Genomic DNA, 144,179 nt, shown 5'->3' on the forward strand with positions numbered 1-144,179 from the left:
AATATCGAAAATTTGAAGGAAAACAAACCCAACAATTCATGCTGATTTTGTTTCCTTGATATGTTGTCTTGCTCGATATAAAAGCATTTGAACAAATAACAAAGGGTTTTCGTTTCACGATTCGCCAACTACAGGCTAAAATACTGTTCTAAAACTAGTTTAAAATGTCCGTTACGCTGCAGGTACTCCAATAGATATTCAGGTGTTTTTATTTTACGAATATCCTCGTTTGAATAATGGGTGTGATCGCTTAACATATGCCGTAAATGACTTTCCCGTTTCAACAATTACCTACTGTTGTACTTTTTCACTCTTTTCTCACTAATTGAAAATTGCATATCTTTTGACAGAGTAAAACTCCTGGCAAAATTATTTAAAAGGTTGCGTTTAATTCCGGAATATGTCAATAATCTGGATATTTTGTGATGACAAAGTTATATGACATCCTGCAAATTGACATAGTATACAAAATATGAAAGTTAATCAGTTCAAAAAAGTCGGTGTTTAGTAAAACCATATATTTTCCGCAGGCTTATGAAAGTAACGAACATTTTCTAAAAATGGTAAAAAATGAAATAAAATCTTTTTTGTATTCTGAAGGAGAGAGTGTTGAGAAATGTTGGAAAAACGATGATAAAGTGCAACATTATAATAAAAACTTGATATATATCTAAAATTAAGGACTTCCTGGTGTTTCGACCAAAACGAAATGTACGTTACTGTAGTGACAAAATACAGGAACACATTTTCTTGTCAATTTCAGAATGAAATATAACTACTAAAAGTTCAAATTTGATAGTAATGAGAGTATATTATAGACAATTCAATGAAACATCATGTAAACTTTAATAAACAGAAGCAAGTAACGAACATTTCAAAATTTTATAATCTTCTGCTCACGTCAATTTTTATTACTGTAAAGTTTCTCAATTTTTGCTGCATCCTCGTGGTTTACTTTAAGCATTCTTTTTGATTTCCCGGAGGGTTGTGGATTTGATATCTTGCACAAAATGTCCTTCCGGTCAACCCAAATGATATCGGACCTACTTGGCCACTGGATCATTGCTTTCTTCTTTTCTAGAAAAGAGATTTCAATGGTGTTATCTTCAATATCGATTGTTTTTATTTGAGCGATATACCATTTATTTAAGTAGATAGCAGCCACGTAATCTGCAATGCTATAGTCCACGTCTGGGTAGGTTTCCCTGGCTTCATCTGCAACCTCTGCTGTTTCACCCTCTTGAGTTCCTGTAAACGAAAGATAATTGTATGTAGATACGGATTCAATGATATACAAAAAAGGCTTTTGGGGAAGTCGTTGAAGTCTTTAGAAATATTTATTTAGTAAACATTCAAATTTGAATACAAAATTTCATAAGAGGTAAGCTAAAAATTATTTTGAAATGTTCGTTACTAGAGACGAAATGTACATTACCACTACATATGTGGGAATTATCCTACATTTTGAATGCACAAACTTAAACGTGACAAATAGAAACGTAGTACTGTCATCACATTAGTAATTTCTTCAAGAAATTGCATTCAAGTTGCATGCATTCTTTGGAAGCAGGTAAGTTTTCATAGACGTGATAATTTGCAATATAAATACATTAGAAAAACGTCTGTTTCAACTTTTTATTAATTTGTTATGTACTTTTATTTATTCAACTGACATACAATTATGCAATAAAAAGTGATAAATAGACATAGTGATAGTCCTAAGACAACATTAAAGAACTTTTTCAGTGTGTATAAATTGTAAAAAGTTCGTTACTTTATATAACGAACATGTCACAACTACAGTGTCATTGATTAACACATTTTAAGACATCCATGTCAATTACGATGTATGACCATATTGATTAGGTTATTATGTAAACACGGTGATATAATATTTCATAGTTGTGTATTTCATTATAAGAAATGCGTGATAATGTAAAATGTAAACGTACCTTATAAATGTGAATCCTTCTCCTGTCAAAAGTGTATAAATGAATGAAACTGTTCTCGTTTTAAATAAATGGCGGCAGTCAACTCATCCAGCATCCCATACTTTTAAGTAAAGCTATCACATTTTGAGTCTGTTTCGTATCCTAGGTAACGAATTTGTCAGTAACGTACATTTCAAGTATACTGAAGACCTTCAATTTAAGAAACCAATAGAGTTTATCGAATCGAAAAGGTTTATTTTTCTAGGAAGGATAATATATAGAATTACCCAGTGCTGATAGGAATATACTGAGATTTAACTGAGAGAAGTTTTTAGCAGTAACGAACATGTCATAAAGTTTACGTTTTTACATCTAATATCTTCCCTTCCCCTTCCGACATTCCGCGAATCTGTAAACTGTACAATACAGAAAAGTATATCTGTCTTTATTTGAGTAACTTTATCAACAATGTTTTATTACCTGTTTCAGCTCAAGTTTCATCATATATATATATATATATATTAAAAAAAAATCGACGTATTTAAGTTGGCGTAACGAACATGTACCTGCTTTTTGTGACAACCGTTAAGGAGTATGCTGTCATGCGTTTTCGAGAGATTGACGGATGAAAGTTTTTTTCCTGAAAGATATCACCAATTACTCAACGCTGTGTAACTGTGAGGGATGAAGAAATGCACAAACGAGGCAACTTTCTAGTGATCAACACCTTATTTAAGATTTGGCGACAGTAACGAACAATTCAATTTGTTGATTCCGTTACCGAAAATAAAAAAAAATTAAAAAAATTCTGATAACATTTTTTAATTAAAAGAGTGTTGGTCCACATGGATTAAAAATATACAGCAAATAAATCTGGAACTCATACAGGAATTCGTACACACACCGGCGACAGCACATGCACCCTCTTATTGAAAATGCGTGTGAAACACAACCACTTTTGTTCAAAGTAGTACTTCCATTTGCTCCAGAAGTGTTCCACATAAAAATGGTATGGCGTCATTTTAAAAGGGCATGGCGTCGATCCATGCTAAACATGCTAGCCATTTTTGAGGCCCTTCATAGCCTGCTATGCGGTATGAGCCAGCCGTACTTTGACCTATAATGATTCACTTTTACAAATTGTCACTTGGATGTAGTCTTGTCTCTTTGGCACTCATACCACATCTTCTTATGTCTATTGGGGGAACAGTAAGTCTTGATTGTACATACATGTACTCTAAACATGTGAGCTTTAGAAATATATAGGTTTTTTTTGTATGCAAAGAAAGATAATTCAAACTTCCTTGGCGACTTCCCAGTCAAATTTTAGTCAATAAAACAGATAAATTAACATTTTATCAATATACTTTATTTTTCAATGTTTTAGTATCAACAAGCATCAGGTCATACTAACCACAAACCCACTTAAACAACAAAAGTGTCAATATTTTAGATTTCTAATACATCGTTAATTACTTTATCAATCAAGATGTTTAACTGAACTATAATCAAGAAGTAGCAGTCTAAGCAAAGTATGTGTATTCATTCTGTAACCAATAAAAGGACATTAGGGAAATTTGTCAAACCTCCTCATAAGAGAAGAATTGACGCACACATTTTCATATTTTTCATACACTGCTTGTCTGAAACTTCCAGTGTAAAATACATGGTAAACAGCAAAGCACCGTAGGTATTGGGATTCAGTGTTACACGTTTTGTGCATTGATAAAATAAACAACAGGGACTATTCACAATTGTTTTGTTTTATTTAAACTGTCGTGTGCGCTGATCTACATTTTTTTTTTGGGGGGGGGGACGAATGGATAAAAACTTTCATATTCCTGACTGGGTTCAGTCATTCTCTCACTTGTATTTGATTTTGTTCTGATTAAGATTATGACACGGTGTTGACTGCTGTACCCTTATTTTGACTATTTTATAGGTTATGTCTGTTTTGTTCACGCATCGTTGTAAATTAAATATAATGCAATTTGATGCGACTGTCGTACAAGTGAGAGGATTAGCGCTATAAAACCAGGTTCAATCCACCATTTTCTACATTTAAAATGTCTGTACCAAGTCAGAAATATGAAAGTTGTTGTCCATTCGTTTGATGTGTTTTATCATTTGATTTTGCCAATTGATTAGGGACTTTCCTTTTTGAATTTTCCTCGGAGGTCGGTATTTTTGTGATTTTACTTCTTTTGTATGGCAGTCGCTTGAAATTCCGTTTTATTGACAACGATGTTTGAACAAAACTAACAGACTGCATTGATATAAATGTCATAAATTAGGGTACAACGGTCAACATTATGCTACAATCTTTATAACTATAAAAACAAACAAATATGTAACAAAGAAACCCATAAAGCCATATAGACAAAGCACATTAGCAAAATAAAAGACAATAATACAAAAGTTTACCACAGCACATGTATTTAAAACGCGATGTATTTAAGTACAGGGCCACGTAATATATAACAAAGAAACTCAAAAAGGCATATAGACAAAGCAAATTAGAAAAACTGAAAAACAATACCAAAAAAAATGCAAGGACAATGACGGGATGTATAAGTACCGAGCCACGTCAAATAGATAAAGACATATAAAAGAATACTATATCACGGCATAAGGATGATAAAAAACGTCAGTACCTAGAATCTATATCTTGTAGTATTTGTGTATTTGAAACGGAATATTTATCAATAAGGTCTTGGTACTTTTCAAGGAAATTTGTTAAGAAAATTGACGAGACGTTCTTTGACGTACCCGTGTTTCGTCAACTTTCTACTCAGACATTGGTGACGTTATACTATCATGGAACGCCATGACTGCCTTATGTTAATAATCAGCATTATATGCATTGCTCACAGCATTATATGCAGTGCTTACAACATTATACGCAGTGCTCACAACATTATATGCAGTGCTCACAACATTATATGCAGTGCTCACAAGATTATATGTAGTGCTCACAAGATTATATGCAGTGCTCACAACATTATATGAAGTGCTCACAACATTATATGAAGTGCTCACAACATTATTCATGTACGCAGTGGTCGGTCCAAACATTATATGCAGTGGTCACAACATTATATGACTAGAAGTGCTCACGACATTATATGAAGTGCTCATAACATTATACGTTTTTTGTTGATAAAGGTGATGATCGATGATGGTGATGATGATGTATGATGTGATGGTAGTGGTTCAGATTCGGTAAACTTCGGGTTTTTTTTTTATCGAAAATTACCGAATACAGTCATAATTAATAGTGCCCCACAAACAAATTGAAACAGTTGTTGAAGTCATGTTATCAAGGCAATTCGATTGAAAACTATATCAGAAAAAATAACGCTCGTATTGTCTGCAATTGGACAGATATGATTTTATTAATTTATTGGGAGTTCATTCTGAGGAAAAGATGAAACTAAGAGGCGAATGAATGAACTAGTTATATTCATCGTAAGAAATACGCATGGCATAATGTAAGTTAAATAATGAAAATTTTAGTTAATGAAATATCGAAGGACAATTTGTATGATATATGCCTTGAGTTCATTTCCTACTGAAGAACTTTAGCAAGGTGCCACTTTATAGTCAGTACTCATTTTTAAAAAGCTTAATTACCTTTTAAATAAAATAGTCAGCTTTTCTATAACAACTAAGTGCCATATTACGCTAGCTTATATATGATATGTCATCATTATTGGCATCGATTTTCAGAATTTGGCATTTTTACATGAATAAGTATCTAACAGATATGGAAAATGCAGTTTAATTTAAGCATTTCATTGTATAGGTGTTTAACATAACTTAACATCAATTATTCCATTTTTTTACAGGCGTTTAAGCACGACAAGCAGTTTGTCTTCTAAATATGACCAGCAGTCTTATATAGAGATATAAACTTTCATAAGAAATATTTACCCTTTCATGACCAAGTTTAACATTTTCATTTATAGTTATCATCTCTTATGAAAACTGAGTTTGTGGGGGTGAATAAAACGTTTACTACGTTTGTTCGTCAGTCTGCACGGTTAGTATATGAAAAAAGTGGTATGCTTGCCAATGAAACAGCTTTCCACAAGAGACCAAATGACACAGAAATTAACAACTATAGGCCACAGTACGGCCTTTAACAATGAACAAAGCCCATACCGCATAGTCAGCTATAGAAGGCCCCGAAATTATAAACGTAAAACATTCCAAACAAGAAAACTAACGGCCTAATGTATGTACAAACAAACGACAACCACTGAAATACAGACTCCTCCTGACTTGGGACAGACACATATATACAGAATGTGGCGGGTTTTAACATGTTAGCGGGATCCCAACCCTCCCTCTAACCTGGGACAGTGGTGTAACAGAACAACATAAGAACGAACTATGAAAATCAGTTGAAAAAGGCTGAACTCATCAGATGGATACAAATATAAATACAAAAACCAGAGTGGACGTGGCCGGGTACTTGTATATCCCAACAACAAAAAGACACTAAGTACTGATCTGAGAGTACTCGTAGTTACTGACAGCTAGTTCAAAGCCACTAAAAACTTATAAAAAAATCATGCATCTAAGTTTTGCATTTAGGTAAAGATTGAAACAAACTGTGAGTAAAAAAGAATGATTTACTATTATTGGATAGTAACGATTGTCCATGAAGAAAGAGTCATATTCACCTAAATTAATTCCGGTTAAGATACATTAAGATGCAAAATCTAATCAACTACAAGTCATCACGGTGGGTATGGTTGTCCTGCGAGAGAACGTACTGTGCTGGTGATTTGGTCCTGACGGGTGCTGGTGGGTCCTGATTCTGTGCTGGTGGGTTTGTTTACATTGTATCAAAACGGCAATAAAACGACTGTTTTGTTGCTAAATTTTTCTCTGATGTGTCATAAGTACCATGCAAAGTATATTACAACAATATTATATTGCAAAAGTCGTGCAAGTTCGTTAAACGGAATTGTCCTGACGCTGTGCTGGTGATAAGAAAAATGGTCCTGGTTCTGTGCTCCTATGTCCTGGTTCTGTGCTTTTATATTTTAGTTAAACGTGGCATATATTCAAGATCATTGATGCTGTACTGTTATTGACTAATTAGCTGTTGTCTGCTTTCTTGAAATTGACATTGTTGTGAATCTGTTTACTGTTATTATGAGAGAAAAAATACCCCTATTTTTTTTTTTTATTTTTTTTTTTTTAATTAACTGTAATCTTATTTATTGGCCTGTTAATGGAACCCTTCTTGTCCCCTTTTAAGATAAGAAAATATGTTTACGATTTACGGGATTACGATCATTTTGCAAGATCACCAAAATACGTTGTAGTTTTTACAATACTTATATAAAGTAGATGATGTGGTATGTTTATTGTCAATGGACAAATTTCCATAAGAAACCAAAGGAAGTATGTGTTAACAACCATACGTCATCGTACGACCTTCAACAATAACCCATAAAATAAAAATGTAAAAGGTTTTACCTAAAAATGGAGAGCAAAAATATAGAACAAAGGACTTTCTGGGCGTTTGAATCATGTCTTTAGCAGCTTAAGGTGGCTCGGGACTATTCGATTGCGCATAATTTCACGCATGAATTACAAAAGTATTTGTCGTAAATTCGATATATTTTTTTTTAAATATTTTGATTGATTAGAAATGTTAAATCATTGTAGTTATGTGACTTATAGAATATTTTCGTTATTATCCGTATTTGTTAAAGGGTCAAAATGACATTTCACCCATTTTCACCATTTTCCCGCCAAAATTTGGGTTTTAAAGCAAAATATTTTTTTTTTCCTTATTCGTGACCTATGTTTTTTATTTGCTCATTCTTTGAAGCTATAGTTCAGCTTTTTATATTACAGTTTGGACCAAGTGTCATAGAACGTTTTTTTTATATTCCGATAAAAATATGTCAACACCTCTATTTTCCCTATCATTTCATTGAAAAATGGTACCTTTTACATACCTGTTTAAAAGTAAAATTTTGAGCTTAAATGGTCCGTGACCCCCTATTTTTTTTTCGACCAATTTGATTCACTTTCTGTAAAGAATAAAATAACAAAAAATACGGCACTTCTGATAGAAACTTCGAATAGGCCCGAGCCACCTTAAAACCCATTTGTTTGTGAACAATTGAGTGCTGACTATAAGAATGACAATAGTATTGCGGGTTTGTTTGTTTGGGTTTTTTTTTGGGGGGGGGGGGGGTCGGGGATGGGGATAAGTTAGAGCGAGGTTACAGTGAAAGCTTGTAATAGTTTCCCGTAAGATTTAAAAGTTGTATTGTAAAAGAAAAATGTATCTTATAGCTGTTAAGAATCACTTGCTGTTAGATTTTTCCAACATATTTTTTTTTGTCTAAAAGGTTATCAGGTATTTTTTTTTCTTTTCGAAAGTTCGATAGAACACTAAAAAAATCACTATTTTTTGAAAGGGCAGGCTAGAATATGTCAGAGAATGAAGACGTCACGAGATAACCTAGAGAACACTAACAAAATTAAGATTTCTTAGCTTTTTCATTTCAAAATAAATATTTTTGAAAAAGAATTACGGGGGAGGAAGTGAACAATGTGTCCTTCTTTTCTATATTTAAATATTTTTCATGAATAAAATGTGCCTTGATTATAATTGAAAATGAGTAAATGGAAAAAATACCCAACTAAAATACACTTTTATTTTAATATTGGAAATATCACTAAGCTTTTAAGTTTTGTGTGTCAAACACACCATCTCTGTAGTAATGACTCCTTACGAAGATATTTCACTTCATTCATTTTTTTTTCTGCATTTTTTTATATTGTGAATTCATAGAATTATTATATTATAATGTAGCCTTAATTTATATTTAAAAAAAAACTGAATCTAAAGCCAGATATATCAAACATTTTTGTTCCCATACACCACAGGCTTCTAAAAAAACAAGCCGGAGTGGGGGTTCAAAGATGCAAATTAAGTTCTTATATCAATATTTTATCTTTTCGTGTACGGTTTATGACCCCTCCTGTGGCCTGTTAATTCCGAAATGTGCAAACTGCAATAGTATCAAAACAGTACAGACAATGAATAATAGAGATAGAATTTTGTACATATATCGAGGGGAAACTTCTTGCAAAGCATTATTATATATATTTATGGTTCATTATTGTATTTAGTAGAAAAAGAGAATTTAGTGAAAATAAAATCACTATTTTTGTAGAGAATTCACAGACCTTTGTACAGAGATTTTTGTCATGTTTAGCATGGGATCAACACAATGGTTCATTACCGAGTAAAAAAAAAAATCAAAATGTCTATCTACCTTGCACATTTTAGAAAATTCAGATCAGATAACGAAACTGGGTCCAGCAACATTTATAAGCAATTTAAGATTGTGACCCTCACAGTTTCCATTCACCACAAATATTCTCGTTACAACGAATCATTTTAAATACAAAAATACGTGTTGCAGCCTTATGTTTATCTATTAATATATGTATACGGATAAAGTTATGAAAGGCAGCAGGGTCATCAGGGTGAGGAGTCCATGTCATCTGCAATGAATGCTAAGCATAGATCTAGAAAGCGACAGATAATCATGACATTAAAAAAAGTCTCTTCTTTTCGACTTTTTTCGAACAAATCGACACATAAAATGAATTATATAGTATTGTGGAATTTTTAACTTATTTTAGATACTATATATTGTTATCTGATATTGGACGAAAGATGTTGCCCTTTTATGTTATTATGTAATACAAGTTCAGATCATTTGAAAACACATATTAAACAGCCAAATGGATGCACAAGACCTAAAATAGGAGTTATAGATCCTGTTGGCAACAATTATCTGGCTAACTTTATTGATTTTGTAACATTTGTTTCAAATATGACCAGCTTCTTATCCAAAATCACCAGCACCGTATCAGGACCCACCAGCACAATGACAGGACCCACCAGCACAGTATCAGGACATGAATAAATTGAGAAAAGGCTAAATTTTAATAAATTGCAATGTTTTTTCACAAAATTGTTTTGTCGTGTGGATTGCGGTATCGAAAGCGGACTCAATGAGCATTTTTGTTTTATTTTTTCAGTTTGAGATTTTCTGAAAATGAGCATTTTTGTGTTACGCTTACTGAAACAGTTTAGAGGGTCAATTTTTTAATGGTTTATATATGAACCCATAAGAAACGAAATTGAAAAATCTCAACTTTTTTCTTCCATTTTTTATGAGTGAAAACGTCAAAAATCATCATTTTCGTCTTTGTTTACATTTTTTCATTGATCACCAGCACCCGTCAGGACCGAATCACCAGCACAGTACGTTCTCTCGCAGGACAACCATACCCACCGTGGTCATAGAAGAATGATATCTTTTAGATCGCACTTTTTTGATAACAATGGACCTTGAAAATAGATTTTTTGTGTTAAGGTCCAGATGATAGCAACAACACATAAAAGAGGAATGCTCTTTGTTAATAATATAACTTATATTAATGGAGAACTTACTAGTATTGTTTTACTGTGAATTCTTCTCACATACAAGCTTGTCTATAGTCTGGGGATTTCTGTTATTTTTGCTAACCAATTTTTGTCCATATCCCATGTTAGGATCAATGTAAGAGGTTAAAAATTTCATATCTAAATATTTTTCGATATCTGGAAAGCTACTTTTGACGATGGATCTTGATTGTTTCTGTGGGGCTTCTTTCTCCTGTATATGGATCACTCACGGGGTAAAAATTAGAAAATTGTCGAAATTAATTTGACTTTTATGTATAAATAGCATAGTCCGAATTATATACTTAAAAGGATTTAAATTCACAAACTAGTTATTTTGCACTAAACATTGCTGTGCCATGCCTTTTTAAAATAAGATTGAAAATCGTAAATGTTTAAGTGAAATTCTGATTTCGAATAACATCGCTGACCAACATTGATAAAAAAAAATTAAAAAATGCAATGAACAGTATACTTCTGACAGATAGTTGGTTCTCCTTGAAAAAATACTGGGTCATGACATATTTTAATTGCAGTCCCAAGTAATCTGAAGATATTTATTTAGAGTTTAATGATCAGAAATGCACAATTATATATGTGTATAAATCTATATGTTTTAATACAACTGCAAAAAAAAAAGTTTCCGGATAATAACTTTTGTATAAGTAAATAGAAATCAATTAAACTTTAACACAAGTCTTATAACCACTAAAGAAAGTTTGGGATTGATTTGGGGGCTATGGTCTCAACTATTTAGGACAAGGGGCCAAAAAGTAGGTCCAGATAAACAGTATTGTAGTTTCCAGTCCTTAAGTGTATAAATCTCTCTGAAATTATACCACAAGTTTCCATACCATAAAGGGATGGTTATGATTTGCTTGGAAAGGTGGGTGGAGAGGGAGGTGTTATGGCTCAAAACGTTAAGGAATTAGAGGCAAACAAGAGGGATAAACAAGGGTTTCTTGGTTAATGGCCAATTAAGACAATTTGAAACCAGTGTAAGTAAGGTTATCCAAATATATTGAGGTAATCCAAACATGGGCGATTACCTCCTTTACACTGCTTTAAAATTATGTGTAAAGAAATTTTTTTCTCATATCAGATTTCAGAAATTAAAAAGAAAATTTCTGCATACATTTTTTTTTTTTTTTTGCAAAAAAAGTGGGATACATTTTTCTTTTATTTTTCGGGTTGGGGTCAATATACAACAGCATAGTGTATTGCACAAAATCAACACAAAAAAGGGGTGTTTTTTTGGGGGTTTTTTTTTGGGGGGGGGGGGGCAATTCGCAACAGCGAAGTGCAAAACCCAAAAATAAGTATAAATTCAAATTATATAATTAATTTTAAGTTCTTTGACTACAGTTATTCTGTGTCAGAAACCTATTATGTGTCAAATATTTCATTGCATTCCAAATTCAGACCTGTATCAAGCGTGAATAGTGTGTCCATATTTGTCCTAACGGTTCAGGGTTGGACCTCTGTGGTCGTATCCAGCTGCGTTCGGCGAAGCAATTTATTAAACACTTCAGGTATATACATATTAAGTTGTGAATATGATGAAAATTCTAATCAATATAAGTTTAAATTGGTGGCCTGGTGTGGAAAAAAATTGTGGTAAATTGATCATTCTTCTTAATTTCCTTATTTCAATCAGTTTTAAAAATGGTATATTGCCTTAATGATAACATGACTTTAATAACTGTTTAAATTCGTTTGCTGTACATTACCAATTATGGATTCGGTAATTTTCCGCTAAAAATAACCCGAAGTTTACCGAATCTGAGCCACTACCATCTCATCATACATCAATCTCATCATACATCAAACATCATCATCACCGATCATCACCTTCATCAATAAAAAATGTATAATGTGAGCACTTCATATAATGTTGTGAGCACTTCATATAATGTTGTGAGCACTGCATATAATGTTGTGAGCACTGCATATAATGTTTGGACCACTGCATATAATGTTGTGAGCACTTCATACAATGTTGTGACCACTGAATATAATGTTGTGACCACTGAATATAATGTTTGGACCACTGCGTATAATGTTGTGAGCACTTCATATAATTAGTTTTAACATATTTATTTATAGTGGATTGGGAAACAAGTTTTGCAACTTATATTAATCCCTTTCCACTTTGCGGATGCGAGTGCTGCCTTGTAGCGGCATTAGCCTGCTCTTTTTCGAAATCTACAAGGGTGTCTTTAACGTGCAAGAGATATGGCTCTCTCTTAACACGGTGGTGTAGTGGTTAGTGCATCGGACTACTAACACAAAGTTTCCTGGTTCGATTCCCGTCTGGGATGAAAGTTTCAGGGACTGAATTTTCGGCTCTCCCTTGAAACCATTTGCGATTATTGTCTTGAGGAAACGATGATAGTCCGTCGGACGGGGACGATAAATGACTTCATATAATGTTTGGACCACTGCGTATAATGTTGTGAGCACTTCATATAATGTTGTGAGCACTGCATATAATGTTGTGAGCACTTCACATAATGTTGTGAGCACTTCACATAATGTTGTGAGCACTTCATATAATGTTGTGACCACTGCATTGATGTTTGCACCACTGCATATAATGTTGTGAGCACGTCATATAATGTTGTGAGCACTGCATATAATTATGTGAGCACTGCATATAATGTTGTAATGTGAGCACTGCATATAATGTTGATCATTAACATAAGGCAGTCATGGCGTTCCATAGTATACCTAGTCTGAGTAGCAGCTGCACGCTCTTGAATATCGGATAAGTTGCATGGGATGGGAAATAAAAACACATATCTTCAGAAAATTAACAGGCTCTCAAAGGCTGAGAGATTTCATACTCGCAAGAAAAAATGAGTAAATCAAAAGCTACGTAGTTCTTAAGTATAAAGAGCTTAGGATTAACATATACTAAGCGCGAATATTGTAAAGAGATACACAAGCTGTATCTATGAAGGAAACGGCAAACATTGATTAAAAACTAACACAATGAGGGGGGATAGGAGGGGTCCTGATCCCGAAATCCCGGACTTAAAAAAACGAAATCCCGAGGTCCCGAATTTAAATAAAGTAAATCCCGACGTCCCGAAATCCAAAAAAAAAAGAATTCCCGGATCCCGAAAGGGTCAATCCCGAAATCCCGAGCTTAAAAACACCTGATCCCGGAATCCCGATAAAGGTCCTATCCCCCCTCCACAATGCCCCAAGTTGTAAAACATGATTCAATTTTATATATAGCCAATATAGGACAATGGTGTTGATTAAAAATAACACCACTCCACACCCTTTTGTTTTCCACGTAATAATATCGCCAATAATTAACAAGTTCGGGGTCGAATCAGATACCGATACCAATAGTACTATAGTCACCTGTTACCTATTACCTTATCTGTACGTTTCGCATCTGACAGGCGCACCACCAAACGGTATAGTTCGGATTTTGCTATATACACGGGTCATAATCACATAATCATTGTCAAATTATTCCCTATTGTAGTATTTTAATCAGTAAGACTTTCTAAGATGACAATACGAATACTAAAAATCTTGACTTATAATAAGGTGCATAGGTACAGTTTTCAATTTATTAGCGGGCATGACGTAAAACAGCGAATCAAAGAATTCAACTTTATTTATAACTAATATAGGACAATGCTGTTGATTAAAAAATACTCCATGTCAGGACCTTTTGTTTTCCAAAAAAATTATATTACCTATAATTGATAAGTTCCAGGTCGACGGGTTCAAACAGAAATAGATAGTGTGCGTTTTCAATTTAACGTCATTTTTCTGTTACACTAAATGGTAGCAATATCTGACGTTGCGTCAGTCTAGTGTTCCGCATCTGGCTTGTGACGTGGAAATATGTGTACATGTAATAAAGTCCGTTAAAATTCAAATGCATTGATACTAATCCGAATTTCATATGCAGTAGCTAAATTATTATCCCATATTTTTTAAGAAATTGCTAGATTTGTTTTACAAAAAAAAAATGTTTGGCCATTACTTCTTTATATTTTGTGGTTGCAAAAGCCATTTAGATTTCATTAGAAGTACGGACCCTTTCACTCAAATACAAATGATACACCCATGAAAAAACTGAAATTGATTCATTACAGCAGACTTTTAAAAGGTTCTGACCTATACTCCTATTAGACAACAAAACGCGTCAAAAAAATAACAAAAATACCGGAAATATAAAACGGAACGTCCGTAATCAAATGACAAAATCAAAAGCTCAAACATATCAAACGAATGGTTAACAAATGTCATATTCCTGACTCGGTACAGGCATTTTCTTGTGTCAAACATGAACCGGCATTAGACCGTTCTATTCTTTTAACCTAAGGTATGCAATACAAACAAGGTTAGTCCTCCGATGTGCTGTTCAATGTAAAAAGTAAAATACTGGTAACAAAAATATCGAACTTCGACGAAAATTCAAAATAGACAAAATTCGAAATCAAAAGGAAATATCTAAATAAAAGTTCAAACACAGCAAACGAATAGATAACAACTGTCATATTGCTGTCTTGGTACACGCATTTTCTTATGTAGAAAACGTTGGATTGAACCTGGTTTTATGGCTAGCCAAACATCCCTCTTATATGAAAATCTTAAATTATATCACTTATATGACAACACTACGTAACATTTCTAGAAATACAAGACAAACACTCGCCAGAGAGGCTGGGCTGTAAATATAAGTCGAATGGGAACATTCACATGTCCAAGGGAGTTTTAGGTATTTTCTAAATCAAGGTCTTCCAATGTTTGTCATAGTTAAATATTTTTGATATAATAGGACTGATTTTGAAAATAAAAAATGAATTTTATATGTAATCTCCTTGTGATGAAGAGCATTGACGATGTTGATTGCATCAACTCCTTTATTGGAATAATGAAATAATCAAAACACATCAAATCACAAATTGATGCCGTCAATATTGTTATCTCCATTCTTATGAAACTGACAGTAAACAAAGTCAAATCATACATTCAAGTCTGTCGTACGTTTGCACAGCATCTATTGTGAATTGGTGCCATTGGAATTGGTGACGTAATACCATCAAGATGAGTTGCATTGCACTATAATTATAGTAGACATTATCACACATCATTGACTGTACTTATGTTAGATAGTACCACGCGTCATTAAACCTGACTATGTAGACAGTACTACACCTCATGCATCTAACTTATGTCGACAGTAGCACAGGTCCTGCACTATACTGATAGTTAACAGTAACATACGTCCTGAACTGTACTTATGGTAGATAGTACCGAATGTCCTGAATCAAACGTGTGTATACAGTAGCACACGTCCTGAACTATACATGTGTAGACATCACACTGTCATGAACTATGCTTGTGGTAACAAGTATTATATGTCATGAACTATACTTATGGTAGACAGAACTTTACACCGGTGCTAAACTATAATTATGGCAGACAGAATCTCACTATATAAGCTTACTTATATAGATAGTATCACATGTCCTGAACTATACTTATATATATAGAAGACAGCATCTCTCATACTTCATTGATACCAGGATAACATTTTGTATTTACGCCAGACGCGCGTTTCGTCTAGAAAAGACTCGACCAGTGACGCTCGAATCCAAAAAAGTTAATAAGGCCAAATAAAGTACGAAGTTGGCGAGCATTGAAGACCAAAATTCCTAAAAGTTTTACCAAATACAGCTAAGGTAATCTATTCATGAGGTAGAGAACAGAACTATACTTATTGTAGTTTGGTATTCCCGACAAAGCTTCTAATTATTTTTTATAACTGTAACAGTTGTTATTTTAAGTATACTAGACGAAAATAAAAACTACTGGCACATTAATTGGTATTTAATGAAATATATCATAAAATCTTTAGTGGGCTAATTTGAATACATCATATATATATACTTTCGTTAATGATAACCGATTTTTTTATGACAAGTTTTATACCTCTGATTCATGCAACAAGATGGCATTAACATTGATATAAACAGTTGTAAGTGCAGATACCTGATTACAATCAGTTACTGTATATATAAAAGCTGGTACCATTCTCTCGATAACATTAAAATAGGATTTATATTCTTTAAAGCAATGTATATAGATGAATCATTGCTAGATTCAAAGATACTTTAGTGAAATGTGTAATGCCATTCTACCAGAGACATTGCTCTGATTCTACGAAACGGAAATAAATACATTACTTGCATACTTAAATTTTTAAGGAGCCAGTAATTATCATCGAATTGGAATTACGTAATTTTATCTTTAATACAATTGCATAAAAAAAATACTTAAACCTACACTACAAATCATGTAGGACTGTTATCAAGTGTCTAATACATCATATACTAGACGGCCTTATATAAATTGATAGAATCAAATAATGGACCGAAATATCAAATGTTTATGTACATTTTTTGGCTGTTTATTGATGAAAATTGTCGCTTCGTCTACTTTCCATAATTTATTGATGGTTGAACGCTTACAGTCATGTGGCAAGTATTTCATGCATATTCAGGACCACACCAAGTTAAGAATAAATACAATAGGTTCTGTTACAGAGGGTGTTTGGGATGAATGTCGGTGACAAAAAGGGTATATTAGGTAGGTAACAGAAAGTTTTGCTTGCAACATGCCTCCTACGTATCCACTAAAGAGTTGTTGCAAGGGTTCTTAACGTGCAGAGAGCTTGGTAGTCTCTCTTCATGTCGGATCGAATTTAAAAACCCCATTCTTATCGAACATGGCTGTGTACTTATATATCCCGCACAATCAACGAACACCCCTCTTTGACAAGAATTTTACTGCCCGTTCAGAAAGACTAAAAGTGGCATTACTTCTATTCTACAGTTCTCCAGTTTGGTTTTCATGGAGAGTAAGTAGGTTTGTTTTCTATCTACATGTATTTAAGAGTATCTACTAAACTGTAAATGATTTTTTTGCAATACTATAGTATCAAATGTTTCTTCTAATTTGTCAGCTCTTTTCATTCGTGTGTGGGGAGATGGAGATTTGGCAGAAGAAAGCAAATGGAAAATCAAAAATCATTAGTCGAAAAAAAAACACGACAAGACAACAGTCTACGGAACATTAAAAGGGTCTAAATAACATTCAATACTAATTTATGTAGGTTGTCTTTTGTTCCTAATGTTTCTACACTTTTTACATCCCTGTTTTGAATAATTGACTAGAGTTTGAGCGGTGCTAATGAAGACAAATCCAGACAAGCACTTCAATTTCGGACTCGCGAAATTTATAAAGTTTTATTTTCATTTATTTGGTGTAAAAACTCGGTTAAACTTTAATCATTTCGTTAGGGGGTAGTACCTTAGTGATGTCAGTTTCTCTTCAATTAATGATGTTTTATTTTCCTTTTGGAATTCCGCCTTAAAACTAACGTATATCCACAGGGCACTTGCTACATATATAGCTTTGCTCACTACTAGAGGCATTCAGATAATATAAAAAAGACTATCATTACAAAAGTTGTACTTTTGCTACATTCCAGTTCCTGACATTTATGTGTCTACATTGTTTCATGTACATCTACCTAGTATTCCTTTTCCATAAGTTAAATCTAACATTGATGTAACAACATTCTAGATGAAGTACGGTAATTGCTTGAGACTGATGACATTGCACTATATATCTACTAAATCTCTGCATATAGTGCAGTAAACAAAGCCAGCTGTCTGTAATAGTCTGTACTCTATAAAACACAATCAACCTGTCTCTAAACATACTTGAAGTGAATATTTGGAGTCGTCTGTAAAAATTGTAATAAATTAGTTAATAATTCATAAGTGTTATTAGATTAGTGTAAAGAGCTGGAAAAAAACAAATTATGAATGAATATACGTCTTTAGTGTTGCACTTAATAGTATAAAAGAGACAGGCATTGGTGAGGGTTAACGGTATTATGTTTTATGTTCTACGGAAATTGAATTATTTTGACACACTCTCTTAAAAGTATAAATATAAATGTAACTGATTTCCATTCATTTGGCGTTCTTTGGTTCCTATAACTGACAATTAGTCGGATTTGAATTCGTAGTAAACATAGTAACAACAAGTCTATTGCATAATGTGATTGTTATAAAAACTAATAACAAACAGAAAAAGAAATTAAACAATTTGTAAGTTGGCAGACGAGAGCAATAAAAACAAAAGCGTGAAAATTTTAAATCGTGAAGATTCTGAAGGCTGTATATAGAAGATCTTGAAAGTAAATTCAGTCGAACGTTACTATAGATCTATATTTTTTGTTCTTTTGGGTGCCTTTTGGTAAGATTTCTTCTCAGATATTCAAGTACTATGATTTTTACAGCCTTGCTTTTCATACTTTTGGGTTTACGAACGTAAATCTAAAAAAACCTCTTACGGTCTATACCGTAGCGCTGGTTTTCCTAAATGGTATCTCAGTAGCCGGTTGTTTCGATAGTACTGACACTATTCATAACCATCCTGCCGTAAATTCTCCGTCGATAGATTTACAAATTATTTAAGTTTCAATTCCCTCAAACTAAGTTTAACTTGTGAACGTTGTGCTACTATTCTTCTTTTTTTTTTGGGGGGGGGGGGGGGGGGGGGGGGGGGCTGCCACTTTTGTTCATATACATTGTAGCTCTTAAATATTCGGATTTTATAAATCATCCATTGGCTTTTAAATTGTTAACGGATAGTAGCTACGATTTTCGTTAAAATTACTTTTTTAATCTATATGCCGGATTTTGTACAAAAAGTAAAATAATTATGATTAAAACAATTACTGGTTACGTTCCATTAAGCATTTAGAAGTTTTTTAACGTTTAACACCTACATTTATTTATTATCTATAGATAATAATTCGATGTTAAGCCCAACCCTTATTCATATGACCTTTACTCGTCAGTTCCCAATGCGCAATCGCATATTGTGCCTCGAAGGGAAAATGGTCGAACAGGGGAATGTTATCGCGGAAATGGTACGCGAATTTGCAGTTTCAGCGAGAAAAGAAACAAAAAAGAGGTGCAGACTAATTATTTTAAATTAAAAATACAAAAACGTCGATGAGATCGGTCATTAAAATCACTCGAAACACCTGCGACGCAGGCAAAGTCAAACAAAAGTAGCCGACGGTTTGCGTAATGTTTACAGTTCTTAAATTTTCCAGATCACATGAACAAAAATCTCAACGTGTTCATAATTGTCAAAAATATGTTTATAAATTTACGGGCAGTAATCTCCCACCTTAGAAGAAATAAGAAATCAACTTCCTAAACTTAAGTATTATTCTTCAAGTGTATCCTTCATGGAGGCCCCGATTTAACACACAAACACGTGTATACATTATCGGCAATGTTTGGTCATACAAATGTAATAACAAGTGTATAATATCGCCATTGTTGGAGAATCTTGGGTTGGAATAATATGCCGGTATTTGTTTTATTTTTTATTTACATAATTTGATAAATGGCGTCAAATATGTACTTTTAATAAAGAGTAATTATCAAATATGTAAGAAAACAAAAAGCACGTGTTCGTATCTATATATATCTTGGTTAGCTCACTCGCTATGTCGGCAAAGTTCGGGAAGTAAACCCGATGCATAATTAATGAGATGAATAGGCACACAACACGATATGAATTATCAATTATGAACACTTCTGTAGTTTATGAAAACATTTTAGCGATCTTATTGCTTATATTTAGTACATATCTTTGATTTTAGCAGCTTTAAAACTTGTTCATAATTTTGTCAAAATCGTAGCTACTATCCCTTTGTGTTTGGGCAGTCATAATATAGTTAGTTCTAGAAAAGGGCATGACGCATCAAATTTAGAAGTTTTATAATCCTGTAGAATGAATCCATACCTGCAGTATGTTTTTATCCATCATTATTGCAAACAAAGGAAGTTCTTTTTCATATACAACTTAAGCGAAAACATACCTATTCATATGAAAATAATGAAATGTGGTATATGAATTCCAATGAGACAAATATCCACCAAAAATCAAATGTCGAAATTTACTAGTTTTTTGGTTTTTTTTTCATAATTTGTTCTTTTGCACAAAGTACTGTCAGTGATTTCAATTGCCATCTTGGTATCTTCATATTTTGTTCACGAGCCTTTCAAGAGATATGTCCGTAAATAAATTTCAGAAACAAATATAACATTAACCGTGAAATCTTACTCCAATTACTAATATACATGGCTTGGTTTTTTCCTGTGTGATTGGTAGGTACAAGTATTATTCTATTAGATTAAGACGCGTCTAGATTGTATGAAATTAAAATTTGAGAAAACTACTTCCAAATTCACAAGACTTCTTAGACATGTAGGTTACTGCAAAATAAGAACTACTTACTTTTTCACATATAAACTGTCATATATCTTATACATGTAATTATAACATTAATAAAAAAAATGACTTATCCACTTTTTCTCGGATTTATATTTTAAGAACAGTACTGTAATCAAATAGTAGCATAAAACATCTGTCAAAAGAGTAATGACTTTTTTTTATATTTACGGTACATCGAAAGTTTCATATTTGTATACATTACCATGAGAAATACTCTTCAATCTGATTCTGATTCATGAATTTATTTATATTTTGCGTAATTGACTAGAGAATTATTTTTGGCAGTTGGTATGCAATTTCAAAACAAACAGAAAAAAGCAAAAACTATTTAGAAACATCACACCTGTCTTCAGACGTTGCTTATGTGAACCGATAATGTCTTTGATATATAAAAAGTAAAACCCATCTGTTTATTTTTCATTATAGAATCCATTTGTTAAATTTGCTTTTCACATTTTATCTAGAAAAATTTGATACCAATTTGTACGTATTATAAAGTAGTTTTTAAAAAGTCGACGAACCATGTATGCGATGATACCGGTTTCTTTTATTCTTTAAATTGAGACGGTATTTAACGAAAAATGGTCAAGACTTTATTACTTTAAATAGTGACATTTTATGATACTACTATAAAGTATCCCTTTGTATTTTAAACTTTTATATTCTGATTTAACTTCATGATTACGATATACAATGTGAGAATAATGTGGACGGTTACTTCATATATTATGTGAAATGATTGTAAATTTGTAACGTTTTTGTTAAAAAATATTTGATGAAGAACCTTTGTGATTTATTTTCTGTACGAAACAGTTACTTTAATAAATTAACTTCTAATCCTAACGTGTAATTAAATTCACATTGAAATCGTCCACCTGAATCTTCATAAATAAGAAATATAGGTTTATCTACTTTACAGCGAGTTCCCGTAGTGATTATAACTTTACTTTCCCTCTACTGTTAAGATTAAACGTAACACTCAGAGCGTCGTGACTTACAACTTCTCGCTACCATCAAAATAGAGAGGGCTGTGATTAAAAATTGTCGATGAGAAAAAAGAAATTATTTGGAGATCAGTAAGAGTATGGGAACGGAAATACCTACGTAGGTAGTAAGAATCTTAATTTAAGTTACTGTTTGGTCATATTATCAGTGAACACTTTGAAAGTACTCAATTTATCTGAACCCAAGGATAATGGAGGGTATAGATAAATAGAAAGGGATATTTTTTTTGAAACTGTAATCTAATCAACTTCCTCAATGACAGTTGGAATACATCGAGCATTGTGAAAAAAATAAACAAAAAAAGCAAACAAAATTTGAACGTTTGAATATTAATGTGTTTCAACTTCCGAAATGATATAATCAAGAGAGCTATTCGATTTCAATACATACGATTGTCGATAGGAGAACTAGTGTAAATAAAGAATTTAAACAGTATTTTAAATGTTGAATGGAGGTTTAAATTGTTATAAGAATATCGTTCTTTTGTAATTCCTAAAAATGTGCAATATTGTGGAATTGTCTTTCATATTTCTTGCAATTTTCTGTGATATTATTCATTCCTGGAACGAACGTGGCTTGCAGAGAGACGAAAGATATAGCTGGCAGCGAGATGATCCGAATTCTAGACTGCGGGGGTAGGTCTATTTCATAATTTTGATCCTTTGTATAAAATACAGGGTAGGCCTTTTTATAATTTTGATCCTTTGTATAAAATACGGGGTAGGTCTTTTTTATAATCAGTTTGATCCTTTGTTTCAAATACGGGGTAGGTCTTTTTTTATAATGTTGATCCTTTGTTTCAAATATGGGTTAGGTCTTTTTTTATGATTGTGATCCTTTGTATCAATTACGGGGTAGGTCTTTTTTTTATAATTTTGATCCTTTGTTACAAATACGACGTCTTTTAACTCTTTCTATGCATTTTGGAATCTTTTTATTTATTTTTTACTGTTGCGTAATTAACTGTCATCGTCAGTCGCACCATGCAACTTTTTTGTTTGTTGAAATGTTTTAAGTTTGTTTCTTACAGTACACAACTGCATACTGACAGCATATAGAAATTAAAGTAGCTTGTTTAACATCATATTTTGACAGAAAAAGACATATTGCCACTTTTTGAGATAAGGGTTTCACATTCAATTAAAATAAATATTATTACAGATGAAAATCACCTCTTTGAAACATTTGGTTATTAATAGTATTTTACACTTTATTGGAGAGTAAAAAGGAAAAAGAGGATATGAGTATCGAGAGAAAAATATTTTCAAATTGAAACATCTTATAAAAGGAAAAACTTGGACTGCAGAAATACTAGTGGAATTACTAGCAAAGCAAACAAAATGATACACCTTTCCCTAGTAAAGTCAATGTTTTGCTAAGCCCCAGAAATAACTCGGACCAAAAAGAAAAGGCGATGCTCATTGCCATTATTTGTTAAATATTCTGAGACACTTCCATTAAAATACGATCAGGTGTTAAGAAGAAGTCCATGCGAATGAGCTATAGTATGCAGATATGACGAAGTCCATGTCATCTCCAAGTTAACCCCAAAATAGCTCTGATGAAAATATTAAATAATAGCTAGGTGAAAAAGAACATCGTGTTAGTAAAATTCATGAAAGCTTAAAAAAATAGAAATTGGGGTATAAATATTCGTGACGATTCTTACTGTGAAAGAAAATGAATATTCTTCAATAAAATTTGTCAACAAAACACTCCAAATTTATATTGATACAATGTTTGTCCTAAATTGATGTAACTACAATTAAAAGTTAAATGAACCAAGTCAAAATGTTCTCATTCAAACGGATTATTTCTGGGTCTGTATGTCCAATATTTTAATACGATCAATTCGCCTTACCCTAGACGTATGAACTAGAAACATTGCATATTCTTCGTTTTAAAGTACCTAGTTTTCACTATGTCTGACTTTATTTGTTTAAGATATTAATCTTTTGAATGGTTTCACAATACTTGTTGTAAATATTTTCAACAAGTGTCGAATTTTAAGGCCTCTTATCTGTTTATGTAAACTTTCGCTTATTTTTAACCCTTTAACATATCTTCAAAATATGTTAAGTGTGTATTCTCGTATTTTACTGCTGATATCGGCTAAATGTATTTCGATTATTTTCATGATGATTTAGCAAATATTAAACAAACCGCATGGTTTTGATTCTAAGTGAGATTTTAGGAAAACATTAATTGAACAGCGACCCAAAAGTACACTTTAACAGACACCACCCTGCCAAACTCGTAACTAAATTCTATGTTGTGGTTTGTTATGTTCTTTATAAAATACCTTTGACAGCATGATTTCACCGTCCCGAACTTGTTAATTAAAGCAAATTGTGAAGAAAGATATCACTATTGTTTAGTTCAATACTGAAGAAAGATATCACTATTGTTTAGTTCAATACAGAAGAAAGATATCACTATTGTTTCGTTCAATACTGATGATACAAATTTATTGTAAGATTCTTCAAACACATTGTCATCTTTTCAACATAATAAAAAAAATAGTATTGCTTTGGTGGAGAGTTGTCTCATTGGAACTCATGCCACATCTTTTTATTTCTATTGCACTCTTCTGCTGTGCTCACTCGTGGCACGAGTTAATTTATCAACATGTTTATATTGCGAACATTCTACGTTAACGTGTTATGTAATATCGTTAACATTATTTTTGATGTTTTTTCGGTTTCTGCAATACCGATATAATCAACTGTAATGTTCTAGCAGATTTTTATTACACAAGTTTTATGACATATGGTGTATCTTTGTTCTTTCACTGATCAAGACAAGACGCAAATTAGGAGGGTTGAAAAGTCAAAAATCTAGTTCAACCTGAACACCAGGTTTTGCAAGTTTCCCTGTTCGTGATCTTATTTCAATGCTTGTTGTGGTGCCTTTATGTTATTTTCCATTGAAAACAAGTTTATATATGTGCTGGTGATTTTTTTTAAAGGCAAAAAAAATGTACATGTATGTCAAATGAACAATAAATACGCATTTTCTTTGATAGAATTCGTTAGAACAAAACTCGCAAGATAACATGTCTTACATAATTTTTTGTTTAGCTACAATAAATACTACACTTAACATTCTATCAATCGTCAAGTGTGTTTATACTGTAGAACGATGTAGGCTTTAGATCTTGACGTTCACATGTTAAGACCTCATTGCATTTGTGTATTCTTACAATATTTAAACTATTGGTCTATTGACTAAATCCTCAAGTCAATTTGAGTATAATAAGTGTTTTTGAGCTGTTATACCTCCACCTCCCAAACCCCTTTGCCCATATTGCACTTCATAACGCCATTTGTCCCCCCCCCCTTTCCCTAAACCTTTGTGTCCAACTTTCATGTTGTTGTTGTAGTATATAGGATATCTTTAAGTAAAAGGACTGATTGATGAGCATTTTCAGTTCGGGAACAATTTTATCAGATTATGAATTGACGGACTATCAAAAGTTGGTAGACTTTTTATAAGCAATTAAAAGGAAATGAAAATCAACTGCAAAAGGAAAATAATATTCTCAGAAATCTGTTTAAAAGACAAATATGTTCAATAAATGTTTAAGATTACATCAAAGGAATTAAAACAACCCATATACATGTTAACGATTGTTATATCAATTAAATTATCACTCTTTTTCATACGGTGCTGTTTCCATTGCTTTGTTACAGAAAGTTTAGAATATTTCAAATTTATTCTGTTTAAAAAAAATATTGATGCACCGCCTTTTTCATCGTTCAGATAATCCCGTCAAGTACATGTGCATTATATAAGTTTCAACAATAAATATTATCAAAATGCAATCAATCAGCGGGCAGACTTACAAACGGAACTTAATGAAAGATAGCAAGGATTAAAGAAAAAGAAAACCTACATGTTGAGAACATCTTTAGTGAAATAAATCTTTCAGATAAGTTATACTTTAACGCCTACATCACTGTATTCTATTTCTTATTTTATAGTTTTTTTTCCCAAATCTGTCAATATCATTGTTTCTTGTGACGATAAATACAATCATTGTACAAAACCACTGGAGTGATACCTCTGCTTGTCGAATTTTAGTCCCTAAGGTTATTGTGTTCTTCAAAACTGGTTCCAAGGTTTTGGAACTTATTTCAAATTTAATAGGAATACACCTTCATCATGCAAAGCTCGGATTCTTTGCACGGCTTTGGGTATGATTTTGTTCCTTTTGGTTTTATCAGCTGTTCAATTTTTTAAAAGTTTTGGATTTGCAAATATTTTTAGCATCGATCACCATTGAAGAGACTTTAATAATTGGGCATTAAAATTCCATGATTCATGAGTGAGGGAAATTAAAAAAAATCAGGTTTTTTATAGTAAAGTATCATGAAATCTATAGGTTGGGTTATAATGAAAACTGTTAGGAGCATGATGAACGATATCAAAATACATTAGTTGTAAAAAAAAAATAACTGTTCAAATATTACAGCGGTTGTATAGATCGTGTACTAATTGGACACCAGAACCTGTATTTGTTTGTCAAGTTTTGATAATCATCCAATTTGGGCACTAAATTCAAATTTTTCGAAGTCTTCATTTATATCTGTTTCAAAGTTAGGGTAAGATTATCGCAATCTTCAGTTTTCAATGATGTTTGACAGATTTGGGTAAAAAGGAGAATTCCGTCTGGTAAAAGAAATCTTCATCAAAAGAATCATAATCAAGATACCCAGACGCTTTTTCCGTTTACACATGAAAGTTTAATATTGACAATACTTCGACGGTTAACATGAGCATACTCATTGGCGCTCAAATAGAAATATTTGGAGGCCCAATTTAATCACGAAGCTCAGTATTGAATATAAAAATTCAAAACAATCTGTCTAATATGCTTGGCTTATACAATCTATGCTTTTTAAGGCAGTGTTCGGTTTTTTTTTAGCATCAAATGATTTTTTTATACTCTGAAAGTACCCGTATTAATGATCGTTGGGGTCAGCATTAGAATTCTAAATACATGGTGAGCTGGTACATGTTATACGCTCTTGAACAAAACGGTGACCGGTAGTGGGGTCTATCTATACCCGAGGGGTGTAGACGGTCAAAAGATACCAGGATTGCCTTCTCTTTATTGCTTTATATTTTAGGGGGCTGTGAGTCTTTTTTATTATAGTTTAAATCTGCTGGAAAAAAATAACATATACTTTCTCTATTAAAATACTTCGGGGTTGTGCCTTGGCATGTTTTAAATTGATTTTATGAATTTGTTGCATACTGATACTTTTCAGAATTTCTCTACATAAGCTTTATCAGGTATCATAGTTCTCTGATATTTCATTGCTGATAATATTTCAATCCATCCATCTACTACTTGACACGCCGACATTCATACGCCCTTAAATTTTTATAGTTATTCGCCTCCTTCGAAAAATACTTCTGTCGTAAAACACCTTAAATTATTGCATAATCTCACAGAATTACATATTATAGTATACAAAGATCTTTTTTTATTATAGTTGTGATATCTTGTTGAGTATTTCAGTAATTAAAAGATGACAGATAAATCGTGATAACTATTGAGAGGTTTCTAAGTATCGAAATTTATATTGCGCTTCCGCCGTCTCCCCAATAAGCACGTGCTGAGAAAATAAAACATCTGGAGCACTGAATCACAATAATAAAACGTAGACTGCGTTGAGTGTAGGGTTAAATTTATATAAATAAATTATGTTATTGTTACAATATCAAAGATATTTGTATTTCTGCTTTTTTCAACTGAAAAATAATTAGCCAAGAGATAAACACAACAGAACTCATGTGTTTTGATATGCTGCTCGAGATGATTGATTGATAAAGCATTAGACTTTCCAAATGTTCTTCCAACTAATAGTGAAAAAAATTCATGAGCAAGAAACAAATAAGTTCTATGCTATGTAGAGTGTATAGATTTAACTGAATAAGTAAGCTGAGAATTATAGCTCACAACACAGATATATAGAACTTTTGTTATTAAATTTCTGATAACTCTAAAAATAAATAAAAAAGAAGATTTTGCAAAGATTCATATTTCTGAAAGCGAAAGGACTCCCTATATATAAGACTTCGGATTGGACTAGTATTTGCGATATTATGATACAGACTGCTTTCTTATGGTCAACAGGTTCCTAAACAAATTCGTAGAAAACCTATATCCCAATTATTTTTTATATAGCAAGTTACCTCAAATCAACCACCAGTTTTTGTAAGATTAATTATGTTCACTTATATATTCTAAAATATATTAGTCGTTTTGTCAGTACAGGGACGCCAAAATCAAGCCAGCGTGTACAGTTAATTGTTTGTTGGTTTTTTAGTTGAAACATATTTTATTTCCAAAATAGCAAAAGGAATTGGACACAACATTATAACAACATTAGTGACGTCATCTCCCTGTTTGTTGGTATTTTTTTGCATAGTAAAATCTCATTTATGGCCAATGTTTGTGACTCTGCACAAATGTCCCCTATTATTCTTGTCACAAAATTGTTTTGTATGTACTATGAGAATCAAATAATTTAAATTCGGACATATTTCTGATTTTATCTGTTAAAGCAAAACAAACTCTTGAAGTCTTTGATGAAGGAATTGTAGAGCTTGTCTAAGTCGTTGACATTGGCTTTGAAGTAAATACTTTGTCATTTGTTTTCCCAAATTGACATAACCTTCTATCAAGTAACCACTCTAATGGATAAACAAAGTGATTTTTCAAACTTTATAAGGTATTGGTTTAAAAATCAAATCCTTTTAATTGCTCGTTCGATGATCGTGAGCTCGAACGTATAGCTAGCTTATAATCAATAAGAAATGGTTCGTAAAATATTATATACGAAAAGAGAAGGTGTGGGATACAAGCAAATGAGACAGCGATCTACCAACATAAATAACTCAAAAGCCAGCACCCTGAAGTCTTACAAAGTTGTCTATAAAAAAACATTTAAAAGTAAAAATAATAATTAGTTGAATAGAAACTATCTAAGAGATCAATCAACATCAAATTATGAAAAAAGACAAAAATCCAGATGTCTTTAATAGAAGCAACCACTTACTGAAAAGGTTACCGAGTTACAATGTATGTTAAATGCATAAATTCAATATGTCAACATAGTTGTAGAATTAATGTATAAAAAGAATGATTATGTGTGTTTATTTTGTAATAAGTATACAAAAAGCTGTCAACTACAAGCAAGTATCGTTAGGTTTGATATATATAAATGATATAATTTGTACTTTACTTCATATAGAATTTCAAGGTACCAAAATTGTTATGCACTTTTCGAATTATCGAGTGAGAAAACGGACAGTGATGCTTGTACCCAAAGATGATAGAAAGATGTCAAGTGCAATAAACCCAAAATAGTTTTCAAGAGGATTGGGAAAAAACTGCTAAACACTTGTCCCCTCAGTCGGGATGTGTTTCCTTTCCTATTGTTGGAGCCCACAAGATAACCTTTATATCATAATAAGGATATGTGTTTTGATTGTGTTATAACTATCAACCAGATATAAAAATGTCTCAAATTTAAGCAACTATGGGTTTTTACATGTAAATATCTTTTGAATTTGGTAGTTTTGTTTGATTTGGGTTTTTATTCGGGTTATATTTATCATAACATGAAACCGACATTACTGTTGGAGTGATGGTATTGAAATATTCTCCACACATATGAATGCCTTTAAATATCTTTTTGTGGATATCATAACTGCAGTTTATATTATCTTTTTACGGGTAAAATTACAGTTTTACAAAATATCAAAGCATCACTGCATTTGCGTTTTTATATCATATTAAAACCATATACATGTAAGTATTGATACATATAAATTAATATATTTAATTAAGCCATAAAATGCATTACCCCTGGAGAATAGATATATCTTCCGACCGGCCTCAGAACCCTTGCCGTGGGATGTATACTAGTATCAGGATCCAATGCGTCGATTAGAGATAAAATGACGAGCTTTCTGCATGTTAAAAACTTTTTGGGGGGTCTGTTGGTGACTTGTTCCAAAGTAAAAAATATAATTTTTGGGGGATTTTTATAGCATGCTGAACGGTGTAAGTATAGGCTCCGTGTTGAAGGCCGTACATTGACCTATAATGGTTTACTTTTATAAATTGTGACTTAGATGGAGAGTTGTCTCATTAACACTCTTACTACATCTTCCTATATCTTTATTATACGGTTTCTGTTCGAGGTATATCCGTCACATACCATTGTCGTAATATTGTCGTTTCAGGTGATAATCTATTAACCAACCGCGATCATATTATTATTTAATAATACATATCTAATTCAGTTGTTCATTTTAAATGTAGTCAAGAACGTTTATCATCCCGAAGTAGAAGTTCATATTCAATATTAAAATAGATGGGGGTAGACCCCAATCATTCAAATATGTGCAACCGTACATTTTTAATAGATAGAGGGGTGTCAAATCTAGTAGTCAGTTGAAAAAAACTCATAATGAACTGATATTAGTTTACAATTTACATGTCACATATTTCAATCGCTAGTTAAAGACACGTTTATTATATTCGACCCTGCTATTTAATCATAATACATCATTAATGAACAAGTATTCCAATATTCTGCATTTTTAAATATTTAGATTTAATTATAACTACTTCAGTATTTCGTTATTAAATAGCACTCGATCTTTCTCCTATTGATATCTCAAAAGTTAAGCTTATTCAGCACTTTTTAGATAACCGGTTATAAAGGCTACCGAACGTTCGCTATCTATTACCGTTTATGTGACCTGTCAAATTTTTCCGCCCCAGTCTCGTTGTATGTATGTCCGCCTTTTTCTTCAGCGATTTATCTTAAGAAATTAAGATGTCCTTATCGGGTCATCAACTTTAACTCTATTAGCCTGTATTGGTGGTCTAAATATCAGTATATCAGTTTAATACAGGTGGTTGTAGGGTGACTTTTTATCCACATCAGATATCAAATTCATGTCAAATGATACTCACTGGTAGATGGTGAGCTATCTCTGGAATGGAACTTTAAAACAAATAAATAAATAGATTACACAATTAGTTAACTTTTAAGTAGAGAAATGCCGTTATATCGGATGGACATTTTTGTCATTGGACTAGTATAATTGAGAATGGAAACAGGGAATGTGTCAAAGAGACAACAGCCAGACCCAAGAGTAATAAACAGTACAAGTCCACAAATGGGTCTTCAACACAGCGAGAAAATCCCGCACACAAAGGCGGGCTTCAGCTGGCCTCTAAACAAAAATGTATCAAGGGTACCAGGATTAAAATTTATTACGCAAGACGCGCGTTTCGTCTTCAAGACTCATCAGTGACGCTCACAGATCTAGTTCAGTGAAAATATAAATGAACTATAACTTAAAAAAAAAATACAACCCTCCCCTTTACATCTTGCTAATGTAGAATAAAGAAACACACAGTCATCAAGGCGCATGTAATAATAATAGTTTAAGAAGAAGTCAGAGTCCGATGTTAGGATAGGTAACCGAAAAAAATAAGCAAAATGACAATGGTAAGTAAATCAGCAAAGACTGACAGCATGCCAGCTCCAGACCTCCTGCAAAGACCCTATTAATGAATCAATATCAATTCCAAAACAAATGCCATCTTGAATGACCTGACAGCAGTATCGTAACTATATCCCTTCTAAATAAGTTTGTTTAAAGGTTTGGTTTATAGTTTTTGAGGTAAGTGACGACGTGTTTGTGGTGTCCTTTTGTGAGTTCACCGACTTTTTTAGTTAAAAGTTTTATATCATACGATAACAGTACAAATCCCTACATGTGGTTGTGAGTAAAAATAGTACGTCTTCGTTTAAAAAGATATTACCTTTGCATAAACATAGAATGTCTGTTGACATTTTTATTTGCTATAGTGAGCCAAAGATCTGCTCATTAAGCTGCTAGACTGTCACGCACGTGTCATTAAAACAAAATTGTTGCTTGACATTTAACCTACAAACTTAAAAGTAAATCAGAATCGCTATCTGAAAATCATATACATGTTCAGTTAGAACTATGTGAAAGTCACATTATTGCTTATTATTCGGCAAGTCTGTGACTAAAGATCACTAAAAATTTTACCAAAGCTGGAGCTTTGACCTTGGAAATCAGCAAGTTGATACTTAATCTGCATGGTATCTGTAGATAAAATTCAAAAGGGGTTACTGTACGTATTCCAGGTTTGATACAAACAATTTCAAAATTGTATCAACTTTGCTGTTTTAACCGTACATTCATCTTTGATCTTCATATTTTGAACTTTCGTGCACTCAATAACTCGTTATCGTGTATGTGTATATCAAGACTGAAGAAAAGTTGTTTTATTTTATTTTGTTTATAACTTCAATATTATGAAAGTTAGTTGTTGACAGTAATAAGATACGCAAAGATGCCATTATGTTTGTGTATGTTCATTGCATTGATAGAGTCCTTGATTCAGCATGATCTGGAACCCTGAACCTTGCATGAGAGCAAATTTGTTTTGGGAAGATTTCTTTTTTTAGCGGACTATGTGGTATGGGCTTTGCTCGTTGTTTAAGGCCGTACGGTGACCTATAGTTGTTAATTTTTTTGTCATTTGGTCTCTTGAGGAGAGTTGTCTCTTTGGCAATCGTACCCCATCTTCTTTTATATATATATTTATATATGTTTATAATTGCACTTCTTGTGTTCACCCTATAAAGGGCTCTAACCATTCCAATTATTAGTATTTCAATTTAATTTTGATAATAATTCTTATTGTTAAAGTAGATACCGGTAATATTAAATTTATTATGCCAATGTGGGATGTTTGGTTAGTTAAATATAACGTGTTTTTTTCCTTTATGATATTTTTTATGCCTTCTGTTCACAGGCACTGGGGAACAAATATTATTAAGATATATAAAGGGGGAATTTCGAAGACAAGCGCTTGTGTTTTTGTTATCGTTTTTCAAGGACATAAAAAATATTTGAAAACAAGAATGTGTCCATAGTACACAGATGCCCCACTGGCACTATAATTTTCCATGTTCAGTAGACCGTGAAATTGGGATCAAAAATTTAATTTGAAATAAAAATTAGAAAGACCATATCATAGGGAACATGTGTGCTACGTTTCAAGTTGATGTGACTTCAACTTCATCAAAAACCACATTGACCAAAAACTTTAACCTGAACGGACACACGGACGAACGGACGAACGGACGCACGAACGGAGGCGCAGACCAGAAAACATAATGCCCCTCTACTATCGTAGGTGGGGCATAACAATTGAGTACCAATGACTGGAAATAAAATATGCATTTCAGTAACTTATTTTGTGTACATTCTTAATTCTTTCTTTTAACGATATTTGTTTGTGTGTATACATTCACTTTATTCATACGAATAACTTTCCATTGCAGAAAGGTTTGTGGACCATTAACTAGACGATACTGTTGTCGTGGTTGGACAAGAACTCCTGGCAGTTATAGCTGCATAATTCGTAAGTATTTATATTATTGTATCATACAGCAATGACCTTTGCCATTGTCAAAAGATGGACACGTACTGTTTCAATTTACACATAACATATTTCAGCTAAGCATCACCTTACTAGAGTTAGCCGCACTAATTTGCTTTTTACATTTGTGTGGGATGGTAAATGAATGTACATTGCACTTCATAAAAAATATTATTCAAAAACTAAGGGATAGTCTACAGCGAAACTTTATCGATGAAGTGTCCGGGTAACGGAATAGAATAATGTATCAGCACATCAACGCAAAATGTTCCTTCATTTCCACAACGACCTTGCAGCATTCATAGTGTTTGTATTTTTTTTAAACCAATATTAAAGTCTACAATTCTGTGTTTTCCTTGTCGTCACGGTGTTACATTTGTGCTAAGATTTAATGTTGTGAACTTTAATAATGCCGTTGTAGTTTATTTTGATTTCCTCATAGTTAGGCCAAATAAAAAGTATGTGTGGTTCCAGTTACATCTGAAAAAAAGTTAGGGTAGGTAGGTAGGGATTTTTTTTTTTTATTTTATGGTGGTTTTTTTTACGAAAAATGACAATAAAATCTTTAGGGTAGGCTATTTTTAAGCCGAAAAAGTAGGGACGGTAGGGTTACTGGAACCACACATATATTTTTATTTGGCCTTATCCAATAAAGTTCGACGTACGTACCTTACTAAATGGGTCATTCCCAATTGTAGAGATCCGTACAGTGACCAGTATATAGTTAGACATAGTCCATCCACGAGCGGAAAACCTTCATCTATTTATTATAATTTGGATTTGTAGTACACAGTTAATTTCATTCAATAAGCCTAAAGGGTATATTATATGCAATGGTAATTTTCTTGAATTTTCTTCTTATTTGTTTTGGCAATTGAGTATACAGATTTGTTTTTTGTGATATTATAGCATTGTTGTATACATGTGTTTGGCAGGTGAACTTCTGTGCAGACATGGTATTATAGAACACCAGAATTAACAAACAAATGAATTTTCAATGTGTATACATAATTATATGCATTAACAACTCTATTCTATTATCGGAAGCTGGGAAAAGTATATCTAAGGTTGCAAATTTAACTGTACGCACTGTGATGATTTTGTTCTTCAAGCTTAAGTTAAAATTCGTGCCGGTTTAGAATGAAATTCAAAACAGTGTGGCTGTGGCCATTAATTGACACATTAAATTCATCCATTGACTGGGACAATTTAGGTGAACGTTTGTATGTAACGTTACAACCACTGCTCACTATGTACTTTTTAAAGACACTTAAACTATGGGGCCACCAAAGGTTCTCAACACCTTATTAAAGTAATTCGAAAAATTATTCAGAAATAACACGTTGTTTTGATTTATATCAATTATATAAATCAAAACATAAAGGTTATTCCGGATTATTTTTTCGAATTATTTTATAATTAAAGGCGTTAAGAAACCTTTGGTAACCCCACAGTTTAAATGTCTATCGTAGGTACGTCGTGAACAGTGGTCGTTACAGACAAACGTTCACGTAAATTGTCCCAGTCAATGGATGAATTTAATGTGTCAATCAATGGCCACAGCCACACTGTTTTGAATTTCATTCTATAGTGATTTTTTTCATGCAACTTACTTATTGTTTTGTATTTCTGTTGGGGCTGTTTTCTGCGTCTTCATTTTAATAAATTTTCTTTTTCTTGGCCTTGCCATGAAATTCCGTTTTTTCTCTTTAATTCAAGCTTATTTCATTACATACTTTGAATTTCTAAACAATTTATGTAAATTCTTCGTGGTGCATAATCTTATTTCAAATACTGCACGTATTCATAACTATTCATGAATACCAATTTTCGACGTTTGTGTGTGCACAGCTGAACTACGAATTTAGATGTACAAAAAATACAAACTTTCTATATTTGTTATGCGGAATTTGGCAATACCACGAAATCAAATACCATGAACATGCCATTTCTTCCTTTATCCGCGTTCATTGGACCCTAAAAAATAAACGAATCAGAGTACCATTAGTTTCACTGGGTAATATTTAGTCCGAATCGCAGTTTTTAACCGCCAATCGATGCACGTCAATTACTAGTACATGCATTCAAACCTTAAAGTATTTTGAGGTTTGGTTATACAAAGAGTCATTTTATGAAACAGGTATACATAAAAATAAAAAACAAAAATCCACCATTTTTGACATTTATAATGTGCAAATAAAATTAATATGTTGGAATGTTATTTCCACTGGAAGAAAGATTTCAGTATTTGTTCCGAACGGAGTTAAGTGTATTGCATAGAAAATTTGTTACAACAGGATCAACAATAATAATCGTTCAGCTTGGCTTGAGATACTTCTGTCAGGAAGACTGACAGATGATTATTTGACAACTGAGGAGGATATATGTGGATAACTAAGGAGGAAGTCCAGGGGCGTTGCTAGAAAGAAACGATGTGCAAGCAACTAAAAATTTTTGGGACCCTTTTATGCAGAAAAATGTTTTTTTTTCGGTTTTCTGTCATAGGACTGTTAAAAGAGGAGCTATATGTAGATAGGACTTATGAATGTAAAACTATTAATAAATCTTCTGATTAGAGTAATACATAAACAACACATATTTGTGATACAGAATTTACTCAAAATTGTCCAAAATCTGCTCTTCGGGTCTAGGCAGAAACAAACTTCTGTATTACTTTAATTGTCAATATTCACACTGAAATCGCGATGAATATGCAGTAATGCTAGTAACTGTCGTTTATTGTTGATCGTACATTTGTTTTCAACATACTTAGTACCCTGATAGATCTCCATGGTAGCACTCGCGAGATGTTATGAACCAGCGTACGTGTTCAGCATCGAGCGACATCCCAATTGAATTCGTCAAAATCACATGCCAGGTCAGTTTCGTATGTCTCAGATAATGTTGAGATTTTTTCGTTTGTTATATTTCTTACAACACGATGGAGCAGATACAGCGCAAAAGTGAGATTTTCTGATAAAACTAGAAGCCACTCTCCAGTTCCCTTATCATATCATATGGTCTATGAACGCAAAAAATAATGAGACTTTCCAATACTGTTTTGGCGTGTTTGCAGGGTGATTGGCTCTGGTAGTCTGTCGACCACATCGCCTCGGCATATTTTCAACGATATCGAGGGGTTCTGATAATTCTAATGCCGATTGGTACATCTCATTCCAAACTGATGAACCGTGCACTGTAATATGTGCTCCAAAAACTACAATTCTTAGACTGAGTATTACAAATTCAAATCTAGTAAAAGATACAAGTTACTGTCCGATTTTGTCATAATCTCCAATGAAACTTTTATTTTGAAACCAAATGCCGGTATTTAATGATATTTCATCAATTAAAAAAGGTGTTTCCTTTAACATTCAATCTATAAATTTTTATTTTGCCATTTTTTTTGCATGCCGAATTGATGTGCACGCAACTGCGTGTTAGCGTATAGGCAGCTACGCGCCTGGGAACAATTATCCGTCTTGATATCGAACTTATAGGGGTAAACAAGTACGGGTCACCGCACGGCTAGTTTATGGCCTAGGAGTTTTAACAAATTCATACTAAAATTCAGAAGAATCAAACGGTCGGATTTATTACTGAGCAGTAAACGAAAAAAGGCTATGACAGATATCAACCAATGACATTCAATGGATCTTTGTTACCTTTGGACTACTATAAACAAATGTCTAAATAATGAAACAATTATCTTTTTTCGAATATAAGTAGTCAGAAAAATATAAACATTTCATTAAAATTGGTAAATCTTTTTGAAGAATTCGTCATTGATATATGTGTTTCATGTATTTACAACAATTAGGGACACTGAGACTATTCAGTCTATCCAGTCTGTACCAGGTCTACTTTTAATGTCCCCAACTTAAGCACTGCTGGTGGGATGTATATATCTGATCAGAAGTAACATGGTATGTGTCAACCTGCTTAAGTGGGACCGAAATGTGTTTGAAGTGAATAAATTATAACGTCAGTGTTAACTTTCAATGTATAAAACTTGATACAAAAGTAACCTTATGCTTGCTAAAGTATTTTGGGGTATTTTATTATAAGATTTATTTAAATAGTATTACCTTACTACTATTTAAGGTCAGTTTGTTATGATTTGTCTTGTTGACACTTGTGTTATGTGTGAAACTAGTAAAGATTATGTTCAGATAATTAAATTTATTTGTTTTTTAGTAAATGCAAATTAAATGCGAACTAAAGCAGTACTTGATAATGAAAAATTGACTGGGATTATATTTTATACAGATATGCATTTCGTTATGGAACATATCATCACTGAGTACAATCTTTCATGCTGCTAATGCTTTTGTGTTATAAGGCCCCATAATTTAGATTAGATACACGAAATATTTCACTATTCAAATTATAATTAAGTAACGAATGAAGAAAAATTCAATGACCATTCTGTTTACTGATTACACAAAAAAAATATGTAGATAATACTTTAAGGCAAGGTCTTATATCAGCTTTGAAATTAAAATGTCGTGACTAGACCAAACACATGTTATACATGTAACACATGTACATTCAGAAGGAATTCTAAAACATATCATAAGACAGCCAAAGATAATGCAAACTGGATGGGCATCACATGTACTATGGATGCATAAAAGAAAACATGAGGCATACGTCCAAGAGACAACACGTAAATAATATTCCAATCAACGATACACTGTCTTTACAAGTAAACCTCTGTGACAAAAAAAAATAAGTGGACTCCTTATCTTGATAAAAACAACAGTTATTCAGGATTATTATTAATTCTCGAAATTTTTGTTAATTGTAAAATATATATTTCGTTTTATTTTCATTTAGCTACGTGTACACAAAGTTGCAATGGTGGTAGATGTGTACAACCTAATCGATGTTACTGTCAAAATGGACAGATGTCTCAAAACTGTCCTCTTACACGTAAGTATATATCATGTGCATGATTTTTTTTTTAAATATATTACATATGTACATCTGTTTTCCTAGATATTTTTCAGGTCAAACAAGTATTCAATGTATTGTGTATCCATATCAAAAGTTTTTTTTATATTTGATCTCAATTTTATTGTCCAACTTATCTAAACTAGAGACATATCATACATGTTTTATATTTAAAAGTTGTATCTGATGCCCGCACGGTATACAGTGGCCACTGGGGGTCTCAGTGGTTAAGGCCACTGAAAAACAAACTGTAAGTAGTGGATCGATCTGAGGGTCTGCAGCACCACCTTCCAGAAGCTTGTAAATTTCTCATTTGATAAAAAGATTTAAAAAAATTAGAATTTATCATGTTTCTAAAACATGTTAGCAATGGTAAAGATAATTTAGGGGCGTAGCTGCCGTTAGGCACTTTAGGCACGTGCCTACATAGAATTTTTTTCACAAATATTCTTTTTTTTATTAAAAAAGATAATAAACAACGTTATATGTAGATGAACTCCAGTGAAGTTGTCACAACTCTAATTATCGAATATCATGTGTACACTAGTCTCTCGTCCTTAGTGAATGAAATATTGGATAGAATTGAATGGTTTTTTTTTATGTGTGTACCTTATATAGAAACTATAAACTAGAACTTTGGTTCAGATCATTTCAATTCTATCAACAAAAACTTGAATGAACCTCAACTTAGACACATGAATTTTTTATTAGTTGTTGTTAGTTTCCAACTAGCTTTCCACTTTATCTTCGCCCGACTTGCCAATGTTGGTCGTCCGTTTGGCTGTGTAGGATGTATAAATACGTAGTAACGTCTGGTCAGAATGGGGACATTTGATTTTATGCTTAGTTGTAGAGAGAATGCCACTCTTTGAGGAGTTCGTAGTTGGTCTACTGAAATGCAAAGTTTCTGCTTCTATCCAATAATCCCTCATTTTCCAATGCATGGCATTTTCAAATTTCCAGACCTTCGTCCTGTACAACACCTATTACAGGACTAAGCTCCCTGTTGTGTTTATTGTAAATAATCAAATTTTTTTTGTTCTAAACTTGCATAAATATTTTACACTCAAAATCAATCTATCAACTAGCTTCCAGTAGTTTTGAGTACTCTCAGATCTACGTGTAATGACCACAATTATTCAAATTCCTAAGCAGGTAGGGATTTTACAGTAATGCGGGATATAAAGAAATACGGATTTCTTGAATTTTGTTACGTTAGTATGAACAGAACAGAACTTTTGCATTAGGCATCGACTATGTGTGTTTGTGTTTGTGTGGCTAGAGTGAAGGTTTAAGAATCAAAAGATTGATGGTTGATGTCTTTCTAGCCGAAAGGATAGTGTTATTATATAGTAATATTAGTGTTTACGTGCACGTGCCTATTTTTTTTTTTAATGAAGGATCGTCAATATGTACTAGCAATTAAGTTAAACGTATATATCGGATCATAACGGAATAGATTTGAAAATACCAAACAGGGTGTACTACTTAATTAAAGGGATACGCAGATCTATGCTGGGCAGTACATATTGTAAATAGTTTTTTTAATATTTGATTTTCCAATTGTACTGCGTTATTTAATTCACCATTCGGATGTTATGGTAAATTATTCCGCATAATTCTTCGAACTTTTCATCATGTATATTATAATTATCATGATTAAATAACCAGAAAATTTAATATTTTTGTGCATAAAATTTTGCAGCCAAATCGCTGAAATCCGTTTTCCGTCGGGGAGCTTCGACCCCCCTGAACCCCCTACCAGGGCTCTGCCCTGGACCTGCTGGGGGCCTTAAGCGGCCCCCAGACCCCCTGCCGATTTGTACCCACAGTTGAATGAATACCTAGCTACGCCCCTGGCTATACTGATTTAAAATTAGTCAGACAGCAGCTACTAATACACCTTATCGCTATTTGTCCGCCATTGCTGGAAATCACACAGGTTCCCGTAAAATTTTGACGTCATAAAACAAAATGTCTGACGCCACAATGGAAAAGTGATTGTTGTTGACGTCAAAAGTTCAAGCGGACGGGTCAGCCGGGAATAGCGATAAGGTGTATAACAAAAGACCATTACTCTAGTCTAACAATGACCAATTTTAGATGCTTGAGAATAAAATAAGAATAACATATCTACAATCAAAATCACAATGTAATTTGAGTCATTTGATTTCATATTTTCGATGAATATGAATTAAAGTCATTAACACTACAAACGTATTATCTTTTAAACTTTTAAAAATGCTATTACATTTGCGGATTTTATACACAATCGTTCCGGATGGACTCTAAAGCATATTAATTTTGGCGGGAAGAATTGTCAACAACAATTTTTAAAACACCTTTATCGTGATCACTGACACTATTCTAAAAAATAGGACGATTTAAAACTTTCATCACGGGGAATGTTTATCAATTTGAATGCAAACGAGTCACGGAAATTGCTCTTATCACGAGTCATAGATAACTCCATGAAAAACGAACCACAGAAAGCAAATTGCCACGATCACGCAGGACAAGAAACTCATCAGCCCCAGCAAGGCATCATATATGTAAACTTAAAAAACACTACAATAATGTGACCATAGGTTAGACATTTATATGGTTTGTCACATTCTTTTTAAGCCCCCTTTGGTCATATAGCTTTCATTTATTTCTATCTTTCAAATTTGCCTTTGGTCTTCTAAGTTGGTAAGGCCTACTTTGATTCCTCCAACTTGGGTTGACTGAAGGAATTATAGTTAACCCGTACCAATGTAAACTCGTACCAACGTTAACTCGTAGCACTAAAAAATAACTCGTACCAATGTAAACTCGTACCACTGCTAACTCGTACCAACTTATCGTCTTGGTACCTGTTTTGACGCGGACCAGAAATGACGCACCAATTTAGTTTTGGGTTTTATATTTCTAAACAAAAGCTGTGACGTCATCGATAATTACTATTCATAACATGATGGTGAAGGTCATATGACTACAACATAGATGCCTCAAACTCTGTCCAGAAATGTTATTATTGCTTGAATTAGTAAAGATAATGCAATTTCCGCCATTTTATTAAGGTCAAAAACAGTCTACCCTTCCCAGAATGATTATCAGTCCTAAATCCACTTTGGCCGGCAAAAGTATGTAAGCACATGCTGCCCCAGTTTGTGTTTTTCAAATCATATGACTGTCATGTGACATGGTTTTACATTTAAGCGGGAATCACTGTAGAACAAATGATCGTCGCTTATATTATTTTCTATTGTTTATCGATTTTTTTCATTCATTGTACGAAGTATACATTGATAAATGTTTTAATGTCAATGTTGTTTTATGAATGCAATTATTTTTTATTTTCAAGTATATGGAATATATATGTCACTTTGATAAATTTTGAACAATTTTATATAAAATTTGAAATAAAATATAGGTTACATTTAAATTAAAGAAAAAAATTGTGTTGCTATCAACATGATCATAAAAGTGACTGTAAATGTCAAAATTTGTTATTAAAATTAAATTTGTTGAATAGTGTTAAGGGAACAGTCATTATTTATCAGCTGAGGGGGTCGGTTCATTTTAGGGGGGGTCATTGCCAAAAATATCATACCACTGGGGGGGTTACCATCAAAAATATTTTAACAAAGGGGGGTCACACAATAAAGGTTTTATGTTTGACTAGTATATAAATTGTTGACAAAATTGAAGTGAGTGTGCGATCTGTGAAATAAAGTCTGTTTATTTAATCTTTGATATTGTAAAATGTAAAGCACCAGCAGGATATGCCCAATTTCTCAAGGGCAGTGAATCTGATCACTCCTTATCACAGTTTCTCTAGTTTTGACCACAGGAAACAGTGAGTTGGAAAGGTTTCTGGACATGCATAATTAACTTTCTATAGGCATGATAGATCATGATAGTGTTTAAATCATTGTGATGTGATTCTTGAGATGAAATGGGTGTGTATATTTAATTATTTTGATGAAAGCAAGAATGCATGTTAGTTATATGTCTGTCACATGGTAGTAGGTATACTTACTTTATGAAATTATTACAAAGATATCGAATAAGAATAAAAGATGATCTCGATATTATAGGTATTTCCCTTCTGTATTCTTTAATTTTTAAGGTAAAATTTCTCTATTCTTTAGTAATTTTTGCTCTTTTCTCCTTTTCTTTATATTTAAACACCATGCAGTGTTTTCTGTTCTTTTTTTTAATCTTTTTTTGGTCCAGTTTTTGGTTAATTTTACCCATTTTCCGTTATTCTTTCCTTTCCAGATTTTAGACTTTAATAAAAAATAATACTTGATGGGCACTATGGCATTCACACACACTAAACAATACACTATATTATTTGGAAAAAGAACAAATATATTCAGCTGGGCCCCTAATAAAAACTGTGTACTTGTTCAGAGCAAATTGATAACACACTAAACTCTTAAAACATACATCTGTACAAAACAAAGGAAAAGCCAGAGTACCTGGCTTGGTTCTATATTTCGTTATCTCAAATAATTCATGTACATATTTAATCAAGAAAGGACATGAACCATATAATCTGTGTTATTTTATTTGCCCTTCCTAACTAATTTGTACATTGGAATCCTGACCCCCCCCCCCCCCCCCCCACACACACACACACAACAAAACTAGATATTTTAAGGTACAAAAGTTTTAAAAAATCAGATACAAGGGCCTGTGATTTGGATTAAAATAACAGTCATTATTGAAAGTTTATCCACCGGTATACTGATAAAATTTGTAGAATTAGAGGTTGCAGTAAAATAAATTATTATATTTGAACATACAATTTTCTGTATATTTTTTTCTATTTTTCTACATGCACGTTTCAGATATTTCTTTTTGAGAAACAAAAACAAGAAGAAAAGCTGTTTGTTATACCCAGAGTTTCTTAAAGCCAGTTACTATGTATCTGGTAATCATTACCTCACCACAACTGGGGATTTTTTTTTGGGGGGGTCAAACTTTTGAAATTATGTTCTTAGGGGGGGTCATTATGTGGTTTTATAAAATGATGGGGGGGTTCCCAAAATAATTTTTTTTTATCAAAAATTTGAACCGACCCCCTCAGCTGATAAATAATGACCATTCCCTAACTTTAAATTATCCGGATTGAAGCAATTTTTCGAACATCAGGTACACTGCAAGTGGTTTTTACTGGTTTGTTTATAGTGCGTCATTACTGGTACCCATCATAAGTTGACAGTCCGTTTGTAATGTTAGCAAACATGATTTTTATTGCTTTTACTGTTTCAAAAATCAACTGTTAATGATTGAAATACATTAACAAGTCATCAATCTTTCATTCTGTTCCGTGTTTCTTTTTCTTTTAAATGGTAGATTAAATGCAGAGACAAACACAACGTTAGGTGCGTCATTACTGGTTCCTCGGGGATATTTAAATGCATTTGATTGGTGTTTAATTATGAATATATACTGTTATTTTTCTCAATACCTCTTAAGTCTGTAAAATGTATATAATTTGAAAGTAAAATGACCAGTCTGTAGTTAATGTTCCATGTGTATTAGATATAGACAATACCTTGGTAGATTTGATTTGTTGTCTCCCTTGAATCATTCTTTTTTAAACTTATGCTGATAACCATTGGATTTAATTTTTAATCATTCCAAATCAGTTACATTGAATAGATTTGGGTACTTTTCTTTTGTTTCTCGAAGGAATTTTATTCACTGAAAGAATTAATTTAGTGTGTTTTAAAGGTTGTAAATTGTTTATGACCAACATGTTAAAAGTATGAAATTTTTTATATATAATATTTTGCACAAGGTACGTATTACTCACCGAGAAACTAAGATTTTCAGTAATGTCATGTTCATTTAATGTGTGAGATATGCATTGCTTTGAAAAAGAATAGTGACACCTTCAAAGGAAAGTAGATGAAACCTGAAATCATCATCAGATTAGTCTTTCGTTTGCTATGTTGTCACGGTCTTGTGTGCTATTATTTATTAGCCATGGCGTTTATTTCTTTTTATGAGTTTGATTGTCCATCCATGGTTCTAATGATATTGTGAATAGCCAGTAGAAAATTACAGTAATTCAACTTTTTTTTTATTAATTTTAGAAAGAAAAAACACCACAAAAATTTTTTTTTTTAATGGTACGACTTCCCAGTGGTACGACTTTAAGTTGGTACGAGTTAACTTTTTTGGTACGAGTTAACATGGTACGAGTTTCCGTTGGTACGAGTTAACTTGCTGACACTACTATAACTATATATGTGTTATAGTAGTCTCAGGTTCTAGCTAAGACTAGTCGCAGCTTTTAGAGTTTGAGCTTGGAAACTAGCAGAGGGGCTAGCTGCAACATTAAGATCTTCATCTAGTTTTCAATTTATTAACTCATCTATCTAAGTTTAACAGAAAGCTTTTAAATGTCTGAATTCATATTCAAACTCAATGATTCTGAGTCAATGCAAAAAACTTTGGATGAATTTGCTAGCCATATTTTGTAGTGTAAACTGCAGCTGACACTTTTTTTGAAATTGATCTTTGGCTTGAGGATCTGATTTGAAGTTGTGAACCTTCTACATGTTCTAGCTATGTAACCTATAATGCACTTAACTCAATGATGTCAATGGCAGGTAACATAAAATGATGAAAAGACACAAGACTACTAAACACTTTGCATTTAAATAACCTTCAAAAAAGATTCTTCATTTTGTACCCTAATAATTGGTGCCATCAATATGTTAATTAGGGATGATGATTTGCCATTGTGAGATGTTGAAACATTATTATGTAAAAAAATATATCTTTTTCATTGCATTATTTACATGCCTATCATTATGCTCATGTACCCAGTTGGTGAAATGCTATCATAATTGACATGTAAGAACTTTACTGTTTCATTTCAGAAAACTGTAGTCCTGGCTGTATGAATGGAGGAAAATGTTTGGGAAACAACAGGTGTGCATGTTCTTATGGATTTTCAGGGAAAAGATGTGAAATTGGTAAGTTGAATAATATTGCATAGAACTACACACATAGAGTCAATAGATATAGGAAGATGTGGCATGAGTGCCAATGAGACAACTCCCCATCCAAGTCACAATTTAAAAAAGTAAACCATTATAGGGAAAGTACGGCCTTCAACACAGAGCCTTGGCTCACACCAAACAGCTAAATGTAGCTATAAAGGGCCCAAAAGATTACTAGTGTAAAACCATTCAAACAGGAAAACCAACAATCTAATCTATGTAAAAGCAACAAACGAGAAACACTTATGAACTACATAGACAACTACTGAGTACTGTCATGACTGTACATCAGTCTCAGATTATTAACAAGTTTATTGTGAAATATTTAGCATACAAATGCAAAAGGGACATATAATTGACTATTGGCTATTATTTGCACAATTATACATCTTACCAAGAATAAGATTGATGACTGAGATTGATGATAATCAAGCCTGTAGATGCATTTCTGAGGTGTAGTAGTATTTGAAGGAAAAACCATTTGACATTCTTCTCTTCATTTTACATATGAGTATAAAAAAGAAGGAAGAATGACACATGTACAACTCCGAACATACCATGAGCAGGGCTTCCAAAAAATATTTGAGCCAGCCGGACATTTTATATCTGATCCCGATTTTAATCCCTAAGACTAAGTCACAAAAGGCAATTTAAATAAATTATAGTAATCAGATGGCCATCCCAATGATTGACATTAGATTAAAAAAAACGTTATTAAACTTTACTTTGATATGAATTTGATGTTCTGACGTAAACTGTTAAATTGACAGTGCATCATTCAAAGTGTGCACATCAGCGTGCTCATATCTGCCTTAGACTCTTTATTCATGCAAAATGATGTTGTCAAAACTTTACTTTCGTTTTTAAACGGGATGTTGACATGACAATGGTAAAACATGGACCATGTACGGATACGTGAAATCCGTGTACGTTTCACAAAGCACAACTGAGTGAAGGAGCTCTTTCCACGTTATTTTTTCAACAAAATACTTCAAATGAACTTTAGATACAGGGGTTGAATGATAATTTTAGCATTTTTGAAGAAATGTAGGATACATAATTAAACTTCCCACCTGTGCACATGCGCACATGTGTTCCAGTTTGTACTATCGTAGTTCGGACGATTTTTTTTTAATTTTTCATCAAATCATGTTTATAAACATATTTCTTATAATTTTAATCTTTTGGTCTAAATCAATTAGATACAAACCGCTGAAATGTTAAAAAATAATTGTTAATAGACCGATCAATTTATAAGATGTCCGGTACTGAAAATAGTTTACCTGTCACCTGAACAGGTAGATTTCAGGCTTCACCGATTTAAGCTGTCCAACAACTAATTAGCCTTGATTAAAATTAGAAAGTATTGAAGTAGGGGTTGTTTTGATAGTAATTAATCATCATGTCACTTTTATGACCGGAAATGTGTGGCTGTGTCCATGAGACATTACTCTGGTACTTTGTTGTTGCACAATTATTGTGTCTATCAGTACAATGTAATTGCATATCCTCCTCAAAATGCAATATAATGATTTAATTATGGTACAGTACATAGTTAATACATTTAGTGATTTTTTTTAACCTCCACATGACTTTATGTGGACTTTTGTGGAGGTATATAGCACAACACATGTGCAGTGCAATATTTGTTTCGCTAAAGCTTGCCTTTTATGCATGAAGTATTATATACATGTAAGACCAAAGATACCGTATATATATATATCTGTAAAAAATTACAAAACACTTTTACAGATTGATACCTGTGGCTCTTTCAGTTGTCATTCATGTCTCATATAGAAATTACAGACTAATTCATTAAGAGCAACTACATACATGTACATAGCCAAGACATACATGTATAATTTTTTTTTAATATTTACTTAATTTACATAGAGATCTGTGTTTACACTTATAAGTAGGAGTGACTAGTGTCTGTTTATATTAGAATTGGCAATAAAATGCTATGCAGACAAAAAATGTCAGTAACAACATGAACAAGGGAAGTGTCAGAAAATAACTATTTGAAAAGATGGATACAAAGATAACAAATATACTCTACTATTTGTTTATTTAATTGGCAGGAATGTTGCTTTTAACCCTGATTTATAGTTATTTTGACATTTTTGACACCTAGTTGTGTTTTATCTTGTTAGAACAGCTTTAGATGATGTTTATTGCTACCTTATAGTTAAAGTATGCATAGTTAATTGAATATGAGACAAACGTAGATATTCTTACACTAAGGTGTCATTAAATGTTATTCAATATTCCGCATTTGTCATGCTTTACCATAAAATTAGATCAAATTTGAAATTGCTGAAAGACCCCCTCCTAAACTATTGTAACTTATCCTGTTGCATAAGCCATACTATCTTTATTTAAATTAGGAACACCCAATTGGGCTAACACCCTCATGTATGTATTTAATACATTTTACTGTATTTAAATCACCTTGTATAACATCTATTACATGTATTAATGTCCAAATAGGTTTAATTTCATTAGTACATTTAATTCAAGCTCTCAGACACCCAATGGCTTCCCTTCTATACATATGCCTTTTCCTTGCTGTAAATAAATTTATTAATTATTATTAAGGGGTGTACATGTAAAGAATGTAACCCCTGAGACCATCGACAAGTCATTAAGAAAAAAAAACAGGATAATTTTTTTTTTTTGTGAATTATGTCCATTTTCTTGAAATAATACATGTAATAAAACAAATAGAAACTTTTAAAGCATGCCGGAGGGGCCTCTTCTGCACATGTTGCACAGTAGTCAAAGTAGTTCAACTACTACATGTATATCCACTAGCCTGTCAACGCTGAGGATGTGAATTTGAAACACAACTTTGGCAGGTATGTTCTATAGCAATCTAAATTGACTGGGATTGTTAGTATTCCTGCAGAGGGTCAATGGTTCTCTCCAGGCATTCCTGCTTTCTCAATGTATTAAAACTGACAACCATGATATAGCCAAAGGTGCTGGAAGTGGCATTCAACACCAATCAATCAATTTTTAAAAAGCAGGACAAGAACTACAAAACGTCAAGATAATACAAATTGACTCTTTATAAGAGTTAATGTGCTTTGATTGTATTTTCACCAATTTTGGCATTTTTAGAAAAGACTTGTTGAAAAACTAAAAAAGTAAAATGCACATACATGTTTTCCAAGATGAGCAACACAGGGTCTTTAGATCATCTGGTATTATCACTTATGATTGATTACATTCCATCCCTAAAAGTTGTGTCTTGTAAAATTTTGACAACAGCTGTTGGTTATTAAAAACCTGCACAGTTTAATATGTTAGTCTATATCATAACTGACACAATTGTAGTTTTACAGATACATGTATCTTGTACAATACTTCATTACAAATTAATTTTGATATGTAAACAACAAACATAAAAGGGGAAAAATAATAAAATTACTAAAATGCAAAATGTAGGTCAGATTCTTATTAACATAACTAATTATACAGGTGTTCAAACTACTTGTATTTCAGATGGAGAGATTTGAATTAACCTGTTTCAAAATATTGTTGAAGTTTGAACTTTATTATTGTTTATGTGATATTGATTCTGGATTTAAAAAAGGAAAAATATTTTCTTAAGACAAATTGGTTTATATTGAACTAAATTAAACCTTTGTATTCAAATGCATTTAAATAATGACCACTTGTTTAATGTGTAAGCATGAGTATTCATCAAAATATAAAATATTTTTATGACTTTTAAACTTTAATGCAAATACAAATAATGTAAATGGTGAGTTTAAGTGGAGGAAGTAGCGTTTGAAAGAAATCTTTTGAAAACACATGTACAGAAGAAACAAATGTGTTATGACATTGCCAATGTCTTTAATAGTAAACTGTTTCTGAGTAAAAGGGAACTAATTATATCTTGACCTTTCTTTCTCTTAAATTTTCCTAATAATTTTATAATCTCCAACTGAATTTTTATATATACCAGTAAATATTTGTCTGTTTGGGTTTCATGAAAATTATTGTTACATGTTCTTCAGAGGAAAGTAATATCTAGATCCACTATTCTACTACTGTGAATCGTGTTTTATTGTTTTTAACCGGATTTTTGTGACAAAAATGTCGGTTATTGATTTGGGGATGTACGGCGGGCGGGCGGTCGGGCGGGAGGGAATCAAATGTTGTCCGTGCATTAACTCATGAACCGTTCAACCAAAGCTTTTAAAATTTTAATATGTTGTTACTGACAACTAAATGAAGGTCAAGTTCAATAATGGCGATTTTGACTTTTACCGTTCAGGAGTTATGGTTCTTGAAAGATTGAAAAATGGAGTTTCCAGTCGTGTCCCTGCATTTACGCATGAACTGTTCTACCTAAGCTTTCCAAATTTTAATATGTTGTTACTGATGACAAAATGGAGATCAAGTCCAATAATGGCGATTTTGACTTTTACCGTTCAGGAGTTATGGTTCTTGAAAGATTGAAAAATGGAGTTTCCAGTCGTGTCCGTGCATTTACGCATGAACTGTTCTACCTAAGCTTCCCAAATTTTAATATGTTGTTACTGACAACTAAATGAAGGTCAAGTTCAATAATGACGATTTTGACTTTTACCGTTCAGGAGTTATGGTTCTTGAAAGATTGAAAAATGGAGTTTCCAGTCGTGTCCGTGCATTTACCCATGAACTGTTCTACCTAAGCTTCCCAAATTTTAATATGTTGTTACTGATGACAAAATGGAGGTCAAGTTTAATAATGACGATTTTGACTTTTAATGTTCAGGAGTTATGGTTCTTGAAAGATTGAAAAATGGTGTTTCCAGTCGTGTCCGTGCATTTACGCATGAACTGTTTTACCAAAGCTTCCCAAATTTTAATATGTTGTTACTGATGACAAAATAAAGGTCAAGTTCAATAATGACGATTGCGACTTTTACCATTCAGGAGTTATGGTTCTTGAAAGATTGAAAAATGGTGTTTCCAGTCGTGTCCGTGCATTTTCTCATGAACCATTCAACCAAAGCTTTTGAAATTTTTATATGTTGTTACTGATGGCAAATTAGAGGTCAAGTTCAATAATGACGATTTTGACTTTTACCGTTCAGGAGTTATGGTTCTTGAAAGATTGTGAAATGGCGTTTCCATTCACGTTGTTGCATTTACTCATGAACCATTCAATCTAAGCTTTTCAAATTTTAAGATGTTGATACTGATGACAAAATGGAGGTCAAAGTTGATATTGACGATTTTCAACTTTCACCATTCATCAGTAATGGTTCTTGTGATATTGCCAGGACACAAATAAATATTAATAAATCCGGTTTGCTGTCGTTGTGACAGCCTCTTGTCTATTTTTAGACTACAGAACTGGACCTTGTTTTACAGAGTTATCAGATGACATGTGCAGGGGTCAGCTGACAGGGGTTGTATGTACAAAGTCACATGACTGAATCCTGCTTTATTTTCTATTTTTAGACTACAGAACTGGACCATGTTTTACAGAGTTATCAGATGACATGTGCAGGGGTCAGCTGACAGGGGTTGTATGTACAAAGTCACATGACTGAATCCTGCTTTATTTTCTATTTTTAGACTACAGAACTGGACCATGTTTTACAGAGTTATCAGATGACATGTGCAGGGGTCAGCTGACAGGGGTTGTATGTACCAAACTTTTATGTTGTGCCACTGTAGGAAAGGCATGGGGCAATCCTTGTGAACAATGTCCTACAGGACCGACTATCTGTAGAAAGGGATTCCTGCCAAATCATCAGACTAAAACTTGCCAAGGTATGGCATTATAATTGTTCAGTGTAAATTGTATATCCCAAAATATTAGTTTCCTGGAAAAAACCTTCACAAATCAATTTAAAAATGTATAAAAGTAAACTCTGTAAGCAATGCCCATTAAAACTGACTGCTCTATGAAAAATCTCATAAAAAATTGTTTTAAAATTTGATCCTTTGGTTAAATTGTCGTTATAAAAGGGTTTTCTTCTAAATTATCAATCAGCTTTGAGCAATTTGTTATCTACTGTCTCACAGTAATAAAAGTCAGCCAAATTGCTAGATTACTGTCAAGATACGAGTCCAGATGGTATAAAAAAAGATAAAGAACAATAGTGACTGCATATTAGAGTAAGACCAATGTTTGGCCAAGTCTGTCCTTTCAACAATTTTAATATGCACAATAAGGGCATATCATGCATTCTAGGGACAGCTGTTTATTATTGCATGAAGTGTAAAAAAAGCTCAAATATATTTAAATGTAAAGGGAAGATTGTAAACTTGCTTATAATGTAATGATTCAGTGAGAAAACAATGAAATCGAAGCTTTAAGAATTATAAATCACATCAATACTGTATTTATATACTAATTGAAAGGTAAAATTATGTGTACCGGTATACATTGTTATTTTTTTTTTAATCTTTTCAGATATAGATGAATGTAAAGCTATTCCTGGTTTGTGTATTGGAGGAAAGTGTGTCAATACAATGGGGTCCTACTTATGTCAGTGTAGGGAAGGTCAGCGGGAGAATCCAATAACAAAAAAATGTGAAGGTAAGGTCAGATACACTAAAAACTTGCATTACTTTTATTCCTCTGCCATTAGACAAAAAGACATAAAGTTATAAACTTGTCCATCAGTACCTATGGCCCTATATATTTGTTTCCTTTTTCTAATTTATTTTGTCTCTATCAAAAAAACACAATTGCTTATTACCACAGATCACAGATTAAATTAAGAAATTGGGTGGCGTCACTTTCGCCGTTCATGAGTATGGTCCTTTTATGAATGGAAAAAATGCTGAATTTGCTATTTCAGCACTCTTACTTTACTTTGCCTCAGTCAAATGTTGTGAAAATGTCACACAATGCCTTACCATCAAACACAGATTAAGCGCAGATTTGGGCTGTGTCACTTTCACTTTTTTCAAGTTATTTCCCTTTATAAATGGAACAAGAATGTGTCCATAGTACACAGATGCCCCACTCGCACTATCATTTTCCATGTTCGGTGGACCGTGAAATTAGGGTCAAAACTTTAATTTGGAATTAAAATTAGAAAGATCATATCATAGGGAACATATGTACTAAGTTTCAAGTTGATTGGACTTCAACTTCATCAAAAACTACCTTGACCAAAAACTTTAACCTGAAGTGGGACAGACGGATGGACGAACAGACGAATGAACGAACAGGCGGAAGGACAGATGCACAGACCAGAAAACATAATGCCCCTATAGTATTGTAGGTGGGGCATAAAAATTGCTGAATATGCCGTATATTTACATCCGAGGCATCTGTTTCCCATTGAAACATTCTTCTTTTATTTAGCACATGAAGTCAATGATATCACAGTGACATTATTACAGAGATAATCTATGTTCTTTCCTGAACATCATATATATATGATCAAATGGCCAAGTAATGTAGCTTCCTTTTACATGAACTCTAGGTCAATGAGTCACTTTTGAAGGAAATTGATGTAATTTTGCAGTATTTAGCTTATGTTTTGACTGTCTTCATTAAGAAAATGTTGCCATGTCTGAAAATCAGTCTTGTCATAAAATTACTCTAAATTTATTACTCTTTTCAGTAACTTATCCATCAATGTTTTACTGGGGTGATTTATTAATTTGTGATTCATAAAAAAAAATGTAGCATACCCACATTACTGTATGTTTTTCTTTCATTTTAGATTTAAATGAATGCCAACAAAATCCAAATGCTTGTACTAATGGCCAGTGTATCAATACAGAGGGTAGCTACTTCTGTAGATGTAATCCTGGGTTTGAGTTGACAGCCGATAGAACACAATGTCTTGGTAAGGAAGATAAATTAATTTTTGTGTAATATATATAACAATCTCTTCTGGCTTACATCAAGGTATCATGCTATCCCTCTTTCAGGTTTTCTTTAAATTTAAGATAGTTTCTTATGTAAAAATGATCTGATACCTCGAAATGTCATCACACAAAATTGGGATGGCATCAAGTAATCAGGTGAATTTCATGCTCAGATACTCAAATGAATACTCTGAAATTGTCAACAAGGGATACCTTCAAATTACAGAGTTCTGTCAAGGAATATTCACTCCTTAAAAAAATGTTTTGCTATGAAATCCAAATGACAATTTATTGTTTTATAATATACTTTAGCTACTGGCATTATAGTCACTCAGTGATTAAATTAATGTTTAGCAATTTCAAAGAAATTACAATTGAAATGACTACATTGTATTGATTTTGTTCTTCTGAAGAGCTTTTCTGAAATCTTTGCAAGGAATGCTCAAAACCCAAATATTTAAAAGCAATTGAAGTGTTGAACCTACATACCTGAAAAACTATGTAAGGGCTATTCCAGAAAAAAATGTATGGGGGGGGGGGGGGGGGGGTGGAAGGCAGTTTTTGTCAGCACCCGCCACCCAGACATTTGTAATTGAGAACTATAGTGCATTATAGTGTTGACAAGTTGCTCTGATACCCATCACCCATGTATTGTTAATATAATGTGCCTTTCAACCCCCCATACATTTTTTTCTGGAATAGCCCTAACTAAAATGGACCTAAATGATTAATTTATATGTCTTTTTTATTCAGCTATTCTGAGAAAGTATTGTTTCGGCAGAGTCTCTGGTTCCAGATGTACTGACAGAATGTCCAGTTTGTTATCTTTAGCTGACTGTTGTTGTGGGGCAGGGAGAGGGTGGGGAGATTCAGAACAGTGTATGCAATGTCCACCATCAGGAACTCGTAAGTTAAATCCAGTAGCTTTTGTTGTTTGTTTTTCCATGTAAAGGAATTTAGATACTTATGATATATATGTTAACTTTAAGAAACAAAGTGAAATCGCTCATTTGGTAAACTGGTTGAGGGATTCTTCCTAGTTAATTTCAATTTGTGTATAAATTCTGATCCAAAATGTAAAAAAAAGTTGTGAGTCTTTAAAGAAAGTCTTCAAGTATTGATTAAACTTGTGAATATAAATTCAAGCAGTTTTTGACTGATTTCACAATGAAAAAAAAAAATATCCTTGAAATATGGTCAGTGCAAATTCACTTAATAAGATAATGTCAAAATCTAGAGTATTTCATTGTGACCCTTTTTTGAAAATGTTGGAAGAGGGATTTATTGTTTTATTTTTGTTTGTTTATTAAACAAGACTTTTAATAAACTTTATTTATTCCTGACACTTGAATATAAAATTTAAAGTTTTTTTTTAATAGCAGATGAAATTAAGGATTATGAAATATCATACTATTTTCAAGAAATAAAGAATACCAAAAAATAGACCTGTATAACGGAGAAAAATAGCTTAGAAATATATGTTGGTATTATGATGCTTAGAGCATGTAGACAGAGTTCGTGAAAAGTTTCAGTCCTCATGTTTTTACCACCAAAATTTTGCGTAGGACTGACACAATTTTAGTATTTTTCAATAGAACTAATAGCTATAGGTTTTCTTCAAGGACCACCAGGGGAAAAAAGATTTCGCGAACTCTGTGTAGAGCATACATAATTTATTCCAACATTTTTTTCTTCCCTTTAATGCATCATCTTTGAATATGACATAAATCTGCAATTTGTGTGATCTGAGTTTGAGCTACTGAAGTGTGTTAGTGATATGAACTTGAATGCAGGTTAAACAGTTAAGATGAATGTATTTATGCATTTTTCTTTGAAAAATAGATAAACCCATATTTTTGTGGCATGCACAGTTATACTAAAATGAATTTTGTTTTTGATCTGACTATTTTACGTTGATAAATGCTTCTCATCAAATTTAACTTGCCTTTTAAAATATTTCAGCTGAATACCAGTAGTAATGACTACTAATGAAAACCGATTTCTGATAGAAATTTACTTGCTTTTTAAATATTTCAGCTGGATACCAGGAGTTATGTAGACCTGTTTCTGATAGAATTTTACATGTTTTAAATATTTCACCTGGATACCAGGAGTTATGTAGACCTGTTTCTGATAGAATTTTACATGTTTTAAATATTTCAGCTGGATACCAGGAGTTATGTAGACCTGTTTCTGATAGAATTTTACATGTTTTAAATATTTCAGCTGGATACCAGGAGTTATGCAGACTAGGAGGTAACAGTACACAATCAGTAAATGAATGCAGGATATTATTGAACCTATGTGACAATGGAGTATGTGTAGATACACCAGATGGGTACAGATGTGATTGTAATGTTGGATACAGACCTGATTCAGCAGGACATAGGTGTACAGGTAAATTTATCATTGACTTAATTAATGTGATTGTAACGTTGGATACAGACCAGATTCAGCCAGACATAGGTGTACAGGTAAATTTATCATTGACTTAATTAATGTGATTGTAACGTTGGATACAGACCAGATTCAGCAGGACATAGGTGTACAGGTAAATTTATCATTGACTTAATTAATGTGATTGTAACGTTGGATACAGACCTGATTCAGCAGGACATAGGTGTACAGGTAAATTAATCATTGACTTAATTAATGTGATTGTAACGTTGGATACAGACCAGATTCAGCAGGACATAGGTGTACAGGTAAATTAATCATTGACTTAATTAATGTGATTGTAACGTTGGATACAGACCTGATTCAGCAGGACATAGGTGTACATTGGATACAGACCTGATTCAGCAGGACATAGGTGTACAGGTAAATTAATCATTGACTTAATTAATGTGATTGTAACGTTGGATACAGACCAGATTCAGCAGGTAAATTTATCATTGACTTAATTAATGTGATTGTAACGTTGGATACAGACCTGATTCAGCAGGACATAGGTGTACAGGTAAATTTATCATTGACTTAATTAATGTGATTGTAACGTTGGATACAGACCTGATTCAGCAGGACATAGGTGTACAGGTAAATTTATCGTTGACTTAATTAATGTGATTGTAACGTTGGATACAGACCTGATTCTGCAGGACATAGGTGTACAGGTAAATTTATCATTGACTTAATTAATGTGATTGTAACGTTGGATACAGACGAGATTCAGCAGGACATAGGTGTACAGGTAAATTAAGAGATTTATAGAACTGTATTGTATTTTAACTTTTTACGGACATCCATCGATGTTTTACTGTCACAAATTTAGTTTACCTGGCTACAGGTAAAGGAGACGGATAAACAGGTATTTGTGACAGTAAAACTACTGATTGATCCCACAAAGCTTCAAATACAATTCAGTTATCTAAATTCTAATACAAAACAAGTTCGTAATCTAAATTTCAAGCATTATTTCAGTGTAAAATCTTCATTAAAGAAAATTCTGCGAAAAGATGTAATCTTCTTTAGTCCCTAAACTAGGTGATGTCATAGGTATGCTTCTGGCATCAAACATAAACACAGGGCGTTTTCTGGCTTCTGTGCCGCTTCAGCATGTAATAAAAATTGATAAAAAGAAGATTTTTAGGTGCAACATGTGAGTTTTTTGGCTTATTATTGTAGAAATTACATGTCAATACATTCAGCAATTCAAAATGTCGGCTTCCTTAGTAACAGACAAGGAGATAGAGAATTTTACGCTAACTGTCATCCAATCAGAACCATTGATACAAAATAATTGCTTTAGAATTAATCATTTACTTAATTAATGTGATTGTAAAGTTGTATACAGACAAGATTCGGTAGGACATAGGTGTACAAGTAAATTTGTCATTAACTAAATTGATGCGATCGTAACTTTGGATACAGACTGCCCTGAAAACATAGTGTTGAAAGTGCCATTAAACACCAATTAATCAATGTTAGGAAGTAACATCAGTCATAACTTCAAGGCTCAGGCATTATAAAAAATATTTCAAATTATTAAAAATTGTGTATTATATATTATTTAATTGGCTTGTAAGTCAAATGAATGAAAATTTTAATTAAAAAATTCATGTTTACAGACATAAATGAATGTCAAGAAAGAAGAGGACTATGTAGGAATGGGAGATGTAGGAACACACCTGGAGGCTTCACATGTGATTGTAACACTGGTTATGTCCTGTCAAAGGATGGAACTTACTGCACAGGTATTATAATATTCTGGGTTACCTGCTAGTAGAGCAATATTTGGTGGGCTAGGGTTTGGTTTACAAGTTGAATTTTATTTGTTGATAAAAATGAATTATACTTCAAGAGATTGGAAGAAAAAAATATCTAGATATCGGTTGTATTGTCCTCTTGAAAAAAGTTATATACCTACATGTATGTAGGTACTGATGATACAAATGGAATACTAAAATTTTATTTATAAAAGATAAGTTATTAATAACTAATTTAACTAAGTCACCTATTGTAAATTTCTGCTCTTCTCTGACACAAATTTTCCTTTCTGTTTATTTTAGACATGAATGAATGTGCAACAACAAGGATGTGTCCTAATGGTCGTTGTGTAAATATGAATGGTGGTTACAAATGTGAATGTAACCCTGGATTTAGACAGTCACTCAACCAAATGATCTGCTATGGTAAGATTCTGATTTAAAAATATTCATGATATTTTTTTTTCATTTCTTTCCAGATTCAGCAAGATGATGGATTTAATTGAAATTTTCCTTTTGAAGACAGCATCCTCCTTTTTGCTGTTTGGTAGATGCCATATTGAGTGAATTGTTACAGACACAAGACTACATAAAATTTGAATGAACAATTTAGAAATAAGATTTGGTATGAATGTGAAGTGAGACAACTCTTACCAGAAATCAAATGACCTAGGCCTAGAAGTTTGCAAATATAGGTCATAAAAGTCTTTTAAAATTGGAGATTGGTGTTTAATGATAAACATTGAGACAACTATCCACCACTGGTTAAGGACAAGGATGTTACAGTATGACCTTCAATAATGAGCAATCTACATACCATATAGCATTAGTATTATAGGTCCTGTTAAAGATTTCAGTTGAAAAACATGTCGGAGTTTATTTGAATTTACTGCTTAGAAACAATAAAACTTGCAAACCTAATGAGTACAAAATTACCCAATATACACTTGATTGATCGATTGGAATTGAATTTAATATTGACAATTTGATCCAAGCTATTATATTTTTCAGATATTGATGAATGTAATGAAAATGGAAAACTATGTATAAATGGTCAGTGTGAAAACACAGTGGGATCCTATAGATGTATATGTGATAGAGGTTTCCAACTTTCTCCTGATGGAGCATACTGTCTTGGTAAGTATTGTAGTGTCAAATGAAAAATCAGTTATCATGGTCAAAGGGTATGGCACTGATTTATATAAGATTTTGCATACAACTTTAAAATGTAGTTTATGATGAAGTTGATGACTGATCAGCTTGAAATTTAGTATACATGTTCTCTATGATATGATCCTTTAAATTTTAATGCCAAATTAGAGTTTTTACCCCAATTTCATGGTCCACTGAACATAGACAATGACAGTTCGAGTGGGGCATCTGTTTACCAGGGACACTTTCTTGTTGTTTTAATTTTGAAAAAGAAAGTGTTGTGTGTTCTTATTTTTCTTTCTATTTTATCTTAAACTTAGACAAACTGCATACCTTTTGTGTCTATCTCAAACTTTATTAATAGTTCACATGTTTTAACTTGAAATAATTTGTTTTATAGATTATAATGAATGTGCCAAGTCTGGGATGTGTACTCATGGTAAATGTGTGAATATGAATGGTGGTTACATGTGTATCTGTAATCCAGGATTTGTTGCTGCACCTGATGGAAAAGTGTGCATTGGTAAATAGCTGAGTATATACTGTATATTATCATCATTTAAAAGATACTTTATAATGGCGGTACATACTGTTCTTGTAAATGCAGATTCCAAATAATTGTTAAATTTTTACATAAAAAAAAACAAAATTAGCATAGGAAATCAGCCAAAAAAATCTGTGTAATTACAACAATGTTAGTTCTTTCAAAAACCTTTGATTTACTTTCAAAAGCCTAGTGATGATTAAAAAAATTAAATACAGAGGATTATTTTACTTATTTTTACATTAAGAAAAAAGTGTGTCTCGGATTTCAATACAAATTGTTCTATCAAAATAAAAAAGAAATACCTAAAATTTGGGTATTCATTATTAATGCATTTCAAGCATTGTATATAAAACCACTTTGGTAAACATGTGGTAAAGGATCATATGAAGATGAAAATTTATATATTGACATATTTGTCACAAACAAGTTATGAAAACCAATCAGGAAGCTTATTTATTTCTTTTATGCATCATATGATATTTTGATTCCATAGTTTCTAAAATATTCTTGTTAATAAAACACTGAATTGGCTAGATAACAGACTAGAAAACAGTTGAAAACTCACAAAATTTAAGATTTCTAAGTAGTTTAAACAATTACAGCAGTATTATTTAATGATTATGTGTATTATAGATGTAGATGAATGTGACAGAAATCCATGTGTTAATGGAATCTGTATAAATAACCAAGGAAGTTTTCGATGTGAATGTCCAGAGAGCTTCCAACTACAGACTGATGGCAGAACTTGCTTAGGTATTTATGATAGATGTAAAAACTTTTACATTTAAGAGAAGAAGGAGGGGAAAGAATGGATATCTCCTCTCCTCTTGTCCATTTCATAAATATACATTCAGAAAGAATAATGATGATTTTGATAATAAAAAAATAACCGTAGAATTCAAGTAAATAACAAACATATTAAACTTGCAAATCCTTTTACATACAAAATGGTTTGAATAATCTAATAGAATATAAAACTGAAAATAAAAATGGAGAATATGTCAATGAGACAACAATAGGACCAAAAAGCAGAAAACAGCGGAAGTCCACCAATGGGTCTTCAACGCAGTGAGAAAATCCAGCACCAAGGATATATATGATAATTCATAGATACTCATTATTGTGCAATAAGTAAATAAAGGCCCTTCTTAATTTTTTTTTTACATATATATATTTCATGATTTAAATCGGAATTTATTAAATTCCAGATGTGAAGACAGATATATGTTACCAAGACAAGAAGAGAGGTGTGTGTATATTGCCCCTTCCACGGCCAATGACAAGATCCATGTGTTGCTGCACAGATATCAGTTCAGCCCTTTATAAAAGATGGGGTGCTGCATGTGAAATTTGTCCATTGACAGGAACCCCACAATATAAACAATTGTGTGATGCTCTGCCAGATACAGGTAAACTACCAAATATGAATAGAATCACTTGCTAGCTTATTTATTTTACATTTTATGTTTATTATTGTCATACTGCTCCTGGTTATTTTAGCCATGTTGTTCTTAAAGGATTTAAAGCTTTTGAATTAATAAATTGTGGGACATTGCATTTTCTCTATAATCCACCATGCATTTATTTCTGGAACAATCCTAATCAGTTCACGAATTAGTTTTTCTTAAATCTTTGAAATTGCCTGAATTACTAGTTTGATTTCACTTTACATCATCTTTAAGGAAAGAAAAAATTTCAACAAAGAAATTTTTATGCCCCACCTACGATAGTAGAGGGGCATTATGTTTTCTGGTCTGTGCGTCCGTCCGTCCGTCCGTTTGTCCGTCCGTCCGTTCGTCCATCCGTCCGTCCGTCTGTCCCGCTCCAGGTTAAAGTTTTTGGTCAAGGTAGTTTTTGATGAAGTTGAAGTCCAATCGACTTCAAACTTAGTACACATGTTCCCTATGATATGATCTTTCTAATTTTAATGCCAAATTAGAGTTTTTACCCCAATTTCATGGTCCATTGAACATGGAAAATGATAGTGCGAGTGGGGCATTCGTGTACTGAGGACACATTCTTGTTTGACTTCATCCATCTCTATTTAAATTATTATAAGAAAAAAAAGGCAAAAACTGAAGAAATTTATCACACAAGCTGATGTATTCAGATTGAATAATGCAAAACAGATTTAAAAAATGAAAAAAAACCCACTTTATACATTCTATTCATTGTAAGCACTTTTCATGGATTAACCTTCTTCAGGAACGCTCTAAACCAAAAAATTGAAACCCAAAGATTCATACAAATTGAAGCATGTGAAGAGCTATATCACAAAAAGGGACCTCTAAATAATATCAAAATCCATCTTCTGTCAACTTTGCCTTAAGGAGTTTGAACTTTGAGTAATTTCGTAATAAATGGAAATTTAAAAAAAAAAGTATGAAATAAATCATGCCAATACTGTTTTATAAATTGTTTGAAATTGAATTTATTCATATAAGAATTTTTAACTACAATTTTGTGTGCTTAAATCAGTAGTATTTAATTTACAGATGTGAATGAATGTGCAATGAATCCAGAGATATGCCAGAATGGAGCATGTGAAAACTTAGACGGGTCTTATAGATGTATCTGTAACCCTGGTTATCAAGTAGACCAGTCTGGTAAAAGATGTCAAGGTTAGTAAAACATTATTTTCAAAACATTTAATTTTGGAATTACACTTTCTCATGATTGGCTGAAAGTTTCTTATCTATCAGCTCATAGAAAAAAAGTTTGTTATGTGGCTGAGACATCATCAACAATTTTGTCATGATTTACTCCTTAAAAATGGAATTAATAATTGTAATATTTTTTTCTGTCAAATTGAAATAGCTTAAAATTGAAGTGCACACTTTTATAATACCCACTACACAGGTTATTCAGTGTGCACAATATTTTTGTTTTTCTTCATAACTATAGACAGAATAAATATTTCAGTCATGTAGACCAGTCTTGTGAAAGATGTTTAGGCAAGATCATTATCATAGATATATACAAAACCAAATTAAACTTTGAAGTTAAAATAGAATTGATATTATTGAAGATTTACATGTTATAAATACATGCTTTTCTTTTCATGTTAACTTTGTTATGAAAATAGAATTGATATATATTCTAGATTTTCATCTTATACTTGCTTTTCATTTCATGTAAATGTTCTTATAAAAATAGAATTGATATATATTATGTCTATTGAAGATTTTCATCTTAAACATACAACATCATCAACTTTAGTATACAGCTTTGATTTTAAGAATTTAATGAAATGAATTAGTTTTTAAAAGATCTTAATCACTGTTAGCATCATGTTAGTTTAACAGGCTGTTGATTGACATGACAGACTTAAAAGCTGCAAGGAATTTAAGATAAGAATAAAATAACAAAACACCAAACTCCATGTAAAATTTTAAATGAAAAGTCATTTAGAAATGGCTCAATAAATTTTAAATTTAAGTGTCTGATGAACTTTGAATTAAACGCAAAGTTCATACAAATGTGAATAAAGCTAAAACTCTTTGAATTGGACATACAAGAACATTGAATGGTTTATTTGTATTGATAGAAAAGAATCAATTGTACATGTGTATACTTCAACAAGATTCTATAATAATATAAAATAAATATAATAAACCAGTTGTTGGCATGACACGGGTTATGTTCTTCTCATATATGTTATGATGGTATGATACTAAACCCCTCACGGGGAGGATTGTGCCTGATATTGATATGATGAAGACATAATTTTTCAATCAGTTTAATTGAAGTCCGCAGCTGGCATGTTAGTTAACTGCTAGTAGTCTGATGTTATTTATGTATTATTGTCATTTTGTTTACTGTGGATTCATTAATATTCGTTGGATACCAATTTTCGTGGATTTCGTGGGTACATGATAACCACGAATTTAAATGTTCAACGAAACGTAAATGTCCTATATGCTTTGTATGCAGATATTGGCATAACCACGAAATCAAATATCCACGAAAATGCAATTTTTCGTCAATCCACGAAAATTGATACCCACGAAAATAAATGAATCCACAGTATTTTCTTTGGTTACATCTTCTGACATCAGACTCGGACTTCTATTGAACTGAATTTTAATGTGCGTATTGTTATGCGTTTACTTTTCTGCATTGACTAGAGGTACAGGGGAAGATCTCACAAACATGTTTAACCCCGCCGCATTTTTGCGCCTGTCCCAAGTCAGGAGACTCTGGCCTTTGTTAGTCTTGTATTATTTTAACTTTTAGTTTCTTGTGTACTATTTGGAGTTAAGAATGGTGTTCATTATCACTGAACCAGTATATTTTTGTTTAGGGGCCAGCTGAGGGATGCCTCCGGGTGCGAGAATTTCTCGTTGCATTGAAGACCTGTTGGTGACCTTCTGCTGTTGTCTGCTGTCTAGTCGGGTTGTTGTGTCTTTTTGGCACATTTCCCATTTCCATTCTCAATTTTATTTTAATTTTATAGTTATACAGAATAATTTTGATGCAGATGATTTCTGTAAAGCCATTTTAATTGAAAATTTAGGTTGTTTACTAGAAACTGGTTATTAATATAACTGTTTCATTTCAGATATTAATGAATGTCAAACATACCCTCATTTCTGTACTGGTGGACAATGTAGGAATACAGAGGGAAGCTACACTTGTACTTGTCCTACTGGGTATAGATTTAATCCAGACCGATCTTCTTGTCAAGGTATTGTACTGAACACATTACTGAAAACATTGTTATTTCTTGTGCCAGAATAAAGAATTGACAATCATAATGTACTTGGTTGTACCAAAAAGTATGGGCATTTGAAAACAAAAAACACAATTTGTATGATAAAAAAAAAGAACTTGCCAAAACTGAACAAAACTATTGATTTTTAAAAAGTTATGTTTTAAGGAATGAATGTGGATTGAGTATAATAGATTTATGTTAAGCCTAGATAGAGTAGCATATATTTGAGCAACAATTTCAGCACATGCACCCATTGAATCCTTTGAGAAAATCCAATCAGAAACATACCATTTCCTTATAAGATAATTTATCAACAACTCAAATTGAATTCTTAATTGTACATATAATACAATCTTTCATTCCTTTTTTACTCTATTTTTTTAAATTGTAATTATCTAATATAAAAAAGGACATGTGGTATGATTGCCAATGAGACAACTATCCACAAAAGACCAAAATGACAGAGACATTAACAACTATAGGTCACCGTACGGCTTTCAACAATGAGCAAAGCCCATACCGCATAGTGAGTTTTAAAAGGCCCCGATAAGACAATGTAAAACAATTCAAACGAGAAAACTAACGGCCTTATTTATGTAAAAAAAAATGAACGATTTATATTGACTTTCTTAATATTTAGTTTTTTTTTTGTGTTGTTACAGATATAAATGAATGTGTTGAGAGTAAACCCTGTATAGATGCTCGTTGTACAAACACTCCAGGAAGTTTTAAATGTGACTGTACTAATCCAGGGATGAGATTAGACTCCACTGGCAGAATATGTATAGGTAAAATTTAAGAAATGATTCTTTCATGATATGCTCTATGCTCATTTTATCATAGGTAGGGATTACATTTCAATTTGTCGATATTTACAGAGTGAAATGCACGTTATTCTTGAGCATAGAACAGGAAATAAAAGAATTATTTTTATTTTTTCAATTATTTTTATTTAAAAGGAAATTTTTAAAATTCCTAGTTTATGCTTTTGTAAAACAGTGTCATAATAGAAAATAATTGTATTGAATTTAAGTTGTTGAAAATATAAAATTAATTCTTATTTTCAATGCTAGAACAAAACACCTTATCACTATTTGGAATCTGTTACGGTTGACCTGAGAATCTTCCCGCTGTTGACGTCATACAACAATCACTTTTCTATTGTGGCGTCAGCTATTTGTATTATGATGTTAAACTTTTACTGGAACCTTTGTGATGTCCAGTAATGGCAGACAAATAACGATAAGGTGTATTTATGAACTTAAGAAATCAATCTACGAGTACAGTGATATTGGGTGGACTCTAATCTACCAAAAAGGTACTCAAGAAACAAGATAAAAAACACAATATATATCCAGTGGATGTCCTAGAAATTGAGTTTGACATTAGGACAAAATGATCCATGTTAATCAATGTGTCCAAGTTCAACACTTATTGCTATACACATTTGCAACTATCAGTGATACTAATATTTCTGTTTCTCTAGATGACAGAAGAGCGTCTTGTTGGTTGGAGGTGAGAGGAGGCAGATGTGAGAAAGATATAAAGACCCCTGTAACTAAAGCTGAGTGTTGTGGGAGTATAGGAAAAGCTTGGGGAAGTCCATGTGAAGAATGTCCAAGATCTGGTATACAAAATATTCAATTCTATAGGAATGTAGCTTGATACTGGGACATATTGAACAAACTTTTATATATATAAAAAACGATAATAAAGACAATAACAACCATAAATTACTGCATAGTAAAGAGTTTATTCTGGTCGACATGTTTCACCATCAAGCATGGCGTCTTCAGGACAATATTTCATATGAAATCAAACATTGAAGTAAAAATTTTGCTGTTCATGCGGTTTGCCAGAAGTAATGTTACAATGATGTTTGTTATAACTAAACAGCTAGGTTGATAGAGAAAACAAATATACACATACAGGTCCTTTATACCAAAAATAGGGGGAAAGGGGTTTTGATTAAAATATGAATAATGAGACTAAAATTGTAAAAATCTTAACACCATTTTGATTGTAATCTGACATTTGGATAAAACTGTTTTATAAAAACAAACACTTAGAAGCAATTTCAACTTGTATTGCTAGTTGTTAGAATCATATTACGCTAAGTTTATCACCATGATCACATGTCTTTTAATGTTTGAAGTTCATACGAAAGAAATGACAAATTAAATTTCACAAGCGTTTTGGTGAACATGCATATGGACACAATGCCAGAATAGTTATTATAACCTGTTTAATTGTTAGAGAGCAAAATCCTAGATTCCTTATTTAGTAATATCTGCATTGGAAAAACTCTTTCAACTTCATCTCTTTAATATATGATTTGTATTCACATTGCAATATTAAACTGTAGTACATGTTTTATTTGTTTTAGAGGATATGAAATGCAGAAAAGGGTTCAAATCTGATGATGGAATCACATGCGTAGGTATGTTAGTATTAGATTTATGTTGAGCCAGCAGATGATAGTGGCAAAAGGAATTTTAGACATAGCAGTCCAGCATTCTAATGTTTGCATTGTCAAAAATAAGGTTCAATCTTAAATTAAGTTTTTTATACATCAATAATTATTTCAAACCTGTAGGAAATTTTACAAATTTTGACAAATGCTTCATCAAATCAATCATTTGTAATTTATAATATTTAATGATTATCTTGAAACTTCCTGTTTTTATTTCGTTACTCAAAATTAAAAGAAGAGTGGTCAATTCCTTAGGAATTTACAGTTCAAAGTCATTAAAATAATTTTAATTTTTAAATGTTGCATTCCATAAATTTCTCCGAAACATTTTCATAAAAAAAAGAAAATTTCCTGAAGTAAGTGTTGTGAAACCATCTTAACAAGTTTGTTTATAGCTTGATTTCTAGTATGAATTGGAAAGCATAAGAAAAGGACAGGAAATCTCAAATCCTCATAAAATGACAGAAATTTTGTAAAAAAAAAAATCCAGATTCGTTATATTAGCATTTGATAAAGTACTTTTGTAATGTCAGATTTTATGAACTGTATTTTTCAGACATCAATGAATGTGAATTATTTCCTGATATATGTGTTGGTGGATTCTGTACAAATACTAGAGGATCATTCAGGTGTACCTGTCCACCAGGGCTTTCTCTGGATTCATCAGGGCGTAATTGTGTAGGTAGGTTATTTCGAATGTGTACCATGTTTGAAATCACTATTAGTATTATTTAGCAAAAAATTATGAAACTTTTGTAATAAAAGTTAATGATCATTTCCTGGTATATGTATCACATTAACTAAACATTATACAATTTACATTTATTTATTTTTGTGAAGACTAAATGTCATGATTTCAGAGGTGAAATCTGTCTGCCAGGATTCATTTTCATGTTTACTGAATTTATGGGAATTAATATTTTTCACGAATTACATTTCATTTCCTAGTTAATCCTGTTTAGTTTTGCATGAAGCTCTAAACTTATACATTTATGTTTTGTAAAGGAAAGATAAACTTTCATGAATGATTAAAAAAAATGATTAATAACTGAAGGTGGAAGCTAACCAGATAACCAAAGGACACAACAATAAAAAAAAAACATGAAATTATGTATGAATATTATAGCTGTCAGAGTAAATTAAGAAACTATCAAAACATTTGAACAAAGAAACAGATCCATTTGAAAACATTATTTTGATATTAAATTTAGCTAAACACATATTATTTAATGTTTGTACGTATATTTGAAACAATTAAATGTGGAATTATATATTTGAAACACTTATGTGTATGTATATGCATATATATATTTTACAGATACACGACAGTCATCATGTTACATGGAGTATAGCAGAGGATTATGTTCTAGTCCTATCTTTGGAAACTACCTGAAATCTACCTGTTGTTGTTCATTAGGAAAGGCTTGGGGATCCCCGTGTAAATCATGTCCTAGAAAGGGAACAGGTACAGTACTATACGCTTTCAATTTCGGCAAAGTTTTCATTATTGCTAAAAACTGCAACAGAATAGTTATGGCAATGAATAAAAACTTGCATATTAAATTTTGGACTGTTTTTTTGCAATCTATATATTTTAGATATAAAATAAGAGTTGTAATAATACTAAGTAGTAAAAACAAAAAACCTTGTAAGAACACAAAACTTGCTGTTTATAAGTTAAAAAAAAACTCATCTTCATAAACATTTGAAAGGTTAATTAATTTTACCAACTTTCTCAAGTTTTGCGTGTAAAACTTGTGAAGTACTTCAATTTTAATTGTGAAAATATGTATGCTTCATTTTCATATATAGATATTAGAAGATGTGGTATGAGTGACAATGAGACAACTCTCCATCCAAGTCACAATTTGTAAAAGTAATCCCTTATAGGTCAAGGTACGGCCTTCAACATGGAACCTTGGCTCCCACCAAACAGCAATCTGTTAAGGGCCCCAAAAATCAATAGTGTAAAACCATTCAAACGGGAAAACCAACAGGCTTATCTATATTAAAATGAGAAATGAGAAACACTTATAAACCACATCAACAAACGATAACTACTTAACATCAATATTTATATTTTATACTTTCAGATGAGTACACATCTCTTTGTGCCAGTGTAGTAGGTAAAGTATTTTAGATGTTAGCAATTTACTTTTAAATCAGTGAAAAATGTATGTTGATCATGGCAATATTGTAACAACTCAAATTCAGGCCAACCCAACAGTTTATAGATGAATGACTTGCAATAATGAATATATAAATAAGTGAATGATTCAGTACAATTCAAGCCATACCAATAAAACAAAGATTCTCATCCATAAGGGAGGTAAATATTCCCTGTTGCCATATTCGAAGTGTTGTATGCTGTTTTTTGAATTTGTAAATGTGTCTGTTGGTTATTTTTTTCGGGACAGGAGAAAATACATATTGATCACTTTATATATAATGAATCAATACAATTTGTGCAATTATGAGAAATAGGCATTTTTGAACTGTCTCAAAGTAGGAGATTTCATTTTTTGTAATTCATTATTTTATAATATTTGTATTTAGGATTTTTATAGGTATAGGAAGATGTGATGTGAGTGCCAATGAGACAACTCTCCATTCAAATAACAATTTATAAAAGTAAACCATTATAGGTCAATGTACGGCCTTCGACACAGAGCCTTGGCTCACACCGAACTACAAGCTATAAAGGGCCATATACTTGTAGTCCACTTGTAATGTGTTTAGAAATGATAAGGGTTTTACCAGTTAAGACCATCACCCATACTTCCCCATTTTAATATCAGAATAAAAGTTAAATATTTTATTTATTTTTATTGTGTTAATTGATAGATGAGATAAATGAGTGTGTAGAGTTCCCTGATGTGTGTTACAATGGACAATGTAAGAATACATTAGAAGGATTTGAATGTGTATGTAATCCTGGCTTTGCTACAGACCAAAGAGGGGTAAATTGTACAGGTAAATACTATGTTAAGAAAATCAGAGATGTAGGGTATACATTAATAAGACAGAAATCCAAATTAAAGTAAAGAGCCGGTTTAAGCTATTCAGATGTTTCTCCAGTTGCAATATAGGCTTAATAAATAACACAGAGGACAGGACACAGTAATCACTATGGAGTAAAAGTACTAAAAGTTAAGTTTACAGTAGGGTTGATGACAATGCTTGAAATAACTGTGGATTCATTATTATTCGTTTGTTATCTATATTTGGTGGATTTCCTTGGTAAAGGTGGACCACCTTTTTTTAATGTTCAATCAAGTATTCTTTTTGATAAGGCTGAATTGTATGCAGAAATCAAATTCAAAAATATATATTATTTCCTCAAACTACTAAAAATGAAACACACAGACATAAATGTATTCACACTAAGTAAAATGCAAATGTAAAGATCTCAATACATAGTGGAGAATAATGTGTTTTTTTACAGATATTGATGAATGTAAGATTTCCTTTGGAGTATGTGGTGATGGTACCTGTGTCAATCTGCCTGGTAGATTCAGATGTCAATGTAATGTAGGATTTGAACCAGTCATGATGGAGCAGATGTGTATGGGTAAGTATTGGGGAAACCTTAGAGCAAAACATTCATTTTACAATTAGTAGAGGCAAAACATTGTAGGATTATGATTAATCCCATCAGGTGAAGTTCTGAAATATTTGCAATAACAGGATAGATCATACTTAAAAATTTAAATAATAAACTTACCCTTTTAAACTGTTTTGTGCCTTGATCTATTAATATTCAACAGTAATACGGGGCCTTGATGGTTAAAAGAACTTATTTGTTCATCATGGGGTTCACTAGCCCGTCAAATTTGAGGTTGTGAGGTTGAAACCTTCTCAGAGTGAGTCCAAATTTAATTAACGAGAATTGCCAGGTTTCCTGCTGAATGTTGGTGGTTCTCTCTTGGTACTCTGGCTACCTCCACACAAGGTAAATGACAACAATGATATAGCTTAGGCAGCTGATTATGGCTAAAACACAAAAATCAAACTTGCAGTAATACTTTCCACTGATATCTATAATAGGATATATATTTGTGAGAAAGCAACACAAAGCAATACAAAAACCAAGGACATCTTTTAAATTAAGCATTATTATCTATGTTTCAGATATTGATGAGTGTCAGACCCAGCCTAACATATGTACAGGAGGCACATGTGAGAACTCACCAGGAAGTTATATATGTCATTGTCCACCAGGTCATATACTGTCACCAGATGGACGATCATGTAGAGGTAACTTATTTAACAGGATTGTATAATTTTGCATAGTTGTTGAGGGTGTAAAACGTTGAGGCAAAATTGCCACAAGGTATAAACAAAAGGAGATAAGCAACAGTGACACGGGTAAAAACACCCTAAAGTTTATAAATGTAAAAAATTTGCTTGTGTAATTCATTTGCAATAATTGTTTTCTGCTTTACACTGTATTAAGTCTTTCATTATGTTGTTTAACACTTCTTTATAATTGAAGCAAATCTTGGTCATTTGCATTGAAACAAAGTGTATTATTGTAGAGAGTCTTATAACAACAACACTTTAGGGACTGCTGCAGAAATTTATTGATCATAACGACCCTGCATACCCTCGGGTATCCACTTTATGGACTCTACCGTACTACAGACTCACCAGGCGTTGGTTCATTTTCGTTTGTAAAAGTGTATTATTGGTTAAAGAATTTTCTGAAGGAATCTTTCAATGTGTTTTAACCTCTACTTACAGATGTGAATGAATGTTCAGAAGACAGCAGTATCTGTACTAATGGTATCTGTGAGAATTATATGGGTGGATATCAGTGTAGATGTCTGGATGGATATCAGCCTAATGCTCAACACACATCATGCTTGGGTATAAATTACACTAATTAAAAAGCCTTTCTCAGAGTATCATTGAGAAATGAAATTGAATATTAAAAAGAACTCAATATATTCCAAATTCCAATACACAAGAATTTGATTTCAATTTTATGGATGAATTGCCTCACCGCGCTTGGGGCCATGTGTTTGGAGTTTGGAAATGTCTAATACATTATGATACAGAGATGTTTTCTTCCTGACATCAAATTTTTCAGGGAAAAGCATTGGAAGCTAATATAAATCTTAACGGAAAAAGAACAATAAGGGATAGAAAAACACAATTAAGTTTGACCTTGTAAATTGTTATTAAATTTTTCTGTATTTCAAAAAACTTTATTTAGCTTTTTTAACTTTTTTTTAATCGAGCGTCACTGATTAGTCTTTTGCAGACATTACGTGTGTCTGGCACAAATACTTAATTTCTATCCTGGTATCTATGATGAGTTTATTTATTTACCTGAAAATATATATATAATGAATTAAAAAAAGCAGTAACAAAGTTTATCATGTAAGAATATATTGACAGATGTGGACGAGTGTGCTGTTAGGAATGGTGGTTGTCAGGCTATCTGTATAAATACTCCAGGATCCTTCACCTGTGGATGTAAACCTGGATTCATCTTACTACCAGATCAAAGGTCTTGCCAAGGTATTCATTGCTAGATATATTGTTATAAAATGTTTGTTTAGGTATTAGTTTGTGACTTATTGCTGGCTCCTTTTGAGATCTGCAAAAATGGTATGTTGGTTTTTGAGTTCTTTTTGATACCACTATGTCCATCTGGGACATTCTATTTAGAGAATTTGCACAACTTCCAGATAAAAGCAGTTTAACTTTTATTATAATTTCAAAATATGATTTCTAATGATTTGAGCAATATTTGACCTTTCAATTGACTTTATTTAGGATTCTATAGCAACCCTATTACCAAAAGAAGTTAAGATATGATACACAAATCAGTTTGTTCATAACCATTAATTGGCCAAATGGAAAATTTAAAAAAAAGTTTGACAGAACTTCATCATGTTCATTTTCAAAATCAGAATGATTTTACACATCAAGGCATATAAGAAGCTTTATAACATTTATTGTTCATTTTAATTTGTAAATAGTAATCTAAATAATCTCAAATTTTCGTTTAACTAATATAAATAACCAACCTTATGTTTCAGATGTTGATGAATGTAAGGAGAACCCAGATATATGTAGTAGTGGTAGATGTACCAACTTACAAGGGTCATACAGATGTACATGTCTAGGTGGTTTAGCTCCTACTGATGATAACAAAAACTGTATAGGTATGTTCAAATTATTCAAAAAAATCATCAACAATAAAAAATGTCTTGTTAGTGAACTTTTTATGAAAGAATTGGTAATATAATACAGAAAAAAATTGAGAATGGAAATGGGGAATGTTTCAAAGAGACAACAATCTGACAAAAGAGCTGACAACAGCCAAAATGGATTTAAAAAATGTTCTTCCACTTATTTTATGGCATTTATTCAGATTAGTTAACTTTTGGTTGCTTTCTTTTCAAAAACAGATACTTGTTCAGCTGATAGGTAGTCTCAGATTTAAAAAGAGTTTTTTTAGTGATAAAAAAATAAAGCTATTTATTGCTAAATCTAAACACAATATTTCTGCAATAAACTTCTTTCTCTTTACCACAAAAAATACATATTTTGAAGAATATGGTCAGAGAGCACATAAGGATAATGTCAATTTGACACAGCCAAGTTAACAAACGTAATTTTACTCCTGAAAATTTGTAATTCTCTGTCGCTATTGCTCCCTTGACTATACATTTAAAATATTTTCAGACATAGATGAGTGCAACTTAGGAAAGGATTTCTGTAGAAATGGACAATGTAGAAATACACATGGATCGTTTACTTGTGTTTGTGATCCAGGATATTCTGTCAAAGAAAGTACAAGTGATCCAGGGTGTACAGGTATGTAGAAATACACATGGATCATTTAACTGTGTATGTGATCCAGGATATTCTGTCAAAGAGAGTACAAGTGATCCAGGATGTACAGGTATGTAGAAATACACTTGGATCATTTACCTGTGTTTGTGATCCAGGATATTCTGTCAAAGAGAGTACAAGTGATCCTGGATGTACAGGTATGTAGAAATACACTTGGATCATTTACCTGTGTTTGTGATCCAGGATATTCTGTCAAAGAAAGTACAAGTGATCCAGGGTGTACAGGTATGTAGAAATACACATGGATCGTTTACCTGTGTTTGTGATCCAGGATATTCTGTCAAAGAGAGTACAAGTGATCCAGGGTGTACAGGTATGTAGAAAGACACTTGGATCGTTTACCTGTGTTTGTGATCCAGGATATTCTGTCAAAGAAAGTACAAGTGATCCAGGGTGTACAGGTATGTAGAAATACACATGGATGATTTACCTGTGTTTGTGATCCAGGATATTCTGGCAAAGAAAGTACAAGTGATCCTGGATGTACAGGTATGTAGAAATACACATGGATCATTTACCTGTGTATGTGATCCTGGATATTCTGTCAAAGAAAGTACAAGTGATCCAGGGTGTATAGGTATGTAGAAATACACATGTATCATTTACCTGTGTATGTGATCCAGGATATTCTGTCAAAGAGAGTACAAGTGATCCAGGGTGTACAGGTATATAGAAATACACATGGATCATTTACCTGTGTATATGATCCAGGATATTCTGTCAAAGAGAGTACAAGTGATCCAGGGTGTACAGGTATGTAGAAATACACATGGATCGTTTACCTGTGTATGTGATCCAGGATATTCTGTCAAAGAAAGTACAAGTGATCCAGGATGTACAGGTACTGTATGTAGAAATACTTTGACCTTCAAAGAGCCAGAATCGATCCAGGGTGTACATTAAAATATAACTTGTATACTTTACAAATGACCTAGGATATCTAATGACTCAGTAATTTTTTTTAATAAAAATAGCTGTGGAAATCTTACAAGTTTTCCTTGAGAAACTAAACACTTATTTTTTAAGGATTTGACACTATACATATCTTTCAGCTGAATATATTTAAATATACAAAAAACGTTCACAGTAAATATCTACAGATGAAGTGTTTACTGGAAAAAGTAAATCTTTGGAAACGTTGTCGTGCAACATTCTCAAAAAGTCATCTTTTAAAAATGAGCAAATTAAAATTGTTACAAGCATCCATGTCTTATAAAATGGATATAGTAAACATGGACTTGTGTCAAATTGTTCTAAACATTGGAAGAAACAGAACAAAACATCTGCTGTTCAATTTTTAAGGATGTGAATTTAAGCATGGCTGCAATTTGGGTCCTCCACATAATGGAATCTTCGATTGTTTTGAGGTCAGTTCAACCACTTTTTAGCTCACCTGACCGGAAGGGCCAAGTGAGCTTTTCTCATCACTTTGCGTCCAGCGTCCGTCTTCGTTGTTAACTTTTTCAAAAATCTTCTCCTCTGAAACTACTGGGCCAAATTAAACCAAACTTGGCCACAATCATCATTGGGGTATCTAGTTTAAAAAATGTGTCCAGTGACCCGGCCAACCAATAAAGATGGCGGCCATGGCTAAAAATAGAACATTGGGGAAAATGCAGTTTTTGGCTTATAACTCAAAAACAAAAGCATTTTGAGCAAATCTGACATGGGGGTAAAATTGTTTATCAGGTCAACATCTATCTGCCCTGAAATTTATAGATGGATTGGACAACCGGTTGTTGGGTTGCTGCCCCTGAATTGGTAATTTTAAGGAAATTTTGCCGTTTTTTGTTATTATGTTGAATATTATCATAGATAGAGATAAACTGTTAACAGCAATAATGTACAGCAAAGTAAGGCCTAAAAAAAAAGGTACATGACCAAAATGGTCAATTGACCCCCTAAGGAGTTATTGTCCTTTATAGTCAATTTTTAACAATTTTCATAAAATTTATAAATTTTTACTAACATTTTCCACTGAAACTACTGGGCTAAGTTCATTATAGAAGAGATAATTGTAAGCAGCAAGATTGTTCAGTAAAGTAAGATGTACAAACACAGCACCATCACCAAAATACAATTTTGTCATGAATCCATCTGCTTCCTTTGTTTAATATTCACATAGACCAAGGTGAGCGACACCGGCTCTTTAGAGCCTCTAGTTTCTATAATTCAATATGGATTCAAAATTAAATTGGTGTTACTATATATTCAAGGATACATCTAAAAATTAAACACAGAATGGAAACTTTTGTCTGGATTATAAAAAAAGTAGGTGAAAAAACTGAAAAATATAGATGCAATTTGGGTACCGTCATGTTAAGTATATAAAAACATGATTATATGAAACAGAGAAAATGCTCTATGATGCTCAGGTTTCCAATAGATACAGCAAAGATACTGTATTTCTTTTGTTCAATCAACTCTTTAAATGTTTGTATATTGATAGTTTTTAGGATTGCAGTTTAGATGCACATTATTTTAAAATTTGTCTCAGTGTTTGCTTAAGTTAAATTCCTGTTGCAATCTCTTTTAGGAATGAAATATATAGATTCTACAACTGCATCAAGTGTATTACGACATTTCTCCACTCGAGAAAGTTAAATTTTATTATTTTACACGTGAGGCTTGCTAAGCTTTTTAAATGATTAGAATTTAACTTTTGAGAGTGGAGAAATTATCGTTATACACGATTTACAGTGGTGGAATCTGTTTCTCTTATGATTTTCATCCTTCTTTTTCAAAGATTTAAGGAAAGTTGTGTACTTTTGATGTGACGTCATCAGGCATGGTCGCCTTTTTTCTTGACGTCACAATAAGAAAATTCTGAAGAAAACAAGAAAATTTAACGTCACAATTAAATTTTAACCAATCATTTGCCGAGAACAGATTTTTCACTAGTGAGGAGACATATTTTTCTCACACCAGTCAGGAAATATGAAAATAGCACAAAAATTAGAGAAATATATTACCATCACATCTTACGTTTATTTCAGACTTGGATGAGTGTGCTGAAGGTTCAGCTAGATGTGATCCTCAAGCAGTTTGTATCAATACCATTGGTTCATTCAAGTGTGACTGCAGACCTGGCTATAGTGGTGATGGATTTACCTGTAGAGGTGAGGTTTATATTTAACTGACAATACTGGTAATTTTTGGTCCTGAGCTAAGGTTTCTGTAATTCTGGCTGTATTGAGTTGTTTATTTGTTGGGGGTAGGTTATAAATGGTAGCTTCTATATAATAAAGAAATATTTACAGACAGAAGTTTCTAACTAGTTAGTTTACAGTATACGTGTTATACTTTTCTATATAGTTTGATATAAATATGTTTGTAGATGTAAATGAATGTACACGTAACAATGGTGGCTGTGATATAGATGCTACCTGTATAAATGTACCTGGCAGTTTTAGATGTGTTTGTGATGATGGCTATACTGGTGATGGCTTCCATTGTAGAGGTATGTTTTACTTAATTTTAAAACTCAGGGGTAGAAAAGAGTGTTTTTTTTTCTTGTCAAGTGTTTTACATTAATCTTGAAATTTTCTATGTTGATGTTGGTTGCCAACAAAAATACTTAGAAATACAAATATTATCAGTAGTCCATTACTCCCATACATATCCTCCAAAAAAATATGGAATTAATTATAAATGTTATTTTTTTAAGGACAGCTATATTTGTATTAAGATCAATTTTAGTATAAATACCACAAGAAAACAATGGTGGTCAATGTTGGATGCCATCTAATTGTCAAGATAATCTATTGACCATTTTGCTGGCAATTGCCTCATATTCAATTAATTTTGATCTCCATGATTGCGTATTATTTATGTATATCTAGATTCTTGTTTCAAATTTATAAAAATATTTTGTAGATGTGGATGAGTGTACTGTAGACAGATTATCCTGTCAGAATGGACAATGTATAAACATTCCAGGCAGTTATAGGTGTGAATGTGAGATGGGATTTACTACATCAGAAGATGAAAAAGCTTGCCAAGGTATAGAACTAGTTGCATTACGCTAAGATAAAAAAAAAAAAAACATGAAACTTGCAACTTGATGATGCAATTGGACATTTTTTGCACAAACCATAATGTGTATATGGAATTTCAAGATGTTCATTTCAACTCTATAACAGTTATAGTTTGATTTATTTATCTATAGTTTTGAGATTTTATTATCACAGCTGCAACTTTGTGTAAGGAAAAAAGGTCCTGAATTGTTTTCAAGGAATGATTAGTCTTTAAAGGGCTCTCAAAACTTCATTATTTGACAGAATTCAATGAAATTTTTGTCAACTTTGTCTCTGACAACTTTAAAAATCATCTCCATCTAACTATTCTTACAGAACTTATGCCATTTGAAATGTAAATTATGTAGAACAATGCATATTCATCTACCTTTGTTGTAAACTTTTGTAAAACTATAAGAAAGAGTATATGAGCACCCCAAAGGTGACTGGGGAACAGATATGGTCACTATGGTCTTCTTCAGACTTTCTTTTGGCAGTGTAGATAGAGTGCCACACTCTGAACTGCAGAATAAGATCCCTTGCACCAACATTGAAAGGGGTCTGTAGATAGCATTGTGCAAGGTAACATTTTTGTTCTGATCCAAAATCTTCATTTTATAGGGTGCAATCAACAGTTTTTTACGTGACGTCATTCTGTAACAGGGCATGTAATAGTGGACCCATCATGCAGAAGTCAGATATTCATAGTTATATAGATATCTATACATCAATGGAAAGATAATTCTATGAACTTTCTGAATAAATAAAAAAAAATCCAACATTTCTTGTTTAAACATGCAAATTGGTACAAGTTATCAGCTGGAAATTAGGCATTTTCCCCCTAAAAAACCTTAAAAACAGACCACCTTTGGACACACGGATCAGTAACCTGTGCATATATTTGAGATTTCTTATAATATGCATTTCGAAGAGCTTATCCGGCTGATTTAAGAAAATGTAGTTTCAGCCTACGTTCGCCTGCTCCGAAAGGAGCTATCGTACCTGACAAATCAAAGTGCTTTTTGCAACAGGTGAAAATCAGCTGTTTATGGAGTTGCCTCCCATATAGTAGGAAGTCACAAAAACATTTTTTTTTTTTAAATCTTGACAAAAGTGGCATTTTAATTGAACTTCAATATATGTTTTTCACATTGAACATAAAAAACAATCAACTTTTTCATTTAGTGGTATATAAATAGCAGGGAATTCCATCAGTATGTAAATCTCACTGGGGAAATACCCCTAGTTTTTAGTACGAAACTGTTTATAGCACCCATAAGTATAGACTATTTTTATACAGATTTTCTCATCATGTTTTGTTTAATATTCAGACATTGATGAGTGTATATTCAAGCACTTGTGTGTTAATGGACAATGTGAGAATACATATGGACACTTCAGATGTAACTGTGCACAGGGCTATACACTGGACCAGACAGGTGGAAATTGTACAGGTATATTATTTATATCATGTTTTATTTAAGGACTGGTTTCTGAAAACAATTTTACCTGATGGAAACAGTTTGATATCTTTTGATATGTATGAGATAAATGAGGGGGGATAGGACCTTTATCGGGACTCCGGGATCGGGTGTTTTTAAGCTTGGGATTTCGGGATTGACCCTTTCGGGATCCAGGAAATTTTTTTCGTAGTTCTGGACCTGGGATTTCATGTTTTTCAGCCCATGATTGAAGGATTTCGTGTTTTTAAGCCCGGGATTTCGGGATCAGGACCCCTCCTATCCCCCCTCATAAATGAGTGAATAAAAGACATTTCCTCAGTACCATGTATGATGGTTTATTATTTGATACAGATTAGCAATTTGTTTTAACATTGCATAAGATAATAATTACTGATACCTGTTCTTACTTATATTTTTACACATTTAAATGTCGTTTTTACATACTATTAGAGTACTATAAACTTTTTGGTCTTAACAAATTCATTATAGAAAAAGAAAATTAATTTAAATGATATTTGATATTGTTTAAAAATGCTGAATCTTTAGACGTTCAACACATATGTTCATACTTTCAGATATAAATGAATGTTTGAACCCAGATAATTGTAGATACGGAACATGCATAAACACCAACGGGAAATACATCTGTCAGTGTCCACCAAACTTTACACTGACACCATCTGGAACAGCTTGTATTGGTAAGACTATGTTAGATAAGTGATATATTAGAAGAATACTGTGGATTCATTATTATTCGTTGGAAACCAATTTTTGTTGGTTTCGTTGGTACAAGTGAACCACGAATTCAAATGTTCAACAAATAACATATTTTCTATAGGATTTGTATACTGCGAACAACGAAATCAAATATTTACGAAAATGCAAGTTTTCAGCAATCCATGAAAATTGATACCCACAAAAAAATGAATCCCCAGTACATTAATGTGAAGCAAACATTTTCATTGTTAATTTTTGCCCATCAAAAAACTCCTTTACTGCAGTCAGTAGTAGTATTGGACAGAAAATTTAAAACTCCATAAAGAATATGATTATAGATGAAGCATCTTTATTAAAGTTTTTCAGCAAAGAAGTAAGTCCTAACCAAAACTATGTTGTCTTGGGTAAGAACACATTTGAAATCTGATTTATTGAAAGAAGTGCACAAAAAAAAAAAATAATATTTGAAGAACCTTACTTTAAAAGATAAGCTTTAAATAATTAACTGTCTAATCTTCATGAAATTTTATTTTAGATTTAAGAATTGGTACCTGCTATTTGGAAGGGCCTGCTGTATCACAAGGCGTGGGTAGATGTAGAGGAGAGATTGGTAGAAACTTATTACGATCGTCATGTTGTTGTTCTGTTGGTAGAGGATGGGGTGAAGCAAGAGGCATGTGTGAGCACTGTCCAAGAAATGGATCATGTATGTAGAAATTTATGTTAAACTCTTGTTAGAATTTCAGTAATATTTTAAACAGTACACTCAACCACCACTGAAGAAATATTATTTGTCAAAATGGGCATCTTGTGCAGTCAAAGGACAAGGTTCACTTATGGCCCAAAATGGCCTAAAGTATCAACTTTATCATAAAACACCAAAAAGTTCACAGATTGGTTCGTAAATGGGTCTATTTCAAAAGTGTTGATGCTCAATAAATCAGTTCTTTTCATAATAGTACATAATACTCTCAAAATTAGGGCCATTTTGGACATTTTGTCAAATTGTGATGGTTTTGGGCAAATTTCAGACCTAAAATTTAGCTTTAGGAAAAAATTTGGCTGCCACCTACGATTCAAAATATATTATAACCAAAAGATTCCAAATGTGATATAGAATTCATCAATATAAAAAAAATTTGGATTGTGGAAGGCAGCCAAGGTTAATTATGCCAAAAACAATTAAAATTTTGGAAAAAATTTACCAAAATTGACCTAAAATACAAATAATGTATAGTTAAGGGGTCATAGCTTCAAAAATTTTAAAGGAAGGTGCCAAAAAAGAATATTTTAGTCTTAACAGTATTATCACACGTATTTCTATTTGAAATTTGTAATTGTTTGGATGGATTTAAAAGACATAAAAAATTTAGGGGCAATTTTTACCCTTCATGAACCTTCTCCTTTGTACTGATAATATAAGCAGTAAATTTGAGTTATTTGATATTTAAAATTTTCCATTTAAGAAAGATAGCTTTTCCTTATTTAAAATTTTATACAGGGTATTCTATGATGAAGATCACTTTTGAAAGTTGTTTATTTCCATACCTGCAATTATCACAGGAAGCAGGCCCGTAGCCAGGAATTTCCAAGGGGGTATTTGGATTCGCAAACTTTACTTTAATAGTCACAATTCGAACAGAACGTTGACTTTAACAGTGCTTATATGTTTTCAAGCCAAACCCCCCTGGCTACAGGTATGGCCGAAGGTATCAAACTAATTATTGCATTTCTTTATTTTTAGCTGAGTATAAATCCCTCTGTCCAGGTGGTACAGGATTCAAACCAGGAAACACCACAACAGGAGGTATAGATGGTAAGAAAGAGTAGTTTTTTTTTTAACTAATATGAAGTATGGGGTAAAGTTCAATGAGACAACAACCCACCTACACATATATCCAAAAGAGTGGTAACATGCAATCTACAGCAACAGAAAGTTGTAAAATACAGTCAATTCAGAAATTTAATTGAAATCGCAAAAATCCCAGTAATTAAAATCACATTGTTGTGCATTATAATTAATTGATAATTGCAATAATACAAAAAAAAAAACAATAATAAATCCATATTTTCTGAATTCACAGTAAATTAATCACACGCAAACAAAAATCTGTGACCAAGACCCAATTTTTCTCCAAATTACAGATTTGTTATCAAACATTCACTGACAATATTTCTGTGAATAGATCTCTACCCTCCCCTCCCCCTTAAATATTGATCAATGAACAAATGAAATGAACTTATTAGCATACACAAAAAAAAATACGGACAGGAAAACACTCAACTCTACAAAAGTAATGGTATAATAGATGATATTTTGTTTTGTTCTGAATATGCTTAAAATAACTTGATGTTCGGCAAACAATGGATGATTGATTGTAAATATTTGGAAAAAAAATACTGTCAATATAACATTAAAGATCCATTAGTTCATTTCATGGCTCATGCTAAAAAAAAAAATACTTCAGGTTATTTGCATGATAACTTTATGCATATTATAATTGGCCGTTTCAGAATCTATATGAGTATTGCTAATTTCATTGTTCGTACCCCAAAATGAAAATAACGTCACCACATTGGTTGAATTTCCATTGTTTTGGACGTTTCGACCAATCACAAAGTTTTGGTGTACATTTTGAAAATATTACCCAGAATGCATTAGATTCTGAAATGGGTATGTTGCTCTGTTTGGATGTGAACTGTTTGTTTTATTTTATTAGACATAAACGAATGTGTAGAAATCTCTGGTATTTGTGAAGGAGGAGAATGTCAGAATACCTATGGAGGATATGTGTGTATATGTCCTACTGGTTATAGATTACAAGGTCACAGGTGTATAGGTATGTTTTTATCTGAAAATTGTCTTAACACATTCCCTATTTCCATTCTCAATTTTATTATTATCAGGAAAACTCAGAATATGATGATGGGAGTATATGCTATCGAGAAAACAACTCAACAACACAAATAACCTGAATACACCTAGTGATTAACATGCAGTCTGCAGCAACAGCTGTTTATAAAACATTTAGAGCTACAAAGCATCCAAAGTCTTATTGTTCTATAAAAAAGAAGATGTGGTATGATTGCCAATGAGACAACTGTCCACTAGAGACCAAAATGAAACAGACATTAACAACTATATGTCACTGTACGGCCTTCAACAATGAGCAAAGCCCATACCGCATAGTCAGCTATAAAAGGCCCCGATAAGACAATGTAAAACAAATCAAACGAGAAAACTAACAGCCTTATTTATGTAAAAAAATGAACGAAAAACAAATATGTAACACATAAACAAACGACAACCACTGAGTTACAGGCTTCTGACTTGGGACAGGCACATACATAAATAATTTGGCGGGGTTAAACATGTTAGCGGGATCCCAACCCTCCCCCTAACCTGGGACAGTGGTGTAACAGTGCAACATAAGAACGAACTATAAAAATCAGTTGAAAAAGGCTTAACTCATCAGATGGACAAAAATACCACATTCAAGGCAAATGCAAGACCACCAAGGCTGTCATTTCATTTGCCAAACCTGATCAAATGCCATGTATAGACAAATGAGGATTGAAATCAACTGTTAAAAAATTCTTAAATTTATAATTTATACTGAAAATTAAAAAAAAATAATGGAATATGTTTTATTTTTTTATATTTTAGATATTGATGAATGTAGAGAGAATCCTTCATTATGTGGAGAAGGGACATGTGCCAATATACAAGGAAGCTTTAAGTGCATGTGTCCTGATGGATATGTACCCATGATTGGGGAAAAAGGTTGCATGGGTTAGTATTATTTTAAGATGTCTGGCTTGAATTCATAAACAATATTTTGAAGTAATACTCAATTTGTAATAACTGAACAGAAACCTTTTTTTCAACAAGCCAGACAAGTATGTTATTTTAGCATTTCAGCTTTTTGGCAGGAGCATTCTAGAGAGTATGAGTATAAAACTATTCTTGAGTACCCATTTTAACATTTTTTTTTTTTTAACAACGACAGAGTTGGTGATTGTAAGTGTTTTTTCTAAATTTTGTTGTTGTCATATAAACACTTATGATTAAAACCAAATGTCAGTTGAAACGATTTCTCTAGTACACCAAAAAAAAGTAAAAAAAGCAGTGGCGGATCCAGGGGGAGGGCTCCACGGGTTGGAACGCCCCTTTTTTTGGACGATCAATGCATTTGAATGGGTACATATAGTTGGAACACCCCCCCTTTTTAAAATGCTGGATCCGCCCCTGAATAAAGTAACTTAGATTCATTTACTGGGTTTCACATGCCTAAATAAAGTAATACACATGATTTTATATTATGAGATGTTTCTTTTTTAGATATGAGGAAAGGAAACTGTTATTCGTCCTTCTTTACACAGAGAAGACGACCATACCAACTGGTGTGTGAAAGTCCTTTGTCATCTAACGTCACAAAGAAGATGTGTTGTTGTAGTTCACTTGGTAAAGCTTGGAATTCTCCCTGTGAAGTATGCCCAGATGCTGGATCTGGTAAGTCAATTAATACAATCAATGAATGAATCTTTATTGCAAAAGAATAGACATGCTATGGCAAAATTAACAACATATATTACATTATATAAATCATGAATAGACAGTAGGGAACAATAGTATAATACAATAACATATATTAGATCGAATATTCCATGCAGATTTTACATAATTTGATAGTAAGAGACTTACAATAAAAAGTATTTTAGTAAGTTTTAGAAAAAAATGTTTTGATCAAGCAACATTGTACTTTGATTGAAGATCACACATATTTAGACCAAGCTTTTTTTTTTAAAGTCATGTGACAAAAAAAAACCAGAAATTAAATCATGCAGATATATTTTGAATTTTGAATATAATGACCTGTTATCTGTTACAAGAAAAGTTCTATATATGATTTCTAGATAATTTTAAAAAGTAAAATTATGGACAGATTTAACTTTTAATGTAATAACTGTCATGGACATAAAACAGAAGAAATAGTATATATTTATAGTAATGTTGTGGTTCCAGTTATACAGTGAACATTTTTATTTTTTTTCTTCTGTTTTGTAATATTTGTATTAATTTAGACCATTGTTTTTTGTACTTACAGGAAACTATAGTGAGCTATGTGGACCAAAAGACATCAGTCGTGAGTAGAAATATGTTGATTAAAGAAATACGTCTTTATTTTGATAACTTTGAAAAAATACCTGTTTTTGAGATTTGAAAAATTTCTATATAGGATTTTATACATCTATTACGTAAAAAGATAATGTTTCTTAGTTTTTGATTGTGTATTTTATTGTATAATGATGCCTGAAATTTAGAATTGGTTTCCTACCAGAATATAACATTTTTGAAACGTGTCCTCATATTATATTTTGTTACAATTATTTTCGAAAGATTCTTCTTTCTTTGTCAAAGCTGTTCAAGAAATAAATTGAAGGAACAGTAGGAGGGCTCTTTATTTTTCATTCTGCTATGCATAAATTTTAAATGATTATTTTCTATCATTCTTTAGGTTATCTTTCTTAGATAATTAGAGACCATCAAATTTTTGAAGTCTGTACCAATCAAAACTTATACACAATGCTTATTACCACCGAACACAGATCAAATTAAAATTTAGGTGGTCTCACTTTCATGAGCTATGTCCCTTTATGAATTGGTGATTTTGTCATTTCTGCTCTCTAATTTTATTTTGCTTCAACCAAGTATTATGAAACTTTTACACAATGCTTATTATGGCTTATTACAGTAGATTAAAATTATTACATTGACTCTTGTATATTTTATTTACATATGAGGTATCTGTACTATGGTCACATTTTTATTTTATTTCAACTTGAAGTAATAAATTATCATTGTATTTAAAATGTATTTTCAGGTATAAATGAATGTGAGATATTTGGAAACAATATATGTAAGAATGGTGAATGTTTTGACACGGCAGATAGTTTCAGATGCCAGTGTAATACAGGATTCCTGTATAATCCAACAACATTTAACTGTGAAGGTAAAATATTGAGTTAAAATTGAGAATGGAAATGGGGAGTGTATCAAAGAGACAACAACCTGACCAAAGAGCAGATAACAGCTGAAGGCCACCAATGGGTCTTCAACACAGCAAGAAAATTCTGCACCCGAAGGCGTGCTTCCGTTGGCCCCTAAACAAAAATATATACTAGTTCAGTGATAAAATTGTAATTCTTTGAATTTTTAATATTTAAACAGTTAGTGAAGTTATTTCTCTACAGAAAAGTAAAATTTACAATTTATTTTACTACTGGCTAAGGTTGAAGGGTACAGTACTTGTAATGTTTAAGTATCATTGAACAGAGAACCGTCATGGTTATAAATAAAATTTTCCTACCGAATTTAAGTGTTTCTCTGGAGCACTCTGGCTTCTGCCACTAATATAACTTGAACGCAATAAAATAGCTGATATTAATGAAAGTGGTGTTTATTAAAAGAAACCTAATCAATCAATCAATAAGACATGAAAACAGCACTAAATCCAAACAAAAGATATCTTGTTTCAAGGAGAAGAATAAAAATATGGTTTCTTTATCATCTTTAAGGTGAAAATTTTCACTGTAGAATTCACATAAGTTTGTCCTAGTGCATTGTTTTTAACTAAAACATCATGGTGTGTAGAAAAAGGTAAAATTATTCAGACTTGTGATATTTATAATACTGTAATATTGTTGATGTGAAGGATTCTCATACAGAATTTGGCAAATAGATCTTTTATTTAAAACCTTATACTTTCAGACGAGGATGAATGCAGAAGACAATTGTCACCATGTGCTGGTATAGCACAATGTATGAACACTCCAGGAAGTTATTTCTGTAGATGTCCCACTGGATATAAACTGACCCCTGACCTTCACAGTTGTCAAGGTAATTTTTCCTCAGTATGCAGGTACATCACAATGTATAAAACACATGAGGAAGTTATTTCTGTAGTTAGAACTTAAAAAAAACTTTTGAAAAATCAAAAACCATCTATAGTTGTGTATAATATACATCCCTTCTACCAACTACATATTTGGGTTAAAAGTGCATAATATAGACAGCTTCTATTGTTTAAGTAAAGACAAATATCATACAATATTACGGATTACAAATGTGTCGAGGTTTGTGATTGGATAACAACACAGAGATGTCAGTATATATTCAGGAAACTGCCGGGGTATATACGACGTTTTTATCCCCAATTGGAATCTCAAAAACGTCATCATAACTCCGGTTACTATGTGACGTAGTCAAAAGCTATCAGACTGTCAGAGGCTCACAGAGGGAAAATAATGACGTGCTTCAGTCAATAATACATTTTTGATACAAAATCACGCATTTTACACTTTTAATACTTAAATGTAATGTTAAAAGTGTTATTATAAATTATTACATACACGATAAAATTATTTTCACAGCAAATTAGAAAATCCTTCACGTATGCCGAACATATCAGGTTGAGTTTTTCAATATATGTGTTGTCAACAAATACCTGCACTGGAAAATAACATTAAGTCAAGGGTAATCCGTAATATATGTGTAATTCAGGTCTCAGAAAGGGTATATACTGTGACATTCCCGGCTTGGGGCTTATATCCCCTTCGCCTTCGGCTCAGGGGATATAAACTCTAAGCCGGGAATGTCACAGTATATACCCTGTCTGAGACCTGAATAACATATAATATCTTTTTTCTGTAAATACTTTTTGAAAGAATTGATATAGTCTTTTATAGATTATTGCACTGAAAAATCATGAATTAAGAATTGTTCAATTTAAATATTTATGTAGTTGGTATAACTGTTGGAAATATTTTAAGTACAAAATGTATTTGTAGATGTTGATGAATGTAGGGACATTTCTGGAATCTGTAACAATGGTGAATGTACCAACTTAGATGGCAGCTTTAAGTGTATCTGTAGACCTGGTTATAGACTTAACCAAAACAGGGACTCATGTTTAGGTATGATGTACTTATATATCTGTTTTGGAAAGGTATAGGCTTATCAAAAATCAGGGATTGTAAGCAATTTTGCGCAATCAGTGCTGACCCAACAATTTTGAAAATATTTTTAACTAGTTATGACCTTTTGAAATATAAATGGTATTGGGAATCCCATTTCATTTGCTGTGAAGCTTTTATTTCTCTTAAGATATTGATAAGAAAAAGAAAAAGAAAAAAAGTGCTTTTTTAGTTATTCCCTTTTTCCTTGCCCTTTGATAGATAAATATGACATGTAATGTGCTTGGCGGGGAACATTGGATCTTTATTCTTTACTGATTGAAAATAAAACTAGTATTTGAACCTAGATAGAAACGGGTATTCATAAGCCTAGGATTTGTCATGATCTATTACAAATTGGTGTTTTTTTTATCACGTTGTTTACTATGTCGCAAGAAACAATATCAGGATATGGTGTTTTAGTTGTTAGTTGCTATAGTCAGATGAGAAGCCATCACTCCACTAGGTTCAATTTCAGAAAAAATCATGTCCACGGGTCTGCGCATCAGTCCTCTTCGCTTGCCTTAGCTAAGTTAACTTGAAACACTATTCTGCGATTCAACTATCTTGTTTACATAAACAAAATTATCCTAAATGAAGGACCAGGCATACTGCTTTGAAAATGACTGGACTTTATCCTCATATCCTCAGCCTGCTTCATTTGGATACCTCCGAGTTAAACTGCTGTTATTTTTAAATTATTTTTCAAAAAAAAATTTGTCAAAATGATGTGGATGCTTGAGCATTTGAGCATACATGCAAGCTAAGCCACTGTCATTGTTTAAAGCTAAAACTATGATGAAAAATCAATATTTTGTGTTTGGAAATAGGAATTTAATGTATGAGCTGATAGAGAAAATATTGACAGTAAGTTATGACAGTATCATAACATTTTTCATTTCTGGTTGGTTGTATTGTAGCCAGTTTTATACCTGAAGATTTCATATTTTATTAGATATTGATGAATGTGTAGCCAGACCAGGATTTTGTAGAAATGGTACATGTGAAAACTTGGAAGGAGATTTCAGATGTCATTGTAATCCAGGCTTTTCACTGTCAGACTCGAGAGATTGTGAAGGTACTGTTTTAAATAGAACATGTTTAATGTGTATAATTCTGCTGTACTGTAAGAAGTAAGGGAGGTAATGTGTTTCTCTAATTTTCATGCTTTTTTCACATTTCTCGATTGGTGTTAAAAATATTTCTTGTCTCCAGTTAAAAGTTTTTTCTTGATTAATGATTGATCAATTCAATAATGACGTCAAATTTTTCTTGGTTTCATCTGAATTTCCTATTGTGATGTCATTTAAAAAGACAAGCATGCCTGATGATGTCAGACATAAAGAAAACAACTTTCTACAAATCTTTAAAAAGGATACAATTTGTTTAGATATCTTTAAAAATCATCAGGGAAACAGATTCTACCCCTATATATCCTGTATTACAATATTTCTCCGCTCTCAATAACTAAATTTTAATTATTTGAAAAGCTCAGCATGCCCCACGCTTTAGGTATTTTAATTTGAATGTCTTTAGTGGAGAAATTATAACACATTTGATGCAGTGATGAAATTTATATGATATAAGAATTTAATCTTCATTTTTATGCCCCATTTATAGGCATTATGCTTTCTGGTCTGTGCATCTGTTCGTTAATCCATTTATTCCGTCCGTCTGTCCCGCTTCAGGTTCAAAATTTTGGATGAGGTAGGTTTTGATGAAGTTGAAGTCCAATCTATTTGAAACTTAGTACACATGTTCCCTATGATATGATCTTTCTAATTTTAATGCCAAATTAGAGACTTTCCCATATTTTCACGGTCCATTGAACATAGAAAATGATAGTGTGGATGGGGCATCCGTGTACTTCGGACACACTCTTTGTTTCCATTCATTTAAAAGACTACACTTCTATTGATATAGAAGATAATGATAATTTTATTGAAAATTAGAAATACTGTTTACAGAAGACAGAACTATAATAACCAATGCATGGTCCGAATTTTTATAATCTGATTTCGGAAAAACACTTCTACCTAGCCAGTTAAATCCATGCTATGATGGAACTGTTTAATACATTGAAAGGTTTCAAAAGTATTTCTGTGAAGACATGATTTATTTAATATGAATGCTTTATCTGTGTATTTGTAGATGTAAATGAGTGCTTGAACCAGGTAGGAATGTGTCAGAATGGACGATGTATAAACACACTGGGAAGTTTTACTTGTCAGTGTCAAGCTGGCTTCACATTGTCACCAGATGGGTTAAACTGTATAGGTAAGTTTTAAAGGTTTCAGAATATTTCGAGATGCACAAGCTGAGGTAATTTTTAAACACTTGTTGGAGGTTTTACTTGTCAGTGTCTAGCCATCTTCAGATTGTAATCAGATGGTACCAACTGTATAGCTCTGTTTTAAAGAATTCAGCATGTCACCATGTAGTCAGAACATTACTGTATAGCTATATTTTCAAGGCTTCAGAATAGCCACAGATAGTACAATCTGTTTAGGTAAATTACATATACTGATTGAAGTTTTTACTTCTCTGTACCAAATTAGTTTCAGACTGTCACCACAATATCAATTGTTATGGGAAAAAACACTATGGAAAGTTTATTTGAAGTTTAAACTCACCTGATGGTGAAAACTAAATAAGTTACAAATTATTGTTAATGTGTCAAACTTTTCTTGTTTGTGTAAAGCAGACCTTCTAACGTCAAACAAATAAAACTTTTATCAGCAAATACTGACATTAATAAACATTCTTTTTTTCCACAAACTATCATTGATTGGAACTTACTACCAAATGCTGCCGTGAACTGTAAAACTGTGGAAAGTTTTAAGGCAGTTATATCGCGCGACTAGACATCAGTGGCGCACACACATTTCCTGGATAAGTTTTACTCAGTATTTTGAGTTCATTTCCAGTACTATACAGATACAGATACAGACCTCTGAATATCACTGGATGGTATATAATGAATAGTATATTATGAATATAAAATTTTTATAACAAAAAGTAACTTTATATTTGTGTCACTTTGTTATGAATTTTGTTGATAGATGTGGATGAGTGTCAAGAAGACCGAGACATCTGTAGGAATGGTATATGTAGAAACACAGATGGATTTTATAGATGTTTCTGTGATGACGGGTATATTATGTCACAGTCAGGAGAGTTTTGTGTTGGTAAATACCTTAATTCTTATTAGATAATGGCAACAGAGTCAAAAGTACAAAAGGTGCAGAAGATAACAAAGGTATCTCAAACACACACACAAAAAAAAAGAAAAAAAAACAGACCTCGTTTCAAAATGGTTGATATATCTTATGTTTAGCTAAGAAATCATTGAAAGGCTTGCTTTTTAAAGTGTTATAATAGATATTTACTTTTTTTTTGTTATTTCTAAGACATTGAAAATTTCTGATCTAGGGGTATACAAATTTATTTAATTGATAAAAACTATTGTCTTTTTATTATTACAAGGATGTTTTTTTTTTGGATAAGGCCTGTTACAAGGCTCTGTAGACACGTTAAAAATCTCTGAAAAATGTCTATAAATATATGTTTTCAGACAAGAATGAATGTTTAACAGAGGAAGGATTATGTAGCAATGGTAGATGTGAGAATACTGTTGGGGGATTTAGATGTATTTGTCCTCCTGGTTCTCTCATGACACTGGATGGTAGAAGCTGCTTAGGTAATATTTTATTAATTTTTAGCTCACCTGGCCCAATTTAACCAAACTTGGCCACAATCTTCATTGGGGTATCTAGTTAAAAAAATGTGTCCTGATGACCCGGCCAACCAAGATGGCGCCATGGCTAAAAATAGAACCTAGGGGTAAAATGTAGATTTTGGCTTTTATCTCTGTAACCAAATATTAAGAGCAAATCTGACATGGGGTTAAATTGTTAATCAGGTCAAGATCTATCTGCCCTGAAATTTTCAGATGAATCAGACAACCTGTTGTTGGGTTGCTGCCCCTGAATTCGTAATTTTAATGGAATTTTGCCGTTTTTGGTTATTATCTTGAATATTATTACAGATAGAGATAAACTGTAAACAGCAATAATGTTCAGCAAAGTAAGATCTACAAATAAGTCACATCACCAAAATAGTCAGATGACCCCTTACGGAGTTATTGCCCTTTATAGTTTATCTTTTACAAAAATCTTTTTCTATGAAACTGCTGAGACAAATTTAACCAAACTTGTCACAATCATCATTAGGGTATCTAGTTTGAAAAAATGTGTCCGATGACCCCGACCATGAATCAAGATGGCCGACATGGCTAAAAATAGTACATAGGGTAAATTGCAGTTATGGGTTCATATCTCTGAAACCAAAGCATTTTTAACAAATCTGATGAGGATAAAATTGTTTATTAGGTCAAGATCTATCTGTCCTGAAATATTCAGACCAATCAGGCAACCTGTTGTTGGGATGCTACCCCTGAATTGGTAATTTTGAGAAAATTTTGCAGCTTTTTATTATTTTCTTGAATATTATTATAGATAAGAGATCAACTGTAAACAGCAATAATGTTCAGCAAAGTAAGATCTACAAAAAAAGTCAACATGACCAAAATGGTCAATTGACCCTTCTGGAGTTTTTGCCCTTTATAGTCAATTTTTAACAATTTTCATATATATTGTAAATTTTTGTAAATTTTTACAAAATACTTTCCTCTGTAACTAATGGGCCAAGTTCATTATAGATAGAGATAATTGTAAACAAGAATATTCAGTAAAGTAGATCTACAAACACATCTAATTGTAAGTAGCAAGAATGTTCAGTAAAGCAAAATCTGTAAACACATCACCATCACACAATTTTGTCATGAATCCATGTGTGTCCTTTGTTTAATATGCACATAGACATGTGTGAGCGACACAGGCTCTTTAGAGCCTCTAGTTTCCATCTATGAATTCTAATACACACTTTGAAAATGTTGAATTGAATGAGTTGATGCTTTTAAATGTTATAAGTTCTTAATATATAATTATAAGTTAAATTACTTAGATAACTCGTTCAAACCATCAAATTTGTTTATATCCTGTTCTGTTGGTCATCTTAGTTGTATTTTTTCTTGGAGGAGTTAATTGTTTTCTACATTTGAAAATGCCTGTACCAAGTCAGGAATATGACAGTTCTTGTCCATTAGTTTTTGATGCGTTTTGTTATTTGATTTTGCCATGTGATTATGGACTTTCCGAATTGATTTTCCTCTAAGTTCAGTATTTTTGTGATTTTACTTTTTGTTACTACTGTGTTAAATTTGGTTTTTTTTTCTTTCATATTTTCTGAATATAAATTAATTTTGATGATATTTTTAACGATAAAATTATTTAAACAAATTAAAAAAGAAAAGTGAATTTGCCAATTGATATTCTACCATGTGTTTTTCTATGTTGTTATATTATGCTATTGTTTTAGAAAAAGAGAGAAGGTTTGAATCCATTAAAACATTTAATCCCGCTGCAAATGTTTGCACCTGTCCTAAGTCAGGAATCTGATGTACAGTAGTTGTTGTTTGTTTATGAAATTTATATGTGTTTCTCGTTTCTCGTTTTTTTATTTAATATAGATTAGACCGTTGGTTTTCCCGTTTGAATGGTTATACACTAGTAGTTTTGGGGCCCTTCATAACTTGTTGTTCGATGTGAGCCATGGCTCCGTGTTGAAGGCCACACATTGACCTATAATGGTTTACTTTTTTTAAATTGTTATTTGGATGGAGAGTTGTCTCATTGGCACTCATACCACATCTTCCTTTATCTATAGAATAAGAATACAGAAAGGAACTAAAAATTTTGAAATTTTATTTTTGATCTTTATCTTGAGAGAAGCTTTTAAAAAGACTCTTATGGATTGATAAAAAGATTGTTCAATAAACTGACCTAATACTCAATAAAATCATTGTACTTGTCGTGTAAACATGATTACATGTCGAATACTGAGTTTTTGTTAAACGTAAACAATGTTTTACAAAAGTTTTAAAGAGTATGGTGAGTCATACTAATATTCACGAGAAATTGTAAGTTTTGTCTGGTTCCCTTTAAAACACATGGAATAATGTTCTTTTACATACTATATTCAGATATAAGAGAGGGTAACTGTTTCAACAGATTTACCAATGGCCGATGTTTGGGTCCAAGGTCCAGGAATACAACACGTCCAAAATGTTGCTGCAGTCGAGGTGAAGCATGGGGAAGCTCAGAACTTTGTGAGATCTGTCCCAAACCTGGAGAAGGTAAATCTTTTTTAGTATGACATTTCCAGACTGATATAAGACTACGTATATCATCGGCAAACTTGCCTGATCTTAAACAAAATAAATTTAGGTGACAGTCAATCTTGCCTTATCTTAAACAAAACAAAATCACATTTCAGTAGTAATTTCCTTCACAAAATTTTTGAAATTACATTGATTATAAATCTTGCATTTTCAATGGTAATGACTGATTTACAATAATATGTGCTGAGTTTGATTTCTGAATTTTCAATTTTCTAAAATAGTCACAGATTTAAAATGTTGCGAATGTTACAACAGATTTTTATGTTTTTTTATATTTAATATGACATGAATTATTTTTGTAGCTGGTTTTGACTTGTTATGTCCTGATGGTTTTGGTAGAATCACAGATCCATCTGGAGGAACACGAGGTTTGTTGATTTTTTATTTCAATTTTTTTTAACAATACATATTTTCACATATTTGCAGAAACAAAACTTAAAAGAAACGGACACTGTAAGTAAAACTATCTTATATCATTTCAAAATTATTTTTTTATTCTTTTAGCTTGATTCGACCTTATATTTCTTATTCCAATTATGTGGATGGCTATTTTCTTTTTCTACAGATATCAACGAGTGTGCAGACAATCCAGACCTTTGTAGGAATGGTAGATGTATTAACACTGATGGATCATTCAGGTGTGATTGTGATCCTGGTTATAAACTGGACAGATCTGGTACTACATGTATTGGTGAGTTTTATTAGGATAATAAAACCATAAATGCAATCATATATGAGGGGCCTGATGGGTTATTTTCGTTCTTCATGATCGGTGCATTTTCGCCTATCGTGATCCGTTTTTCTACAGATTTTTGATTTTTTTATATTTTCGTGATCCGTGACCATGGAAATTTATTTTCTGTGAATCGTGATTGACAAAAAAAATCAACTCGTGAATCGTGATGAGAACCCCCCATCAGGTCCCTCATATATGAACAAGAGAAAGCTATCAATAGATCAAATCAGTAGATATAGACTTGTCATGGTTGTCATCGTTTACAATATCTGTATTAATTGTTGATTGCGTAATGTCCAGTGGCAAATATTTCATGATTGTTCAATATGATCAGCATCTGTGTCTTGATGTTCAAGGCAGTTCCTCAATAGCTGGCTTCTAATGAATTCAATAATACATACTAGACTGAAGATTGGTTGATTGTTTGTTGATTTTTGCTCAGTGGCAAACATTAGACTAAATACATTTAAAACTTGACATACTGTCACCTTCTCACACCTCCTTATCTCATTGGTTGCATCAGTTGTTGTCAAAGGTCAACATTAGTGAAAGATGAATTATTTTTGCTGGTGTTATGCACCTTGAAATTTTTAAGTGAAATTAAATATTCTAGTATATTGACATGGGACATTGCCTACTCCATAACAATCTTGTTAATCTGTGTATAATTTTCAACTCATTACATTTATTATGTATGTGTTTTCATTTCATTACTTGATATTTATTATCCATGTCTATTTAACAGATGATGATGAGTGTGTTAGCAGACCTGGTATTTGTGGAAATGGTACTTGTACTAATGTAATTGGTAGCTTCCGATGTTCTTGTAGTGCTGGATTTGAACAAGGCATAGATAATACATGTCAAGGTAAAAATATTGTGATTATAACCCTGTAGCATTTTATAATAATAAAACCATCACAACAATCAGTAGTATTTTAAAAAGAATTTTTCCAGAAGTTCATAATATACTTTTTATTTTCTTTTTTTATAAATACACTTTCCTTAGATTTAGGGTTAATCCTTATATTCTAATATGAACTTGTTTTATTGTCAACAAAGCTATGTTGTGATTTTAATGACTGCTATGAAAGTTCAATTGTTATTTATCATTTCAGATATAAATGAATGTAATGGTCCATTGAACAACTGTGCATTCAGGTGTGTCAATATACCAGGATCTTTTGCCTGTATCTGTCCAATGGGATATTCTTTAGCCTCTGATGGTATACATTGCCAAGGTAACTGTTCTATCGTATACAGCTGTAATTTTATACTAGCAGACCTGATTTTTGGGGTATGACCGTGGAATTTCCCTTTCCATGAAAGATCTTTTGATGGTCTACCTCAGTTATCAACTAACCAGTATTTTAGTGTCTGATCCATTTTGACATGTAATATTGTTTCATGAGACTTGTGATGTCTTAAATGCAAATTTATCGGTTTGGACAATTTTCCGATTTTTATCAATAATAAATTTTTGTATGGTTCTGGATATCTTGAAATCAATTTAATAAATTGTTATAACATTTGTATATACTGTTTTGTCCTTTCAGTAACATTGTTAAAATCTATATGTATAAAGTGTCCAAACTGAATGATATGTGGATGGTCACAACATGCATTCATGGTGCAGCTGATTACATGTAAATTTCTTGATATATGTGTTCAATTTTATTATAGATGTGGATGAATGTCAGACTCAAGCCAACACATGTCGATATGCCTGTAAAAATTTAGTGGGATCATTTATGTGTATCTGTCCTGAAGGTTATAGAGAAATAGGACCAAATCAGTGTGTAGGTCAGTATATCATATAGTATTCTTTATATAAAATACTTTTGTGAATATAGCCCTTCTCATAAGATGACATGTTACTGATTAACCTTAAGTCAGTCTGTGCATCTTAACATATTTCTGTTGCATTTCTCAGTAAATATTAAGATCAGAGCTTTCTGATTTTCTGTACCAAGTTTCATACTGGTACATGTAGGTTCAATAATACTACATTTTCTGATCTGTTTCTTATCCTCTTAAGGTTTTCCTGAATGTATATGTTTTTCACATGTTAAAAAAAAGTATCCCATTAACACTAGCCACTACAAAAATAAAGCTTCAATATCCCTTCCAAAAGGACAAGCAGACAAACAATCAGGTCTAAAACAATACATAGAAATCTTCATTTAAGAAATATGAACCACATAGACCCTGAGGGTGTATAGTTTTCAAAACACTGCATGACAAAGTCAAAAATAGTAAACAGTTCGTTGGAATAGGAGTGAGTGATTGTTTGATGCATTTTTTTCATAGAGGTAAAAAAAAAAAGTATAATTTTAAATGATTATTGTTTTAGATATAAATGAATGTCAGACTATACAAGGTGTATGTCAGCATGGACGCTGTACCAATCTACAGGGTGGTTATAGATGTCAATGCCAGCCTGGATATAGTGTCAGCAGTGATGGAAAACATTGTATAGGTGAGTACCAGGACAGAGATAGCTGAATGTCCTTTAGATGGGATGTTTTATGGTCAACCAATGTCTGTCTATCTGTCCACATTTTTTTATGGACAAATACTTTCACTTTTTTTTTTTTTTATCAATTTTTGATTGGTTATGCAAGAAAAAATCTCTGACTTAAAGCTGATATATTGTCCTGAATTGTAAGCTATTTTTTTCTAATGGGTACAGCAGTAAGAGTTATTAGACTAACTGTAAATTCAAAAATAACTGTGCCTTTATTATTGCTAAGCCGTTACCTCATGTAATCCATTTGCAGTTGTATAAAGAAATGTACAATTATTTTTTAATTCTTTAATTTTTCATAATTACTCAGCATGGTTGCGATCTGATAAAATCTTTCAGTTTTATCTAATAACATGAGAAAACTGAAAAGTTTACAAATATGATATATTACTGGACTAAATACCCAGAGTAGTTTACAAATATGATATATTACTGAACTAAAAACCCAGAGAAGTAGGTATTTGAGTTGGCATGAACAGTTTGAGCTGCCCCTCTGTGCTGTACATCAATTTCATCCAGGGCCGTAACTACATTGAGGCAAATGAGGCAAATGCCTCATGTTAGAAATTAAAAAAAAACAAAAAAAACTTGATTGTCTTAATATCAAATTGTTTTCAAGGAAAGTGTCTAGCAAGAAGCAAGTTCTCTTCACTCTCTGGTGTCGCCCCTGCATGTTTCTATTTAGTTTTCAGAGTTGATGGTGTTTTGTTTGTACTTTTATTTTAAGAATATATACGATGCTACAAGACACTGAAAAAAATGGTCGTTTCTGCATGGAGAATTGAACTTGATATCAAAGAATACAAAACTGGCTTTTTTTGGGGGGTAGATAAAACTAGAAAGCTGACATGGTTTAAATAAAAGTAAGGTCACCAATTTCCCGGATTCAAATAATTTGCAAAAAAAATAATAATGTATTGCCATATGACCTTTTCCAATGAAGGGATTAACTCGCATTAATTCATGTTCAGACCCTCTAACAGAAAATAAAGGAATATGGAGTAAATGTGCACGAAACATAATCGCACAGAGTCAATGCATAGAAAAAATTCTAAAAGACAATGGTCAAGTTGCTGGAGGGTCTTCAACAATAAAAGAATCAATAATACCGTAAAACAGGGTCAAGATGGTCCCTAGTGTAGACTGAAGCCGTACTAGTACTTAAAGTACAATCTGTCACTATATTTAAATCTAGTCATAAAAAAATAACCACAGTCTAAGCACAATACAATTAAGCCAAAAACAGACAGACAGATCCTGTATTACTGATGATTATGAGAATTGCGATTTTTGCTTTATCCTACATATCGGTCTTTTAATATTTTCCATAAAACCTAAAAGTCTTAAATCACAATGAATCTATGTTCTTGCTTTGAGACCAGATAATGGTTGGATAATAGCAACAATTAATTGCGTTTTAATGTCATAAAGAGTCCTGGAAACTTTCAGAATGCACGATTTTTCGTAATTTTTCTCAGAGCTTCTGGGGACCTTGAGCGGCCCCCAAACCCCTCGTCAAAATTTTTTATATATATTTTGCCTCACTATTAGAAGAGGCTAGTTACGGCCCTGTCATCCCCTTTCTTAAGATCCATTAAAACTGTAGATGTTTTTGAGTTCCAGGAACCTCCACCACTTGTGGTCCCTATTGTGTATCTTTTACTATTTAACGTAATCTGGAAGGTGAATATATCTTTATTATAGGCACATATGGTACACGATATTTGGTAAATTCCTGATTTAGGGGCAGTAAAATACCCTGTAGATGCATTGTAAGCTCTACCCTTGTTGATCCTGACACTGGCAAATTTAATAACTTCTAATCCCTCATACCTTACATCACGAGATAGGAATGCAAAGAAAACTGGGTCTGAAAAAAGAAAAAAAGCAATAGTTTATAATTTGTGGATTAAATAAACAATGTGTTTTCATGGATATTGTAATTTTGTGGATTTTCAAGAATAGAATAGTTGTTCCTTGTTGATCATTTGAAATTGTGGTTCACCTTTATCAATGTAAAAAACATGGTTTTACAACAAATAAATTTATTATTGGACAAATAAATTCGGAAACAAACAAAAAGTTTCAAAAGAAAAACTAAAAACAAAACAACATAAAAGGTTTTAAGCATTCTATTCATCCTGGTTCTGAGTAAATAGTCTAGTAAATAAGTTTAGAATTTCAAACTGTTTATATATGTGCTACAAGAATAAACTTCCTGCTTATACTTTGAGTAGTTAAGGTCCGCAACAAACATACTGTATAATAATTGTGGTCTAACAAACATACTGTGAATAATTGTGGTCTGTAAAGGTATAAAATTAACATGCTTTGTTTCCTGTTATTGAATATGTTTGGGACAGGAAATTATAGATAAGAAGAGAAGGGGGATACAAGTCTGAAGTGGTTGAAAGTTGAGCTTAAAAAAAAAATGGGAAAGGAAAGAGTTTACATAGGCACACTATAATTTGGTAATAAAAGAGTCTTCAAAGACTAAATACATTAGAATAAGAAAGAGTTTTTAAAGAAAAATGCATTGAAATAGAAAAATTTTCAAAAGACAAAAAGCATAAGAATAGGAAATAGTTTTCAAAGACAAAATGCATTAGAAAAGGAAATAGTTTTCATATCCTTGTTAGAAAACCTTCATAAAATCACATTGAAAGTCTGATATACTTTTAAAAAGAGGGGGTATACTATTTTACCTCTGTCTGTTCATTCTTCAGTCTCTCCATGATCAGTCCATCCATCCCTCAGTCTATCCGTATGTCTATCCCTCCCTTTAATATTTTTAGTCCCATCTTTCTCAGAAACTACATCATAAAGATTTCTGTTAAATTTTGTTTCCGGGTTTATATAAGTCAGCTATACCATGTGATGCGTTTTCAGATTCATCACTCAACAACTTCTTGTTTACCAAAATATTTGGGCAGAGGTATCACTAGTGGGCAGTAGCTCACACTTTCACTTTCGTTTTTCTGAAACCACATTTTTAGATATATTAAATCAGAAGATATGGTATGATTGCCAGTTATACAACTCTACCAGAGACCAAATGATGTAGAATTTAACAAATATAGAATACTGTTCAGCTTTCAACAATTAGGAAAGTCTATGTCAGTTTTGAATAGCCCTAAAATGACACATGTAAAACCATTCAAACAGGAAAACTAATAGCCTGAAATGTGTACAAAACAATAAACAAAAAGCATATAGTAACAAATTACAACCACTGAAGTACATGTTCCTGATTTGGGACACACATTTACCGAATGTGGCAGAGTTAAACCTGTGTGATGTTCATATCTTTTTTTTAAAGGGAGAAATTTTATCATTGAAAATACATTTTTAGCCCAATAAATCATTTGTGTCTTTCGGTTATAGGAGTTGAAAGGCAAGATTTAGGTATAGGAGGCTGCAGTGTCAACAATTTGTTTACGATTATTTCAGTTTAAAGGGAACCACTTATCATTAAATGGTAAATCTATGATATTTGGTATGCAGTTAGTCAGAGTTATATAAGCATTATAACATTTCATTTCCATGGAGATTAAAAAATCCCTTAAGTCAGGATTAATTTCATCTATCAATTTGACATATTCATTTACAAACATGGCCTTGGTTGCTTAAAATATAACTGTCATTTAATGTCCATTTTGCCCTTTATTTTTCAGATTCAAGAAATGGTTACTGTTACCTACAGCTAACAGGAGGAAGATGTCGCCCTGAATCCTCTACTGTATCCTTGTCTAAAACAGATTGTTGTTGTTCCTTAGCTGATGCCTGGGGACCAGCTTGTGAAAGATGTCCTTCAAGAAATTCAAGTAATTTTATGTAGGATCAAACAAATTCAAATTGAAACAGCTTGTACAATTGTAGGAATATTATCTTCTGAATGTTTTCTATGGTAGGTTGCCAGAGATTAATTATAATTATGAATTAAAACAGAAAATATTTTTGTCACACTTTTCTCAGATCAGTAATACTTCTTATTCACTGTTATTTGGTCAGAAGCTTGACCATAAGTTGAAGGGTATAAAAATTTGTTTGAAAGTCAACTTTTTGAAGGAACTACTGACCAGATAACTGTAGCTGATATGGTCCTTATGATGTTTTTGGAAATTTGCCGACCACAATATCGTCTGCAAATTGTGGAAAATAAAACCATAACAGCTACTGTTCCCCAGCTACCAGTGGCGTAGCTGGGTCATTTTTACGTGTACGCCCGAACCTTGGCGAGGGATATGAGGGGTGCCAACCGCTCAATGTCAAAGCACCTGTTGGTAGTGGGTTCGAAAGGGACGAAGCCCCCGAAAGCTATCGAGAATGAGATACCATAATGATTCCTGTCAGTAAAAAATCATTGATAACAACATACATTTGAATCTAAATGGTTTATTTTTTTTTTTGGTTAAATTTTGTAATATGTTAACTTATTCATCGTGTTAAACTGGAAGCTAGCCTTATGGTCATTGGTTTTAGAGAAAACGTCCAAACCAATATTACTTTTAAATAAGTTTAAATGGTGCCGTGAGTGCGCATATAATCAACAAAAGCACCTTTTAATGATCACGAAAAAAAATATTTCTAAGAGGTGCAATATAAAAAAATTCTGGAACACCTAGGATTTCTTCCACAAAAAGTGAATCAATGTATCATTCCTTTACAGGGATTTAAAAAAAAATTAAAATTTTCTTTTGATATTTTTTTCTTGATCTGGAATTTTTCACGACAATCTATAAAGGTTTATAAATTGAGCATGTATTTGCGTAAAGAAGAGTCCAGCTATCTGTCTATCAGAAAAGAACCGAAAAATGAACGAATTAATGCTTTTAAAATTTTAGCTTTAGACATTAGTCATAGAAAAAGCTTCTTCGACATTTTCATAAATTTCGATGAAGGTTCGACAAGTAGAAGAAATAACAAAATAACAAAATGTAAGCCCAAACTGCGACCACTTATTAATTCTGAGACTACTATAACACAGTTATAGTAGTTATAGTAGTCTCAGATTAATTGCAGAAAGAAACACATTTTATCCTTAAAATGCGGGAAGATCAAAGATATAATTGCATTATTATATTGCTCTGAATACTCTTTTGATCATAAACAGTTTCTGTACAACTTTCGTAAAATTTCACGGTCGGAGAGTCATTTAAAAGAATTTATCCAGATTCGGAAATCTAAATATTGACACCACTTTGTCTCGCTTTTGGGACATAAAACACAGGCTCGACAAAAATACAAACAGCATATCGAATCTGAGCAGATAGTGAATTGCTTTAAATATAAGAAAAGAAGGTAGAATTCAAAGTGGTTTCAGACTTTTACAAAAGATTCGAACAAATATATTAAATGATCTATTTGAGTAAATTTAGTCCCAATTTTTATTTAAAATTACAATCCATTAAAAAAAGAAGCACAAGGCTGATGTGCTTTCTTATTCTATGTCGATTATTTGTTTTATTTTCAAAATTCAAGTGTACGCCCGGGCGTTTTGACGTAAACGTAGCTACGCGCATGGCTACTGAACAGAAATACTTTAAAGGTTTTAAGATTTATAAGTTGTAAGGTTTGAGAATTTTTCAAATCTGCATCCTGTTTTCTGATACTTTGAATGTCAAGTGGAGTATACTTAGCATGGCAACTCAAGCAACTTTTTGTTTTTATGAAATTTCATATACATGTATTGAGATTTTACATTATGGTATAAGATAAAAATTATTATGACACAAAAGCATAAAGAGGTCCTTTTTATTTATATTTTGTTTATGTATTGTAGGAGAATTTAAAAGGTTGTGTCCTCATGGTCCTGGTAAAGATACAGGAGGTGGAGGTTAGTGTTTATGTTCTTCCAGGCAGAAACAATGTTATATGTTTTTCATATTTAACAATACACTATTTCAACAGTCACTTTAATTTTTCTGGGTGCTGGAATCTCTCGCTGCATTGAAGACCTGTTGGTGACCTGCTGTTGTCTGTTCTATGGTCGGGTTGTTGTCTCTTTGACACATTCCCCATTTCCATTCTCAGTTTTATTTTTATTTTTAAGAGATGTACCAAAATGTCAATACTATATGAATAATTTAAAAGCTTCTGCAAATGATATAATTTAACTTCTGGTAATTGTTCAAAAACCTGATTTTATTATGTACTAATGTAGATTTCTCAAATTTTGAAGGGTAAATTGTCAGTGTATTTATAACCAAGAAGAATGCATGAGGTAAAACAATAAAGATAAATTTATTATTGATGTTTTCTCTATTTTCTAGATATAAATGAATGTTTGTTGTTCCCAAATGCATGTCTCCATGGAAAGTGTGTGAACCAAGTTGGTTCTTACAGATGTATGTGTGACAAAGGATATAAAACAGATCTCTCAGGACACAAGTGTATAGGTAGGATATTTATATTTCTAATGCAATTACTTTGTATCAATGGTTCTGATTGGATGACAGTTAACGTAAAATTCTCTATCTCCTTGTCTGTAACTAAGGAAGCCGAAATTTTGAATTGCTGAATGTATTGAATAACATGTAATTTCTACAATAATAAGCCAAAAAAACTCACATGTTGCATCTCAAAATCTTCTTTTTATCAAATTTTATTACATTCTGAAGCGGCACAGAAGCCAGAAAACGCCCGGTGTTAATGTTTGAGGCCGGAGGAATACCAATGATGTCACCTAGTGCAGGGACCAAAGAAGATAACATATTTTCGCGGAATTTTCTTTAATGAAGATTTTACACTGAAATAATGATTGAAATTTAATTATGAACTTGTTTTGCATTAGAACTGTATTGTATTTGAATCTTTGCGGACATCCATCGGTAGTTTTACTGTCGCAAATACCCGTTTACCTGTCTCCGCTCTGTGTCGCCAGGTAAACTAAATTTGCGACAGTAAAACTACCGATGGACGTCCTCAAAGCATCAAATACAATACAGTTATCTCTTAATTCACTTACTAATTTATTCATGTACATTGGGTAAAACAGTAGATGAAAAAAAGCATCAAGAAGTTGCTGAGGGTTGTATGTTTTTAACTTGCTAATTTTTTTTTTGTTCCTTTGTTTTTGCAAAGATTGCATCTTTAATTTTGTTGTATTCTTTTCAAATTTATCATATCCACATTAATTGTTCATTTGAGATTATTCATTGTTGTCAGATGTAAATGAATGTGAAGATCGTCAGAAGCCATGTGAGTTTGTATGTCAGAATATCCCAGGCAGTTACAAGTGTGCATGTCCTCGTGGTTATGTGCTGAATATGGATGGAAAGTCTTGTAGAGGTAGGTAAACAGTAAAGATTGGTTTTACTGAAAACCAAATCTTAATGTTTAAATAATTGTTTTATACAGTGTAACCTATCTAATCTGACACCTGAGTATTCCAACATCCTGCTTTAACATTGTCCCAAAATATGCCTATCTTTGGAGAAAAAAACCTGAGTATTGCGACACCATGCTTTAACCAACATTTTTTTCTGGTCCCCAGTGTGTCGGATTACACAGGTTGCCCTGTAATGAATTGTTTGATTTACTCTGCTGTAGTCTATTGCAATGTTAATGATTATACTTATGATGAAAGATGTAATGCATAGCTGCCAACTTTTGAAAAATATTTATTTGGATTTTATTGTGTGGCAATATTTTAAAGGTTTATAATTTTTACATGTACATGTTTATCTCTTGAAATAGTGTCATATGTCTATTTTTTTTTATGGTGTAATGATGATGAGATAAGTACTTTATTTTCTTATTTTGAACAAACTTTGTAGATTTGGATGAATGTACAACAATGCAGCATAATTGTCAACATGAGTGTATCAATACAGTAGGAAGTTTCCAGTGTGGGTGTATGACAGGATTCAGACGTGGACCAGGACAACAGTGTATAGGTATGTGAAACAGGAATATTACACTTATTCTTAAGCCCCACACTGTTGCTAGGTAAAGGAGGCATTCAGGTTTATTACCCCTTTTCAATCTGTCATTCCAGCAATTGATTTTTGTTCGTTTACGTTAGTTACAATATGTAAGAAAACTAAAACACAATGCTTATTATCACCAAACACAGATCGATTTAGATAGCAATGGCATCACTTTCATTGTTCTTGAGTTATGTCCCTTTATGAATTCAAGAAAATATTCAAATTTGCTGTTTCTGCACTCTAACTGAACTCTGCCTCATTCTAATGATCTAAGACTTATACACAATGATTATTTGTGCCACTAAACTGTGATCAAGTTCAAATGTGGGTGATTGCACCATGGACACATTCATCTTATATTCTGTATGTAATCATGAAATGTTGAGCAGCTTGTTTGATTATACATGGATATAAGATTATTTATCAATTGCAACATGTGTTTGAATGCATTTCTTTTGGTAAGTAAGCAGATGCATTAATTTTTCAGCAATTTCTATGTATATATGTATTCTGTTACAGATATAAATGAATGTAATGAAAATCGTGGTTTGTGTGGACCAGGGGGCACATGTCACAATACAAGAGGAAGTTTCAGATGTACATGTCCTGAGGGGTACAAAGTGGATATAACAGGAGAACAATGTGTGGGTAAGTAAAGGGGATTTCACAGGAGAACTATGTGTGAGTAATTTAAAGGGGATGTCACAGGAGAACAATGTGTTGGTAAGATAAGGGGATGTCACAAGAGAACAATTTGTGGGTAAGTTAAAGGGATATAACGATTACAATGTGTGGGTAAATAAAGGGAATATCACAGGAGAACAACGTGTGGGTAAGTAAAGGGGGTATCACAGGAGGACAATGTGTGGGTAAGTTAAAGGGATATAAAGATTACAATGTGTGGGTAAGTAAAGGGGATGTCATAGGATAACAATGTGTGGGTAAGTTAAGGGGATATCACAGAAAAGCAATGTGTGGGCAAGTAAAAGGGATGTCACAAGAGAACAATGTGTGGGTAAGTTAAGGGGATGTCACAGAAAAGCAATGTGTTAGGAATTTAAGATAATATAAAGTAGATATAAGTGTGTAGGTAATTTAAAGGGTTCACACAGTGTATATAACAGAAAAATGTGTTGGTAAGTTAAAGGGATATAGAGTGGATATAACAGAAAAATGTGTTGGTAAGTTAAAGGGATATAGAGTGGATATAACAGAAAAATGTGTTGGTAAGTTAAAGGGATATAGAGTGGATATAACAGAAAAACGTGTTGGTAAGTTAAAGGGATATAGAGTGGATATAACAGAAAAATGTGTTGGTAAGTTAAAGGGATATAGAGTGGATATAACAGAAAAATGTGTTGGTAAGTTAAAGGGATATATAGTGGATATAACAGAAAAATGTGTTGGTAAGTTAAAGGGATATGTAGTGGATATAACAGAAAAATGTGTTGGTAAGTTAAAGGGATATAGAGTGGATATAACAGAAAAATGTGTTGGTAAGTTAAAGGGATATGACAGGAGAATAATGTATGGGTTAGTTAAATAAGAGGATACAAAGTAAATATATCAACAGAAAAAAATGTTAAGAAATAAAATGCTTTTGTGTGGATGAATGATGTAATTGGTTAGGATTGTTAAAAAGAAGTTGACTGTATCAACTCAAAATTCTCCTGACAGATTATACATTCAAAGTGTTTTTGTTGCAGATGTAGATGAATGTGCTGATGGAAGATGTAGAGAGGGTTGTCAGAACTTCCCTGGATCATGGAGGTGTTCATGTCCTCCAGGGTACATACAGACTTATGCTTGGGGACAGTGTGAAGGTATGTTAGCTTTTAAAATTCAGTTCTAGCAGCATTTAATCATTTGTTTACAGTGAAAATGCAAAATGCTTTTTGTGGTGACTTCAATTTTTAAGGTGTTTATTTTTACATTTATTATCTTTACTGTTTGTCTTTTGACCATCAATTGCTCCTTGAAAAAATAAGGGTTTACCTTTTCTAATGTACAGACACTAGAAATGCTAGATAGTGATTGGATTTTGGAAGAGAAGTCCTTTGTTTCAATGTCATTTTGTAGAGATGTGCATGACACCATGCTGAAAACTGAATAATATCTGTTTGCAAATAAGAATAAAATAAAATGTTAAAATAGAAGGCTTTATAGCATAAATGATAGAGGAACTAAACATAAAATCCCAATCCATCTAACATCAACTTGGACTAAGGCACAGTCATTGTAAACTTTATCTTTAGTTGGAAGAAAACTAACAGGAAAACTATTTTTAAGATTTAAATCATTTTGGTTTGTTTTGTGATTAGGTAAGTTTAAGAGGAAAGACTTATGGTAAATCAATGATTTTCTGTATGCAGTTGAGTTGTATAAGTGTCAAAAAGTCACCACTTATGGTAAGTCAATGATATTTGTGTGCTTTTCAAGTGAGGCATTTGTGTACTTTGGACACATTCTTGTTTTGTAAGCATTGTATATTTTATATTACAGACACAGATGAATGTACTGATGGTTCTATCTGTGGAGTGTCCCAGTGTATCAATATGCCTGGTAGTTACAGTTGTCAGTGTAATACAGGGTTGGACTTTGATCCCAACTCATTGTCCTGTATCAGTAAGTTTAATTTTTGTATGGACTTTGATACCAATCTGTTATCCTGTATCAGTAAGGGATGGACTTTGATACCAATCTATTGTTCTGTATCAGTAAGGTATGGTTTGATACCAATCTATTGTCCTGTATCAGTAAGGGATGGACTTTGATACCAATCTATTGTCCTGTATCAGTAAGGGATGGTTTGATACCAATCTATTGTCCTGTATCAGTAAGGGATGGACTTTGATACAAATCTATTGTCCTGTATCAGTAAGGGATGGTTTCATACCAATCTATTGTTCTGTATCAGTAAGTTTAATTTCAGTATGGACTTTGATACCAATCTATTGTTCTGTATCAGTAAGGTATGGTTTGATACCAATCTATTGTCCTGTATCATTAAGGGATGGTTTCATACCAATCTATTGTCCTGTATCAGTAAGTTTAATTTCAGTATGGACTTTGATACCAATCTATTGTCCTGTATCAGTAGGTTTAATTTCAGTATGGACTTTGATACCAATCTGTTGTCCTGTATCAGTAAGTTTAATTTCAATATGGACTTTGATACCAATCTCTTGTCCTGTATCAGTAAGTTTAATTTCAGTATGGACTTTGATACCAATCTCTTGTCCTGCATCAGTAAGTTTAATTTCAATATGGACTTTGATACCAATCTCTTGTCCTGTATCAGTAAGTTTAATTTCAGTATGGACTTTGATCCCAACTCATTGTCCTGTATCAGTAAGGGATGGACTTTGATCCCAACTCATTGTCCTGTATCAGTAAGGGATGGACTTTGATACCAATCTATTGTCCTGTATCAGTAAGGGATAGACTTTGATACCAATCTATTGTCCTGTATCAGTAAGGGATGGACTTTGATACCAATTTATTGTCCGGTATCAGCAAGGGATGGACTTTGATACCAATCTATTGTCCTGTATCAGTAAGGGATGGTTTGATACCAATCTATTGTCCTGTATCAGCAAGGGATGGTTTGATACCAATCTATTGTCCCGTATCAGTAAGGGATGGACTTTGAATTTCCATTTTCTTCAATTTCAACTTTCAAAGATTCAATTTGGGCTCAACCAACATCTTTTACCAAAAAAAAACATAACAATTTATAGATAGCACTACCAGGGTGTTAGAAAATGCATGAATTTCTAAATTAATATATATAAAAAAACTAACTTCTAAAAGAAGGAGAGATTTGAATCAAATAGCAAGATTTTGAAGATGCTGTTCTATTACTGTCCCCATGCTATGGTAAATGTATAAAGGAGATTGCAAATATGTATCTTAAAAATACTATTTGTCTCCCCTTTATTTATTTTATATCTTTTTCTGCTATTTATTTATATTTTTTGTTAATTTCAGCTTTAAATGCTTGTGGTACTGATCCATGTCTGTTTGGTTGTGCTCCTACAGTGTCCTCCTTTACATGTGGATGTCCTACTGGATATCATATGTTAGGGCAAGGGTAGGTATAGTAAGAATTTTTAGATAACATTTGCATTTTATGCACAGCCTATGAAGTAGATGAGTTTCTTTTTGTTGTGTGTGCCTGTTCTATTTTGCAGTTCATTGAAATTGAAAATGTGAATTTAAAATCAGAACAATTTCAGTTTGGTTTAAGGAAGTTATCATGAAGTTGTGGGCACATCAAATTGGTACTTAATTTAGATAATCATTATAATATGAACTTTTGTAATGAAAGGCAAAATTATGGTTTTGACCTGAATTTCATGATTCACTGAACATTGTAATGTGATAATAGGAAGGGGTCATGGTGTCTTGTGGTCAAATATTCTTGCTCATTTCAACACCAAAGAATAGAATCGATCCATTGCAAAGGACAATATAAATGATGAACATGTAACATTTCTATAAATCTTATAGAAAAGTATAAGACACCAAGCATTTAAATTATATAAAATATCTGAGTAAGTTAGAACTTATGATACAAAAAAAAAAAGGATTGACTATGCTTTTATTTTCATCAACATGAATATCCTCAAAGGAAAAATGAATTATCAAATCCTTTATGTACTATCTCGGGAAAACTTGGTCCACCAACCTTTTCACTTATTTCAGGTTAACATATTTTTGCTATTCAGTCCTACTTACAGTTCACCATTGACTATAGGCAGTGCTCAGTCCTTTTGCGCCAATTACTATTTTTTGGGGGTATTGTTTGCGCCAAATTTTGTTTTCCAAATGTATCAATTGCGCCAATATTCGTAACTCATTTGCGCCAATTTACCTGTACACATTTCTGTTATAAAGATTAATGATAAATATATATTTATTCTTATTTTTGTCTAAAAAAGTATCATATATTCGGAGACATTTCACTATGAAGATGAGCATTTGTAGAGTAATGACTTAAAAAGCATTAGACAGTCAATGTACAGAGAGAGAATAAAACTTATTGCTTTGCTGAATATAAGTAAAGATATGCCAATAGAGAAGAAAATAGAAGATTTTGCTGATTATGATTTAGCCACATATGTTGATGGCTGAGCGCTTTGTTCCCACCATGCGTATGGACTTTATTATTTTTATGCCCCACCTACGATAGTAGAGGGGCATTATGCTTTCTGGTCTGTGCGTCCGTTCGTCCGTCTGTCCGTCCGTTCGTTCGTCCGTCTGTCCCGCTTCAGGTTAAAGTTTTTGGTCAATGAAGTTTTTGATGAAGTTAAAGTCCAATCAACTAGAAACTTAGTACACATGTTCCTTATGATATGATCTTTCTAATTTTAAAGCCAAATTAAACTTTTGACCCCAATTTCACGGTCCACTGAACATAGAAAATGAAAGTGCATGTTTCAGGTTAAAGTTTTTGGTCAAGGTAGTTTTTGATGAAGTTGAAGTCCAATCAACTTGAAACTTAGTACACATGTTCCCTATGATATTATCTTTCTAATTTTAATGCCTAATTATATTTTTTATCCAATTTCACGGTCCATTGAACATGGAAAATGATAGTGGGAGTGGGGCATCCATGTACTTTGGACACATTCTTGTTAGGAATTAATATGAACTGTTTTATGCATATATCATCCTTCAATGTTTGTGTTTTTGGACAATGAAGTGAAGTTACAAGCTACTAGATACATTAAATTGGGAAGTACCAATGTATCAGCAGTAAGAAGAAGATATGTTATTTTTGGCACAAATGATACCATGTAATTTTAAAACGTGGCGCAAACGTAGCATTGGAGAAAAAAAGTTGTGGCACAAAAGGACGCATTTTTGGCGCAAACGGATCTCCCTGACTATACTAATACATGTTAATATTGTAAGTAAGAATCAATGAAATCATTTAGTATGGCTTCATGTATTTTAGGCATTGTGTTCTGGCTGTAGAACCAACATTACAACCGGGTCAGAACATACCTCATGTAGCAGCCCCAACAGGGGGACCAGGTGTCCCCCCAGGAGAAGGCTGTTATGGGTGTGATATAGAAAATAAAGATTTACCTCTGTCAAAAAGAGCAAAAAGAAGTATACAGGTAAATGCTATATAAACATCAAAAACCCATGTTTTGTAAACATTTAATTAACCTCAGGAAAGTTGAAGCCAGATTTTTTTAGTACCCATGTTGAAGTCTGTGACAAGATCTTAAAAACTAAAAGACATTATTAGTTACAAAGTGTGCTAGTGACCTAATACAGTATATATGGGGTCAGTAAATTCCATATGGGGTGAGAGTGAAGCTCGAATCCCCATATGGAATTTGCTGACCCCATATATAACGTATTATGTTAACGTCTATCTTAACGTTTAAAATTTAGACCACAGATCTATCAAAGTGAGCAAGTTTTCAATACAGTAAGAATTAACATGGAAACTACTTCCTTTGATCCTACAAAAACAGATGCCAACACTGACAACTTGTTAGATTTAAATGTGTTTTATGAATTTATTTCACTTTATCATCACTTTCTTCGTCTGTTGAAACCTTTTTTCTCAGTACTGTTTTGTTTTTCTAAAGGGACTTAACACCACTACTAACCGTGTATGAAATAAGCCCTGCCTCCTTATTACCTTATATGGAATATAAAGGGACACAACTCCACTACTAACCCTGTATGAGATAAGCCCGCCTCCCAACTAACCTAATATTAAATATACACGGTTTCCACGAGAACGCTTTTAACCAATCATATTCCTAGAAATGTATAGGAGGTAAGATGAATAGCCATATCATTAGGTGTGCAGTGGTATTGTTGATATACACAACCAGAAATTAGGAACCATAAGATAAGTCACATTATAAAATTCTCATGGCTGTTGATTCAGCTTTTAAAATTAATCTCTAAGATAAGGTTTAAGATTCCAGTTTAGATCTCTGTGACTGAATGAAATATAGTTATATAACTTGGTGTAAGAACCCATTACAGCAAGTATACACATATTCCATAGTATCAAGTTCTTTGGCATATATTTCACAGAAAATTAAGTGCAAAATAAAATCTTTTTATACCCCCGCTTTGAAAAGGGGGTATACTGTTTTACCTCTTTCTGTCAATAGCATTTTTTTCCGGAACTACTTAACAAGGATTTCTAAAATTTGGTTTCAGGTTTTATATAAGTCAGTTATACTGTGTGATTTGTTTTCAAATTCATCACTCAACAAATTCCTGTTTATGGATTATGGGTTTTAATGAAGGCACCCAATTATCAAATCTGAATGAGTTTTATAATTTGAACAAATCTGAAAACGGGCGTATTTTTCAGGAGTGAAATTTGCAAAAATATTCCATATTCATTTTTGATAGCTTTTTCATTTTTCATCTGATTCAAACATGTATAAACTAATTTAAAATGAGAAAATTCCAAATTGGAAGACCTACATACTAAATATCAGAAACTGATCTAAATTTTGGATGACGGCTTCCATTCATATACATTTGTAATCTCTTATGAGTTTCATAATAGGAAAATATTGAAATATGTGACCTTTTTTTGGAGGTGAGGCTTATTACATAATTAAAATTAAGTTACAACTACATTTAATTCCAGTGTATTCAAAACATCTTGGAAAAACAGTTTAATATTAGAAATTATAATGTCTTCTGTCTCTTTATTTTACAGGATAACAACACCAATATGAACTCTACAATTGAGGAGCCCTTGGATCCATCAAAACCTTTAATAATAACAGTTCCTAGGACACAGATCAAACCTAGAATGACAATATTGAAAGTTTTACCAGCCCTTGTAGCTCTTAAAGATAATGTAAGGTACAAACTAGCTAAAGGAAGCGGGAATAGAGTATTCTCAATGAATACCAGAAAAGGAGTCAGTTCTTTACAGTTCAGGAGAAAAGTACGAAAGCCAAGGACATTTAATCTTGACATTGTAGCTCGTCCAAGAATAAAAAGGGAAAAAATTGGAGGCAAACTTGTACATCTAAAGAAAGTTGATATTCGTTTAACTGTATCTGTATTATGAGGATTGTTATTTTTACATTTAGCAATTCACTGCCGGATTCCAGTTCATACATTGGATAAAAGTGCCTTTAAAACATGTATTGTTTGGGTTGAAATGTTCTAAATCAGGTTTTACTGAAAAGTGTATGGTGTTTTATGCAACAAAAGTTTTTCTGAATATTTATATGCTGTTCAGATAGCTGTACCACTGACTAATTCTCAGTATTGAGAAAAAGAAATTATTTTCAATATAATTATTTTCCAATTTTAAAAGACAGATATGTATGTAAAAAGTAGCTAGGTATAGATATACAATGTATTTGGAAATCTCTCAGGATTTTAAGGATAGGTGCTAGTAATAGTGATATGAAAGTATTATAGATTATGTGTGTCACAAAGACCAAGATTATGACAGATAAAAAATCTGCCCATGTTTATGAAAACTACTTAGAATGAAATTCAAAACAGTGTAGCTGTGGCCATTGATTGACACATTAAAATCATCCATTGACTGGGACAATTTAGGTGAACGTTTGTATGTAACGACCAATGCTCACTATGTACTTTTTAAAGACACTTAAACTATGGGGTCACCAAAGGTTCTCAACACCTAAATAAAGTAATTCGAAAAATTAATCAGAAATAACATGATATTTTGATTTATATCAATTATATAAATCAAAACACAAAGGTTATTCCTGATTAATTTTTCTAATTATTTTATAATTAAAGGCGTTAAGAAACCTTTGGTGACCCCACAGTTTAAATGTCTATCGTAGGCACGTCGTGAACAGTGGTCGTTACAGACAAACGTTCACGTAAATTGTCCCAGTCAATGGATGATTTTAATGTGTCAATCAATGGCCACAGCTACACTGTTTTGAATTTCATTCTAATACTAAATATGTAGAAATTTTCAAATGGACGATTTGGCTTTGAAATTATCTGAAAATTTAATTAAACCTACTATTAAAAAGGACCAATTTCTACCAGCTCTTATTAAGACCAGAAACTTTTGATATTTCTTTTTATTCTAGATAAGAGTGTTAAGTGACTTGAATCATATTTGTTTTTATTTGGGAAAATATAGATACAGCATTAAATAATTTGTATTAAATCACATAATTTGCATTTATATGTATATTTCACTCATTGTTTTTTGTGTGTATGGTATGAGGTTAATTACACATCTTAGGTCATCCCTTGTCAGTTGATAAAAGTAAACTGTTAAAAATGCAGCATTTAAATAAGTAAAATTATTTGGCATTTCATGCTGAGAAATAGTGTAGAGATTTATAACTCAAAAAAGTTTATCTTAACAAAAGTGAATAAACTATCAATCCCTTCAAACCATTAAAAAGAAAAAGTTTTGATAAATATTATTTTGTATAAAACAGATCAATTGAATTTTTGTATGCTTTTTCATGAAGATTGCCAAAGCTGTTGACCATTGGTCAGACAATAAGATGATAGTTTCATGGTGTGATACAGTTTGATCATGTACATTTTATGATTTATCAGATATCTAGGTTAAGTGTTTTTAATTTTTGGAAAATGACGCAGTCATTGTTCCATAACTGCCGACCTGATTTCTCTGCCTACCGCGCTTGGTTTCGTATTTACTAATTTCAATACAAACTGGAGGAATGTGCTTGTGTTATCATTATGCATGAGCATTGTGTAGTAATCAGCCAGGAACCAGTTTACAAACTAACTGGTTTCTGTTTGTATTCCACTACAGTCGAAGAAAGTGTTGTAGTTTGACAGGAACCAGTCCAGAATTTTGTAAACTACAAAACGTAATCGGTTATTATCATTCCGTTTTGGTGTTTCATACCGACTTATATGGTTTGAATAAGCTTAAGACCCTTCAAACATTAATGTGATAGGTATATTAAAGACTGTTTTACAAAAGGATGAAACTGTTTTGCTTTAAAAGTCGTTCTATAGTGATATATGTTATGTACGGATTTCCACTCTCACCGGTTAATTTCTTCTTTTACACGTGCTTTTGAAACTTCCTGTTTAAACATCGCAAGTTTTAAAATTGTTTTTTGAGTGAATTAAACTTATTTTAACAATCACGAAGCGTTCGGGAATCATTTCAAGCAGTTTCTTCTTCTCTTTGATGATGGAAAATAGGTTTTCTCAAGAAAATACCGCAAACGATCGCAGAGGAATTGAAACGTACAAGTCAAGTCGGCACCTGGTTAAATTGGCATCTAGTCAAATCGGCACCTATTTGACGTCAATTCGGCTTCCAATAATATTTATTATAATATTTTTTATTCAATTAATTAATAACTGTTACCAAGTACATAGTGAATATTAGGTAAACAACGAGACCAAAGTAAATATGTTGTTGTGTATAAAAGTAAACAACGAAGCTATTGTTTTAACCATCAGACAATTATTAAAATTAAATGGAAAACTATGAGTCCCTTTCAATAAATCAAACTTTCATGCCAAATAATTAGCAAATTTAAGGTGTTTTTTTTTCCAGTAATGTTTAAACAGCATTAAACAAACAATCCTGTAAAAAAAGACTCAACTGGTTAAATAATGCATAAAAATATCCAATAAGGCTATTTTATTTTTTTCTGGGACGCCTTCCTAAGACGTTCGTAGGAAGGCTTCCTAAGAAGGCGTCCCAGAAAAAAATTAACATAGCCTTGTGGTCATAGGAAGATGTCCCAGAATAAAATTTAAAAAGCCTTGCCAGACTTAATAATTATTTGGACTACTCATATATATCATTAAAAATACACCAAAAAATTCATGTAGTTGAGAAAAATAAATACATTCAAAATGTACATGAACATCCAAAAAAGTGAAAGTTAGTATTAACTCTTTTTGCTTTAAAAATTTACAACTGCATATAAGTATTGAATGCTTTTTTTTGTAAATTCATTGAGGTGTAAAAGCGTTGACCGAAGTACTTTTTGTATGAAGCGCATAAGCGCTTCATTCTAAAAATGTGCACACGGTCAACGCTTTTGCAACCCTATGAGGTTACAAAAAGAAACATTCAATACTTATAATTACTTTTTTTAGCTAGGATCATGAAAACACGAATTTTATAACTTTTTTATTCAATTCATCTGTGCACTTTATTGTGTTATCATGAATGAAAAGTTTTATTGAGTGATGCAATTGCTTGAGGAATAACATGTGATGTGCAGTTAGCCAATCAGAATAAAGTATTATAATGAAACATATATCAAATGTAATTATAACAAAATACATTACGTTGTAAGAGTTATCTCCCCAAACACTGTTTTTCTTGTGGCCACCTCTCCTTCGTAACCGTAAAAGATTTTATTTTACCAAATTGCTCGTTACATATTTAGGATAAGAATATTCGTTTGAACCATAGCTCTATGGGGACTCCATATGAGAGTTATTCCCCCTTTTTCATTTGATTCAAGCGATATGCATTTTCAACTGGTAAACCATAACTGATAGAGACCTAGGGTCTTCATGAGGTCATTGGTACTAAAAATGAAAATGAGGTCAATGTCAAAGGTCAAGGTCATATTATAAATTTTGATTTTGGCTTATTTTCACTTCTTTTCAAATACTGTATGACATTTTGACAAATAATTTTTCATAAATTATTAGTTGCGACATGTCCTTACTTGTATATTTTGGTTGAAAGGCTGCGCATACAATAAAAGGGAGTTTTTGTCCATCTTACATTTAAAATTACGCGTCAAGTGGTAGTTCTCATTAACCAAACATATTAAAGACCTAGGATATTTTGATTCAAGGTCCATGGTTTGTGACCTTGTAATTGAGGTCAAGGTCATAGGTTAATAGGACGTCATAAAGCCATAGGAACTAACATTTTAAACTGATTTTTCATATTTCAATATAAAAATAGATCTTTTCTAGTGGAAAGAATTCAATTATTCTCTGAACAATTTGTTTTTAATTTACATCATATTTTGTGGGAGAAGGGGGTTCAGACTATGTGGTATCAGGTCTGTTTGCGCCCAATACACTTTCGCACCTCGCACGTTCACACCCAAGGTCCATTCGCACTCTACTCATTCGCGCCCAATTTTAATTCAAATTCAAGTTGAATAATTGGAAAATCATGATTGTTGTTTTAAATTGCTTTGGTGTAAATACTGAATGTATTTTTAGCTTGGTATGAGTAAAACATTGAAGATTTTAAAGGAAAAACACAAAAGATAATTGTTTTTAAGCCCTTTGATCTGAAACAACGAAACAATAAAATATAGGAACCAAAATATAGCAATCCACTATTATAACCAAAACATGATAAAATTTATTCAACACACAGAAAAAAAATAGTCAGAATCTCACTTCATTATGAAAGAGGTCAATGAAACAAAGTATAGCAATACACTAACCAAAACATGATTAAGAGTTATTCAACGCTAAATAAAACGTTGACAAAAATATACCACTTTATTTAGAAAGGATTATTATTATCTTTAACAATACGCTATCCAAAACATGATTAAGATTTATTCAACACAAAAAAAAATGCTGTCTCACTTTATTTTGAGACAATGACAACAATTATACTTATAAGAAAACACTTGCTTACAGAGTTATTAAACACAAAACCAATTAAGATTAGTTGCGAACATGTAGGGTGTGAAAGTGAAAGGGGGCGAACATGAGTTGGTGCAAACGTGAATGGGCGCGAACGGACCCGGATTCAGCCTATGTACCAGTGAGAAATATAGAAGCCTTTCTACGGTATTTATTTGTACAATTCAGGTAGTCTTGACCTATTCATTTGTCTTTAAAAAAAAAAACCAGCCAGTTGGCACCTTCACTTCACACACACACACATATACGAATATCAATTATATGCTTACGAGACATGTTGCATTGTTAAACTAATTACGGTATGTGAAAATCAAGACTTGCATAAAAACTATCCCAATATTAGAGACAGTGGCGTCATTTTTCTTCAGAGCTTTCAGCTCTTTGATTTTATTTGTATTCTTTTAGCTAGCAAAATATAGCTGTTTCAAAAACATATTATATAGCTTTAATTTAAACATTGAAATCTTTATGGTTTCATTAATGCATTTTTTGTAATAATGTGTATGTGCCTTAGAATTTTAGAATATGCACCATTTGTATTTATGTCTGTATTTATATTAGGCAAGGTATATGCTAATCATATATAATTTGATTGTATTTTCTGCTTTTTTTAAGATTCAGATGTAAAGTAGTTTAAATTGTGTAACTGCATGTACAGTAACATGTATAAATGAGTGCTTTCAAATATATAAAATGTGTTCTAGTTATTCTAGATGCTCTAAATCAATAAATAAACTATACTTTTGTTACTTTTACTGTATTTTTTTTTTGTGTGACTTGCAGGCTAGGTTCTTTGTTAATTTTTATGTCCTTTCTGTAACAGTGGGCCCGGGCATTAAGCATAACTCTTGTCCATAAGTCCTAAAATTGGTTTCATTCTCTATCTCAAGTTTGCCTAAGCCAACTAAAATGAAACTTATACACAATGCTTATTACCACAAATCAATTTTGAATTTTTGTGTGGTCACTTTTACTGTTCTAGAGTTATGCCCCTTTACAATTGGAAAAAAATACTGATTTTCTCGTTTTCCTTCTCTAACTTTAGTTTGCCTCAACACAATTTTATGAAACTTCTACACAATGCTTATTACCACAAAACTCAGATCAAGTACGAAGTTTGTAGTGTGACTTTTACTGTTCTTGAGTTGTGTTCCTTTATAACATTATATGAAATCTAAATCATCCTTAGGGTATCTAGTTTTAAAAATGTGTCTGATGATCCTGCCTGTGAACCAAGATGGATAAAAATAGTACATGCAGTTTTTGGCTCATATCTCAGAAACCAAAGCATTTAGAGCAAATCTGACGAGAATAAATTTATTAGATATGTCAAGGTCTGTCAAATTTTGCAGCTTTTGGTTATTATCTTAAATATTATTATAGATACAGATCAACTGTAAACAGCAATAATGTACAGCAAAGTAAGACCTACAAATAAGTCAACATATCAAAATGGTCAATTGACCCCTGAAGGAGATATTGCCCTTTATAGTCAATTTTTAACAATTTTCATAAATTTTGTAAATTTTTACAAAATACTTTAACTACTTGGCCAAGTTTGATATAGATAGAGATAATTGTAAGTAACAAGAATGTTCAATAAAGTAAGATCTACAAACACATCACCATCACCTAAACACAATTTTGTCATGAATCCATCTGTGTCCTTTGTTTATGATATGCATATAGACCAAGATGAGCGACACAGGCCTCTAGTTAATTATTAAATGGGTAATTATACCCCCGCTTTGAAAAAAAGGGGGGTATACTGTTTTACCTCTGTCTGTCCTTCCGTCAGTCCGTCAGTCCATCAGTCTGTCAGTCAGTCTGTCCGTCCCATGAATATTTTTCGTCACATTTTTCTCAGGAACTACACTACCAGGATTTCTGATATTTGGTTTCAGACTTGATATAAGTCAGCTATACCGTGTGATGCGTTTTCAGATTCATCACTCGACAACTTCCTGTTTACCGAACACTTGTATTATTTTACACATGATAACCAAGTTGAAAATTTTTCGTCACATTTTTCTCAGGAACTACAATACAAGGATTTCTGAAATTTGGTTTCAGGGTTTATATAAGTCTGCAATACTGTGTGATGCGTTTTCAGATTCATCACTCGACAACTTCCTGTTTACCGAACACTTGTATGATTTTACATATGATAGCTAAGTTGAAAATTTTCGTCACATTTTTCTCAGGAATTACTATACAAGGATTTCTGAAATTTGGTTTCAGGATTTATACAAGACAGCTATACTGTGTAATGGGTTTTCAGATTCATCACTCAACAACTTCCTGTTTACCGAACACTTGCATATTTTTACACTATTAAAATTATCCACTTGCGGCGGGGGTATCATCAGTGAGCAGTAGCTCTCAGATTCACTTGTTATAGTTGCAAACTTCAATGTAACTCCATTGGAAATTTGAATTGAGATTTTGACTATATCTTGAGGGAAAAAGAAATTGTGAGGGGACAATTTTTTCATACATTGCAAATAATTGAATATAAATTCAAATCATATAACCAATTCTAAGTTCTTTGACTACAGTTATTCTGTTTCAGAAACCTATTATGGGTGAAATATTTAATTACAATCCAAATTCAGACTTGTATCATGGGTGAATATTGTGTCCATTTATGCCCAACTGTTCAGGGTTGGACTGTTGCGTTTGTATCCAGCTGCGGTCAGCAAAGCAATTTATTACAAAAATCTTCTCCTCTGAAATTACTGAGCCAAATTGAACCAAACTAGGCCTAAATCATCCTTATGGTATCAAGTTTTTAAAATGTATCTGATAACCCTGGCCACCATAGCTAAAAATAGAACATGGGGTAAAATGTTTGTCGAGCCTGCAATTTTGTGTGCAGAAAGCATGACATAGAGAAAGTGATCCCGCGCTGTAAGCTAACTTCTTAAAAGCTTCATATTTTAGGAGGTTAAAGATCTGGATGCTTCATAATTTGTATATATAGATGCCTTATGTTATGAAGTTTCCATCTGTCACATGTCCATTGTCCTTGACCTCATTTTCATTGTTCAGTGACTACTTGAAAAAAAAATATTAAGATTTTTTCTAATGTTAAATTCTCTCTTTGTATGAGTTATAGGATAACTATATTTTGTGTGTGCATACTGTGCAAGGTTCTCATCAGGGCCGTAACTAGCCTCTTTTGATATTGAGGCAAAATATATTCGCCGAGCGTAGCGAGGCGAACAAATTTTGGCGAGGGGTCTGGGGGCTGCTGAAGGCCCCCAGAAGCCCTGAGAAAAATAACGCAAAACCGTGCATTCTGGGCGTTTCCCAGACCCTTTCTTACATTGAAACGCAATTAATTTTTAGCTATTTCGTTCGACAATATTCTTGTCTCAAAGCAAAAACATAGACCGTAGACCGTAGGATAAATCAAAAACCTAAATTCTCATAATCATTATGTCTGGTCTGTTCTTGTCTTGTATTGTGCTTGTTGATTTTTTATGACCAGATTTAAATATAGTGACATAACAGTGCAGTATCATACTTTAAGCACTAATACTGCTTAAGTCGACACTAAGGACAATCTTTACCTTGTTTTACGGTATTAATGATTCTTTTATTGTTGAAGACCCTCCATCAACTATCAAGATGAAGAACAGGAAAAAAAACTTTGGCCATTGAGCATTTGTATTTTTTCTATGCATTGACCTTGTGTGATATAAGGTCATGTGCACGTTTACTGCATATTCTTTTATTTTCTGTTTTAGGGTCTGAAAACGACTTCATGCAAGTTTAACCCTTCAATATAATAGGTCATATGGCAATAATACCTTGACGTTTTTTTTAAAAGATGATTTGATACCGGGAAATTGGTGGTCTAATTACTTTGATTTAAACCATGTCAGCTATCTAGATTTATCTACAAAAAAAGAGCCAGTTTTGTATTCTTTGATATCAAGTTCAATTCTCCATGCAGAAACGACATTTTTTTTTCGATGTCCAGTAGCATTGTATATTCTTAAAATATTTTCTCGTACAATGTCTGGACATCAGTGGACATGCAACATTGCAAAACCACTTTACAACACTTGAAAATCAACACTCTGCAGACTATAGTTATAAAGTAGGACAATAAATGAACAAAAGACAAACCCGGGACACAGAAGTACAAACAATAGACCATTAACTCTGAAAACTAAAAGTAAAATAGAAACATGGATGACTCATGGATCACGAAAAACATGCAGGGGCGACATCAGAGAGTGAAGAGAACTTGCTTCTTGCAAGACACTTTCCATGAAAACAATTCAGGTTGATATGAATTAAGACAATCTTGTTTCAGTTTTTTTTTTGAAATTTCCAACATGAGGCATTTGCCTCATTTGCCTTAATGTAGTTACGGCCCTGCCAACTGAGACAACAGCCAATGCCAGGATATAGACAGAGCCATGCACTTTACATTTTGTATCAATTAAAAAATTAAAATGAATTTTATGTTAATTTTATGGTTTTGTGAAAAAAAATTGTATTTCTGTTCCACATTATAGGAAAAAATGTTTGCTTTCCTTCTCATAAGAAAAAAAATATTTTGTCGGAGGAAGGTTCTGAAAAAAACAATTATGAACACAATAAAAAATAGTCGTTTAACAGATGTGTACTAATATAAATGCAACTTCATATCAAATAGTAATGATCTATTACAAGTAGTTCCTAACAAACTAATTCAACAGAAAACTTAACAATTGTTGATGCCTCTGCCCAGTCCTTGCCAGAAAAGCAATCCCTATGTCTCGCCTGCAAGACAAAAACAAAGTGCTTGTATGAACTGAAGCCGGGTTGAGGATTTCTTTAATTCATCAGTGGACGTAAAATATTGCACTGTTAGGACAAAGGAGAATAACTCCCAATTTTTTAAGGACATCGTTGATATTATAGTAATGATTTATTGCAAGTAAAAGTAAAAGTAATAATAATGATCTATTGCAAGTAAAAGTAATAATAATGATCTATTGCAAGTAAAAGTAATAATAATGATCTATTGCAAGTAAAAGTAATAATAATGATCTATTGCAACTTGCAAGTATAAAGAAATTATACTCTTAGGAGATTTTAATATAAACTTTTCACATATAAATCATACAGTTGTCGGAAATCAAAAATGGAAGGACTGTATTGATTTGTATGGTTTACAACAAATTGTACATAAACCGACACGAGTAACAGATAAATGTGCAACTACCATACACCATATATATACGACCGATGTAGACCATATTATAGAAGTAAAGATGCCTAGTTATGCTGTCAGTGATCATTATCCTGTTTGCGTAACAAGAAAACTTAACCCCAAAATATCAAAAATGGAGCATTTGTCCATAGAATATAGATCATTCATAGGTCAAGTCTTGCAGATATTTTTTCCTTATTTCTGTTTTCCGTTTTCCAGTCTATTTAGATATGAGTCAGAAATGAGACTTCATTATCAAAGGGCAATAACTCCAATAAGTGGCCATCAGACGATTTCAAGACTGGTAACTTATTTGTAGATATTGTCTTTGAATATGTATCTGTCTATACAGCTACTTTTGCATAGGTACTATTTCTGTACTTAAATCTGTAGTACTGGAAATTTACTTGTAATATTTAGTATTATTTTTTTACTTTAAAATTATTGTTATATTTAGGTACTTTTATTTTCCAGTAGTTGATTTGTACTCAAAATATTGGTACAAAAATGATACCAACAATGAACACAGTATTCCATGTTTGAACATCATAACTTCATGAGATTTGAAAAAGGCAAACGTTCAAAATGATGAAAATGTAACCGTGCAACCAAAAATCTGTAGTACTTAAATTTCAAGTACAAATCAAGTACTGTAAAATACAGGTACATTTACTTAAATATTGCAATAATTCGTAAGTAACACAATAGTACTGAATATTAAAAGTAGATTGCAAGTACTACAGATTTGTGGTACATAAATAGTACCTATGTAAAAGTAGCTGTGTATACTACCAGGAGTTTTTCAAATATAAGGTAAAAACGCAAAACAGTGGCATCCAGAAATTTCCATAAGTGGGGCCCATTGACTGCCTAAGAGATGGCCCACTCCGGTCATGCTTCAGTGATTCCCTATATAAGTAACCATTTTTTTCCCAGAAAAGGGGGGGGGTCTGTGTCCCCCCTCTGCAAAACAATTGATATCAAGAGTTCATACGCTGAAATGTCTCGCCTTCTTTACTAATAATTGATATTTTGTTGATAACCCTAAATATAAAGCTTTATTACACTATAGTCATATAAACTTAACATTAACCAAGAAAATTAAACATTGACAAATTAACCATGCCTGGCAGACATGTACAGCTAACAATTCTTCCATACAACAAATATAGTTGACCTATTGCTTATGGTTTAAGAAACCGACCAAAACATAAAAACTTTACACTGAGCAATGAACCGTGAAATGAGGTCAAGGTCAAATAAAACCTGCGCAACTGACATATAGATCATAAAATATTTCCATAAACCAAATATAGTTTACCTATAATTGCATATAGTATTAGAAAAAAAAGAACAAAACTCAAAAACTTAACTCCGACTACTCAACCATGAAACTGAGGTCAAGGTCAGATGACACCTGCCAGCTAGACATATAGACCTTGCCATACACCAAATATAGCAGACCTATTGCATACAGTATGAGAATAAGACCAAAACACAAAAACTCAACTTGACCACTGAACCATGAAAACGAGGTCAAGGTATGGACTTGACCACCAAAACTTAACCTTGTTTACTGATCCATAAAATGAGGTCGATGTTAAGTGAAAACTGTCTAGCAGGCATGAGGATCTTGCAAGGTATGCACATACCAACTATAGTTATCCTATTACTTATAATAAGAGAAATTTAACATTACAAAAAATCTTAACTTTTTTTTCAAGTAGTCACTGAACCATGAACATGAGGTCAAGGACATTGGACATATGACTGACAGAAACTTCGTAATACAAGCGTTAGCCTTTCAAAAAGGCTATTCGACTCTTAGCTGATGAAAATGGAAAGTGCTCTCGCTTTGTAGATTAATTCATTTACTAGAATAGCCACGTGCATCAATCAGCAAATTTTACCACACACGTGAGGTCACACGCTATGAATTATTATCGTTTAACGTTGTTGTTTACTCCAGAAGATTCGACTATTTATAGATAAAGGTTACCTGTGTAAAATCCAATTGCTAAAATAGAGAGGAAAAATCCGATACTCTACGGGATTGAAGGACATTTACTTGGTTTGGATTGTCCTAACCAATCCATAAACTTTGATTATTAACGTCTCGTAATATCTTCCAATCAGGAAGCAAGAAAAATTCACGCACTATCTGTCCATCGTTCAATTCTTAATCTCGACACCTAGGAGTCGAGAATGAGGCATCTATATACAAAGAATGAATCATCCAGGTCTTCCATCTTCTAAAATATAAAACTTTTAAGAAGTTAGCTAACACCGCGGTCGCATCACTATCTCAAAATCACTAAAAATCATCATAAACAGGCAATAACTCCAATTATCTACAGATTTCAATTCATTGGACTTGTTTGTAGATCTTGTCTAGTTGATCATTTTTGGTATATAAAGTTTCTCTCTTTTTATTGTAGTTTTTCAAATATTGAGCAAACATGACCCAAAAAAAAATTGGTTATATATGTGTCAAGGGCAATAACTCATATAAGAAGTTGTCCGACAGTTTTGAAATAAAAAGACAATGTGATCAAATCATTCTGAACATTTTTGCCACAGACAGATTTCTCCATTCATAGCAGTTTTCAAAAAAAAAATAAACCAAACCTGAATTTTCCCTTATGGTCTTTTTTTCACCCATGTCAGTCATTGGCAATGGGGTCATCGGACATATTAAATAACTAGATACCATAATGAAGGTTGTGATTATGTTTGGTGGAATTTGACCTTGTAGTTTCAGAGGAAAATATTTTTTTGAAAAAACGATGTCTGACAATGACGATGGATGCAGAGGCCAAGTAATGACAAAAGCTCGGTCAGGTGAGCTTAAAGGATATCAAGTCCGAAAGCCTGAAAGCTAACTCAGTGGAATCTAATGGTAAAAAGACAAATGGCTAGCCATAATTTTAAGTAAATATCCAACAAGTAACTTTAATTAACTTTATATAAGAAAACAAATATATGTACAATTGCAATTATAACATAATAAGAAGTGAACAATAAATGATCAAACTGGCCACTTACTTATTACCTATACTGTTACAAATGAATTTCAAGTAAGGGGGACCCATTAATAATTGTCAACCATTTTCCAAAGTGTAAAAAACATTTTCACAGAAAGCTTTTTTTTTATTTCCGGATTTTTTTCATTTCCACAGGGTTCACTCATTGATGTCATCAAATAAATAGTCAGATATGTTTCATGTTATTTTCAATGCAAATTTCTGTATTATAAACTAAACTTTAATAGACAGGATCTTCTTTTTATGAACAATCATGATTGATTCTTGTCTTGAAATCTGAAAATGGTTGATGTACACTTTATGAGGGAGGGTGGGGGGTCTGAAAAAAGTGTATGTTTTGTACACTTTGGAAACGTGTCAATAGTTAAGACACTGACCACAACATGTATCTTGACAACGTTCAATATTAACGGTTAAACATAAAAGGTTGTTGAACACATGAAGGTAATTGGAATGGAGTGTGGTATGGCTGATCTCGTAATCATGCTTCTGCTAAATGAGTCAGGATGAGATTTGTGATTCTACGATGAGCTGTTATGTCCCAGTGGATACCGTCACCAACTCTGCGTTGAAGCTGACCACGGAGATAGTAATGAAGATCTAAAAAGTCATATCCATTCGAAAATATTATCTGTCGAGCATAAAAATTAGCCTCTAAAACGTCCAGTCTTAATGTCGAGTTCATAAATTCAATCTCTGGAATAATAAAGCCTCCTTTAGCATCTTTACTTATAGGTAAAGTAGCATTCCATAATACTAAACATTCTTCTGGAAGGCATTCTTTGAATCTCTGATATAGTTTATCTAAGTTTTCCTTGCACATTTCGACACTTGCTTTACCATATCTGAAAATGAAATAAAATTTTTAAATGACGCAAGCATAAATATAAACTACAGGTAAAATTATTTTTTCTTGTTCATATTTTTCTTGAAACTTATACTGCAGATCCAGTTTTTAACCTTTTTGTATTCAGTTTTGTGATTTTTTTAATATGTAATTCAAATTATCAAAAAATTCCCACAGTATTGTATTATATACAGAATTTCTGAAATAAACTATGAAGCTCCTTTTTTCTTTAACTAGATGTGTCAATGCGACACGAATGGTCCCGTCCAAAAAAGTTGAAAAATCTGCAATTTCAATATAAACACATGTGGACACAAACATGATGGTAGCCTCACATATCAAACATCAGATCAAAATCTGGATACATATAGAAAAAAAATCTGTATAACTGTGATTTTCAATAATTTATCAAAGTCCAAAGGGCGTAATTTCAACAAAAATTAGCGGAGCAGAACTAAGCTTAAACTTGATTGACCTGTAACTCATCATGGTTAACTCACATACCAAAAATCAGCCCAATATCACGAAGGCGTTTAGAAAAAGAGACTGTATAACTGTGATTTCAACAAATTCTCAAAGTCCAAAGCCCGTAATTTCGGCAAAAATTAATGTAGCGGAACAAAACTTAAACTTGATCTGTAACTCATCATGGTTAACTCACATACCAAAAAACAGCCCAATATCTGAAGGCATTTGGAAAAAAGTCTGTATAACTGTGATTTTCAACAATTTCTCAAAGTCCAAAGCCCGTAATTTCGGCAAAAATTAGTGGAGCGGAACGAACTTAAGCTTGATCTTTAACTAATCATGGTAAACTCACATATAAAAATTCAGCCTAATATCTGAAGGCGTTTAGAAAAAAAAGTCTGAATAACTGTGATTTTCAACAATTTTTCAAAGCCCAAAGTCTGTAATTTCGGCAAAAATTAGTGGAGCGGAACGAAACTTTAAGTTTATCTGTAACTCATCATGATCAACTCACATATTAAAAATCAGCCCAATATCTGAAGGCGTTTGGAAAAAAAGTCTAAATAACTGATTTTCAACAATTTTTCAAAATCCAAAGCCCGTAATTTCGGCAAAAGTTAGTGGAGCGGAGCGACACTTAAAATTGATCTGTAACTTATCATGGTTAACTCACATACCAAAAATCAGCCCAATATCTGAAGTCGTTTAGAAAAAAACTCTGTATAATGTTTTTTTGCGGAATGACGGAATTACGGAAAAGGGTAAAACTATAGGTGGCACGGTAGTATTTGCATTCCAGAATTTAGGTTGCTCTTTTGTGTACCCTTAGGTAAATGTATCTAAACAGTGTGATTGGACAAAAAATACAGTATCAACTGAACTTACTTTCCCAAACTGAGGGATGAATCAGGTGTAGAAAAATATGAAATAATTTTACATACAGATGAAAATGAATTTTTGAGATTTTTTTTTAATTTTGTATTCACTGCACCATAAAAGACCTAAAAGTACTAGTGGCCTTAGGTTTTTGAAAATAGCAAAAAAAGTAAACGGTCATGATACATATTTAAATTAACACATGGCAAGAGTAAAATCTCTTTGTTCTTACTGTGCTATAATCTGGATAATGCACAGCAAAGGTGTGCATTAACTACTTCAGATATACTGCACAGTTCAAATCTATTTTTACCTTGAAAGGGGCGTTATTCCATCAAATTAAAAAAAAAAAAATACCACCGAGTGTAGCGAGACTAAAGACAATATTGACAGTTTTAAGCTAAAACACGATACTTTGTCCAATCCAAGGGTTAAAGACCTGTTCGCCCCCACCCCCGAATCCGCCATCTGCCTTGAAATTACGACAAAGTTGAACTTCGTACAAAGCCTACAAACATCGTTGTTTCAAAATAGGAAAAAGAAAGGTTTCTCATTCCTTTATTTTTTTTTTTATCTAAGCTGGGACATACACTTTTTTATTATATTTCATTGTGTACAACGTAAATCTAAATCAGTGTTTTAAAGTTAGAAAGATAGTTAAAACAATTTTTGGTAATTTCTGCCAAAAAAGAAATGTATCTAAGAATATCCGTATAAAAGAAATCTGATTTGGATTAGTTTCAGACTCAATGGAATTTATAACGACTTTTTGGATATCTATTCCTATAAAGGGACTATTGTTTTATGGAATTTAATGAGGATCATATTTAAATTAGTTTCAAAACGGGGATTAGCTGGAGATCAATAAAACTTCATTTAGATGGACGTGTGACTGTCTTAAAAAGTAATACATTAGATAAAAAGAATTTTTTTTTGGGGGGGGGGGGGGGGGTGCGGTGAGTAAAAGGTTTTGAAAGAGAAACGTATTTTCTGTTTATTTAACATTTTAAATTTAGGTAATAAAGCATCTTCCTCGGTTCTTTTTTTCTCTAAGCATATAATTGAGGGAAAGAAATTCAAAAGCAATTAATCTAATTTAAACTCAATAACCCTTGCAGTTATTTTTTTTTTTCATACACCGATTTGAAAGTACACAATTTGTCAAAGTCTTAATCGTCACCAATTAAATAAAAATTGGGAATAAATTTAACGGAAACGATAAAAAAATATACCATTAAATCGCAATTTTATAATGAGTCTAAATATCAAAAAAAAATATTAATTTAAAACTTACCAAAGTCGTATTTCCCCCTTTCTTTACCCTACAAGAAACTTTCCTAGGATCCGTGGATTGCGGAATGACGTCCACATTTCTAAAACGTTCACGTAAATTGATTGCGTCATGTGTTAAAACAGTTATTGGCCAATCAAATCGGTATATGTCATTTAATCTGCACAGCACGAGATGACGCAATAACCCGAACTCCTACGTCGTTCGGGTTATTGTGTCATCTACGTCGTTCGGGTTATTGCGTCATCTCGTGCTGTGCAGATTAAATGACATATACCGACTTGCTTGGTCAATAACTATAACTTCATTTCTGAATAGTAAAATGAAAGTACTTCAGTTAACTGTGAATGTAAACATTTTTGCAGTGTTAGAAAGTGGTGAAAATTCTAAAAAGGCTATCATTATCCCTTATGGGCCAGGAAATACTACCGTGCCACCTATATGGCACCGACAACTTTGTTGCGGGGCCATAATAAAAAAATCACAAGGTTACAAGTGATGTGTATCTGTATAACAAGGAAAATTTACAGAAAAGAATAAATAAACTCATCATAGATACCAGGACTAAATTTAATATACGCCAGACGCGCGTTTCGTCTACAAAAGACTCATCAGTGACGCTCGAATCCAAAAAAAGTTAAAAAGGCCACATAAAGTACGCATTGAGGACCAAAATTCACAAAAAGACACTTCAGCAATTAAACCCATTATCCAAGTTATTTATCAACTATAGTTTTATAAAAGTCTCCTTTTGGAAAAAAATGGTTTTTCATTTCTGATTAGCATACTCATCTATTGGTTGTTATAGTGTAATATATTCAAAGGTTGTTATAGTGTACATATTCAGTCAGTAGTACAACTTGTATAAGTAATCTTTATTTACTTGAAGAAGTTTAATGTTTGAATTATCTCCCCTTAATATTCTCAAAAATTTACTTTTATAAGTAAATTCTTTTTATAATTCCATAAAATTCTCAAGTTTTGAGATGTAAAATTATGCCTTTAACCAAATATTATTGACCTACCACTTGTGGTTCCCCATAAACTGACCTAATCACAAACTAATACATGTAAAATAAGCAAAAGTTTTGATGTCAATAGACCATGACTGAGGGGGCAGGGCCAGAGGCGGATTTAGGGGGGGGGGCAGGGGCCGGGCCCCCCTTTATGGGAAAAAATTTGGTTGCTTACATAGGTAATCACTGAAGCGTGACTGGAGCGGACCCCCTCTTAGGTCAGTCAGTGGGCCCCCACTTATGAAAATTTCTGGATCCGCCACTGAGGGCCAAATAATCTCCATGGAAATGAGATGCTCCAATGCTTCTATAACTGCATACCAAATATGATTGACCTACCACTTGTGGTTCACCATAAACTAGACCTAAAATATAATCACAAACTAATACATTGTTGACGCCGCTAAAACAGCATACCTTTGTCTCGCTTTTTGACTCTGTCAAGGCGAGACAAAAATTACTCGTACAAGTAGTACCCCTGGTTGACATTATACAAACTATAATAGGATTTGATAAGAAAGGATTGGACTATCTTACTTACAAGAATTATGGGATATATTTGTACATGTCTGCATCCCAAAAATATTATGCTATCAAAATTAATTATTTGAACTTCATCTGACTTTGCTGGTTAAAACCTTGTGTTTAAGTTAGAGAACATTTAGGTGGAGGCACAATAAAGAATTGGAAAGAGTCTGGGAATTGGCAAATTATGCAATTTTTTTCATTCGCTAAGGATGTACTTAAGTGAGGTTTTGGACTAAGGGTCAAATGTTCGGACTCCTTGTTGTTTTTCCATACGATACAAAGTAAAATAGTTTGCCCATAACACCTATTTATCTTTTAACATAAGACTTAACCAGGTGCTTCGCAGGGTGCAGCCTGATATGACCGCATAGGTCGTACCCTGAACAGTTGGGGCAAGTATGGACAAAACATTCAAGCTTGATACATCTCTGAATTTGGATTGTGATCAAATTTTTGACACTACATGGGTTTCTTACACAAAACAAATGTCAAGATCATACAAATCTATTGCACAATATTGTTTAATTAAAGATTTCTTCTTGTTCAAACTTTTGAAAAAATATGAAATTCGAGAAATTTGGAGAAAAAAAACCTACTACCACCCCCTTTTTTGCAATTAGTCCAAAACCTGACATTTTTTTATACATAATTTACAAGTAGTGTTAGGGAGGTAAACCTGAACATACCAAACAGTACAGGTAAATGTTTTTGAATTACCTCCCTTACGCTGCTTTTAAATTGTCTTTTGACCAGAAAAACTTTGTGTTTCCCCTTTTTTGCCCCTAATTTCTTAACTATTGGGACTATAACCCCCAAAATCAATACTAACTATTCCTTCATGGTATGAAAATGTGTGGCATAATTTCAGATAGATTCATACACTTAATCACAAGTTATTGTTTGAAAACTACAAAAATGCTTATTTTGGGCCCCCTTTTTGGCCCCTTATTCCAAAACTATTGGGACCATAACCCCTTAAATCAATCCTAACATTCTTTTTTCAATGGTATTGAACCTACTGGTGAACATTTATAAAGATCCATTCACTAAAACTAAAGTTATTGTCCAGAAACTAAATGTGTCTTCGGACGATGACGACGACGACATGATAGCATTATACGACGCAACATTTTTTTTGTGGTCATATAAAAACTCATAGAAGGTCATTTGACAAAATTTAAGCAGATTCTTGATTTTTTTCTTTTGATTTGAGACATGAATAATACCAATGCTAATATAAGGTAAAAGTCCGAGTCAGCCTTTTCCCGCCATATTTTATGAATTTCAAATATCTCAAAAAGGAGCTCCATGACCTATCAATATCTTTAGCTTATTTTTATCCTTAACTAATACTCTTCCAGCTTAAAGTATCAATTTTGAATTCTTGATTTATTATTCAACTTTCAACGTTATTCCACATGAAATCAAAAGATAATAAATATATTCCAGAGGAAATAAATAGTACAGTCATTACTTACTTTTCACAATTTGAGGCTTTTCCAAATGCTGATTTTGGTCCAAATCCGCCTTGACGAAAGCAGACATATGAGCTCGTTGAACTTAGTTTGCCGAATGCCTTAGATGGCATTCCAACTTATTTTTTGCATATAAAGCTTTGTAGATGTGGTGTGATGGCCAGTGAAAGAACGTTCCATCAAAGTTTAAATATGAAGTGGGTGTATAAAGCAATTGTTATAATCCAATGTACAACATTTTAATAATGAGGAAAACCTATACCATATATTCTGCTAAAAACAGCCCCGATATAAAAAAAAAAATGTGAAAAAAACTAGAAAAGCTAACTGTTATATATATATATATATATATATATATTTATGAATTATGTCTTAAAGAAGAAAAAAATGGCAGATCTATGTAACCAATGCACTACAGGCTCGAGCCCTAACCCTCTCTTTAACCTGGTACACTAGTGTAACAGCACATGATAAAAAGAAACATGTACAGTTGTAATTGGCTCAACTTGAAATGTCGATACAAGGCACAAAACAACATTTACATAAAATATCACCAAAGGAGCAATTGTAGTATCTGATAGTTATTTCAAAACAAATTACAATTAAGAGTTAAATCATGTATCTTAAGTATTAGTCAGTATATATCCAACGGTTTTAGGTAAAGACGTAAAAAACTCATGAACTTGTGCAATGCCAAATATAAGTAAAAACTATCGAGAGGATATACGATCTTATGAGTTCTCTCATAAGTGTGCATATATTGTAATAATGTTAAGTGATGTTTTGATTTAACAGGTATGGCAAAACTGACTACATTGTAGCCAAGTTTTTTTTTGTTTTTTTTTATGAAAGAATTTGGTAAGGGTTGACTGGGAAATATACTATTATATATGGTCTGACCGGCAGTAATATCTGACAAAAGTTGGCCACCCGTTTAGTTGTGTAGGATGTAAAAGTACGCATTCACGTCCAGTCCGAATGGGAATATAAGATCCAATGTCTCGTGTCGAGAGCACCATGCTAACTACACTGTACGAACTCTTGCAAAAACTTTATGGGAGGTCCATAATGACCTGTTGAAAGGCAACATTTGTGTCCTTATTCAATATACCTCATTTTAATCAGTGGCAGTCTACATGTAGTATGTGTTGCTACTCTGTGCTTATCCTGAACATGCATGACATATTCGCAAGTGAACGTTACGCAACCATCAATCAGCCATTACATACGCGTGTCATTAACAAAAAAATGGGTCCAAGAATTGTTCAGTACCAACTGTAAAACGTATTTGTTATTGATAACAATTAAGACATGAAAGAAGAAACAAAGTAAATATCTAAGGTTAGATTGATGATTGATGCTTTGCTCAACCGCATTATATACCGATGACGCCAATGGTAACTGGGGAATATACAAATGGTCACTTTGATCTTCTCTGAAATAAGTCAAATTTGAATGAGTGCATATGAGTGGGTATAAACTTTAAGGTGCTTATAGTAACCAGAATTACCAATAATTTAGATTTTGGCACCACACAAGAAAGACTGTAATGTTTGAAGAAATTAAGCATAATCTTTATACCTTAAAAATTAAACAAACAAGAAAACATAATTTAAGAAAGCAAACCAGTTAATTTTAAGAACTATCTCTTTATCTTTACATCTTCGCATTTAACAAACTGTATTACTATTGATGGCTATAATTTATTTGTTCATTGTATACACATATTATTTAGCCTTAATGTAACTCTAAATAATCTATGACCCCAACCCGGGGGAGGGGGGTTACTGACTCTACTTTCGGGTATAACTGTGCCGAAAGCCTGTTATAACAAGAAAACCTTGCAAAACATACCCTGTTCTAAAGAAATATCGAAAAACATACCCTGTGTCTAGACAAGCTCAGAAAATGTTTACCCTTTGTCTAGACAAGCTCAGAAAATGTTTACCCTTTGTCTAGACAAGCTCAGAAAATGTTTACCCTGTTCTATACCGTATAAAATAGATGCTATTATAGACACGGGTTCTAGACTGTATCTTTAACAGTTAAATAAGCGATCATGTACTAGACACATACTTTATTTAAACAAAAAACCTATTCTCAGCAGCAGGGCATGAAAAGGCCAACCTGTTCTAACCAGCAGACATGATTACTGTCTATATCAAAAAGAAGATGTTGTTTTGAAAAAACTTTCCGCAAAAGACCAAACGACACAAAAAATAAACAGCTATAGATCACCGTACGGCCTTCGGCAATGAACAAAGCCCATACCACATATTCACCGAAATGACAAATGTTAAACAATTTATACGAGAAAAATAACGGCCTAATTTAAGAACAAAATAGTGAACAAAAATATATGTATAACCACTGAATTACACGCTACTGGCTTCGGACAGGCACACACAGAATATGGCGGGATTAAACATGTTAGTGGGCACCCAACCCACCCCCTAACCGTACATTGGCTGTCGTATGGTAAGCACGTTCAAAAATACTATCAAATTAGAAATTGGACGTGAACGTGTATATATATGCTTAGCCATAGTTGCACCTGTCGAGTTATTGTATTTCCCTACCTATTTATTGACACTTTCGTATACCTAAGGATTGTTTTGCATGTACAAAATATCTCCAAGAGTGTTTCGATAATTCAACGGATATTATGGGTTGCTGTCTGCATGTTATAGTGGTGAATAATTTTTTTCAAACATGGATATTGGTTATAATGATGTCAAAGCATGATTTAAAACATGCAAAGTTCATTGACAAACGCTATATTGTGTCAACGAAGCGTACAGTATAAAAAGGTGACAACGAAGCGTACACAAAATGAAAATACACACTTGAAAAACGTGTTTTTGTTTTTGTTTCTAGATACAAAATAAACATACGCACTATATAAGTTTGTTAATTTTAAACTATGAAATTTTCAAAAATGTATGTTTTAAAAACTATGAGGTACGAGAAACATTAAGTTTTGAATATTTAAAAATACAAAGCACGTTTTATCATCGATATCGTCGTGCGTTTTTTGATGTTTGTATATAAAAATGTCATATATTTAAATTTAAAAACCTTTTAGTAACTAATAAGTATTATGGCAAAGAATATATTGGAGCAAAATATCCGAAGAGTAGATATGGGATTCTTTTTAAAAGTAATAATTCCTTACTGTCTGAACTCAGTGTTACACGGTGTGTTCGATTCGAACGCGTTAACGTCCGGTTTCATCTGTATCGGGGTTATACGTGATGATTTAGGTACCTGTATTTTAAAGTATTTGATTTGTACTAAAAATTTTGGTACAGAAATAATACCAACAGTGATCGCAATATTCCATGTTTGAAAATCAAATATTTAGAGATTTGAAATAGACAAACTGCTGAAAATGTAACGGTGTAACCAAAATTCTGTAGTATTACGATTTCAAGTACAAATCAAGTACTGTAAAATACATCTATAATACTAAAATTACGAGGTCCAATTTGTCAGCCGTCATCACGTAAAAACGACGAATCAAAGAATTCAACTTTATATATAACTAATATAGTACAACGGTGTAGATTAAAAATTACACCACTCCAGGCCCCTTTGTTTTCCACGTAATTAATATTGCCACTAATTAAGAAGTTCCGGGTCGAGTCCGATACCGATACCAATAGTATATTCACCTGTTACCTATTACCTTATCTGTACGTTCCGCAACTGACAGGCGCACCACCAAACGGTGTATTCAGGATTAATATGCTATATACACGGGTCATAATCACAGGGTTAACACTACTAAATTGTCAAATTGTTACCTATTGTAGTATTTTAATCAGTAAGACTTTCTTAGATAACAATACGAATACTAAAAATCTGTGACTAAAAATAAGGCGTATAGATACAGTTTTCAATTTGTTAGCGGGCATGACGTAAAACAGCGAATTCAAGAATTCAACTTTATTTATAACTGATATAGGACAATGCTGTTGATTAAAAAATACTCCATTCCAGGACCTTTTGTTTTCAAAATAATTAATATTACCAATAATTGATAAGTTCCAGTTCGACGGGTTTAAACAGAAAGATTTAAAAGCAGAGAAAACTATGTATCTTATAATCGGCAATCCCATGACTTTAGATGACAATACTAATACTAAAATAAGGCTTGCGCATAGTTATATACTTTAACTCAGTCACGGACCCGCGATATCACGGGTGTGTTCTAGTGTACCTAAATATTACAATAATTTTAAGGTAACAAAACTGTACTGAATATTAAAAGTAAATTTTCCGTACTACAGATTTTTGGTACAGAAATAGTACCTATGCAAAAGTAGCTGTGTACAAAAGGAAGTTTGAGATCGATTTTGGGGATGATGGTCCCAACTGTTTAGGAATTAGGGGCCCAAAACAAGCATTTTTCAAGTTTCAGGTGGCTGTTCAAGGTGCATTAGTCGTTCTATGTATGAGAAATTTAATAAAAGATGCATACAAAAACTTAAAATTTACCCTTCCAAATTTATCATACACTGAAATTGTATGATAGTTTTTCAGATGACAAAACAAAACAATTGCATCTCAATTATTGCAAAAATAATATTTACTCAATTAAAAAAATTAAAGTATTTCCAAAATACATTTTAACTACTAACCTGTGTAATAATATTATAAACTTATATCTATCTGCTTCATAAAATATTCCAATTTCCACTCTTCTTTGTTAAAGAAGAGGGACGAAAGATACCAGACGGACATTCAAACTCATAAATCGAAAACATACTGACAACGCCATGGCTAAAAATGAAAAAGACAAACAGACAAACAATAGTACACATGACACAACATAGAAAACTAAAGAATAAGCAACACGAACCCCACCAATCTCAGCTGCTCCGGAAGGGTAAGCAGATTCTGCTCCACATGTGGCACTTGTTGTGTTGATCATGTTATAACAAATCCAATAAAAAGTCTAATTCGGTAAGTTACATTCAAAGGAAGGGAATTGTAGTTACGACGTAAGGAACATATCCGATATCATCTGTGAAACGGTTATTCCAAAACGGTCAACCAACTTGTGAAGGCGTCCGTAAAATTGTAAGGCACACTGATCTAAAATAATAATTATTTGCAAGATCATCCTGTTTAAAAATTAAAATACAAATGAACTATAAAAATGTATATATATGCACTATACCTTTTATTTTTGAATTGAAATAGGCTCTTTTTACATCAAAATCTCTAACAGAAAAACGACCATTTTCATTAGTTGCACATGATCCCCTTGTTAAACCATGTAAGTATAGCTCTAACAGAGATGCTGGATTTCCTGCATAAAATCTTACAGAGTACTTCATATTTTTCAGGATTGAAGTCGTTTGTCACCAGGACTAGTGAAAAATGTGTTTCCTAAAAATATGGAAAATTACAACTTTTAGTGTTCAAGGAGCAAGTACCACTCTGCTGCAAACTTTGCATATATTGATAATTTTTAAAAGAATATTGTGCTGACAGTTTAAAGAGAATTTAAACTTTGTAAATATAATATTATTTCTAAATCAAATCAAAGTTCATGCATGAGAAAATCTTGAAACAGTTATTGATCAATTGGTTACTTGCTCCTGAACATACACCATCGTCATTCTTGGAGATATAAAATATATGATTATGATTACCAATTGAGACCACTCTCCACCACAGACCAAATGACGTAGAAATAAACATACATGTGCACATGTCATCATATAGGCTTCAACAATGAACAAAACCCATTACAAGATTATAATTATTGGAATATGGATTATATCATTAAATATGCTAAAATATATATTTATAAATGCCTGTTAAAATTTATTGATTTGATCTTTTACAATTACATTTTGAAGAAATCTTATTTCTAGATTTCTTCAAAATGTATTGTAAAAGATCAAATCAATAAATTTTAACAGGCATTTATAAATATATATTTTCGCAGGTCTTGAACAAAACGATTGATTAATCATTCCTGTTTCAAGAGTGTGAACAAATAATGGTATCAAAATTTAAAATTTGAGCTTTTGTTATTGCAAAACCTATCTCATCTCAAGTTTCAAATCAACGAATTAATATTTTCATTACTAAAAAAAACAGTAGGGATATAGATATATTTTGTATCATAAAAAAATTTGCGACTTTCATTGAATAAGGTATACAATATATTTTGGCGGGTATTATTTTGGCGGATTCAAAACTTGTATCTATACCTTTTCATGTGCACTTTTATATTGGCGAAATTTAATTTGGCGATTTTGTTCTATCCTCGAAAATAAGCAAAAATTTACACCCCGTGAAAATAGCCCTCTAAACGGTATACAGGCGTTTTTCAATAAAAGTGTAACTTTCAGACTTAAAAAAATGGCAAACCAACTTCTCTAGTGGACATATTCACATGTTTTATTTCCCCCCACAATCCCTATATTGCAATAGTAACAAGAATGATTCTTTTAATCAAAGCGCGTACTAAGCTGTACACTCATATTTTTTATCATAATTTTAAAACCAGATACCGAAGGAGATTTGACCCGTTTTGTAGTGGACAGTAACAAAAATACGATATCACCCTGGTCCATTTGATGTGCTGAATTTTGTTTGCCAACAATTAAACTGCCTTTATAAGCACCACTTCTTTTGTAAGACCCTAATGTTTATATCTCTTGCAAACATTGACAATGATTGATTTTATAAAACTGTTTATTGGCAAAATTTAATGACTTCGTTTCGTAGTGGACATTTTGTCAGGGACACACCTTCTAAAATAAAAAAAAAGAATCCTTTGTCAAAAGCTGTTTGTTAAGATATGTTGGCTCTAAACATACCTTTGAATAATTAAAGAACTTATACTAAGTAAAATAAAAATAACATTTATTTCTACTTTTATTTTACAATATTTTAGAGTATGAATGTTGAACAGGTGGTCTAGGGACATGCCATTTTGGTTATTTTGAACCATTCAGGAATCAATATCTTATTAATCCCGCTAAAAATAGTATAATGTTTCTTTGCATAACAATGTTAAATCTAATTCAATGTACTGACTGCACAAAAAATTACTTGTAAAGATCAAACACATTTTTTTAAAAGTGTCTGGGACAAGAAATCACGTTTTTATTGAAAAACGCCCATACATGTAGATATCAAAAGATGTGGTATGAGTCAAATGCAAATGAGACAACTCTCCATCCAAGTAACAATATGTAAAAGTAAACCATTATAGGGGTCCAGCTGGAATTATATAGTTTCTCACAAAGTAATGTAATTTTTTATTGCAAATTTAAGTTATACAAAGTATGAAATAGAAAAACTTGTTTTCTTTTTCTGGCTACCATACCTTGGTACTTTGGGATACAAATAAATCTATAACGGAGAAGAACTGTATAAATATACATGTTCATGTGATGTCTTCTCCGACGTCCGCGTAATCAACATTTTTAAGATTTTGGGAAATGCATTTAAAGGGCACTAGCTTTACAAGATAAAAACAAAACAAAAAGTATGATTTTTACCCAAACATTGATGAAAGTTGAAAAATGAAATAATTCGCTTCTAGCCCCAGTATGGTTCAATTTTGTTGGAAGTAAGCAAAGGTACTAATTTTCCGATTCTCAAAGTTTCTGTGAAAATAGGTTTGAGTGGAACTTGTTCATGGATTTTTTTAAAATAAGTATATGTTTGTTTAAAAATAATATCACAGGAATTCATTTTACTTTTTAAAAACTATTAATATTAATCGGAACAAAATTCACAGAGCTATGATTTTTATTTCGGAACTTATTTCTCATTTTTTTAAATCATAAAATTAGGTCCGGAACAGATTTTAGTGCTGGAACATATTTTCTGTGAAATAAATTCCGGTGGAACATATTTCCTATTAGCTCCGGCGGAACAAATGTCACACCGGAACACATTTTTTGTTACAACGGAAAATTTATTCAATTGTTCATCTTATTCTGAATCCTTTTTGAGCACTCTAGCCCGCAAGGAACAGCAGATTTTGTGAAATAAATTCCGGTGGAACATATTTCCTATTAGCTCCGGCGGAACAAATGTCACACCGGAACACATTTTTTGTTACAACGGAATATTTATTCAATTGTTCATCTTATTCTGAATCCTTTTTAAGCACTCTAGCCCGCAAGGAACAGCAGATTTTTTTTACATTTATATGTTTCTTCATGCATATTTAATTCCATTTGCGTTTTTGAGTAAGATTTTAAATTTTCTATTTAAACAAATCTTTCAACATTATATAACAAACTAAATTACTTGATCTGAATAATTGGTCAGGATAAAACTATGTACCAAATATCAAATCTATACATTAAAAAATAACGGGGGGAAATCGTGAAACTGATTAATAGGACTGATAACGGACGGACAGACAGACGGACGGAGTGCAAACCTACAGCCCCTTTCAGCTTTGTAGGTAGTGGGCTAGCTATAACCAGGGTCCATTTCAAAGAAAAGCGTCTGTTCTCAATATTACAGGGGACATTACAGAACAACGCCGTATCTATGCTAGATGTAAAAAGATGTCGAAAATTAGATTTCGCTGCAAAAAAAAGGAAGAAGTTAAAATAAAGAATACAATCCTCCCCCGGGAAATATCAAATGGTCGTCCTCTTAATCCTGTTACTGGTGAAATTTTTGGCACAGATTCACAACAAGATTGCTTGATGATATGTCCTCGGTTATTTTTAAAGCGACGAAAAAGAAGCATTACAATACGTCTGTTGACGTGCGTATATCTTAAAAGACTGATCATTTATTAAACAAATCATGTTCAGTTTTCAGAATTATCAATTGTAGTAAATCAGTCAGAGTGGTTATCGACTATTAGTGGTACCGTTTAAGTTAAGCTTCAGCGCAAATTCAGTCCTGCTTAGAGTAGACATATCGTTTGCTTTCAATAAGATTTGTTCCGTACATTTATTATTTATTGACATTTTCAAATTCAACAAAGGTCTGAAAAGCTAAAGCAGAGATTTTGATTGACTGCAATCGAGCTATATAAACCACGGCGGCAAAATGCAGCTATGATTGAAAGAACAAATATGTTGTTCCCTCAAGATGTTTTGTCGTTTCCACAAGATAGTTATCTCGTTCCCATGTTGTTTCCTCAACATAGCTATGTAACTGTATTGATATGATAAGATTGTATTGTCTACATTTGTATTTAAAAAGAAAACGTCTGATCTTAAAACTTGGTGTACTATTCACTGTCATATAATTCAAAACTAACTCAGTCAAAATGGATTAGCTTGTCGGATGAGGCATGTATAACAGAAGACGTTCACTCTGTTTACCTGAGGTTTGGCAAATACCTAAATAGAATTTTAATATTCTAAACAAGTGTGGACACAGATGAATGTGGATAGTATGTTTGGATGTTTGACAGTGTCTTAACTATGACAAAAGGGAGTTCTATGTTTTCCTATATCGTGCTATTAAAGGTGTTGCACGATGACAACCAACCTGAACATTAGGAATATTGTTTATTTAATATTTAGTTTTTATGTTCAAGACGGGCATGGAAGAGACAGTAACTACATTAGTTACCAAATGATTATGATCGAATATATTCCACATCTTTGATTTTGGATTCATTTTGTAGCTAGAAGAGCAACGCATAATAGGTTCATTTTTTCATGTCGTATTTTTTCTAAATGGGAGATGATAAATAGATTTGATAACATGATATAAGGAGCCTCACTGGGGTAAAGCTGATGACCGTAACTGCATTCACGGTCATCCCAAGATGTCGGATGAAAAATTAGGTCAGTTTCTGTATTGTCTGTTAAAGTGTTTCTATATCATTTTCTTTACAAATCATACATTGAAACGATGTAAATTTATAAAAGAATCACTCGGAAATCACTAATTACTTCTGAGAAATGTGCATGAAACGGTAAATTCGATTAGAAAAAATCGCCAAGATGACCGTAAATCACAATCGAGATGACCGTAGCAGAATCAGCGATTCATAACAAGGCTGACCGTAACTGCTTTTAAGATGACCGTAATTTGTAAATGATGACCGTAACTTTTAAAGGATGACCCTCAATTCTATGAAATATCCGTATTTATATAACTATCTTTTTGTATCAAATGATTAATCGTGTTGGTATACACATATTAATATGAAAGTTTTATCCTATAGGTAGAAGAAAATAAGACGTGCTTCAAATGCAAAGATTACTATATGTATCTTTTTTACAGTAGAGGGTTCAATTTTTATGTGAAATGAATTTGCCAAAAGACATGCGGTGCACAGCCTTCAACTGCTCGACAAAAGATTTTTTTTTGTTTTTGGGATTCCTTTTAATGACATATAATAAATAAACATTTTTAAAAATGCCAAAAAATTGCATGTACACCCATTGATATTATATCGTCTTTCATTTTGTCGTGCAAATAAAATAACAGAAATATTTTGAAAATATCATTCGAATAAACTAGTGAAGGTGAGCTCCAGCAAAGTAGATCCTTAAAATAGTATTGTACGAAAAGCGTATCACAAGGCGGAACGTTGTCAATTTGTATATATACAGAAATGTTATTCATACAGTCAGGATTCTACTTCTTCAAAATTATCTCCCCATTACACCAGTTCATGCTCACAGTCGTAGAAATTGAAGCCATTGTAGGGATGACGCTCTGCCAATTTTGCTCTTGAAAACTGATAAATTTATCCACATAGCACCATTACGATCGATCGTTATATGTCAGTTATATTTTAAAATACAAATGTATCTACTAGCTAATGAGCATTAGTTAATGATCTTGTCTGCATTGATTCAACTTAAAAATAATGTCAGATGGAATTTTTGAAAATTCTTAAGCATTTAAAAATATTCTAATTAAATATTTCGTGGAAGGGCAGACTAAACATTTTCAGTGGTTAAAGATTATAAACCCTAGTTATCACACACACATTTTCATCATCCAAATTAAAAGACTGTCGTCAAGTAATTTTAGAAAAAATAGCTATTCGAACACACCTACTCTGTTTTTGTGATTCATTAGATAGGTATCTCAATTGACCCATATATTTCATCTTTTCGTACTGTCATTTTTTTACGTTATAAAGTAAACCTGTAGCTTTGATATATAATAATGATAGAATCTGAAGCGAGATGCTATATAAAATACTCTTGCTTTGTACGTTTTAAAGACAAAATATACACCCCAAACATGCCCTAACATAAAAAGGTGCACTCGATTTTTCTCTTTTCGATACAATCGTTACCTGTTTTGGGGAATTTTTTATTGATTCACATAATGGAAGGGCAGACACGAAAATTTCTGAACTAAAAGATTGATATGTTCTCCGTCCGTGATAAAAAAAAAATCGGAGGTTATGCATTTTCTACATCCAACTTATAGATACTATATATAAAAAAGAACATGTGGTATTATTGCCAATGAGACAGCTATCCAGAAAAGACCAAAATGACACAAACATTAACAACTATAGGTAACCGTAAGGCCTTCAACAATGAGCAAAGCCCATACCGCATAGTCAGCTATAAAAGGCCCCGATAAGAACCATGTCGTCGACTTGATATCTTATTGTTTTGCATTACTATGTAAAACTTATGCAAATGGTGTTTTTAAAATAAGAAAATTGTCGTTTTATTTGTTTCTATTAACTTTTTAAAATTTTGTTACTATATCAAACATTACAGTTAACTTTTATCGCTTTCTCGATAAACACAGAGCTTCGATTCTTTTGTTCTATTTCAAAAGTGTTTCCGCCTGCATATATCAAGACAAATTAAGATTTTAATCTGCTTCCTCTGGACCCATACACATGGGCTCGATTACCAAATATTCGTATGTATTATTAATGTTTTTAATGCTCCATTTATTGGCATTATGTTTTTCTGGTCTGTGCGTACGTTCGTCCGTTCGTCTGTTTGTTTGTCCGTTTGTCCAGCTTTAAGTTAAATAAAATTGAAACTTAGTACACATTTCCCC

The 144,179-nt window shown here is 32.4% G+C and overlaps 1 protein-coding gene across 1 annotated transcript; it reads left to right on the plus strand.

Annotated features, from left to right (window-relative positions):
- Positions 1-21,749: 21,749 nt before the first annotated feature.
- LOC139520242 (fibrillin-2-like) lies at positions 21,750-113,258 on the plus strand. The gene is made up of 66 exons (XM_071312727.1): positions 21,750-22,430; positions 33,213-33,292; positions 38,150-38,245; positions 45,154-45,249; positions 50,854-51,051; positions 51,698-51,823; positions 52,965-53,090; positions 53,866-54,018; positions 55,339-55,509; positions 57,180-57,305; positions 57,621-57,743; positions 58,329-58,454; positions 58,870-58,992; positions 59,650-59,769; positions 60,225-60,425; positions 61,512-61,637; positions 63,578-63,703; positions 64,393-64,518; positions 65,217-65,357; positions 66,117-66,170; positions 66,760-66,885; positions 67,522-67,668; positions 68,297-68,329; positions 69,048-69,176; positions 69,649-69,774; positions 70,335-70,460; positions 70,947-71,072; positions 71,607-71,729; positions 72,254-72,379; positions 72,903-73,034; positions 76,070-76,192; positions 76,411-76,533; positions 76,950-77,075; positions 78,421-78,543; positions 79,128-79,250; positions 79,805-79,975; positions 81,014-81,085; positions 81,990-82,109; positions 82,937-83,062; positions 83,612-83,782; positions 84,378-84,416; positions 85,155-85,283; positions 86,042-86,170; positions 87,121-87,246; positions 88,241-88,363; positions 89,437-89,562; positions 90,348-90,473; positions 90,860-90,985; positions 93,389-93,541; positions 93,889-93,954; positions 94,152-94,277; positions 95,068-95,190; positions 95,441-95,563; positions 96,006-96,125; positions 96,676-96,801; positions 100,524-100,673; positions 102,632-102,685; positions 103,122-103,247; positions 104,017-104,139; positions 104,628-104,747; positions 105,300-105,428; positions 106,487-106,603; positions 107,283-107,405; positions 108,771-108,873; positions 110,743-110,908; positions 112,495-113,258. Exons 1-66 carry the CDS (start codon positions 22,294-22,296, stop codon positions 112,852-112,854), a joined length of 8,379 nt encoding a protein of 2,792 aa, XP_071168828.1. The 5' UTR covers positions 21,750-22,293; the 3' UTR covers positions 112,855-113,258.
- Positions 113,259-144,179: the final 30,921 nt, after the last annotated feature.

Source organism: Mytilus edulis, chromosome 4, assembly GCF_963676685.1.
Source record: "Mytilus edulis chromosome 4, xbMytEdul2.2, whole genome shotgun sequence".
Taxonomy (NCBI): Eukaryota; Metazoa; Mollusca; class Bivalvia; order Mytilida; family Mytilidae; genus Mytilus; species Mytilus edulis.

What these genes read in the sequence shown, in the direction of transcription:
- LOC139520242 (XM_071312727.1), top strand. Translation starts at nt 22,294, where the DNA reads ATGTGCAATATTGTGGAATTGTCTTTCATATTTCTTGCAATTTTCTGT. An exon ending in TGATGGAGCATACTGTCTTG is followed by an intron (nt 58,455 to 58,869) that starts GTAAGTATTGTA and finishes TTTGTTTTATAG; the next exon opens with ATTATAATGAATGTGCCAAG. An exon ending in TGATGGATTTACCTGTAGAG is followed by an intron (nt 76,193 to 76,410) that starts GTGAGGTTTATA and finishes ATATGTTTGTAG; the next exon opens with ATGTAAATGAATGTACACGT.